The sequence below is a fragment of the Erithacus rubecula genome (assembly GCF_903797595.1).
Source record: "Erithacus rubecula genome assembly, chromosome: Z".
Taxonomy (NCBI): domain Eukaryota; kingdom Metazoa; phylum Chordata; class Aves; order Passeriformes; family Muscicapidae; genus Erithacus; species Erithacus rubecula.
Window position 1 is genome coordinate 18,868,066 of NC_136661.1, and position 121,896 is coordinate 18,989,961.

Here is a 121,896-nt window from a genome sequence, read left to right on the forward strand (position 1 = left end):
TGGGCCAAAGTGTTGGATTTTAAGTTCTCCCAAATATAATAAAGATTTAAGACTTCCAAAGAGGAACATTTCTGAATAGAACTTGTATTAGGGCTATTTTGGAATTTTCTTTCAGATTTTTATATTTGTATTTTCTTAAGACAAAAATGGTAATTTCCAACTTTGTGAATTGTTCTGGGTAGGATATGGAAAGAGGCAGGGAAGAAAGGCCTGCAGCATTGGAGGCTGGCAGCCTCCAAACAAGGCCAGGTCCTTGCTCAAGGTCCCATGTTCAGCCCCTCTTTGGCTGACCTTCCTAGCCTTGCCTGCTCCTTGTCAGTGGACATTTCCAGGATTCCAGATTCTGCTGTAGGGCAGAAGTATAGAGCAAGTATAGAGCAGTCCTTGTATTTAAGTTTTTCAAAAAGGAAAAAAAAAAAAATATAAGAGATAAGAATTTTTGGGGGGTTTTATCACTTGGAATAAAAATTTCACTGCTTCTCAATCCATATTTAATTTAATTAACTCAAAACAGAAAAATCCAGTCTTTCAATAAACAAGTTGAGTAACACTTGAATTTTATTCCTACTGTAATTTTTATAGACCTGTCTATACTCTAGAATGTTATTCAATGTTGTGCCATGCTTGCCTTGCAAAAAATAGTCAGTTGTCTGATGACATTTATGAAAAGGAACGAAGACCTATTTTTGTAAAAATGTAACTAGAAGCCAAGTCTGTGTATGAGAAATGTGTGTGGGAAACTTGCTCTCCAAAAATTTTAGGCATGTTTAATAAAACCCACCTGAAACCTTTATTGAATGGACACAAGGAACCTGGGAGAAAAAATGGTTGAGGAGCTGATGATCCAGGATATGAAACCAGAGATGGTAGATGTTACAAACAGATATATATATATATATAACTGATATATATAACTGTTATGTTATAGTATATATAATATAACTGAATATAACTGAAGCATAGGTGTAGGATTTGGAGGAAGAGAGAAACATGAGAATGAAGGTGTCAAACTGAACACTAGTGATGACAGACACCGTGAAAAAGAACTAATATAAATAAAAACAAATTGAAATGAGTAAAAAATCAATCTCTGATAAAGAATGATGGTGAAAGTTTTCCGGACTAATGTTGTAAATGTCTGTGAAATCTTTGGATTAGATCTGTATCCAAAAATCTTCATATTTTTAGTAGAGATAATATCTACTGCAAATTTACATCATTATGGGATGTTTTATGTGTGTGTGTGTGTATATATATATATATATACACACATATATATATATATATAGCATGGCTATATATAGTATTAGATATTCAACTTATGAAGAACAGGGCTGTGCTACTTAGCCCTGGAAGGGGTGGCTCACTGCTGACAATCAGCTGAACACATGGGAGGCAAGGTTGTGTTAGACTTTGTTTAAGAAAGTGGGAAAAGGAATCTGAACTTTTGGCCATGAACAAAAGCTGTGGACACAGAATCATAGAACAATGAATGTTGGAGAAGCACTCCAAAGTCATTGTGTCCAACCATTTACCCAGAACTACTGTGTTCACACTAAACAATATCACCAAATGCCATATTCACAGCCTTTAGAACACTTCCAGGGATGGTGATTCCATCACTTCCTGGGATGTGACGGAATGTTCCAATGCCCCACTGCATTTTCACTGATGAATTTCTTCCTAGGACTGAGTGTGAACCTCTCCTGTCGCAAGTCAAGGCCACAGCCCCTTGTCCTCTCACCTGTTACCTGGGAGAAGAGCTGCTTTACTTTAACAGAGAGACAAACAAAAGCTGGTCTGCAGTGCAGGCTCTCAGTTTCAGATGGGTGAACTAAGAAATTCACTGAGTTATGAAGTATTTTGGCTTGGTGATAAAGAATACTCACAGTCCCTCATTTCCTTCTTTACAGTCACTAAGTGGCTTTGGTATGAATTTAGTTCTCATTTTGGGGACACTAAGGGGAATTTGTTGAGTGACAAATATTTTTAACAATAAGTGTTGTTAATTGCTAAGAAAGCCTCATTCTGAATGCTTTCCACTGCAACTTGAGAATGTCTTTGCATTTGTGATCATATTTTGATGTTTATGTTGTATGTATAAAATTGGGATAAATAATGCAATATTTTGTGAATACTTTAGGCTAGACAATATGTACTTTAAAATTCACTGCTAAATCTATAAATATATAGTCTTTATATGGCAATGGACATTTGAAAGCTGAGGTTTGACTGCTGTTGAGTCACAGCAGCCATGAGTCACTAGGTGTTCTTGCATTAATTTTATTATGGTATTTCAGGTTCATTCAAAAAGCAATGCTTAACTAAACTGTTAACTTGTTTGGATTTCTGCCAAATTTTCTATCTTTCCAGAATCAGCATGCATTCTGGCTTTGTGCTTTGGCTGATCTGTGCCTGATCTATTCCCTATCTACATTTAGCAGACCTGGACTGTAAAAAAATCTATAGTATAGCAGAAAGACACACGCAGCACAATCAAAAGAAGATAAAATACAAGACAACAGAAATAGTAATAATAATAATAATAATAATAATAATAATAATAATAATAATAATAATAATAATAATAGTTATTATTGATATTATAGTTATTATTGTAGAGAACCAAACTAAACCTAAACAAAAAATAAATAAACAAAAATAAAACAAAACAAAGAACTGTGGGAAAAATCTTGATATCTGTGATCAGATCTAAATCTAAGATAGTGCAGTCAAGTAGTTTTATCTAATTCACAAACCTTTTCTCCCTATTAAACATACGGAAATAATCCAGAAAGTGTTTTGATTCTCTTTAGCTGTTTGCAGCTCTTCACTGCCAAAAAACACAAGAAGGCAACAGAAGCATACATCACAGAATATATAGAAAAATTAATGACATTGGAATAAGACATTGGATGAAGTTGGCATAGTTATTAGTTTTGAGTATTTAATTTGCAATTTAATTGGAAAAACAGTGTCGTCCATCTCTGGAAGAGTGACAGGCAATTAAACCAGAAAATTTTATGTCTGTAATTTTTGGAAGACAAGTGAAATCAGAATTTACTTAATGAAATCTGTTTTGGTATTTTAATTTAAACTCAAAGTTTATTTTTGTCAGATTTCAAAATAAATCTGGCTCTTCAAGTAGATCAAATAACATTCATTGTAGAAAATATAATGCCTGGCTACCTCTACTTAAAAAAAATATTTGTTTAGTGTTTTACTCACTAATATTTTATTTTGTGCTATGTCTGGAACACAGAGAGATTAATCAATGGTATAAAATCTTCTTTTTGTTGAAACCTACACAGAGCATACTGTATTTAGTGTAAGCAAGAACCAGTTACAGAAGACGAGTGAATGCCCAGTTTGGCATTCTCTAGAGCAGAATTTTTCAGCAGCATAGTAGGATTTATCAAGGCATGCTTCAGCAAGACCTGTTTACGAGGGTACACGTTGTTCATTTTAGTATTCTTCATCCAAGTTTGACTTAACATCCATCTGATCATTTAATATGGGGAAGCCCTCTTACCACCAGATGACTTCACAAATATCTCAGTGAAATCATACACATGTATACACTTTTAGCCTCTAAGATCATCCTCATTGTCTCTTGCAAATCGAATAAAATGGTTTTAAGTCTACAGTTTTTTATTAGTAGAACTCCAGACCCTCTGAACTAGATAGGAACTTCTGCTTTACATAAAATAGGCCAAGATCTGAATTCTCTTCTGAAATTCTCTTCAAAAAAGCAGGCGTAAGGACACTAAAGGAAAATATCTGCAGTAACAAGTCTCTAAAGCCATTTCACTTGCACCAGATATCTCCTCAGGAGATGCCAACAAACCCCCACTCTTTTATCCCACTCAAATGCTGTAGTTCTTGCTTTGAAAATTTTTGTTGGGAAGACAATTCAGAAGTAAGATTAGATTTGTTGTTGCTCCTTAAGGTATTTAAAATGGGAACTGGAAAACTTTAGCTGTAAAAACTAGAACTAGCTACTGCTTAGAGACTGTTTGTTCTGTTCTGCTTATTATCCAGGATGGCAGCAAACAAATTCCTCTCTGCATTAATTCTGATGATGAGTTCTCCTATGATTATGAAATTCAAGGAATGTTTTCACCACACAATTGCCAGACTTAATTTAGTGTGGCTCACTCTTTAAAAAGCTCTCTTTTCTTCAACTCTCTGGACATTAGTTGTTGAAATTAGTACATTTCAAATGTACTTACACCCCTGTAAATCATTTCCTGCCATTTGCTGTTGTTGTTAGGAACATCATGAGCTCATAAATCAGTGGACTTTTCACATTTTTAGGATTATCTCTAGAAAATCTTAATAACCCTTAAGCTGACTCCAGCAAGAGTGTTTACCACACACAAATGTCTTATGGGGTAGTCTGCCTCCACACATTTAGATCACATGGCCAACCACTTCAAATGTACATTAGAAAAATCCCTGATGCATTTGTCCTTAGTAAGGCTTCAGTGTCTGGTACCTCCTGCCATCAGACAATTTCCATGGTCTTTGAGGCAACTTAAGAAGAAGTGAGAGTTTCTTAATGTGGCTGTGTGACAGCACACTGGAGATGTTACAACACTGTCTTGCAGGACTTAAGTTTTGTTCTCAGTTTGATGCCTTGTCTCTTCACAGTCTCATCCAAAGTTTTCTGAAACTCCTAAAGCCTTTGATAATCTGTGGTTTATTTCATCACGTGGGCATGCATCTTATAAATGGTGCTTATTAGTGAATGACTTCCAGTGCAGACAGCAAATGTCTAATAGGGGTGTTAGCTAGCATTAACAGGACCTGGTCCATAAGTGATTTTTTTATCCCTTGTTTTGAAACAAAGAGTAGAAAAATTATCACAAATCCTGTGGACCTTACTACTATCCATTACCCTTTTTTTTTTTTCAAGTGCATTTTAGGATCACCTGAACTATTATTATATGCAAGCGATGGATCAGCAAATGAGGAACCTAAAACTAAACTCCTGACAGAGCACTGTCAGTAAAACAAGAAAGGTCTTCAGAGACAGAGGATTTTATTAAGAATCCTGGGCTGAAAATCTTGCTGGAAAATCTTTCTGGAAAAGCTTGCTGGAAATGGAGCCTAGGTTAAGAAAAAGTGCAATTATTGCCCCTTTTTGGAGAAGCATTTGAATAAATGAGAGACAATTTGTAGCATAAGAAAGGTAAGAGAAAAAGTTGAATCAAAATGAATAATTGTCCTCCTTAAATATTTATGGCTTCAATTGATGATATTCTTTTTCCTGATGGACAGTTTGCAGACTAATGAGTTTTTAATTGTTGTTATGCAATTAAGGGTGATGGTCTTTTGCTAAATCTTGAGTTTCAGCCATAGTTTATGTAAGTCGTCCACATTACTCAACCTATAATGATGTACTTGGCTTCATTGTTTGTGGTCTGGTTCTCATTTGTCTGGCATTACATTCTAAGATTGCAATGACTCAGATTTCCTTCAGTGTTACAGCAAAAAGCAATAGTATGTATTGCATGAGGCATCTCAAATGTATTCACTTGTCTGCGGCCATTTTAGTGCAGGTTTCTCAAGCAGGTGTACAGAGACACAGATCTCTGAATTCAGAAGATAAATAGGAACTCCTCAATATAGTGCCACTATAGGGATGTCTTCACCATATAAATACTGACTTACATTGAAAGTTTATATTCTTATTTGACATTTTTCAGTCCAGGATGTTCTTGAGAAAGGATTAAATCATAGTCCTTTCCTTTTAATAGAGATTGAGATGTATGCCTTTTATAAGTACAGACAAACTACGCTACGTAGGAGAAAAGAGTTGTACATCACCTACTTGGCAGTCCTTCCAGCAAAACTTGCTTAACCTTTATAAAGCACTGATAGAGTTGGTTGGTCTTTTAACTAGAGCAGGAAGGCAGGAGTTGTCCACTGTGGTGCTACAGTCTCTTTTTACTTATAAAGAAAGAACTGCTATTCATTTTAATAAGCTCTTAGTCAATTAGAATTTTTTTCTGTAAGCAATAAAAGGTTATGCAAACGTTCATCCTGATAAAGTGAAATGGATTCCTGAATTTTAATAGACTTTTGGAATTAACTTTTATGCTATTTAACACAGCAGAAACAATAGTGTAAAGTTCAGCATATGCTAATCAAAGCATGCATTGAGATTCCCTTGACTGTCTATACTTCAACTCTTTCTGCAGGTATCTGCCTTCATTCTCACTGGGTCCAGCTAGGATTATTAAAATTAAAACTACTATAACTGAACCACAAAGTCAAGTGTATGCTACTGTCTTACCTCTACTTTACCATCCCAGTACACAATCAGAATAAAATATGTGTTGGAAGGAAAAAAAAATCCTAAAGAAAAAAAGGTTGAAACATAAGATGGATTTTTAAAAAGAGATTTTGGGGAAAACAATATTATTATTAGTTTGGGCCTGGAATTAAGATAGAGTTCTATTAGATCTTAAATTTAATTCCTAGGCTCTAGATTCCTACAGATATTTCTTTGGGCCTGTCACTCCAAAATGGTAGGCAGTAGGGAAAGTGGTAGAAGAGGACTTGGAAAAGACAGAGAAAACATTTTTGTAGTCTGACTTCACAGGCACCGCATAATGATTACAGAGTGCTCTGAAATTATTGCTGCTGTAAGAAGCAACAGAGTGAAGCCTGGGAAGCTACATTTTGACAACAGATCATACATGATTAAGACTGAGTATTTAATAATCTCTAATATGTGCAGCTATCGCCTCTACTTTAAAAGAAGCAAGAAAAACCAACAACAAAAAAACCTCTAAAAAATGATCTTGAAATCCCAAACTACAGGTTGTAGCAATTGGTTGTGGAAAGCCCCAGTTTTTTGATCAGGAACTGTAACACCCTGTAGATAAACAGAGGAACAAACCTACACAAAATAATCAGCATGAGCTTTTCAATAAGGTTTGTGTTGAATTAACTCTTAGTTTAAACAGATTTATCATTAAAAACAGGATTTTTTTAAAAAAAATCTGTTATACAGTCTGATGATAATTTTGTCAATAAATGGCAGCCATTTTCTATTCTCTGACTATTGCAATACTTTTAATAGAATTTGTGCACTTCTTCAAATATCAAAACATCTTATCTCTTCTGGCAGCAGCCAAATAATCATAGAAGGAAATTGTAAGGCCTCCCAACCGTGGAGAAACCTTGTGTGTATGCCTGCAATCTGTTGTTGGCTTACTCTGTTCTTTTTCATTTTCTTTTTCTGTAGTAGCTTCATCAGTGACCCCTAAAAACTAGGAAAAAAGCCAATTTTCTTTTTCTTTTCTATAAAAAGGCCAATAAAAATGGCAAATATAGAAGACTGAATGGCTATTGAAGTGATTCATTTTGGCAATTCACAGCTAACTTTTGTAAAGTTCATTTGGTTCCAGGAGTTTGACTCTATGCCATTATTGGTACAGTTCCTGGGGTACTAACTCAAATTCACTCAATCAACTCCCTAAGCAACTCCAAAGATTCCAGATCTTCTTTCTCCAGGACACACTGTTCCAAAATTAGAATGCGTTTTCTCAAAAAATTGCTTTTTCTTCCCCTCAAAAATTACAGTGATATACTATAAGAAATTTTACATTCCCACATGTGACCTGAGATTACTATAAACAATTTGAAGTGATGCTGAGGAAAGCAATCAGCTTTCAAACCATTCAAATATAGAACACAATGGATTTGTAGCCAGCGGAAAACCTTCTCCTTCCATTTCCAAAATCACTTCAGTTGGCTTCAGGTTAGGCATCATGATTATTTTCTTCCCATGAGCACAATAAGGAAGGTCTGCATTCCTCATCCTATTATGCAATTCACCTTGACATGCTTTTTAAATTTGAGGTTGTCCCAAAAAATGTAAAATATGATAGTATTGTTACATAGATGTTTTATTTTCAGAACAGCAATAACAAGAACATTAGAGTTTCAGGAAGAGCAATAAAAGTAAAAACACACATTACATAATACAGTTTAAAGAATCTGCAAAGATTTATTAGGAACTGTAAATACATTCAGATGGACTGTAATAATTCTAAATCAGAAGGAGATCACCCCTAAGACTCAAATTCCATATGAGCAAAATTCTACTTTCCTAAATCAAATTAGTAGCCCCACAGGAGCCAGTGAACCAGGAGAGGAGTAATTTTGATTATGCAGGACTTAGAAGAAAGAAAAATATCTCCTACCTGCATAAATCATGTTCTTTCTCCTTAGTACAGGTCTGAAAGGCATCCTTCCAGCAGCAACCTGTTTCCTTCTTGAGTTGAGTGATTTGCAGGAGCAGGGTCAAGAATGGTAAAATTGACTGGATAGGGCCATCAGTCATGCCAATGGGAGTGTGGGATTTGGAAAACAAGGCAGCTTGACCCTGGAGGATGCAGCACCTTCAGGGCAGAGGAGTGTGTGTGCTGACCAGTCCCAACAGCAACATAACCACACTCTCATAAAATCCTTCGAGTTCTCTGCAGCTCTGCACAGTAATGCATGTAAAGTCAGTGCAAGATTTACTCGAAATGCCAATGACACCTTGCTGGCTCACACATACCATCACAGTCAGGGGAGGATCAGGGCTCCAGAGGGTTTTGCTGAGTCTAAATTTCACCAAATGGGAGGACATCACATGTGGCTACTTGGCTCACTGGAGAGGAAGACATTTTAACATTCAGATGTATATCCCAGTTTTGGTCTTAAACTATGGGATTTGGGAAAAAAAAAACAAATTTAGTAACTAAGAATACTTCATGTTCCATTCCCACGACTTTAAGGAGTTTTCCTATTATACAAAATTTAAAATTGTAGCAGCTTGTGGAATGTTTTTTTCAAACTGCATCATTAGTCAAGCTTTCTCTTCATCTATAGCCAGATAAACCCATACAGTTTTAAATACATACTATAAATCTATGTGTTTTTTAAGCTAGTTCCACACAGAACCATTTGTAACATTAAAAAATAGTATAAAGTCTGAGTCTACCAAGATCACTTAAAAGAAATGATCCTGCTTACCTCATGCTTTATGAAATGGTCAAAGTATGTATTGAAATTAAATCCTTAGTAAAATTTATCATTTTAATTATGCAAGACACAAGTACCAAAATTATAGAATGCCTCTAAAACAAAATAAGACAAATGTTGAAATGTCTTTACAATATAACAAAGACTAGAAGAACTATTGAAATACCTGTGCTGCTATATTCACTACTATAACCTGGCCAGCTCTTCATAGAGAATGAAGCAGTGGGGGACTTTGAGAGGGTAAATTTGCAAGTGGGTCTCCTCATAAGTAGATACCAAAATTGACCACTCATGCCTCAAAGATTTTGAAACATTAGTAGAAGGACCACAACTACCCTTAGAGCCCCTACTCCTTGGCTGCAAGTCTCTGACCACTCCACAGCACACTCATTCTTGAAAGCCCCTCTTTTAACAAGAGGATCTAGTGCAACACAGAGGAGATATGAGATTGTACTATCAACTTGTCCAGTCCAGGGTACTGGCAAAAACATCATGCTTTGTCACCTTTGGGTGAAACTTCATTACACAGAAAAAACTTCAGGATATTCAAGGCAAAAAAGAACAGAAAGAAGAAGAACAGTGACACGAAGAAAATGTTTCATCCTGTATCGCATCCTCCCCACACAAACCCATCAATGGTAAAGATGAAAAAAGATAATCTTTGGAAACAACGCATCCATGTCAGAAATGCAATATAGAAGTAGCAAAACCCAAGCTTTCCCAAAATAATAGTAAGTCAAAATTGAGTCTCTTTCTAACAATACAGAATTTATAACAGAAATACCAAATCATTCTGATGCTTATAATCTTTCAGAAGACGTACTTCAGAAAGGGGAAAGATGGTCTTCTCTTTCCCCTATATTTTTCTCAAAGATGAGATTCTTACCAATATGAAGAGGCACATCAAGAAAAACAACACTAAATATTGGGCTGCCAATATAAAGTAGCAACATGAAGCTGAGCAATCAGAACCATGAGCACTAATAAGGCAGGTCAACCTTTCCAAAACTAAGATATGAAAGCCTTACTTTAAATAAATATTTTTTTAAAGTAGCATCAAAAGCAGGCTTGATTAAATTTGTTCACAAAGTTCTTGGAATGATTCTTGCTGGAATACAAATCTCTACAATTTTGGTCCAGAAGAGAGAACACCAGTAAACCCATCCCAGCTTTTGCAGCATTGTGCTTGTAACGTCTGATCAGAGTTCAGCTTGTAGGATCCAAACACAATTGAGCAACATTTGATTATGATTATTTTATTTGATTTTCTGAAGTATTTGCACAATATTCTTGTTACTTTGAAGATAGCTTACTTCAAGCTGTTCAGCTTTTATTCAACAAAGCCAAACACAATTTCTTTTTATGAAACACTGTAAATATAGAAAGCTGTAAATTAAGTTGCTCTGGAACAGAGAAATTTTAAGAAATGTTAAGTGATATATCTAGCTTTGAAATCACTCTCCACGGGAAGGAACAAGACTTTCCTTATTTTCTTGCCACAATGGGAAGCACAAAAGCTTATTCAATTGCAGGCCAGAAAAAAAGAAAATAACTGTGTATATATTATCACACATATCAGTAGATAGAAAAGATATTTAAGAAAAGGAGAACTGTGCTTATAACTACAAAACTTAGATGTTAGCATAAGTATTAGAAATACACTCCAAATTTTAAAACATTTTGAAGCAATTACTGTAGTACCTATTAGAATATATGCTTTAACTACTCCTTTACCTAAAATAATCACTTACATGCTTGTAATATTATTTATACATCACAGTGTTTTTGGAACTATCATAATAAAACTAAATAAATAATTATTCAAGCAGGCACATAAGCTACACTACTGATATGAATGGATCTATTAATTATAAAAACCTGTTCCTGCTTTTAATATTTCTTTCATACTCTGAACCATCCAACCAGAAACTGAATTAACAGGTGTTCTTCTATATGGGCTGACAATTCTTGAAACCTTACTATGAGAAAAGGTTTGGGAGCAGATATTTCAGAACTGGTTTTCTGAGCTTAAAAACTTTTCTAAATAATGCGTTACCTGAGTTGGAGCACTCCTACAGCAGCAGTTCAGCTGATCCCTGCTACATCACTGCCATGTGCCTCAGAGGTCACCCCTTGGCAGCCTGCATGATTTGCAGCCTTTGCTGCAAGAACACAACCAGCACTGGAACCTGCTCTTCAGGTTCAGCACGTGGGATCAGGGCCAGGGCAAAGCAGCTGGCTTGGAGGAGGGAGTCCAGAGGCTTTATAGAGGCTTAAGAGCACAATTTCCAGACAGCAGTGTCTGAATGGATGTGCACAAAAAGAAGGCTGGACCTTTGTGGTGGTGTTCTGGCTTAGGAGCTGTCAGGAGAAAGGACTAGAATTGGAGAGAGATGTTAGACTGCTATTTCACACAGCCAGCATAAAACTGAAACAACCAGATTTAAAAGTACAAGCCACCTGGTAAAAAAAAAAAATGGAAGGCCAGTTTAGTGTTAGGTGCAATGTTGTTTGTTCAAAACAAGTCAAAAACCAGTCCTATACTGAGCTGGTCAAGCAGGTAAGACAAAGGAAAGAGTCCTAGAATCCGCTAATCTTGTTTCCACAAAAGAAATTTTTATTCTAAATTTGTCATTACAGGCTGTGTAAGTGCAAGGAACAGTAATTGCTAATTAAGTGTCTAAAAAATTCAGGATGAAATTTTACCCAGAAGTTGAAAGTGATTTCTGGAAATGCAGTTCCTGTGACCTCAATGTGTATGATTCCACTATCTAATTAATGTAAAATTTTCTGTGTGTTTATACTCCCTTCCAATTGTCGCTTGAAATCATTGTGATTTCAATTCTTCTTAGGTACATTTTTGGGGAACAAATGCAAAACAGCCAGTCATTCTTTTTAAATCAACAGTGTATCTGAACAGGATATAGGTAGATCTCTATGGAAGCAGTGCTCAGAACAGTGTTGGTGTTCACTTCAAACAGCTGTTGAGTGCAAATCTGTGATGACAGCACTAGCACGTTGTACTTCTCCAGCAGTGTATATAACCTGAGAGGTTGTCTCCTGCTATGTTTATGAGTCCTGATAATCCATACATTTACAAAAAAATAAAACAAAACAGAAAAAAAATTCAAAAAAACAAACTAACCAACCAAACAAACAAAAAAAACCCAAACAAACAACAAAAAAATAAAAAAAAAACACAAAAAACCAAACCCTTGAGGTTAGATTAATTGTTTAGAATATGGTGCATGTAACACCAAGGTCATGTGTTTGAGTGCCCTGTATGGGCCATTCACTGAAGTGTTGGACCTGATGATCTCTGTGAGTCCCATCCAACTCAGAATATTCTGTGACTGTGAAAATCACAACTGAAACCTCCATCTGCCTTATTGCTGCACCTCCATATTACAGTGCTTGCTCATTGAAATGAAATTGTTCATTAGGACACCAGAAGTAAAGAATACAACTAGCACAAACAGATCACTTCTTCCCAATTTGCAAAGCAAAAAATACATAGGAAGGACAATGGTGTAAAAACTAGAAGATTTCATTACCCAGACTTCTGATTATGGCCCATTTTCTACCACCCTTCCCCTTAATTTAAAGAAAATTTTCAACACAAGTTTCATCTTTTTCCAAACTCCTGAAATCCAAATAGCATGTCTCCTGACTAGGTTTTGTTAGTTTTCTGCTAAATCTCTGCCAGAGAAAATTGTTTGTTCTTTGTTTGAAATTATCAGCAACTTTAACCAGATCTATCAGCTGCAAGGAAATCTCTCAAGTTCTGAGCAATTTCTCCTCCACAAGCCATCTTCTATTAGGCAAAAAAGTTGCTGGGATAATTCCAAATTCCCTCTTCATCCCTCTGGGATGTTTCTTAAATTTCTGCACCAGGTCCTCAACAAAGAAATGAGCTCTTTCTTTTGGAATCAACAAGAAAAAAAATGTTTAGTTTCTTAATTACTGGGCTAGGCTCTCTCCAAAAGGGTCTAAGTTTGGAATTCTTTTTCTGGCTACTTTTTCTAATCAAGAGCCAAGCATTTTCTGCTCCCTGGTTGGGAACATAATTATTTTCATTTCTTTTGGGCTTCTACTGTCTTTACTTGCAGCTCAGAACTGCCTTATATTCAGGAATACAGTTTCAGACAGATATGTAACAACACTGCTACAACAGCTACCTAGAGAAGACTCTGACAGTTCCCAGTGATTTTTGCACTAGCTAAAAAAAAAAAAAAAAAAAAAAAAAGTACAAAAAAAGAGTTCTGTAAAAGCAATGGATAATAGAACACCAGAAAAGTAAAAAATTGTTATTTTTATGTTCTAGCATTTATAGTCTTCACCAAGACTTTAGGCATTTAATTTGCAGCCTCCAAACTCCACACCAATCAAGTTCAATTTATTCAAGTGCAAATCCCACAGCAACTTTCAGCATTGCATAAAAGTAATTTCCCATACAGAAGCCGCAAGTGACTAGGATCAACTTGGAAATTTAAATACAATCTAGTTCATAAAAATCCTTTCTTCACCAATTCAAATCCTTTTTGCTGTTCCTCTGTCAAAAGTCACTCAATTAGTTGGTACTACAATGGCATTGCCCAGGCATGCAGACTGTACATAAGTCTTTTCTCTTAAAACTATGAATTTCCTCCCCTATTGAAGAAGTTTCTGGGTTATTTTTAAGAGTCAGTTCTGGGATTGGAGGTGAAGTAGCAGTGATGACATTATATTAAACGTGCTTCATCTTCCTGTGTGTTAAAGAGTGAACTTTAAATTGAAAGCATTCATTTGGATACCTTTAAAATGTTTCCAGATCCTAACAAATAGCTCCATTCCATATAATACTCCATTCCATATAAAGAATTGAAATAATTTAGGAACTTGAGAACATCTTGTATTCCTGAAGACTTAGGATATATCAGTTACTGCTCTCTGGAGAATCCAGAGCATTCCACAGTGGGTTTTTTCCTCACATTTATTACAGTCAGAACAATATATTTTATTTCTTTTGTTCCCTTTACATTGTCTGTTACAGGAAAAAGCTATGAACAGTCTTGAGTTAACTGTAGGATCAGAATTAACACATCCTCCAGTTTTGGTCATTATTTTAATAAAATACTCCTGGAAAGATGTCTAATCAGCTCATTATTTAGTTTCTTTTATCTTTAGGTGATGCACCATAATATCCTACAGGCTGACTTTCTGTCAATAGCATGCTGTAGCTTGTCCTAACACTGCACCAGATCAAATCTCTCAAGTTTTCAATTAGCTTTTGGAAAGCTCAGGTAGAGATAGCCTTTTCCATATATTGTCCCACTGACTTCGGAAGATCATTTTGCCATAATTAATCAATATTCTGTATGTGTAAATGCTTCAGAATTCACCCCTGACATGTTCAATGTGTCCTTCCTACCTCACTCCATGTTTTATTCCTCACACTGTAACCCTGTAAGCAACTGATCTTCCAGACAGGGCAAAGAAAGGATCAGCACAAATATTTCGCATATACTTACAGCCTATAAAAGGCTTCAAGATCTTGAAACAGTACCCCAAATCGTAAGATATTTGGACACCATTGATCATTTTAGAACTAGGCAGGACAGACAAATGACATCTACATGAAAGTAACCACTAGATAAATCTAAAGCTAAGTGCCTTAGCTAGGCAATTTCACATCATTGCTTTTATTTGATTTAATGGGTTCTGAAATGGCAACAGCCAAGAGTGGAAAGACAATATGAAATTTAGGTTTGTTCCTCTAAAACAAAGCTTTCTGCTAATTTCTCTTCTAGAAAGCTTTCAGGCTTAGAGTAACCAGATTCTTAGAAATGGGGAAAAAATTCTCATTCCAAGACTTCATCAGTGTACTGTTTTTATAAAGATCTTGGAGGAACACATGTCAAGCACTTGGTTTAGGTGAGTTAGAGCCAATAAGAATGTGCTCTTGCATAGGAAGATCTTCTGAGCATCAAAAATGAAAACATTTACAAGGTCCTAAGGGATTTTTGGGAAGTTTTTTTCTTGAAAAATGAAATGCATTTGAAAACTTAATTTTGTATGAAAAACAAATATGACCAAAACTACTTGATCACTTTTGGCTCAACAGATGGTGACAAGTAATGAATCTATTTCCAAAGACTTCTGACTTACTGTGCTGCTGCCTTGATCATCAAAACTGCAGATATCCACTGACTAATAAATCTAGGCAAAATTTTAAAATACAGTTATTTTAAAAAGTGATATAAGTTCTAGTGTGCTTGGTGCTGCACAAACTTTAACAAAAATAAGTTCCCTTTGGAGCTCTACAGTCTCATAATTTGGATAAGATCCTAAGAATACAATTCCCATTTAATTCAATGGTAAGCACATAACTAAAACCCTGTGCAAGGCATTGAACATTTAGCACAGTATTCACTAAGTAGATCCAGATGATGGGCCAAATCCAGCTCTGATGTAGGTGGGCAAAATGCCATTTAAATCATTTGAGTTGCAACACTAGAGCTGAATTTGACCTTATATTTTTTGAACATGATGCCAAATGACTGCAAAAACAATGTAGTTTTTACTCAAGTGCAAATGAATGCGGTGGTTTCATCCTAGACCCTGGAGGACATGTATTCAGAGCACAAAAGCATCACAGAGTTTGGCACAGCTTGTGACTGCTTTTCCACAGAGATCCAGGACTGGAGTGTTTAGGGCGTTGCAGGTCATGAGCGCGAGGCAGAGCAGCAGAGCTGCATGGCCATGGCTGCACACTGTTTGCCTCTTGCTAACCTCTGGCCAGCACTCGCTTCCTCATTTTCATCATTCACTTTAATGCTTCAAGGACAACAACATCAATTTGAATAATTCTGAAGTCTCAGAGGATGTGTGCTGTTCCTCCCCAGGGCCTACTGAAAGGCAACTCCATAACTTTGTATTTATGCTGATAGAACTACAAGCCAAATTTGTCTTAGTGTGGTTATTAACACCTGGCCTGTGTACTGTTTTATGTCTAAAAATGTGAAGGGTTCTTCCAAAGGAAAATTTATAGAAGATAGTGATAAATGGGAGTAGAATTTACAACACATGTACTTGTTAACCATTCATATTTTCATATTTAAACTTTATCTTCCAGAATTCGTTAAGGATAAAAAAAGTGTATTAGCTTTCTTTAGAACTATATGCATCTTTATTTAGCACAAATAAGCACACAACTGGTAACAATTAAAAAAAAAAAATCATCTAGATAGATTTTTATCTACCACAAAAAAGCTGCCCAAATCATGAGTTTCAGACACTTCTCCCACCACCTTTGAGGTTATTGAGTCCATTAAGCATTAACATCCCCTTATTGCTGATTTTCTAATTTACTTTTTCTGTCTTGAGGTAACAAGAAAAAAGAGAAATCTTTCCATAGGAAAAGGTACAAAAACATATTCTGGTGAAAAAGTCTTCATCTCAAATGTGTGTACATCTAAGAAACTGGTGTCCAATGAGTTGAATATATAACAGAGAAAAAAAGTGAGCCTTCTAATTTTGCTGGTATTTCACAAGAACAACTTGTTCTGCTCTTTGTTCATCTCATTTGTACTCTTTCAAACTGTACTGTCAACAAAGACACTTTCCTGAAAGAAATCAGAAGGATAATACCCCAGGACCACAGAACAGCCAAAGAAATAATCAGCAGTAGTACTTGCTCTCTTCTCACATAGAAAATGAGAAAGATAATCTGTTTCTGACAGCCTTTTCCTTCACTCTCTTAGCAATTTTTATCACCAGTTTAATTCTTCCTTCCAACATTCTCTGATCTGTTCAAATGAGAGACCATAGCAGTGCTTGTTTCACAGATGTGTGGATCCCATACCACCCAACTCTGCAGACCAAAGCCAGCAAACTGAGAAAAACCCAAAGCAGGCCCTGCCAGTGGAAGCTGAGCAGAACCACTTGGGTCATGTAGCTAGACTGCAAAGCAATTATGGCAAACTCAAATGGAGACTGAGAATTTATCAGAACTCTCCTAAAAGCATGTTAAAAGTCTAAATTTATTAAGCTGGTTTTGAAAATCTTGACTTACTGCTACTCAGGCTTTTGATTTGGGATTTTTAAATCTAAATGGGAGTAGATGCCTTTCAGTGTTTCTTATTATATTCTAGATGACAAAGGCTTAAATCTCACAATTCATTTATATGTCTTTCAAAGATTCCATTCAATCCATAGCATGCAATATTGTTATATTCACAAAAATTTACTTGCTGATATACTTTTTTTTTTACTATTTCCATCCAACAGGTAGATTGGATATATCTAAGCCAAAACCATGCCTTTTCAAATAAAAAGATGTGCAAGACTGTTCTTTTAAAAGCGTGCTTTACAACCCTTTTTTTTCTCTCTCACTTTTTTTCAGATGTGATGTCTGGAAAACTGTAGTAAACTGGATTGCAATTCCAGTAAGCCCCCCTAGGAAAGCAGCTTTCAGTTCCAGGAGAAGATTTTTACTTAGTGGCTAAAAGACTTCCAAGTTCATGATCCAGAACAGGCCAAGAGCACTTATAAGTCAACAACATCATAAATTAACTGAGGAAAACTAAAGTACTGAAATATCTGAAGTTGATTTCAGGGATATCAAATCAGAACTTAACTCTGACTTCCAAACCCTGTTTAATTCTCATAGAGAATTTCTGTCTCAAAAACCAGTCTTTACCAAAATACTACATCCCACAAAACCCTCCACTGAAACCTTGAACAGGATTTGCATTACAAGTGCCAGATTTCTTTTCCCCTTGACCACCTTTTTGCTAAATCAGACTTCAAATAGAGAGGTTTTCTGGGAGAGATTAAAAGACACTCACAAACTACCCCCATCTTACATTGACTTTGACATTTTACAAGGACGTTAGAGCTAAGTCTAGCCAAATTTGGGTGGAAGTCTTCCAACCCAGGATTCTGCGGCGAGTAGGCTGGTGAATAGGTCACATTCTTTCTTTCAGCCATACAAATTGATGCCCTAATATGGTGCTAGGTGGCAGTATTCTGTGAACAGATTCTTTTCTTTATAAAATAACTCTTCATCACCAAATGCCACTGTACTGTTTGACAAAATTGTGGCTTTAACCCATTTCTTAGCAAATCCAGGACATGAGCTACCTTAGTCCCAAAGTAATTTCACCCACTATGTTTTGGTTCAGTTCATACATCAAGCTTCTTGTACTGCTGCTGTTAGAGGATCTAGGCCTTCATATATATTTCGAAGATGCTTTTGTTTTCAAAGTAGGATCACATTAAAGTTAATGAAACGTTTGAAAATAGAGGATCAATAGAGGATTTGTTTGGAAAAGTGACATAGGTAATTCAGACTCATGTTGCCCTACTCCCTAATATGATCATTGTTTCCAAAATATATAGATGATTCTTTCTTTGCAGGGTACCCTTTACACCTACCTTCTTCCCCTTTCTTTGCAGGTATCACTACTGTACAAGGATCCAAGAATAAGGATTCACTGAGACAGGATACCTATTTCCTTAGGGCACTGAAAGCCAGAAACCTACAGTCTGTGTACAGTCACACACTTTTATGTTTTTTATCTGTGTACCACAGTTTCATCTGAAAGAAATTACAAATCTTGACATAACTAAGCTGGGGATCCAACTGTCTCTTATTATCCATTTCACAGCTAAACAGAGTTTATATAGACATGCAGATCTGCTTTCCAAAAATGTAAAGCAGCAACAAGAGGGAGAAAAATTCCACAGCTTTTCATGGGAAATTTCCTTTAGGGTCTTGGTATTGCTCTTGCTTAATGTAGTGTAACTTTCAGATGACACTTTATCCTGGTTTCCCAATAAAGGCAGAAGCTTCTCTTTTAAATGGAGAATGTAAACCCCCTCCCTCCAAATTATTATTATAATTTTGAAATTAAGGGGCTCTCAGGCAAAGATATGGAAATTAGGAATAGCAGTTCTTTACTAGGAAAATTAAAATAGAAATACAGAATTACAAAGAACAGTTCCAAAACACTGACAGAGTCAGAATACAGCCTGACACCCTGTCTGTCAGGGTGTTGGCAGCAGTCCCATTCAATGGTGGCTGCATCCTCCTGCAGTGGCAGATGTGGTTCAGCTGGAGCAGTGCTCCTGTAGAAGGTGCAGTTTTCCTCTGAAGATCCAGGGGTGATGCAGAAAGGTCTGGCTTTCCTCTGGAATCCAGTGGAAAGAAGGTATCTTAGTGTCCAAAATCTCAGTTTTTACCAAGGTAGGAAAGGCTCAGCTCCTCCTCCTGGCTGAAGCATCTCCCATGGGATGATGTAATTTTATCAGTCATGCACTGGGACTCAATGGCCCAGCAGCAGCAGATGACATCTTCCTGGAGAGAGGATGGGTTGTGGAAAAGATAAAGATGATTGCCCCACCTGGTCTTAAAGATGGCCCATTAGCAGATAATATGTGCCACAGAGATAAGGGTCACTGCCCCACCCAGCTTCAACAGATGGTGATAGAACACACATTTCAGCCACATGCTACATTGCAACCCAAGACATGCTTCCATCTGTGGTCACTTGTAATTCCCATGTCAGTTCAGAATACACTACCGTTGCTAATCTCTCTTGTGCTTAGCTTTACTTGTTAACTGTAGTCCAATATTTTAAAAAATAGCAACACTCAGGACCATTAATAAAACAGAGTCTATTTTACATTTATTTCTTGCCATCCATTCTTACAAGCAATTTGATGACATCCTGAAAAAAACCAGCATTAGACATGCAATGCGATTATTCTTATTAACAATTATTTTCTTAACTATTGCATATTATTGGAAGAATCTTCTAATAATAGACAGACAATTTTCATGACACAAAAGCCATGGGAATCTGTATATATTAAAGCTATATTTCCCCACGCAATTCTGGTTCAGCTTATTATAACAGGACATCTGTTCAAGCTGCATTTACAGGTTTACATTGTCTTTATAGGAACTATAATATGCTACAGAAGAAAGGTATCAGATTTACCATGAACACATTTCATAAAAATGAGCTCCCTCTTTGTTAAGCACCAAAAGAAACAAAGAAACAAAATTGGGAAAGTAGGGGGAAGGGGTGAGGCCCTAGTGATTTTGTTTTGTCCTTTTTCCACACCCTCATGCTTTTGTGCTGGCTATTTACAGTTCTGTTCCTGAATAAAGGCATTTTTCATTCCTCTTCCCTGGTCCCCAGTTTGATCATCTCACATGAAAGATAACGAGAATGGGACAGGTAGCAAAGGCAGAGCCTTCTCTGGCTTAGACACCAGAAGATTTATCCGTGCCTCCCTTCCACTGCAGCCTGAGCAGCTCTGCATCCCTTGTAGAGGGGCAGGTTATGGGCAGGGGAGGGGTAGCTCCAAAAGATTGACACTCACACTTCAGTCAATTTGCAGACATCTGATAGCTCCATGGGGTTGTTGTACTAACAACTGTCCCGTTTGTTGCTGTCTTAGGCTCTGTAGAAAACTTTTTAGCAGTGCTGAGTCCACTTAGCTGCAGAAAGTTTGGTGAACTTGAGTTAATTCTGAGGCCTGATAACCTACAAGGAAATTCCAGCCTATAGTTCCAGAGGATTCACTGCTCAATGACACTAATAAGATCCAGGTCCAAGAGGCAGTGACAGCTGTGATGTTCATACACTCTGCCCTGCAGGGTGAGTGTGCTAAAGCACTTCATCCTCACAATGTTCCTGCTGCCCACTCAAGCCTCCAGGGAAAGGGGAAAACTGGAGAAACTAGTGCCTTGTTTTTGCATTAGTAATAATTTTTAGCCTCTGCCAAGCAGATAAGGCCAAGACAGAATGCTATAAAAGTACTCCAGACTCAACAACTTTTTAAAAATATGCTCATTATGACCAGAGGATTAGAAGTTATTTACAAATAACACAACCTGGAGGAAATAAATATAGGCATAAGGAGGCTGACACAGGAAGGGTTTCTTTGAAAGAGTCAAGAAAGAGGAAAAAAAACACAGCCAAAAAAACCCCTGAGGAATAGTTAAGCTCAAAACATGTTTCATGAAAATGTGAAGCTTCGTATTAAAATAAAAATTAATATTTCATTAACTAACACAGATATTACCACAATTTTGAATAAAATGTCTTGTTTTTTGTATAAAATTTCAGTATTCCAACTGAAAAATATAACAAAAGTGTCTGATGGTAAAAAAGCAATTGCTTCTTTAGCTTTTTTTAGCATTGTCTTTACACAAAATGCTTCCATTTCTAATGTGGGCAGTTACATTAAGGGTAATAGTTTGCTTAGGTAAAATATAATTTACACTTGAGTTATATAAGAAGGGACTCCATGCCACCAGCTGGTCCAAATCTGAAAATCATGGCTTGTGGTTAAACACCTTTCACTGATGGTATTTCTTTGAGCAGAGGTTAGCAGGATCAAGTCATACCCTGTGCACCTGACATCACACCATCAAGAAGACTCAGCAGATGGTTATCTTAAAACTTAACAGCAACACACACAAGCTTCATCAAAGAAAACAAAAAAGCCCTTTTGAACTGTATTTATTGTTGTCAGGAAATACATACCTTTTATGTCATATAATGGGATATTTTGGTTTATTAAATCTAACTTGAACGGTGAAACAGTAAGAAATAGGTAATAGCTTATCTTTTAAACTCAGATGGCATTGCTATAATTAAAGGGAATATCAGTAGAAGTCACAAAAGACAAAAGACATATTTTTACTGTGTTAGAGCAGTGGCTTCCAGCAAAATGTTTCTTTACTTATTAGCAGATAAAAAACTGTTATCACTAGTAGTTTTTTATCATGAGTTGCTTCACTATCCTTATAGAAAGAATTAGTTGCAAGTTTCAAAATAATATAGAGATTTTTATATTCAACAGAGATTTATCCACATAAAACCTGAGTTCAGGAGGAACCATTATCTCTAAATAAGTCTGGGTGATTTCTGGTCTCCCTTCTACAGTTCTTTCCAAAATCTGCATGGCCTACAGGAAGTTTCAGTAAGAGTCTCACTCAGAATTGCTATCTGTGCTTGGCCTTGACTTTAGTCTCAGCTGTGTGCCTGCATCATGCCATAGAGGAGGAATCTAATTTATTTTCCATATTGTCAGCATTGGTAAAAAAACAAATTGCCTTCAGAATGAAATCAAAGAATAAAAAAGCATTTTAACATGCAGAAAGTTCAAATGTTGCAGATGGTTCCTATCAAATGACTGATATCTGGATATAGCTTTATTGGAAATCTAAATATTTATAAAATAATTTGGGTTTGGATTTGAAGGTCATCTAATTAAGCAAATAAGTAACATTAAATTAGTCACAAATGTTCTTAAAATATGGGCTTTGCCATTTACAATTAGCCAGTAGAAAGTTGATTTGTACTTTTCAGGTCTGACAAAATATTATTTTTGATTTTTAAAGCAGGAAGAGGTTTGAAGCTCTGTCAGGCTACTAATATTTAAATACAAATTGAAAATTGGCTTTGAGTTGTATTTGGCATGATCTCCTACTTTTCTTCAAGTGGCAAAAATTATTGCTGGATTTCTCAGTAATTCTCATCGCAGTGTTCTTTGGACAGAACTGGAGAAATTGACAAAGATTTGTACTCTGGAATCCCAAGCACAGTCAGTAGAGATGCAAATTATGGCCCAGAAGCTATCTGCCAAAAGGTGACATGCTGTGATGTGTCTGTTTGCCATCAGGATGCTGCTGTGGTAAAAGCTAATATTACAGTTATCCCAAACACCTTTTCAAAGCTGATGCTCCTCCTTTGAACATTTAAGTGGTGTTTACTTCAGAGAAACATTAATCTGAATGTATGGAGAGTTTTTGATCCCTGTGATTGAGCACTTTTGTAATAGAGCACTTGCAAAGGAACAGATAAATATGTGGTTCAGAGGAAGGTTTTTAATGTGACAAAGGGACTTTTTTTTTAATAGGATGGAACCAGATGTATCTAATCACTGTTCTATCCACTGTCCTTCTCTTGTGCTGACAATGGCTATTTCAGCTTTATTTAATACCTTATTGATTTTTGTCTACATGAAGAGTGATTCCATACAGTCCTGCACTTAAACATTTGCCCATTTGCCAAATGCTGTGAAATTAATTAACAAATATGTATTAACAAAAGTTTTTCCCTAATTCTAACAAGCCCACAAACAAATAGAAATTCTTAGCCTGATACAGCAGTTTTTTAGAAAACCCTAATACCATGGTCCTAGAAGGACTGCACACACCAGTTTCAATTGCTGTAGAATTATTTTCACTTCAAAATAATTTGTTTAGAGTACTTTCAGCTTCAGTTTGCAATGCTCAAATCTATGATCTGCAACAGGGGTTTTTTTGATCTAAACTTTCTCCAGTTCAAAGATTCTTTTTTTAGCATAATAGAGAATAGATGAAGTCTCAATTTTACTTGATTCCTCCTCTCAATTTTGTGCATAGCTCTGCTCCTGAAAAAAGATAGATGACAAGGGTGGCAACATATGCCCAAATCTTATTCTGTAGCATATGCCAAATAGTAATGCATGGGTTTGAGTTCCTGCACCAATGATAGTCTGCAGCATAATTCTCATGGGTACAAAACCACATTGTGTTGTGTCCTCTTGACACAATGTATAACAATATCCAGCAAGCTTAATACTCTTGAACATATTTCAACAGCAGAGCCACAATTATTTTTAGACATCTAATTCTTTAAGCCTTTCTGTGTTATTGTAGGGAATTTTGGCCATCCCTTGCACCGCCAAAGTAAGTTTGAATAATTTCTGTCAAGAGTTCAGAACTCACAACAGAGCAGTCTGGGAGATTGCCATTAGCCCCAAGAGTTTACAGAATTCTGCCCACTAGTGACACGCAGAAAGAGGCAACTGAGGTTTTCAATTTTATACGAGCTTAATAGCCTTAAAACACTTTGAATGAAATTAGGAATAAAAATCACCTATTTAATAGAAATTGAAATTCATGTGAGAAAGCAAAATACGCCTTCCTATTAATGCTGTGTCCTTTTCCCAAGGATTTCAGTCCTTCCCTAATTAAAGGAAATTGCAAAACTTCTGCCCATTTCTCTAGGCACAGAATCAGATCTTTTCATATATTCACCAGGGACTACACCCTGTGATGCATGTTTTAACGTGAGAATCATCCATATTCAAATTTATTTTTGCAATGGAATTAACACAAAAACTGAGCCTGTATCACAGACTCCAGAGCAGAGACTCAGTACTGCTAGCTCAACACCTAACATTTGGCCATCTTATTTAGTCCCTGCAGGCTATTATAATCCATCTCACAGGGTTCAGGATGTAGGAGAGATGCAACAGCAACAAGAGCTAGATGAGCAAATAACAAATGTTCAAGTGGAGCAAGGCATCCCACTTGTTTCATTAGAAGCCCTAATCATACAAGTGCTCGCCCGTCATGCATGATCACACCTAGGAGCTTGCAGTACTCAATGCAGCTCTTAATGCAGTTTCTTCGTCTCTTTTCTGACTGTGCTGTCTCTTCTGACCAGCAAAAATAGTCAAATCCTCTCCTTGGATACACTTTACAACATTAAAATGCTGGTATACAACCTTTCATAACACTTGCATTATTAGCTTGAGCTGTGGCTTGGAGGGTATTGAGGAAGGAGCAGGAGGAAAGAAAAAGCTGTGTGTTAAATATTGTTAAGACTTCCGCTGTTTTATATGTAACATCAGAAAGAGAGAACTTCTGCATAAGGTCGTTCTCATGGTTTTCATTATCGCATATAGTTAATTAAAAACACTTCTACCCCAGGCAACTAGCACACTGCAAAGAGAATATTAAGAGGGTATAAAAGCATCCTACTCACTTGGAAACTAATTAACTTGGTTAAAAATGAAACAGTTTTTTAAAAAGTACTGTAGTGTCAGGAAGGGCTTGTTGATACCTCAGATTTACTATGTGTGCACAGAAATGAAAGCCAATTTTGCTTCTTTTGAGTGTAATGGCAAAAGTCCATCTTGAGGGCAGGCAGATCAGGCCTTTGGCATTAGACTTAACTCCTGAAATCAATAGAATAGCTATATGGTCTCAAAAATAGGCTTTAGGTGCCTGATGTTAGTTTGAAAACAATTTAGGCATTTAATTCCAAAGTAATAGCCCCTGAAAATTTTTTGTCAACACCTTCCTAAATTTTGCAGCAGCTCTATTATTACAGATATCTATCTAAAACAGATAGGAACTTTACTAAATAATCTATCTATTAAATACAATTCATAACTTCTTTATAAAGATTAAATAGATTCTTTTTAAGTGCTATATATTGATCCTTACTTAACTCACCACTTTTCTTTGGCCATGAAGAGACAGGAGCTAAGACTCTTCCACTGAGCTGTGGAGGTCTACAATACAGGTGTGCCATTCTGGTATTGCCATCAGAAGTATTTCTATGGTCAAGGGGGGTCCTGTCACTACTGGTAAGAGTTCAGGCAAAATTGATCTTCTCCCAAAGTTTGCTCAGAACTATGGTATAGATTCTACTCGTTCTTTTGTCAACAAGACACTTACCTCAGATATTGATACTTAGAGATAGGTGAAAGAACTCTAGATTCGGGGTCAAGCTTGCTACTGTTAGTAAGCACTAATTCTCTGAGCATATCTACTGAACACCAGTGGAAGTAGGACCTTCATAAAACGCAATAGCAAGCCCTTTCATTTGAAAGATGTCTGGTATTACTGCCTTCCCTTTTAAACTAAGAGATCAAAGTACACATGAAAATTGTAAAAAAATAGTTTTCTATTTTTTTCTATTTTTTCTATTTTCCTCCAGGTATTGGCTAGTCTGGTGATCATGTCAGATAAGAAATTCATAGTTTAAGACTTTCTTATGAAGTTTCTCCACTGAACAAACAAAACAAAACTGGAAATTTATTGAGTTGGATTAACACAACAAGAAGCAGCAAGGCTTTTTGCAGCTTGGCGTGCAAATCCCCAGACTCCAGAGCAGATTCCAGAAGCAATCAAGTGCAGCCTTTCTTTTCTGCAGGAAATTTGCCTCTCAGCACAAGCCAGCATCCCCACCTCTCATGAGGTGGTCATGCTTGAGTGTTCCACCCACTTGGCACTCCACAAGACTTTCACATTGAGATCCCTTTCTGAAACCCTGATATATATAAATATAAATAAATGTATATAAAACATCCAAGCTTAGAACAAAGATACTACAGTCAACACTTTATTCAGTATCTTTCACCTAGAGCAGTTTAGGTGACTCTAATCAGCTGATTTAGATTCCATGCAGAGTTTTTTATTGGTAGGGAACCAATACTGGTTCCAGATTATTTTCCAGGTGCTTGTTTGATAAGAAGAATGCAGCTTCCTTAATATGTGGCTCACCCTTGCCAGGTTTGGACTTAACCTTGCACTGAAAGTCTGTTGTTTACACCCTGTATCTGTATGGGAAGCCTATAAATTCTCAGCAAGTGCTTTACTGTTATAGAAGATTTTGAAGTATGGAGGCCAGAATTTTAAATTCTTCCTTGCTGATGCAGATTAAAATAAGAACAGCAAACTGAAAAAATATTTATTTTTTAAAAAAATACATAAAATCCTACATTACAGGATTATTAGACATAACATCACAATTATTTAATCAAGGTCCACAAAGAGTACATTTTAAGTCACAAGGCTAAAATTGTTACTGATACTTATTGCATATGAGGTTATTTTAAGTGTTATTCTGTTGCACTGATTAATAATAGATAGAGCACATTACAGTGGTTTTCTTTACTCAGCTTTCTCTCACATGAAACTAATCCACACATACATTATTGATAAATAATGCACACCTCTCCTGTTCACAGCATCTAAATTATGCAGAATTAGGAACAGCTGACAAACTAATGCACTTAATTGTTTATCCTAATAGACATCACTGTGCTTGTAGTTAGCACACGTGGTGGACCTTACTTTTGTCTAATACACAAAGTTTAATATATAAAAGAAGTTTCCCATAAATGTCAGAATATTTGATTTTCAGATTGAAAGCTCAACCTTACTCTTTTTTTTAGATAAAATATATTGGAGTTAACTTAAATATATATTAAAAACAATCATTTGAAATAATTCAGCCTGATAAAAATACATTTTTTTAGTATTTTAGAGTAACTTGCAAATATATCAGTACTATGCTGCACTATAGTGGTCTCATCAACAATAAACAACCATCTACCAGTGTTCATTCCTGCTTTCATGTTCCAAAGCAGTGCTTATTTTCATCTAGAAACAAAACACACCATTATCAAGCAACATCTCTCAACAGTCATGAAATATTTAGCACCTGAGAGCATCACCTAGTACTGATTTTCAAAGCAATAATCTTAGGTTACATTTGCATTGGGTTTCCAAGAGGAAGTATGAGTTTTCCTATGTGGATACACAAGGCCAAATTCACCTCATCAGTGCACTTAATTTACAACTGGAATGAATTTGGGCTATTTTCAATCACCTGGAAATGCTGACACAGGCATTAGATCTTCTAACCCTAGAAAGGTGGCAGGATCATTAGCCCAACAGAAATGCAGCTACACCAGTGCACATTGCATGGAAAAGAAGCAGGAATCATTGTGCTTTAGGAAAAATACTACACAGTTGCAATAATGAAAAGTGGTGGGAAGAATTGCACAACTGGGGTACTCTATTAGAGGGCAATCATTCAAATGTATTGAGTTATATTTGCATCTTCAGTTTTATCTACTTCAAAGTAATTGCTTGAGAAAAGCCTCACAGAATATTTTTTTTTTAATAATTCAGTTTTACAGGGAAATAAACAAAATTCATTTTATGCTGCATGCTCTGCCAGTTATGTCTGGACAACTCAGGTGAACAATTCATAGGGCCAATGACGTACATTGTGGGGTCTGAGGCTTTTTTGATCACTGGGGCAATACAAGTACAAGACAAAAGCATAAAACCCTAAAAGCAAGCCATTCTTCAAATACTGAAATCTAAATCCCATTTTATTATGCTGTCAATGAACTGCCGAGATTCTCCTTTGCTTGTTAACATGATAGCAGACAGATGAGAAGAAATAAAAAGTACTGGCGTGTGAAAGGCAAATCAAAAGGGGAGATTGAAGGGATTTCTCGAGTTACTCAGGTGAGTCTTTAAGCCCCAGCCAGTGACCCAGCCAGTGGTCAGAACGGAGCAGGTTCCGTTTGGTTGCTCCGAACACTTAGACACGGTATCCAACTGTCTGCCCAAAAGGCTGAGAATTTGCAGTTTCTTTGTAAGCTTACTGCACAATTAACAAAAGAAGGGAATTTGATACTAACTAAACAGAGAATGAATAGTCAATAACATTGTATAAACTTTTTCAAGTCACAAATCTTTATGCAGCAGGAGCGACTTTGCATGTTACTGAAGTCTTTTACTGCAAAGATTGCTTTTTTTTTGTTCTCTACACTCATGTTTTTAGTTGTAAAATGTATTTTTCTAAAATGGGACGCTCACCTGTCGGCAGGCAATGAAAACAAATCCCAAAGATAAAAGGAAAGATAAACCACAGACTAAACAGAAGTTACAGCAAATTAATAAAATGAAGAACACTAAGATCTCTCTAATGATAGATCCTTAAATATGCACAACAGCAAAATACTTATTTTATGATTTTTAACATGGGTAGCATAATATTTATAAAAGAAACTATTCCAGTAAAAAATTGGTTTTTTCACTGCTGGATTTCTAATTTTTAAATTTAAAAAAGCATTCAAAGTACCACAACCAACATTTTGAATTTAAAAAAAAAAACATGAAGCAAGTTCCATGCTATCATAACTCAACAACTACAAAATGAGGTGGTACGTGAAGAAGAAATGTAGCAGACAAAATGCAAACACAAGTATATTTGTAAAACAAGTTTGGATGCAGTTAACTAGAGTTTATAGACCTCAACCTGAATATTCTTACAGTGGAAACATTATTGTTAGTATGATGGTGTATATTTCTCAGAATGCGCTAGCTGTCAAGTTTAAGTAATACTTTACATACCCTTTTCATAACTGCACAATTAGCTTTATGAAACCCAGCTGTTCAAAATAAAGTCTGGACTAGCAGTGCCATCTAGCATCTTTTAAAAAACCCCAACAACAACAAAATCTCTGTGCACTTACAGAATTGGTAGTTTAGCATTTATTAAGACTATCAATCTTTGTAATAGATCTATGCATCAAGTCATAACCCTCAAGTGAGTAACAAGACATGTTTTGATAATCAGTGTATTACCAAATATAACATCTGTACACGTCACAAACCATCTGGACAATAAAAGTGTCAGACAAAATTCTTTAGCCTTTGAAAGAGTTCAACTGAGAGTGGGAAGAAGGGGACTGCATTTACTCATTCAGTGTTGGGTTATAATGCATGGATAGTGTGAAACTGAGTTAATATGGGAAGGAAGGGTAAGGTTTTCTTTTGGGAGCAGAGGCCAAATATACAAACTGGACCCATTTGTTAGGGAAGACTACTGCCTGGGGCCCAGGTTGAAGTTGGGAAAGAAATATTCCCGCTCTGGTACTGCTCTCTGATTATTATCCATTTTTTCATTTGAAACTGATGAAGTTGCAACAAGAAATCTGAGGGCAATCAGAAGAGACTTCAGAGCCCTGGAATGACTGGTTTTTCCTCTACCCTTGCATTTTCAGGGGTTGATAAGAGTCAGAGACACAGAAGATCAATACCAGGGTCCAAGCCTGGTGTAGCTGGCAGAATTTTAGGCGTTTTGATCCCAGGCCAGTTCATGTGGCACCAGGCCTGATCGCTACAGGAGAGAAACATCTGTCTCAAAGAGGAAAAGAATCATTGTGCATTAGTAGGGCTCACTGAGAGAGCTTTAATGCAGATTTGAACAGTGAAAGGGATAAAATCAGGCTCCCTAGAGTAGGCCTGAGGGTGGCATGCCAATGTCAGAAGCCAGTGTGCTAGTGAAGCCATTCATTCTTGCTGTTTCACTGGAGAGACAGGGGGATGGAGATCTATGCAACGGCAATGATGCAAGGTTATTGATCTGTTAGAAATCATGGAACTACCTGAAAATGGTGACTTAGGAATTTGGGCTTCTAAACCCAAATAAGTGTTGGGATCAATAGCCCAACAGAAGTGGAGCTACACCAGCACCCATAGCATGGACAGCAAGCAGGAACCATTGAGCAGCAGGAAAATCATCACACAGCCGAAATAATGAAAAAGTGGTGTGAAGACTTGCACAGATGGTGTGCTGTAACTAATCTAAATTCAATAGGCAATGATGAAGGGACAGTGGGGTAGCCCTATAGGTTAGGGAGTGTTTTGATTGTCTAGAATTTAATGATGGTGACAGTAGGATTGAGTGCTTATGGGTAAGGATTGGGGGAAGGCCAACAAGGTAGATATCCTGGTGGAAATCTGTTATGGAGTACTCAGCCAGGAACAGAGAGAAAGACAAAATGTTCTATAAGTAGCTTGGAGGAGTCTCACAATCACTAACCCTTGTTCTCATGGGGGAATTCATCTTATTAGGTTCTGCTAGAAACATCATAAAAAAGAAACATAACAGTCTAGAAGGTTCCTAGAGCATGTGGAAGAAAAACTCCTGCCATGATTTAACCCAGTCACGTGGTTTACTCTGGGATATATAAATTCATCAATTATTTGAATAAAGAGATCAAGAGCACCCTTAGTACACTTTTCAACAACATTGAGCTGTGTTGGAATGTTGATCTGCTGTTGGGCAGGAAGGCTCTGCAGAGGAATCTGCACAGGCTGGATCATGGCTGAGGCCAATGGTGTGAGGTTCAACAGGGCCAGTGCTGGGTCCTGCCCTTGGCTCACAACAACCCCAGGCAGTGCCACAGGCTGGGACAGAGTGGTAGGAATGCTGCTGGTGGAAAAAGACCTGTGAGTAGTAGTCAATAACAGCTGAAGCTGAGCCAGAATGAGCCCAGGTGGACAAAAAGACCAATGGCATCCTGGCTTGGATAGGTAATATTGTGGCCAGCAGAACCAGGGCAGTGAATCCTGCATTAAGTTTTGAAGAAAGACACTGAGGGGCTGGAGTGAGTGCAGAGAAAGGAATGGAGCTGGGGCAGGGTCTGGAGCACCAGAGCTGTGAGGAGCAGCTGAGGGGGCTGGGGGTGTTTATCCTGCAGAAAAGGAGGCTCAGGGGACACCTTAATGTTGGAGGTCTCTAAAAATTCAGGGACACAGTTTAGTGGTGGGCTCAGCATTGTTAGGCTTATAGTCAGGCAAGATGATCCTAAAGTTCTTTTCTAATCTAAACAATTTCTTAAGCAACAAAATACATTGAATGCTTCAGACGACCCAAAAAATGTTTGCTTGTGCCAGTTAAGAGAAACATATGCTTTTCATATGTTTAATAAATTAATTCCTCATTCTGAAATATGATAGGCTTCTGCTTTGCACAGGTACATACAGACATGTTACAATACATGTGAAGTATATTCATTTTTTCCTTTCTATGCGCAGTTAAAAGACTTCAGATTTGCAAAAGTGTAACAGTGAGCAAAATTTCACCCACTTTCATTGTTTGTTGAACAGAATGAATTGCTTGGCATTGCATAAGACAAAACATGAAAACAAATACTGCCTCTCAGAGCCTACAGTGTAGAAGACAGGCTCTGAAATGACAGGATGTACTGGGAAGTCTTGAAACACATTCATTAATTATTGTCATTGTTAGTACCAAGCCTTTAGAAAGAACTTGAGTGCAAACAAGGATGGGAACACTGTAGCATATGAAGCTCAGGGAAAGAGAAGTGAAATATTATTGGAAGTTCAACCACATTAGCTCATTGGCAGTATGGTATAGAGGCACAAATATATAACCACACATTTTAGCCCTATAGTTAAGGATTATTTCCATATTTCATAAAACAGATTAGTTCATTGCATTGCAGAAATGATAATGAGATTACAGATGTTTCACTTAAAGCCTCTGAAGAATCATTACATGGTGAAAAATAATGCCTTGGTGATTTTTAAATAGATTTCACCTGCCACTGTTTTGCCCTGTTCCATTTTTGTGGAGATGATCCCTGAGAAAGGGTTTGTTGACCTAGAACTCTAAATTCAAGATAAAACTTTCAATACCATAGGTTATTTTGCTCATGAAGGAAAATTCTCTCACACACCCCACCCCCCCCCCCCCCCGCAAATTTTTGTTGGGACATAAAAAAAAATTACAATACAAAGAATTAAGCAAATGTCTTTGAAATAAAAATAACCCCACACAGTATACTGTGTATTATAACTGAATTCAGTGACTGAATTCAGACAAGCAGTGTGACCGGTCTATGAGACACTACCAGAAAAACTCCTTTCTGAAGAAAAACATACAAAAAAAAATCCAAACCAAGACAGCTTAATATACATTCTGGATCACTGTTCAGAAATAAAATTATGTCAACATAACAGTTCAGCAGCCACTGTAACATCCCCTACAAATATCTCAAAAGTTCTTTTAGAAGGCCTAGTAGAAAAATTCTGAGGCTACATATATTAAGATTCAAGTTTATTTTCTTTCAAGGAACAAGTACCTTTTTCAGCCACACTTTACTGTTATCTATTTATTACAGCTGGTATTACATAAGGTTTTGGGAGCTTCATCTGCAGGTCACCATTCAGCTGAGTAAAGTCTCAAACACTAAACACATATATGTGATATTCTCATTTTTTTGTATTAGCATTTGGACTGTTTGTTTGTTTTCCTAAGCACTTTTTTTTTTCCCTGAAGGGAAATCTTCTGTGTAAGAAGAGTTATTTTTAAAATGCAATGGATTTTCAAAAAGAGAAGTGAAGCAACAGACTGTCAGCACTGTAGTCTGATAAGATGTTTTTACATCTGTAAAAAAAAAAAAAAATTACAAATGATGGCAGCATGTTCTGTGTTTTCCAGTATAATCACCCTAACCTTGGACAATTTTTGCCATTTTCTAAGAAACTTTTATTTTCCCTTCTTATTTTATTTCTATTACAGCATATAATAGAAATCACATCCATGTGTGATTGGGAATTCATACTCACTGTGTAAGTGTCTGTTTCCAGTCCTACAAAGGCAAGGTCCCTTCTGTACACTAGAGCAGCTATTTATGCAGCTCACATCATCCACATCATATGCCTGCAGAGCTCAGGGCTTGATAGGAGTGTGCTCCCATTTGTCAAGCATCATCCCTTTAATGATTAAATAGTAAGAATGTTTACAAAGGAAACAACAAGTAGAGATTAAAATGGGGGGGAAGGGGGCATGATACATTCAAACTAGACTCTCACACACACAACTAACCCACTGGTGCAAAACTGATTAGCTGCCTAAGGCCACTGAGAGCGTAGGCACAGGATGTTTTCCTAAAGGGAGGAGGGGCGAGCTTGACCTTTTAATTTATAAAGGGAAACCACACACCCAGGTGTTGCAGCCCTGCTCACAAAGAACAATTAGGACGTAATCTGGCTTGTTTATTTTGTTGGGTTCAGAGGTCCATGCTGAAAGATCAAAAAGGTCTTATAGTCATTCAGTAATCTCCATGCATGTGATGTTTTTCAACGGCCTTTTGTGTTGGCACTATTTAGTTATTTGTTTGTTTGGAAAGACAAAACAGACTCTTTAAGTAGGAAATCCCACTTGAGCTACAACAAGGCAAATTGCCCAATTCATGTTAAAGCTGGGTTTTAAAGGAAAAGAACAGCTTCCTCAAAAGAGGAAATGAGGGGCAGGCACTGATCTTTCTGATTATTAGTGACTGAATGTTGTGAATTGTTAGGTGAGGTTTAGGTTGGATATCAGGAAAAGGTTCTTCACTCAGAGGGTGGCTGGGTACCAGAACATACGCCCCAGGAAAGTGGCCATAGAACAACAGAGTTCAATAATTCTTTGGACTATACTCTCAGATACATGGTGGGATGCTGTGCAGAGCCAGGATTTGGACTCAGTGATCCCAATGGGTTCCTTCCAACTCAGTATATTCTATGAGTTTCTATGCGAGGCCACGATAAAAGAAAGCACATAGGCATCAATTACAACAGGTATTTTAAGGGGCTCTTCTGGACAAGAATGTCACAGCCAAAGTTGCACAATTATCCCTGTAACTTTCTCATAAGGAAAGCATCAAACTTGCATGGTTCTTCTGAACCAAACTGCGACAGCAAGGCAAAGAAATTTGGGCAGTGCTTAAAAAAAAAATTATTCCTCAGGCTGTCAGCACAAAATGAATAGTGGAGAAATAGAAAATACTGTGGCATACCTACCCTCTGCTATGCTGAATCTCTCCAAAGATTTGCAGGTACTGTCCTAAAATGACTGCCTATCAGCAGGACCTCAGGTTTCTTCAAAACAGTCCTGCATCAAAGATGTGCACAGTAGACTCTTCAGACATGGTATCAGTTCAAGGATAAATCTGGCTATTACAGCTTGTGTTACTGATTTGGGGCTTTTATAAATGGATGTGCAATAGAGTACTTTAAAGATAATTTCTTCTATCAACCACTCTGGAAATCAAAGTCCCTCGGCAGGACAAAACCTGTCATTTATTATAGTTGTGTGTGTGTGTATATATATATACACTACTTTTAGCATAATGTAATGTGTTGGACAATCTTCTAGAATGAAAGAGATTGTTTCCCTCTACTGAAGTGCTCGGTAGTTGATCTGTCATCAACTACCCACAAGAGAGTAGGAGGGTAAAAAATAGACATTCTTCACAACAAGTTCCTTTCCAAATCTTTCAGATTGCCTGGCACTGCCTCTCCTGTGGTTGCTGTTCTTTCAGCTACAGGGGACTATGGCAGGCAAGCTGAAATCTTGAGACTGGCACAGAAAGATGTCAAAACGCACCATCAGAGTTACTTTACAGCCACAAATAACAGGTTGGCATACCACAATCTGGTCAAACTCTGCCAAAGACTTGTAAAGAACCTCAACTTAAAACACTGTTAGCCTGATTCAGAAAACACAGATAATAATGGAGACCTTTTTTCAGCTGATATAACAGGCTGTAGGTTCAGGAATTGTAAACAGTCTTTTGTTAAGTGCCATTTCTTTCAGTGTGTGAATTTAAATGAAGAAGTTTATGATGGCAGCATTTTCCTGGGACATGTTGGTTTACAGCATCCAAGAGCATCAGAATGGAAACCATTATTACAAGGTGCATTTTTTCTTGGAATATTAGGTTTATTTCTAATGTTTGCTGACATTTAAACTTACAATAAGAAATTTTAAATAAAGACAAACTGGCTGTTAGGTCTTGTCCTCACTATTTAGAAACTTCTTCTCTAGAGTTTTCATAGGAATAAAGTGAAATCCAAAGTTATGATCTCAAGCTTCCAGAACAACCAATAAGCCTGGAAATGTCTATTTACCTTCTTCTTCTTTTTTTTTTTTTTTTTCCAAAAATTGGAGCAAATAAGTTTTTCCAAAGAAAACGGCATACAAAAAACCCAGCATTGTAAGATCTGATCCACTGCAATATTTTGAGTAACACAAAAACCGGTGATGTAGAGATGTGAGGCCTCTCTTTATCTGACATTAACATTTTCCACAGGTTTGATACTCTAAGACAAAAATTACAGTGGAATCAGTTCTGTTATCTTTAGCTTTGCTGAAGAAAACCTACAGCATTCTGTAGGATTAAAACTAATCTTTCTTTCATCAGAGTTAAAAACCAATTTTCTAGGGCACAAAGAGCAAAGAGAGATAAAATCTGTTTCTGAATGCATCTGTTGGTTATGAACACAAGTTCAGCTAAGTTTTTGTTCTTTTTAACTGGTGGAGAAGATTTAAATGTCAAAAATAGAGCAAAAGGAGAAAATAAAATGTAGAAGTTCCTACAGTTTATCAAAAAATAAATATTCTGAATTTAGATACCAATTTCTTCAATTTTAAGTAACTAGAACATATTTTCTTTGTATAAATGTTCATTTTGGGGGGTGGGGGGGGGTAAGACTGTTGCACAGATCAATAAATTTCTAGTCCAGAAGGCAGTGGACGTCACACTCAAAGTGTGTTCCTCCCTATAGTGTTGACTTGATTCCACAGCTGGAGGCTTTTGCAAAGATCCTTTTTTAACCACAAGTCATTAGATGCAGGGTTTACATGGGAGATACATGCAGGAAAGAGGAACTTTCCACAGCACATGTTAAAACACAAGACTGACCTGATAGCCACAACAGTGACTCCTGGCTCTAGTATTTATGGAAAAAAGTGAAAGCTTTATCAATAACAAATTTAAATTTGTTACCATGTTTTAAAGAAAGCCACCATGTACAAAGCTACAGAGCTAAAGGGCTGGTAGTAAATTCAAAATACATATTTGAGAAATCAAACTGCAAATCCAATGATTTATTTCTTAAAATTTTAAACTACATCAGCTAAGCAAAAGAGAAAATAATGAATACACAGATGAGCAAGATTTTATTTTGTCAGGTATTTTACAATTCCAAGTAAGTGGGCACTATATGAGCAGAAAGAATGCTCTACACAGATGAAGTAGCAGACTTAGATTTTAGAGATTTTGCTCTTGCTTCTGTTATTGGCCTTCAGATTTGCCTCAGCAAGCACAGCTTCTAGCTCAGTTTCATAAATTTCATATATTTCCTCTGAGAGGCATTTAGTGATGTCTTGACAATCTGCCATAAATTGCATTTTTTTCTATCTCTTATTTTGATCTTATCCTTTGTAAAGCCAAAATGCAGTTTGGGCAAGTGGGAGACAATTTATCCCCACCATGCTATCCTTGGGCACCAATGTTAAACTAGGAATATTTTCAGAAACCAAAATTAGATTTAATGCAGAGTTGGGCATCTAAGAAATTGAAATCTTGAAAGGTTTTGCTCAAAAATGTTTTAATGCTCCTAGGAGCATCAAGCTTCAAAAAAGTTGCATTGGCATCTACAGATCAACTTCTAATGTGTTAAAATGGACTTGAGCACCTAAAACTGGACAGGACCAAGGAACTCTGTGCACTAGTCCATACATATCATACATATGTACGTATCATGGTGCCAGCATATGTCTGCTGGAGTCCTGAAGCTAAAAAATCTCCTTATTGCCATGAGGGGGTTCAATCCATTGAGAGTTAGCAATCAAAAAAATATAAAAAAATATAAACAGATTTCCTTATCAATGTCTGTTTGAACTGTTGCTGATTCATTTTTCATTAGGTAGTCATAAAATGCTTGAACATACCATGGAGCAATAACTGGAACACAGAACTTCTAGAAGAAAGGTTTAGCCTTAGGCCACAGCTGGTGTTTTTCTAGACACAAGTACATGAAGTAGAAAAATTACATTAGAATTGATTAAGAAGATGAGATGTTTCACCTGACTTGGCTTAAATACTTTTTGTACTGTAGATAAGACCAAAATCTGCTTCAGGAAGAAGGATTTGAAGCCAGAGGAATCTCATCACATTAGGAAGAACTGTTGGTGAAAAGTGATCGCCACTTCTGTGTTCAGATCTCTTTCAAATTGTTGGTTCCTCCTTCATTTGAGCAAAGATTTACCTGAAGTGCCTATAAATTCAAATGAGAAGAAGGGATATTCCCCTGTACTCAAATAGCAGCTTGGATGGTGGTGAAGTAGCTAGGTAGAAGTCTTTCTCTTAGCTATACAGACAACAAATTAGATGCATCAAGATGTAGCTTCTTCAGGGGAACCAGGCATCATCCTTAGGGACTCTGATGATGAACATCAGAAGTGCTGAAACCCTTCATTGTGAACAGATTCTTATAGTAGCTGCATTGCACAGGAACAGTGCTCACTCTTGACATGAAGATGCCTCCAGATACCCAGTAGTTTTTGGCTGGTCTTGCAGTGTTTCAGTTCAGGTTCCAACTTTATAGTTCATATATTTTCTCACAAAAATGAATGTTTACTTATCTTACATTTACCAGAAATAAATGACATTCTGACTGTCAAGTTATAATCCACAACAAATCTGAGTCAAACACTGTGTTGTGTGTCTGGTTCAGGTCCTTAGTATCTTAACCTACTGTCACATTTATTACAGCTAATTCTTAGAAAGTTTTAAAATCTACAGGGAGGAAAGGTCAGGAGTGAGGGGGGGTGTGTGCACAAACACTTCTGAAGAGTTTGATTCGCTATAAATTACAGCTCCCTGAGTTTTTATTATTGCAATTGTTTAAATGCCAGATATCTGATGATGTGATTCTTGGTGCAATTCCCTGTTTCTCATATCCATTATCTTCACAGAAAGTAACACAAAATCTGACTCAATACAATTATCAGAGTTAAATTTTTGATGCAGTTCAAAAGGGCAGAGGTTCTATGAGCAAACAGGATTCAGAACTGCTCATGGATGACTTATAGGACCTGGACTGGTACCACAGCCTTGAGTAAGAGTGGCAAATAAACAGTGTCATGACAGAAGAAGCTGCTCTGAGTAAGATAACATCTTGTGACTGACTATCCCCTTTCCATGAAGGCTCATAATATCACCAGCAGGATTCCTCCTCTAGAGCAGTACTAGAGGAGTAAAAGGAACTTAGATAACCTGCAATTATCTGCTACCATCATCCCCAACTAAATACCTTGGTGCATCACACACAGCTCCTACTTATGCTGTCATAGCAGACCCATGTCCAAGACAGCAGAACAAGGGTCTGATGGGGTCCCTTTCTTCTCAGGTCTAAGGATGCATTCTTCAGACTAATTGGTTACAAATGTTCACTTAACAAGCAAAGTTATTCATATGATACAGTAATGCAATAGTGAGTCTTGAAGACTATAAATGTTGTTCACTTGTCTTTCTAAATCAAAATCAGACAGAAATTATTATGGAAAAAATATCAGTACTTAAAGAAAATGTCATTTTTAATCTAGGGGAAATTAGTATCCCAGAATTTAATGGATTGTTAGCATTCTTTTTTTTTTCTTTTTTTTTTTTTTCTGTTAACCAGAGAACAAATTTTATTTAGCTAGGGGAAAAAAAATCCCAAACAAACAAAAAAAGAAACCCACCCAAGGATTAGAAATACAAGAAATAAAAGTAGAAGCCTTTTCCTGTTGCAGTGTTGATCTTTCTTACTCCTACTGTCTCACAGGTATTCAGCTCACTGTATAAAACAAAATGCTAAATCAAATTCTTAGTGGATTTGCACACATGACACAATTATAAACATTGGCAAAAATATAAGTCTAATGAAAAAGAAATCAGCATACATTGAATGAGCAATAATTATTGTTTTCTTTAGTTAACACTGGGAATTTCCAGGGAATTTTTAGAATTGCCACACACTGATGCATCTCTGCAGATTGGTCAGTGCAGGAAAACCACATAGAATCTGTTGAAGTCATCTGCCCACAATCAACTGAAATTTGAGTCCTGTTTATTCTCCATGTTTAACAGAATTAGAATTTTAGAGAAAGGATCTTTATAAGAAGAAATGGAAAATGTATTATTGTGAAAGGATGAGAGAGCTTGTTCTGTTCTTGCTTGGGCAATAGGTCTGCAGAACCTGTCACTTTGTAAATTCTTATTTAAATCTATTCATTTTTTTCAAAATCAGAAAAAACTATGGATAAAGAATCAAGCAATCATTTAAACAGATCTTTGCACCACATCAGGTGAACCTAGAACAACCCAAAAATTCCTTTCTAACTGTCTTTTGAAACTTGTTATAAAATTTGTTTTCAAAAAAACCTACTGGTTCTTTGCAATGCTCTTCAAAAGAACTAAGCACTCAGTCCATAATAATAAATTTCTCCTGAAAGGAGAAGCATAATGGCTACTTTGGTACCATTCTTTCCATTTACAAAAGTGTTGGTATCTCTCAGAGTTGAAAAAGTGCCTTTTAAAAATAATTTTGTATGTCTACATTTTGGATAATTTTTACTGTCTTGAACGTCTTTATAATCTCTCTCTTGATACCCAGGCTTCCACAAAAACAGCTCAACAGCTGATAAACCTTTTACACACTAGCTGAATATATGACTAGGAAATGATGAATAAATCTGTCCTAAGAGTACTTAACTGCACCTGCAGCTTTGAACATAGGCCCTGCCATGTTGAAATTTATTGGAATATGCAGCTGCTCAAGCACAGGCATAAGAACCACAAAGAATCACAGAATGCATGAGATTAGAAGAGACCAAGTGGATCTTGGTGGGTCACCTGGTCCAACATCCTTCCTGCACCTAGAATACGCTACTCAAAATTTTGTCCAGAGAGCTCTTGAATATCTCCAGTGAGGGAGACTGCCAGAATGTCTCTGGGTAACCTGTTACAGTGTGTGGTCACCTGTACAGTAAAGAAGTTATTCCTCATGTTCAGGTGGAACTTCCCGAGCATCAGTTTCTGCCTGCTGTCCCTTGTGCCCTCAGACATCACCAAGCAGAGCCTGGTCCATGCTCTGACTCCTCCCTGCAGACACTGACAGACACTGATGGGGTCTCCTCTTAATCACCTCTTCCTGGGACAGGACCAGCTCCCTCAGCCTTTTCTCATAAGAGAGGTACTCCAGACCCTTAATTGTCTTTGCAGGACTCACTTCAGGGGTTCCATGTCTCTCGTGTCCTGAGGACCCCAGGGTTGGACACAGCACTCTTGATACGGCCTCAAAAGGGCTGAGCAGAGCAGCAGGATCACCTTTTTTGAGCTTCTGGCACTGTTCTTCCAATGCAGCTCAGGATACCATCAGCCTTCTTAGCACACTGCTGGTTCAGCACTGCCTCTGCCCACCAGCACTCCACTGCAGACCTTCCCAGCAGGCCAGCCCCTCGCCTGTGCTGGTGCTGGGGGTTATTCCTGCCCAGGTGCAGGACCCTGCATTTGCCACTGTTGAACATCAGAGAGTTCTCTGCCCCTGTCTCCAGCTTGCTGATGTCCCTCCAAAGTGCTGCACAGCTCTCCAGGGCATCAGCCACTCCTCACAGTTTTGTATTGTCTAAGAAATTTTCTAGAAGGCTGGCAAAGGGCTCAAAGTTATGAAGAGCCATGCCCAGTTTTGCCTGAAGACTTCTAACAGATGAGAGGATTTATGTATGTTTCCTATGTCATTATTTCATGAGTTGACATGCATTTACTTCTCTGATATCAGTCTCAGTAATGACCTCTTGATAGATACACCTTGTATATTTATTCATGTTGTAGAGAATAATACATTTTACACATTAGCTAATGTTGATTGGTTTCCTTTTGTCAGAAGTCCAGTCTGGATGCAATGAATCTTGGTGGCAGGTCACTCCCTACTCACAGTCCTATTCAGTGTTCAGAAATGACATCTGTGTGTGTCACTCATCAATCAAAATACTGGGACACAACATCACAGCCTCCATTTCTCTGCTGACATTTTACATCAGGAATAGGATAGGCTGTTTTCAGGGTCCACAGTACGTGACTTTCTGAACAGATTTTCAAGGAAAAATTTAGATTTCAGAGGATGTATGGCTACTCCCTAGCTCCCATCTGATGATTCTAAACAATTGCAAGACCTTTGTCCTGAAGACGACCAGTGAGCAACTTGTCCACCGCAGCTGTGCACAAGCTACCTGTCTCAGACTTCTGGAGGAGCACAATTTTGCAAATCTTAGAGAAAAAAAGATATGTAGTTCCCTCTTCTCCCTCTCCTCAGAAACCTGACTTCTGGTGGATTGTCTGACAACATGATTTCTTGACAAATATATATGCATGACCATAGAAAGATTGCTCAGTAATCAAATTGTATGGTTTGAATCAATACATTTGCTCTAAATGCTTTTTAAAATTCTTTTAATTGCCATTCAGTAAACATGAATTTAGCTAGTTCTCTTCCATGCCTAGTTTTTTGTAGGAAATATTAATCTGCCACTTTACTAGCTAATTAACTAGGTACATAATAGAATTAATTAATTGAAGTTTTCTGCCTTTTGATGTATATCTGACAAACGCACCAAGAACCAAAACCCACCTGAGGCAGTCTGAAGCAAGGGTCATCACTGTTTCATTAAACTGTTTATCCAACAGACTCACAGAAGTTCTGAAAACATTAAAAGCACTGGTCTTAGATGCCTCAGAAGCTAAACAAATCATTTTACCCATATATCTTCTGTGGATTTTATAGTTAGCCTACCTATTCAGCCATTCCATATGCTCTTCTCTGCCTAGACAGCATTTTGAATGTAAGTAGCCCTTTTTGCAGACAACATTTGCCACAACTAAAAAACTTGTTCTTTCCAGTTTATGTCATTTAGATAGATATGAATGGCTCCAGGATGACATTCTCTTCACAGTAATCACATGAATAGAAGAACTTGATGATTCAGAGCTGGAAGGAATATTAGAGGCAAGGCAGCCTCACAAGTAGGGTCAAAGAGAAAGAATGGATGCAATCCCTCCTTCTTTGACCTCCTCCATTCTCTGGGTGCATGAAGTTCTTGCACACTTTTGAAAGCTACTCAGAATGATCTTATACCATAGCTACAGGCTTCTATTGCTTGCTATGATCATTAATGTGTCTTGGTATCACAAACCCCAGTCTGCTTTAGGGGGTACATATGTCCGAGTTGCACCTAAAACATAACAAAAAAATACAACTCAAAGAATAAACAAACAAAAACAAAAACAAACAAACAAACAAACAGACCAAAAAAACCCCAAAACTGGAAACAAAAACAAAATTAGAAAGCAACACCCAAAACCCAAAAACCAAACCAAATCAAACCAAACCACCAAAACCAAACCACAAAAAAAAAAAAAAAAAAAAAAAAAAAAAAAAAAAAAGACAAATAAACAAGCAAACAAAAAGACACCAGAAACAAGACCTGCAGCAGTATTGTTTGTATTTAGAAATATCTAGGGAAGGTATTTTAGCAATTATAGGCATGAAAAAAAACAAGTGTGTAACTTTCAAAGTCCCTTGCTTTGAACTACATGTAAGATACATGAAATGTGATGTCAATTTTACCAAATCTGGCATTTAGGAGCTAATCATTATCATCAGTAACTGGCAACATAGTAAGGTCTGCTATGATTTGGATCTGTGTGGCCAGTTGTTACCCATATGCTTTGTGCCATAAAAAAAAATAATCTCCTTAAGCCTTGCAGAATGGATGACTGCTCTTCAGAGAGTTGTTTAAATCTTTAACATGCTGCAAACATTTTAAATAATGCTGGAAAGAAGATACCATATTGTTATCCTTTTTCTCTGTGTTTGATCTTAATAAAAAGTTAAACAATCTGCTAATAAATATAGAACTAATTAAGCTGCATTTTCAAAACCATAATCCGCAGCTGGAGAGTACCCTAGAACAGATGAAAATCATCTTTTAGAAGATCACAACTCAGCAATAAGCTAACTTTGGGGGACTCATTCTTTGATACAGAGACTAGAAAACAGCAGAGTTTGGCTATTCTTTTTGAAGTCCAGGACTAAATAATAAGAGTGTATCTAACTGGGCAATTATATCTGAGTCATTGTGTTCCTACGTATAGTATTAAGAGTACTAGCATGTTCTAAACTGCAAAGCATTTGGGAAAAAATCCTCTATATTTGAGCTGACTCCACTTCTGGTTCTTGCCTTCATGGTATTTTTGATGAGACATGTTTGTCATATATATGTGAAAAGGTACAGTCTTTGGAAAGGTGGTGCCCAACCCTGCACAGCAATTTTGTGGGGATGCAGGTGGAATGTACCCTGTGAGAGACCCTGTGCTGCATCTCCTGGGTGATGCCACACTCGGGAAGGCTGACACCTCCCCAGCTGGCTCAGCAGCACTCCAGCCCTGCTGCACAGCAGGAGACAGGGCAGCTGTCCCTTCCCTCTGGGCCATGCCCCAGGCTGCCCTGCTGGCCAAGGGCTCACTTCCATCCCCTTCCTCACGCTGAGAGGTGCTTACTCACACAAGTCATCCCAGTGACTGCTACAAATTAATTGACAAAGAGGAGGCAATGTGTGAGCTCCCCCTGCAATGTGTGAGCTATTAACCAACTCAGAGGGAGCCCAGCTGGCTACCCTGGTCGCCTGTGGTGAGGCAAGCGTGTTCAGCTGTTGGGCTGATGTTCCTAGCTGTCAGCTCTGTTTCAAATAGTTCCACCAGCAAAGCCTGGAAGTGACTTATTCACTCCCTTTCAGTAGCACTCAAGAAAGATGGAGCTGTGGAGTTTTAATATGGCTTTGTTGCCTTTCTGAAAGGGATTGTGTCTGGATCCAGGTAGAGTACTGGATAGTTAGCATCTTTCAGGGTACATACCCCTGCATGTAAAAAAAGTGAATACGGCTCTTTTGTTTTATCTGTTTCATCCCCCACAAAAACAACAACCAAAAAGAAAAAAAAAACCAAAAAAAACAAACAAACAAAAAAAACCCCATACCTTTTTCTAGTAAACAGACACCAGTCAAAGACCCAAAAGTGACATTTGATTACATATTATCTCTGTTTTTGAAAGTTTCTCACAGGAAATGGAAGTTTCGGTGTAACCAAGGAGCTGACACCTTGTTCCAGCTAAAGGTTTGGATCTTGGACCAGTGAAAATATTTACAGTGTATCTTGAGAAAAAGTTGTATAAATAGTTAGATAAATCAGTAGCAGGGAAGGAGAGGAGGGTTATCATTACTGTTGCCATTACACATTCCATAGAATACTCACAGGTGTATAGGTTCATGTGGAAAGTATGTTAGAATGCACAATGTATTTCCTCAAAGTTTTAGTAGTATTCTCCATGCAAAATGTAGGCTTAGATAACAGTGAGTGAGAGGAGAAAATAATTTTCAAAGGCCTAAAGGATATTTGCCTCTTCTTGGCTTTTTCTGGTTGGTTTGTTCTCAATTGCTCATATTCATAGGAGAATCTAAGTGGTCCTCATTCACAGTAGTATGAAAAAAGAAAAACAAATCCTCTAAGATTAAAGTACCTCCTTGAAAATACTGCCTTTTTGATTACATTTGTGCCACAGAGTAGGCAAAACTGGCTGCCAGCAGAGCATTACTAAACAGGGTCATTGTCCAACCCACACGCAAAGCTACTTATGGCACTGCAGCTCAGTGTCTGGGGTCTGTAATCTCCTTTGCTGACTTTCACAAAATGCATTTTTTTACCTATTTCTTATTCTTCTCTTAATAGTTGTATTTACCAAACAAAAATAATACAGATATTTTCAAGTGTCATACATCTCTTTGTAGTTTATTTTTTGTCAGACACAATGTAACTATAAATTTATTTTGAGGGAGTAACTATAATTAGCATTTTAGAGAGAATAAATCACTTTCTTAATTGTTTGCTTGAAGCGCAGCATTTGGACAGTTTTACCAATGTGTTCATGAGAGACACACATACTATTAATCTAACTAATACAGCCAAACCCTCCTGGTCCCACAATTTCTATGTCTATTCACAAGATGATGACCTGTGCAGTCCCTAAGGACTACCTTTTTTTAGTGTTTCTCAAAAGAAAAACATGAAGCAGGGTATATTCCAGTTAATCATTACCTGTCACCTGTGGCAGTGCTAGCCCAGCCAACATTTTGTTCTTCCACCAGATCTCAGAGTGTGAGTGGCATCTCACTCCTCAGCCTGGGCAGGGCACTTGGCCATTCTCACCACTGACTCTAGGCTGCTGGAACCAGCTCCGGCTTAACCCCATTTTGGTTATCTCAGACACATTTTCCATGTCTGTTATGTCTGACCTAGAAATGCGAGTGGTTTTGAAATGAAAAAGAAGTGGGAAAATATAATTAATTAATCTTTGCTAAACTCTGTTGGGTTCTCCAGTTTTGGATACTTGGTTGGAAAGGAGCATGCACAGGGAAACCAAGGAGTATGCTTCCACTACCAAGTCCCACCACAGGCAGCTAAAATAGGTTCTGATTTCATATGTCTTATTCCAGCTGCAAACAGATGAGTTACACCACCTGCAGTCTTTACCTTTGACAACTTAAGACTTTATATGATACCTCATTCTATGCATAATGCTGGAATAATGTAAGTATTTTGACATTTTTAAATGCTATGGAGGTACATGAAATTGTAACAAATAGAGATTAAATTGCAATTTTTAAGATTTTTCAAAGAAAAAGCCCAATTTTTGTTTCCTCAAGCTTTGAGACACATTTTTTTAGATAAAATGCTATGGCCTTCAGTTTCTGTTGTTAGGGGGCATGAACAACACAGTGCAAATATTTCAGCAAGCAGCAGTGTATCTCAAATCAAACTACTTGTCTTATTGATGGCTGCTGCTATGTGCCACTGCTTTTCCTTTGTAATTCACAGATTCAGTGCTACAGGCTGGACAGAGTGACTGGAAAGTGTCCCAGCAGAAAAGGACCTGGGGGTGCTGGTGGCAGCAGCTGAACATGAGCCAGGGTGTGCCCAGGGACCAAGAAGGCCAATGGCATCCTGGCTGGATCAGCAATAGTGTGGGCAGCAGGAGCAGGGCAGGGATTGTCCCCCTGTCCTGGGCACTGCTGAGGCCACACCTCGAGTGCTGTGTCCAGCTCTGGGCCTGAGTGCAAGAGAGACACTGAGGGGCTGGAGTGAGTGCAGAGAAGGGAATGGAGCTGGGGCAGGGTCTGGAGCACCAGAGCTGTGAGGAGCAGCTGAGGGGGCTGGGGGTGTTTATCCTGCAGAAAAGGAGGCTCAGGGTGACCTTGTTACTTGTCACAGCTGCTCTAACAGGAGGCTGTGGCCAGGTGGCCTCTTCTCCCAGGCAGCCATGGCAGGAAGAGAAGATGTGGCCTCAAGCTGCACCAGGGAAGGTTTAGCTTGGACATTAGGAAGAATTTGTCCACAGAAGGAATGATTAAACATTGGAATGACTTCCCAGGGACATGGTGGAGTCACCTGGAGGTGTTTAAGGAAAGACTGCAATTGGCACTCAGTGCCAGGCACCCTGGTCTGGTTGACAAGGTGGTGTTCAGTCACAGGTTGGACTTGATGACCTCAGAGTTCTTTTCCAATTTAATTGACTCTGCTATTCTGTGATTCAATGTTTTATAACAATACCAAGTTCTGCAGTTTGGAACTGACATACAGAGGGAGGCATCTGAGCCATTTACAGCATTTAGCATTCTGCACCTCCTTTCTGGCAGAGCTGCCTCTCTGGCAGTGACAATCCTGGCCAAAACTTCTCTCAATTAAATCACTGGCAAATTTTCCAACACCCTAAATAAGAACAGAATTGGGTCCCATGACCAGAAGATGCATGTGCACCTCTCATCATACTGTAAGCAGCAAATGTTTGTGATTGCAATCTAGCAATCTGAACTGACAGACTTGTGACATCTGCAAGCAAGCTGATTATTTTAACACCCAAAGACATAAACACAACTTATTACATATCCAAAAAAGATAAGACCTTGACTAAGGGAGATCATGCAAGGCAAAACTTACTCCAACTACGTTAAAATAATCCTTGTGTGATCCAAGTCACCTACTTAACTAGGGGGAAAAAAAAAAAAAAATCCAAAATCCAATCCAAAACCACCCAAATATCCCTCCTTGCTGATCAAAAGACAAAGACATGACATAAGCTATTGCTATTAATTTTTTTTTTCAAATTTCAGCCTATTTTTCATTAAAATTTACCTGTGCAAGTCATTTCCCTGAACATTCTTTATAGAGAAAACAGCTCAAAAAATTTCTTAAAATATATTATCTACATTTTACAAACCTTTTGGAAATGAAATATTTTTCTTAATTTCATTCTGTGTGGGTCTAAGTAATTCATCATTTATAAAACTGCAGTGCAGGAGATATTTCACAGAATTTCACAGTGGTAAAAAGCAAACAGAAGCATTGTTTTTTGAGCAGCAGGTACCATTTCTAGTCTAGGACTTGTACTGAAGGTAGCTGCTTTTCAAGCTTAGCAATGGAACAATTAATAAAGAAACCCATTAAGGTCTGATTGTTGCTGCTAAAAAGGAAGGTTGAATTTCAGGCCTTTGAAGTAACTGAGAATGATTCAGGCCTCATTACAGAGATATAATCTACATTCATACATTTATGTTAGTGATTCAAATCTATTGGGACAGATTGAATTCCGTTAAATAGTGCATCTTTCCTGTGGAACTTTTCTCAGGCTTTCTCAGGCTAACCTAAGAGGTGACCTGACAATACAAAGTAGTGGGGTATTTAGGGATTCAACTGTGCTATAAAAGAAAGGCTATACAGAAAGTAGAAAAAAGAATGAGATATAATCTAAAAAGCTATGTCAGCTTTTCATTTGGACTCTGTTTTGTAAATGCCCTCCTTGTCATCACACAGGATAGAAAAGGACTCTGTGAGTTGCAGCAGTTTAAAGTACTGCCCTGAATATTGCACCTGCCAGAAGCAGATCTTATGTGAAATTCTGTGCATGTTGAATTTTCTGTTCTTAAGCACAAAATCTTACAACCAATACACAGACAGACAGAGCTAGAAACAGGTTTAAGCAGAATTCTTCTTTAGTAAATTCAAGACAGTACCTAGTTTTTAGGGTTAATAGTAGCTGTTTAACCCCCAAATTATTTCTAACTCCTGCCAGAGATCTTAAAATGCCAATTCATTTTATTTTCCAGCATTTGACAGGAAAATGAGAATAACAAAAAGGAAAGATGACTTCAAATCTAAAACTTTAAGATATTATAGAAAATGTTTATCATTTAAGCTGTTGGAATCAAAATAACTTCAATTTTAGGAATAATATGTTATATCCTTCATGACCAAGGCAGCACTCAAACACTGACATAAGCTTTGTAGACACACATGTCAGGCATTCACAGAAAGGAGGGGTTTGCTTTACATTCTGTTTTGTTCCTCTACTTTTTGAAAATTAATTACCAAAAGGAAAAGCCTTTGGCAAAAGGAAAGCCTAAATCAGATTTGTAAAAAGAAATATTTCTGAAATGCTTTGCACTCAGTGCAAATACATGCAGAATAAATACTCTGAAGTACCATAAACAACATCGTAAAACATATTGATTCTAACATTAAATGGTTTCATTTTTAAGGCTGTTTAAATGTCACCCCCAGCAGCTGAACACATAAATTTAGGAACCAACTCTTTCCAGAATAAACACCATAATTGGAGAAAATAATTTCTAATTTCTGTTGTGAAGTTAACAATATATTTAGCATCCTAATCTAATGAATCTGCCTAATTTTAGAACTGTTTGTTCTTCCTGCATTTTCTGTTGTTTAAACTCAGATTTACTCCAAATGCCAGACGGAATCACATAGGAGGTTTTCCATTGCATTCTACTGATCTGCATTATTTAACTGCCTCTGTTTCAAAAAGGTTTTGAGTTTACTTATTGAGCTACTCACTGCGTTTCTGTACCTATTTTCTTGATATCCCATTCTCTTAGCAAATGTTCCATCCACTTGTTTTCCAAAACAGGTATTTAATAACACTAAATACTGATTAAACATAATGGCTTGCAAGCTGCCCTTACCCTGTCAGTTCTGATGCTTTATTCTGGTGTTAAAAGATATTTCATCATATGGAAGATGCTTGTTAATCACTGGCAAAGTTGACAGTACAATGATGGGCTAGAAATATGAATCTGTCATAACATTCAGTATGTGAAATGATAAATCCACTAGATGAGGTGGAATCATAGGGAAAACCAGCAGCATATGCCCCTCCAGGAAAAGAATAGCTTGAAAAATGGCTTAAAATAGCCTTGAAAATGGAAAAATTGTTTCTTTCTGGCAAGGGAAACTGCATTAGTTTAAAAAAAAATTAAAAAGACAGCAAAGTATTCAGACAGATTTTATGGGGAAACCTTTGCAATGCCAATAAAATCCCTTTTGCTTTGAAGTCAGACGCGTGATTCAGTAAACGACTCATGTTAGCAATTAGAAAATGGTCATTTAGGGCCCTGATTTCTTTTGAGACAAGGAGAGTGAGGGTGGGGAAAGAGACACAATAAATCTTGAGAGGCTTAAAAGGAAGAGCAGGCTAAAGTGTGAACTTTTTATTTCAGCAACGGAAGCGAGAAATCAGTGATTCATTGAAGGAGGGAGAAAGACCTCCATGGAAGCTGGCAGAGAAGAAGGAAAAGGAGCTAATTATGTCTCTTCCCTTTTTACTCTCTCTGACCAGCATATAATCTGCTTTTCCAGGGTCTGCCTGTAGTATATACTCCTTTCCAACCTCTCCACCCAACCCCTCCTCCAGCAGGGGGGAGGGGGAAATCTAGCAGGCAACAAACTCCAGGTGGCTTTCTCAATCACTTCACTGCCAAAAAAAATAAAATAAAACCCTCCACTAGAAAACAAGTTGGTGTTTTGAGGGTTGGTTTTTGTTAGTTTGGGGTGGGGGGGGGTGGTTTAGGGGAGGAGGTTGGTTGATTGAGGGTTTTTTTGGTGGGGGGGGAGGGTGGGGAGGGAGAGTGGGGGAAGAGTGAAGGGGGAGGGAAGCCTCCCTGGAGGGGATTGGTCCAACTTGGAAGACAGGGAAATTAGTAAAGCATGAGTCTCTAAGCCATGCTGGTGGCCGGCGCTCCGAGGAGAAGGACGCTTTAGGAGCAATTAGCAGCGAGCCGAAGGCGGCGGCTGCCGCAGCTGCCGCAGCCCGGGAGGAAGCGAGGGCAGCTCCCGGGGCTGCCTCCGCAGCAGGCACCGCTCGCTCCAGCTGCAAAAAGGTTTCAGATGTCCCACCACTGCCTGACCCCCTGCAAATAAGGGCTGACCACCAGAGGCACATCCCACCTCTGACTTGTAATCGCTGACATTTAGGCTACAGCTTCCAACCTGTTTACAACCAAAGGGGGAGGGAAAGGAAAGGAAAGGAAGGGCGGGGGGACAAGTTGGGATTTCTCCCTCTCTCCTTCTCTCGGGATTTTTTTTTTTTTTTTAATACTGTTCTGGAGAATTCAAAGCAAAACAAAGAAACTTCCTCCTCTGGGGTTGTCAGTGAGAAAAGGACGAGTTGTGCAACTGGTTTGGGATTTGAAAAAAGGCAAGAGGGTGGAGATCAGAAGAAGGTGCAAAGCCACAAAGTGTGAGTGCGCGTGTGTGTAAAGGTGTATGTGTGAAAATCCATTCCGGCATCCCTCTCTGCTGGTTGTTATTGATCTCAGTCGTTGTTTTTGTTGTTGTCATTGACTTTGCTGTCATCTATTTTTCAGACCTTTCTGCATCTAAGATGGTGAAGAAAGGAGTGAGGAAGAGAACAAAATAACTACTGGAAAGTCTCAAACCAGGTTGGGGAGTGTGTGTGCATATGGGGGGGTGGGGAAGGTAAAAAGGAAAGAGGATTAACCACAGCAACCCCCCCACCCCAAAAAAAAACAAAAAAAACAAAAAAACAAAAAAAACCACCAAACCAAAAAACCAAACCAACAACCAACAGCTCTTTTTTTCTGAGGGAGGACTCGAAGGATTAAAAGGCAGCAACTTCTGAGGCGATTTGTCCCCTGAGTTATGGATGTTGGTGCACTTACTTCAGGCCAGATCAGAGCTCAGAGGAATCTAACCAGAAGCAGCAACCACCGTCTCTCCACTTGCCTTTTACCAGGTTTTACCCTTCCAGTATGTTTCATTTGATAAGACATTTTCCAGCGCCCAGAGTTTCAGTACAATGTGCAAATGGATACTGACAAATGGTGCCTCAGCCTTTTCCCACCTGCCTTGTTGCTGCTTGCTGCTGCTCTTCTTGGTGTCTTCTGTGCCTGTCACCTGCCATGACCTCGGCCAGGACATGCTGTCCCCGGAGGCCACCAACTCCTCTTCTTCATCATCCTCCTCCTTCCCCTCGTCCTTCTCCTCTCCTTCCAGTGCGGGGAGACACGTGCGGAGCTACAATCACCTCCAAGGAGACGTGCGCAAGAGGAAGCTCTATTCTTACAACAAGTACTTTCTCAAGATCGAGAAGAACGGCAAGGTCAGCGGCACCAAGAAGGAGAACTGCCCGTTCAGTAAGTACGGCTGTGCCGCCGCGCTGCCGGGCAGGGGCCGCTGCGCCCCGGGCCCGAGCGCCGAGCCGGGGCCGGGCAGGGAAGGGAAGGGAAAGGAAAGGAGAGCGGGAGCGGGGCAGGGCTGGGTGGGCTCGGCTCGGCTCCGCCGGGACGCCGCTCCCCACCAGCCCGTATCTGCGAATCTCTCCGGTTACATTTGTTTTGCAAATGGCCTCGCTGAGCACCGTTTGTTTCTTCGCCTGGCAGAAGAGCAAATTAGAAAGATTTGCAAGGAAGTGGCGGGGAGTGTGTGGGGGACATTGTCTGCTCAATCTGAAAATCATTATCCCCTGTCATTAGAGCGCCCTGACGAGAGCGCTGCATTGGAACAATTAATCGATTGCCCGCACGCTGCCGGCCGGTGCCGCTGCGGGCCGGTCCGGCGGGCGCTGCTCCGCGGGGCGCTGCCCGCGCCTGGGGCCGGTGCGCGGCCGCGCTGCCGCCCGCGGAGAGCGGAGGCGGTGCCGCGCTGCGCCCCGCCGGTCCCGGGCTGCAGCGCCGCTATACCGCTACCCGCTCCATTGTAAACATCTGGGGCTGCCTTCCCACAGACCTCACACGCGTTTCATTGTCCCTTTCTTTCTCTCTCTCTTTCTTTTTTTCTTCCTTTTTTTTTTTTCTTTTTTTTTTTTTTTTTAATAAATTATGTCAGAGCAAAAGTCATATGGCAGTCCCCATAGCTGAAGTCTCAAGGTTTTCTCTAGAACTAGAGACTTAGTAATAGCATGCTTCTTGTAATGTATTTTTGGCAGTTAGTGCTAGAAATGTACCCTTTACATGGTCTTCCTGCCCGTGCAATCTTAAATTGAACTGTACTAAATCATATTATATAGATTTTTCTTGCAAATATTAAGTGACTATGTCCCACTGTAGGAACATGCTGAGAAAGTAAGCTCTGTTATGCAACTTGAGGAAACTCTAGGGCTTTCTTCACTGGTAAAGAACCACATTTTGGTTCTTGTGTTGTTTTACGTAAATCCAGATAAGCCCGGGAATAAATCTGCTGTTAAATTAAAACAACTGAAAGTGAATTAAATAGATCCCATGTTAGCTAATGTGTAAAACACAGAGTAGTTCAGCAGGTTGCCATGCTGTATGATAGACACTGCTGTTAATTCAGCTGTATTTCTAGTAAATACCCATAATATAACCTTTCAAACTGAGAAAAGGGCTGGAGTATCATGTGTCTCTGCTTCACTTGCTCCACCTTGCAACTTCATACTTTATCATGCACTTTAATGTTTGTAAATGCTTTAGATGTCAAAGCAGCTATATCTTACCACCTCCCCTTCTGTATTCCATAGAAAGGCAAATTGCTAAAAAAAAAAAAAAAGGAAGAGCTGTGAGGGAGGCTTAACTTTGATGAATTTGTGTGGAATGAGGTCCTAGAATAGTGTTTCTTAGATTACCTTTGGATTTAGAAGAGAGCAGCACCTCTAAAATGGGATTCTGAAAGCTTTGTGTGCATCTCTGAGAACATCAAACCATTCTGTGTAGCACACTGCTGCCAGAAAGGGCTGTAAGGTGCCTGCTCTGACAGCAGTGTACTCAGGGAAGTAACTACATGCCTGAGCAGTCCCACTTGGCCAGCAGAATTGCTCAGTGAGTAAACTTACCCATATGCTTGAGCTTTTCCAAAATCCTGCCAAGAAGAGCTAGAATATACTGAAACATATACATCTTCCTACCTTTTCAGGCTATGTGCAAGAACAGCCCCCCACAGTTATGGGAGGAGATGTGCATGGTGTGTCCTGGTTTCCAGTCAGTGCAACAGAAAATGAATTGGCTTTCTCAGGGATGTCATGGTTACCATCACATCTGCAGAATGTCTGCTGAGAGAGAGGAGAATGTAATTTGTTTCATATAAAAGCAAAATAGAGCCTTTATTATACATAATTGCATCCTATCACTGAAGATTATGTGCAGTGAAGATTGCCATCATCTTAAAACTTGTAGCTTCGTTACTGTACTTACATCACAAAGGCAGACCTAGTACACATCCTTCAGTTCAAAACTATTACCATCCACTTGACAGAAGTCAGAATTGTGTTGTTGACTAATAGTCATTAAAATACACGGTGTGAAATAGCATTTGCTGTAAAACCATAGTCTGGGACATTAAAAAAATATATTTATTATGCCTTTATTCGAGGCTGTTTGTGTAGCAAAATGTTGCAAGTGAATTCACTATATCTGTGTTTTTCACAGCATCATGTGTAGCAGTGCTATCATAATAATGCTATAATCCCCAGCTGGACTGATTCCATGCAAAGATATGGTATCTTTCATATGGTCTGAAATAGGTAATTACATGTGAATAGATTTTTGCCATGCATAGAGTTAGCCAGAGAGGCCACTAAATTGTAGCCTGTTTAGCATTACAGGCTGTTTAATCTTTAAAATTAGTTTCTCACTTAGAAACCATGTTTTCCTAAACAAATAAGAGTGACTATTGACACACAAGACTGAAATATTCTAATCTGAAGGCTAATTTCCTCATATGCTAATGTTTAAAATCCATTTATGCAGCAGTGAAGCCTTATCAGTAGGTCTGTAAGATCGTGATATGTTGTGTAATTAGACAACAGCTTTCATGGCTCACTGCCAATTAAGCACTGTGAGTAAGAAGAACAGTTGGAGAAAGTCAGAATAAACATTCAGAAAACAAAATTTAGTCTCCAGCCTTTAAACGACTCAAGCAGCATTCATGGATTTGCTCTATAAATACTGTGTAGAGTGCACTAAATTAAAGTTTACTCTGGCAGCTGTATTAAGACTTGATTGCTTGGAACTATTCCATCATCCTTTCTCTACCTGTGGAGTACCAGGTGGTTCCTGACTGTTCTGTCAGAAGACTGGCAGAACTTGCAGCACTTGGCATGGCTGGAGGTGTCTGCCACTAGATAGATGTAGGACACTTTATTTTATTGTTCCATACATCTGGAGGTTAGTCCTGAAAATACAACTACTACCTTGTCCTGCAGCACCACAGCTGTGAAGTCCCTTGCCTCTGTTCTTGACAGAGCCCTTCACAAGCTCACATAAAGAGAGCTGTAGTGTTTTCTGAAGGCTTACACACTGGATGAGGGAAAAACAAATCCAAAAATCCTCCAAAGAGCAATTACAAAAGCTTTCACTATAGCTTGAGCTCTGGGATCACCAAGAGAAGCTTAAGGCATATATTAAAATTGAGAGGGAACTGTGTGTGTGCAGATTCTGACTGTACTCTTCCACAGACAGTTCTCCTGATAAAGATAGTGAAACTCTCTGGAATTGGGGGTTGGCATGCACTACAGCTACACGATAAGCTGGTTCAAGAAAACTTTAATGTATATCTCAGTGCTATATAATTTTCGATTTACTTCTAAGGCAACTGCTCACAATACTATAAGGCACACAAAACCTCAAATTTACAGGACTGACATTGTTATTTTAAGAACAAAATATACAATGCTTCATTAGCAGCAGCTGACCTGCAGTCTGTGGAGGAAGTTCTGCCTGAGCAAAGATTTCAGGATCAGGCTCTTACTTAGGTACCTGTTCAGGGAGTGCAGTCGGTGTCACTGAGCCTGGAGATGAGTGGGAAGAATTGCCGGAGGGATTTCTGTGGGCTGTGGAGCAGGCAATGCTATGCAAAACCTACAGTAGATGGCGGCACAGCCACTGCCTGGTGTCACCTCTGCTCAAAGAGGTGGACAAGAAGGGTCTGCATCCTCAACTGTGCAGGCTAATTTAGTTCAAGCAAAGCCAAAAGGGCTTGCACCAGAAGATATTCTATTAATTTGCCTTCTGACCAACTCAAGTGGACTATTTCAAGATAAAGGCACTGCTGCAGAATAAAAGCATATGTCAGGGCAGTTAGCAAGAAATAATTAGCCACTTCCCACAAGCTAACCTATTCTGGGCTTTTCTTCTGAGTATTCAATTATCTTTTATACTAAGCTTTAAAAACTCTTGAAGTCCCTGATAGTCTTTAGTTTTGCTTTGGTTAGTGTGGGATAAGCTTAACAACATAGGGAGTGAAAGCAAGAAAGTTTGGAGCCTCATTCTTCAGACCAAAAGATTGTAAACAACCACTCAGCTACTAGAACTGCCGAACATTCCCAATGAGGATTTTAATTGTGTACATACAATACATGACATATAAATAGGCATTTGTATTACAGATTGGGTTATCTGCAGAAAAATAGCATTGAATGTCTTTTGATTAAGTATACTTCATTTGAAACTCATTTTTTTCACCATACCTGTGGTGCAGAAAAATAATAAAGTGCCATAGGTACCTTAACATCAGTTATGAAGCTCCACACAGATTAGAGTAATTGGTAAAACACAACTCTTTTGCTACTGAACCTTTTGTAAACTAGATGTTTGGGATTATTGACTCCTTTTCATATGTGTTTGCAAATTAATGTGAGAACTTTTCACTGTTTTTCTAAAGACTTATTAGTGTTTTTCTGGTTTACTCCCCAAAGAGTTCAGTTTTATGGCTTTCCCAATCAAAATACTTCAAATAGGAAATAATAATGAGTGAAGTAATTTGAAACATGGACTCCTTACTGTGAAATGTGTATGTTCTTATTTTGGGCTTTCAGGCTTTTTGGTTCCTTTTTTTTTGTTGTTGTTTTTGGTTTTTTGGTTGTTTTGTTTTGTTTTGCTTGGTTGTTTTTTGGGTTTTTGGGTTTTTTTTTTTTTGTTTTTGTTTTTGTCTGTAGAACTCAGTTATATAATTTATAACCAGCAGTATAAAACCATAGACATTTAGGATTTATGAATGTGGAAAGAACTGTACTATTTAATGTCTACATGACAATCTCCTGTTACCCTTACTGCATTCCTGCCTTGTGGACCCTCCATGCTGATACTGTAGCCCTGTCATAAATCTTTTCAAAATACATGGTTGTAAGAAGTCTTTTTGTCTTCATAAATCTAACTTATAGCCACTTGGGAAAAAAAAAAAAAAAACCCCAAGAGTTAGAAGCAACTGGAAGCTTGTTCCTGAAACTCCAGAAGAAAGAAAGCAAGGGATGTACAGGTTTATAGATGCCATGTTTCTGTTTTAATGGGAGGGTTCACAGGTAGTGGCTCGGTCAAAACTTTCCTTGAAGATGGCATTAGCTGAGTGTGCAGTATAGAATGTGCTTACACTTCTGAAACATCTTGGATGCATTCACTCATAGGATAAGATCCTCTGTTTTGAAATAAAGCATTTTAAGATGACTTTCAGATGTCTTTGAACTGTGTGTGTGAATAGGGGCCTTTTCACTTCAAATGAGAGTCAGATCAGATCCTGCAATAGGGGAGTTTTCCTTTATTGCAGAGAGCCTTTCATGTGAAAAAAAGGAAAACCTTTCTATGTGGAAATCATGTTAACTTGTGTCTTAAGTTAAAAATTGCAGGTACCTCTATGAACATAGGGCAACAACTTATGTGATGTGGATGGCTGGCTTTTCCTCTGAGAAAGTAATATAATCGCACAAGAAATATTCTGAGTAGGAAAAAATGTATATGTAAATAATGTATTTCTATTTTTAGGCTTAGTATTTGGGCTGATAGTGTCAACAAAGTGGAAAAATTACTTGGTCAGCTTGGGATTTCTTATATATTTTCTTCTTGACATTGATATGCTATGACAAAATGTTGTTTTCTATTTTGTGGAGAGCTTTTTGAATGAAGTTCTTACAGCCTCTTTTTCCCCAAAATAGCACCAGGTTGAAATTCCAGCTTGCTCGTTTAAACACTTGCTGCCACTGCTTGCAGTTGTGTACAGCACTGAACTACTTTATCCCAGTATTCTGAGGTGTATGATCTAATGACCTCTTTGTCACTTGGAACAGGACGAATATTTTGTTTATCAACATTGCCAACCTATGTCAGATTGAGGAGGCTGCGTGGAAATGTAACCCTTGCTTGCTCTGGGCTGTGAATACCAAACTACCAGATAAGAAATAGAGGACAGGTTTAGTCAACCTTAGCACATGTTTGTTTCTCAGCTGGTAGGTGTATTAGTGCCACTAGTCTAACTGTGTGTGCCTGTCAAACAAATTTTCTTTCTTTTGCTTTGAGGATTTACTTTTATGTGATATTTTGCTATCTTGCACCCTTTCCTTGCTTAGATGCTTTAACAGAGGAGAGTAGTCAATGATGCTTGCAGTGTTAGTCCTGTTAACTGGAGGGATCCTTCCCTAGCTCCCCTAATTGCTTCTGGTTCTTGTGCCAAATTGTTGTAAAACAGCTCAGTTGATTACAACACAGTAAAAAGGAGACAGGAAACAGTGTTTCATGAAGTTTTGAAAAGTCAGCCTGGGAAAGCTCTCTGTGTTTATGAAGTGAATTAAAATCTTCAAGGGTAGGAGTCAGGAGGAAGTGGCTAAATCTTTAATCACTGAATGGATATTAAAAATTAATTCATTAATTGTACAGATTATTAAAATTTATTTTGGTGCCTCATGAGTAAAGTGCAACAAATGGAAGTTTCAGGGGAAAGAAATGGTTACAAGTAAGCTAAGTCTCATACTAAATAGTGGAATTAAAGGCACTGTTTTTAAATTAGGTCACTTGTGCTCTTTCTTTGAACATTCAGTTCTAATTGCAACAGTAAATCAAAGAATACACTCAAAGTAGATTCCCATGTAAGGTGGACAACTGGACAGTGCCTTTTTACTGCTACTAACACGTGCATCCAATTACTGGGTTGATATACTCACAGTGTCAGCTGTAAAGCATTCCCCTATTTTATAGTTAGCCTAAAGAATTATTAGCCTGTCCCCTTTCACATTTACCTCTAAATAATCTGTCAGTAGTGTATATCTTCTACAGTTAAAGAGGAATTTTCACACACATTGAAGCTGACTTTCAAGAAAAAAAGGAAATGTTGAAACTACACCAAATGGTTTTATTCCTTTTCTCTTTCCCCTCTTCCATAATTTTTGGTGTTGTCAAAGAGAGGAAAAGGTTACAGATAGTAGGAACATGAATGATTGTGAATGTTATATAAAAATAAGGATCAGATCTTTCATAAACATTGATTTAGGAAAGCAATGTGATGCCTGATCCTTTCATGGTGAAGGCATATGGGAAGGACAATAAGTTTAGTTGGTTTTTGCCTTTCGTGACTTGTCTTCCTATGTGGGGAGCAGAAGTGAAAATGAGGGAGTTGTGGGGGGAGGAAGGGGGACTGTGAGGAATCTCTTTGCTCTTCCTTCTTCTGCCACTGATATTAGAGGTTCAAACATTGCATAGAAATAAATGAAATGTAAGTTTTCTTTTAGGTTCCTGACACACAGCTGTGCAGCTGTAGTCAGCATGTGTGGGAGTTGGGGAGGGAATGCTGAAGCATTTTGGAATCATTCAGGATGTTATTTAATTGGAATTAAGGCACAGTGCTAAGTGGAGACTGGGTATAAATCAATGATATTGTGCCCGCATTAGAGGAAGTGGGTGGGATGTGTGACAAGTACCAGATCAGTACTAGAAAGGATGACAAGAAAGAAATAGGGGCAGCATGTGTCATGAGTGGGAGAGAAGTGGGGAGAGGGGGAGTGTGGCTTACCCCTTTTGGCAGCTGTGAACTGCCAGTGATGTTGAGTTGTCCTGTCTGATCTCACTGTAACATCTGTTTGCTCACTGAACTGTGAACTGTGAACTGACTGAAACTATGAAGACATTAAGGTGCCTTTTTGAATAAAAGTGTGCTCTTGGTACTAGGGTACAAACTTTCTACTCCCAATTTAGTTTTGTCTTCTCTGACCCTATTCTGTAGATACTATTCAGTACCTGCTCGAGGGTTTTCTTCTTCATTTTTGTCCTCTTCAAGAGGATTAATAAACTGATTTATCCCTAATATCAAATTCAGTATGGACTACTTGCAAGCAGAAATGTGGGTGGATTGGCCCTTGAAAGTAATAAAATATTTGAAAGAGCCACACGCTCTGTATTAAAGAAACAAAAAGGTTGGGTGTTTTATTTGGCTGTTTTTTCTCAAATTTTTCATTGTGCTAATACTACACATTATATTTGTAAAGAAAACATACACCTGCAGGATATCAAGATACCCTGGTCTGATTTTTGGAGCATGGAATAGGGTGGAATAGAGTATTTTGGTTGCTGGTATGTTTAGGATAATCAAATATGTCATATTTTGCAAGCTGCTAGTTAAGATTTGAAGCAGATACATAGTTACAAATTTGCTACAGTGAGCAAGAGGGAATGTGTGATCTAGAACGGAATAGATGACTGCATTTAACACAGCTAATATTTTACAAGACTGCATGTTTACTGTCTTTTCACGATTTTATTATTGCATTTTAGGAGAAACTAAAACTTCCAAGGTCCTCTGAATCTCTTTTAACTTCAACAGAATAAAGTTTTTTCTCATTTATTTCCCAGATACCCTTTTTTCACCATGTTTTTTCCTGAATGTAAACACAAAAGTATAAACCATGTCATAAAACCATAGAACTGTATAATATCCCAAGTCAGAAGGGTCTCACGACTATTGTGTCCAGCTTCTGATCCTGCACAGGGCAATCTGGAAGCTGATCTGGAAGTACCTCTCTTATCCTCATGAATTATCTTAGTACCTGTGGCACGTTTCCCTAGGAGACAGGCTAATGAAAACCTTCCCCTGAACTGTAACCGGGGCTCATGACTCTGCCCCTCTGCCCTGTCTCAGAGGAAGCAGAGTGGGGCATGTGGTTCACATTCTGATGACAGGACACCTTTCCCTTGTCAAAACACTAGTGCTAATAACTGCAACACAGAAATTCTGTGCTCACTGAGGATCTGTAGCTGCAAAACTGATGATAACGTGAAGAGATGCACAAGAAGAGTCTAGAGCTAACCTCATCACCCAAGGTGGGGCTGCTTCCTGTTAGTCTGCTTCTGTCTGCTGGTTACCCTGTTGTTACTCCGTCTCTTCAGATGCTGAAAAGATAACCTCCCATACAAGATACATATGTAGTTTTGCTGCTACCCTTACAAGTAGCTGGGTCAACAGTTCATACTTTGTCTGAAGAGCTGAGTTAAGGCACCACCACGTGTAAACTGGAGCAGAAAATTATGACAATCCTAATTTCACCAGGCATTCTGACATACAAACCATGGCAAGCTCTTTAAATTTTTGCTTCATGTGGTTCTGACAGAAATAATTTAGAAAGTAAGTGGAATGTAAGGAATGGAAGGAAATTATGATTTCAGTTTCTTAAAGGTGAAGATGCTGATGAAGGCACATGTGCAAGTTCAATTCTTACGAACAGAGACATTTAATGTCATGTCTCATAGCTTTTATTCATAAAGCAGCATGACCTCTACTTCTAAACACCTCTGCTTCTATGAGCACACAAAAGTGATGACTTACTTCTTAGTACAATGGATTGCTTATACCACTTAAGCAGCTAATAGAAAATTCAGTAAGTCAAATACTGGGAGGTACAAGTTATGCCCTTTATGAGGCTTAAGGGTAGATTCAATACAAGCAGTTTTGCTGCTTTTCTTGGGTTTTGGTTTGTTAGCAACCCTACTCCGAGGCCAAGAATAATGGAGGGAGATGTTGAGGTAATGCAGACTGTGATTTCATCCATGAAATGAATGAGCATGTTTCCTATTGCAGGCATACAGTGGGAAATACTGCAGGACAGGGAAAGGGGTACAAAGCTGTGCTATTAACAGACCCTTCATTCACAGCTTTCTGTGTTTGAATAACCTGAGGAGTGGCAATTGGAACCCAGCCTGTGCATGCCATGGCATTTAAACTACGTAGCAGCTCTATGTTAGTTATTCCTTAGTACTCCTTTTCTCATATGACATAAACCAGTCAAGAACAGAGACTGGTAATTGTTTAAAAGCTGGTGATTGTTGTATATTAAGGAACTACAACAGTGAATGCACTGACATACTAAAAACATTTTAAGAACACTGTATGGAAAACTGAAAGAATACTGTTGGTAAATGCAGTGTATAAAATACCTTGCTGTAGGGCTTTGGATGAGAAAACACTTTTCATCTGAATGAAGTACCTCAGAGAGCAGCTATTCACTTGAGTTTGTCTGAGAAAGAAAAGGTCCAACAGCAGCTTTCTTCATGGAAGAGATTGCAGGGTATTTGAACTTTAGAAAGTTTCTTAATGACTGTGGTGAATTTTTGTCTCAAAACAAGATAGAACCTGATACATACTGGAGTAATGATGTAGGATTGGGGGAATGATTGTCCTCCACCATGTGCTGTGAAAATTCTGAGGGGATAAAAAAAACTGAGAGAATTCTCAGAGCTCCTTATGGTCCTCATGGTGATTGTCAGGTAGCAGAGTAGGAATCTGCTTAAAAAGAGAGGGAAAAACACTGGACAATTTGGCACGAGGATAGTCTGCAGGAATTAAACTTTGAGTATAAGGAATTCCATAACGTATTAGGAAATAATAGGTCTTATGTGTTGGTTATCCACTGTACCTCAAAATTTCTGGGACTAATTTCTCCTTGCCTTTTTGCTGCTTATAAAATGAGGTTAGTAATACTGCACAAGCAAGAGTGCTATGAAAGGTAATTATTTGTGAAACACATCAGTAACACCATGACGAGTGCCAGGAAGGAAAAAAACCACCCAGAGGTTAATCATCCTCTTCTCTGAAAGGTTTGGATGTAAGGAATAGCAAGGGAAGTTTTGTCTTCCTATAGAGCAGGGAAGAAGAGCCTACTCCTTAATTCCGTCAGATTAAGGTATTTTTGTCTTTCAACAAGAAAAGCTCTTACTTTAAAAGAAAAAAATTAATATGTATAACCCCCTTTTACAAGCATTCTGTCAAGATTACCCAACAAATATTTTGCATGGCAAAATAGCTTCTAACCAAATAGCATTAGTAGAGGGACATATTGGATCTGTCCTGTAAAACTGTATCAGATTCTGCTGATTGAGCATTATAATCACAAGAAATGTTAAATTTTTTTGCTTTGAAGGTATGGACCTTATGGTGTTTCAGTTCAAGGATATGTATAATTTCCATTATTAAACTATTAAAATATAATTGTTATTTCACTGTCTTTACTGTCAGGCCTATCAGTAAAAGAAATGTGGGAATGATGTCCTCCTAATATTTATTGCATTAATATATTATGTATTTTTGAATGTGCCTTTATTTCCCTGAAATATTGTCAATCTATTGGAGTTAACCTACTGGGATTATTCAGGGGTTTATTTTTTTTCTACCGTTTTTTAAATTATTGATACTTCCCCTTTAGTGTCACAGGCATTATTCTTTCAGTTTAATTTATTACAATTACTTCTGCATGTCACAACTTTGCTTTGAAATGACAGCCATCCAAGTTAAAGTCTTTTCAACTTTAGTGAAAACACTTATAATGAGGCTGACACTTGGCTCATGTGGAATTAATCTGGTCTCTTGGTCATTTCTTCAGTTTCTCTTGCTGCAGTCAGCTCTCAAAAAGACATATCTGCAGCTGGGGAGTACATAAGATTAACTTCCGCCTCTCTGTGGCTTCTTGCCTCAGACCACACACCAAATAATTCCTCAAAGCATCATCCAGATTTGCTCAAAATTCGCCATGCTTGCTTTATTCCTTTAGTTCTGCCACACATGCATTTGTGGACTCTGCTTACAGCTGATTCTCCTTATGAAACAGGAAACATTGTGCAAAGATGAGTATTTAGAGACAAACAGTCTTGTAAAATATCTATATTAATTTTTCTGTAGAACTCTTCCTTTTTCTGGTTTTGTTAATTTTATACATGTACACAGTAGACCATAAAGGTCAGCAAGACATAACTTTTTTCCAATTTATTAAGGACATAATGAAGACTGCTACAGCTTTCCAATACCAACTGAATTACAGTAATTCCTTTACCCAATACAAATTTTTTTTAAAAAAGAAAAACACAGTGCTTATATTAATGAAGAACTTTAGTGCTAACTGAACTATTAAGTTCAATAATGTTATGAAAAAATTTCCACTGGAGGAAGTGGAGTCAGGTGTCTTATCCAGGGACCTCCAAACCTTAATCACAGCTCAAAATCTTTTGAACAGGAGTCACAGATGTGGGGTATCCATGCATGTGCTCACACAGTAATGCAGACTGAAAAAGTATCTAATAATTAACCAAAAAAATCAGTAGATAAAAATATTGATTATTTCTATTACTAGTACTTTATGCAATAAGTTATAGATGAGATTTTATTAAACCCATAATGGGGAAGAGAATGTAATTTTGGTGTTGGAGTCAACTGCAGCCTGGCATTTTCTGGTACTCCTAATGTTGGGTTTTCAATTAAATATTTTTTCATGGAGATTTCAGAATGTTATTGCTTTCCAAAGATCCAGTATGTATATATAAGTTCTTCATTTATAGATGTGTTTTATGTGCTAAGCTGTAGAAGTTCTAAGTGCAAAACTCCCTTTCCAGATATACTGACAATGTAAGGGTGGACTTCAGGACAGTGCAGCTAATGTAGCACAGAAGATGAAGTTTCCAAAGAATCTGTAGAGGCCTCATTGAAGAGCACACTTATATTTTGCCCCAGAAAGAAGTATATTTAGCCCTTGGAATGAGTCCAGAGGAGAGCCCCTGAGCTGATCCCAGGCCCAAAATGCCTCTTGAGGATGAGTAGAAATATGTGCCATTTTGCAATATTTGAACACATTAGAAGGATGGTAGCTTATTCTTTACCTAGAAAAGGATGACAAGTGTTAGAGATTTCTAGACATCCAAAAGCAATTTCAGATTTTAGTCAGTTAAAGAACTTATCTGTTCTTCAGCTCTCTTGTTCTACTGGTAATGAGTCCTAGTCAGCATGACCTTGTAGCAGAGTTTGTTGCTGCTGATTTCTTTTTTTTTTTTTTGCATTCCTTATCCAAATGGTAGATTTGTTTTCTGATTCTGAAGGAGAGCTAATACTCACAAGTCATTTGTCACAAGCCACTAAAAGTGTCAAAGTCTTACAGCAGGTCCTTGGTGGCTTGTTAATCTCTCCTTTTTTACCCCCTCCTCCCTTCTTTTTTAAAGGAAACAGACTAATTCACTTAAGCATAATGAGAGCCATGCTTGCTATAGCCTACTATGTCCTACCAGCCAAAGTAAAATCTGTCTTGTTTCTTCACCTCCTTTTCTTGGCTCCAACAATTAAACACAAAGCTGAAAAGCACAGGCTTTTATGGCAGAGCTATTTCATATGTCAAATGAAAAATGGAGGCTGCCGTTTTCATAACAGAAAAATATACAAATGTGCTTTTCCTTTGTGCCCCCCCTCCCTCCCAAATTATCATCAGCAACATGCAAAAGATAAACCTCTATGTTAAATAGGGAGACCAGATGTATGTTTAACCTCTCACCCTCATTTTTCTAACTGGCTTCCATTAGGAACAAAAAGTTAATATATTCTAAACAAAAATAACTGATATGGTAAGGTGAACTTTTCAACTGGGTAAGAGTTCTTTAGAAAGAGACAGTATTACAGAGTCCTGTGTTAGGCTAACAGACTGTTTTACTGTAGTGATATTCAGAACAATAACTCTGTGGTTACTTTTGATAAGTAGTGGCTCAAAGTTTTTGTTGAGTTGCAACAAAACCAATTGTAACAAGTACTTAACTTCTCTTGTGTTCCAGAAAATCTAGATATATGTTACAGATCCCAGGTTCGCTATGCTATGTTAGAATTCCTCATCTCTACAGTCATTCTCTAATCCAAACTTGAAATATGGCTGTGTTATTTTCCTCTTCTTTGGAGACAGGAACTGAGGCAGAGAGTTTAAAGACCAGGATTTTCTCTATTTTATCTTTTATCAAGCTTATTCTACTATAAAGTCATAAAGACTGATGATTCTACTCTGGTCATTACTTTGTGTTCACAATACAAGGATGACCTTCTTATTCATAATAGATAGGGGAATTGAAGGACAAAGGGTAGTAATGTTATGTTTTTATAGCAGAATATTTCTTCAACGTAGATGCATATGTACAACATACTAAATGTCAAATCACTAATTACAGATGCAGAAAACAGAAGAAAAGTCTACCAAGTGAATAGCAAGAGACAGTAGACAATTCTGTCTAAATACAGTGGTTTTGGAAAGTATTGTGTCTTGGTAAAAATGCCCATCAGACAGTGGAGTAAAGAAAGTTGGCAATATTTGATAATGAGATGTTCTTAATGAGCAAAGTTAGGAGCTGCCTGTAACCCATAAGGTATCCCTTGGAAGAATTTGGGAGATGAGTTTGTTTTATCAGGAAAGATAAATGTTTAAAGTGCTGTTAATGTATTCACTACAAATACCATCTGTAGAGAGTCTGTCTTTTTGAAATCTGAAAAACAGCAGATTTTGCGTATGGAGTCTAAATTAATGATTTTAAGTTTGTATGGATAAGTTAGTTTTAAGGAGAGATTTAATAGAAGAAAAGATATTCACCCAGGAATCAAGAAGAATTGATTTTCAGAAAGACATGAGAAACAAGTTTGGAAAGGAGCTATTGCAATCAGGGAATCATTACCAGAAGTGAGTAGAGGAGAAGCCCTCCAGCAGCTTGTTCTTACTCCTCAGCTGGAGGTTACTAAATCTCACAAGCTCATGTTAGCATTTCAAATTTTCCCACAAGCAAAATCACACATTTTAGCTTTATTGGCATAAATACAAGATTTCAGCCATTCTGAATTATGTTACCTAAAGCAGAAATACATTGGAGTGTTTGGAGAGCAGCTAAGCTCCATCTGGGGAAATAGCATAAAAAATGGCTGGTATAGATTTTTTCCCTTTAGGCATGATTGGCATGATAAAGGGAATGTGAGATGTTTTAAAAGTGGGGGGGGGAGTAAAGGGAGTGGTAAAAATTGAGTGACATTTGAAATAAAATTACCAAAATCATTTACACTCTGACCAGAGAGGACAGTATTTTGACCCACTCCAGAATCTCATTTCAATTATGTATTTCTGGTATTTCTTTGAAGTTGGCAATATAAAGTCGTGAATTTATTTCCACTGTGATTTCAATTTCTATCAAGACTATCATTTCTACACCTTATAATACCACCTTAGAACCTAGTCCAGGAGTAAATACCAGTTGATTTCATGAACCGTGCCAGTCCTGGAAAAAGTTGCAGATGTCAGCTTTGCAGAAGGCTGAAATAGCCAAAGGAAAAGGTCAGTTGTGGGATAAAAAGGAAAAGGAAATTAAAAAATAATTCTTTGTGCTGCAAAATGCAATGAAGGGGTAGGAGCACTCTGAATTCCTACAATAAACTCCTAATTTTTTTGTTCCGTCCAACTACTGTAGAAACTCTGTCTTCTCATTCTCAACATAATTTTCAAAGGGAAAACCTTATTGGAACCGTTCTTACTGGATAGTTCCAGCAGGCAGTTTCTGTGGAACAGCAGCCTATGCGTGGCAGCAAGTTCTACCACATTTCCAGAGCATGTCATCTGCAGGATGGGCACTCCCAGATGTCCTCTCCCACTGACAAACATCTGTCTGTGGCACCCTGGGAGCTCTGGGTAGGTGAGAAGCAGCTTGCAGCTCTAGAATAGGGAGAAGGGTTTGGTCCAGAATAGAAAAGTTCTGTGAAGCCATGTAATAGGTAACCAGTGGATTTACCATATGAGAAACCAATATTTGTTTGCTTTTGGACTTCTTGTAACATCAGCCTTTGGTGGATCACATCAAAGTAGCCAGGTAGGACTTGTGTCCCAGGATCAGGAAGGAGATAGTATTTCTCTGTGATTTATGATGACTGGGGAGCTCTGTCATAGGAACAGTCTTAGCACAGGTATTTATTATACTTAAAAAGTGTGTGTCTTTTCATTTAAAATATGTCAAATCACAGAAAAGGAGGACCAAAGAAAATCTGGAAACTCTAACAACATCTTCTGTTGTGGCCAGTGCTCCTCATATGAGTTTGTTCAGAAGTTTAACAGATTTGGTCAACACCAGATAGGTTTGCTCACCAGACTCCTTAGTTGTAGGCTGGTCCACAATAGAAGGGCTACTAATAATTCTAACTTTCAGCCAAAATATTGTGAACAGGTCAAGAGAAAATGGCCTCAAGCTGCACCAGGTGGGGGTTCAGGTAGGACATCAAGAAGAATTTCTTCTCTGAAATGCTGGTTAAATATTGTAATGGGCGGTCCAAGGAGGTGCTGGATCCACCATCCCTGGAAGTGTCACCGTCCCAAGAAATTACTTGATGTAGCACTTAGTGCTACAGTTTAGTAGACAAGGTGTTCAGCCGAATGTTGGACTCAATCACCTTGGAGATCTTTCCCAGCCTTAATGATTCTAGGATATTGTGAAAATCAGAGCTGCACTTTTGGTTATTTCACCCAAGTAGTGTCTTTAACTGACCCAAAGATTTTATTTTGTACAAAAGTTTACTATGTAGTGTACATATAGAAGGCAGCTGTATTCTCTCCTTTTCCTCAGCTAAATTTAATACATTAAGTTCATTGCTAAACAAGGAACAGTGTGCTAAAACACAGCCCACTATCTTGACCCTGAGATTAACAGTGGGTCAGAGCCTGATGGTAATAACACTCAGGTTATGGGTTCAATGTTCCTTTCTTGTGAGGTAATGCTTTCATTTCCTCTCCTTCAAGAACGTCCAGTATCTAAAAGAAAAGTACCAAGATTTCCAAAACTAGTAATCCTTGAAACAAGACTCATTTCTGCCACTTGTCAATGGCTACTTTCTCCCCCATCAGTAAACTACGTGTGACCTAGGCCTGGTTTACAGTGCATTTGACAGGGCAAAGTGTTGGAAAGGTTGAACTACTCTGTCAAGAGAGATGGCCAGAATGCAGTCATGCAAATGAATGATGTAGACAAAAGTGAATTTAAGACAATAATTCTTTAATGTCAAAAATGTAAATCACATTGATTTGCATATAAGACTACTTGAAATTTGAAAGGATGATGTTAGTTAATGGGTGTTTTAGGGAAAGAACTTCCCTACTTTCTTAAATATGTTGAAATGCCAAAGCATTTTCCAAATAGAGTGAATAAGAAATATTGAGAAAGATTCTCTGACAAAATCAAAGTCCAAAATAATGTCAGTTTAGATGAAGCATGACATTTTCTGGGAATTAGTTAGAAATATATCATGAAAACTGTCCAATTTAATTTTCTTTTTCACTATCATAAGTTTGACAAGATGTTTCTCTGTTTCTTTTAGAAGTATAAAAAATTAATTTTATAATAATATTTAGAAAGTTGAATTGCAAATTTGTTTGAAGCCCATTACTTGTATGGGGAAATGAAAGTAATTTAGTGATATTTTAAAATGAAATAATGTTTGGTTATAAAAGTTCTATGTACGGCTTAGTAATTAAAAAAAAGGAAAATAATTGAAGAAGAAGATACATGCTTAGAAGACAGTTGTAGTATGCTTTGCCAAAATAATCAAGCTCTTTGCTGACATGATGTTAAAGGCAGATAATGACTATGTTGTGTTCTGCACATGCCTGTTCCAAGTTCCTGGTCCAAGCAAGAAGTTTCACAGTTTATAAAATGTCTAAGGTTCGAGGCACTGCATGACTGAAGCAGTAGGCATTTCCAGCCAGTGCTTAGGTAGCTCCTGTCTCTAGGGCTTATTGAATTAGGAATGCCAGAGTATTCCAGCCATACCCATTATGGCTTAACACTGAACTGTTGATTTCCCTGCAGAAACCTCCTCACGGGGGGTTCCTTAGCTTCATTCCTGCTACTAAGTGAATGGATTTAGTATAAACATTAGGAAGTAAGCTCCTTTCTTATTCCCAAGCAAAGCATTTCTTTCCCTGCCATTTTTTCAGGAGAAGCAAGACAGCTGCCTTTTGTTCTGGATATAGTGCAAGCTGAGCAACCCGAATGATTTTTCATGAATTTGTATATTTTTTGATAGTAAAAATACATTTGTGTTTATGAAAGCATTTTAGGAAACAGTGTGCTTTGTGTGGCTCTGTGTTTGCATAGGACATAATACAGATCTCTTGCCTGTGTATTGATGCGAGGAGAGAAGAAAAAGTTGACAATTGTGGGTTTTTTCCATATTGTGACAACAAAAGAGTATTTCCTGAAGTCCTTAGGTGTAATTTCACCTGTTCCTGTCATTCTAAGGTGGATGTGTCAGCCAAAGTTGTTCTTAGTCCTCCACTGATGCATCAGGATGCCACAGAAAAAGTGTGGACTGTTGCAGCTGATATATGGAGATAATGGGCAACACGTGACTACTTTTTTTTCTTTCTTTCTTTTTTCTGTTTTCCTCTTCTTTTACTGTGTGTATGTCTGGCTTTAATCAGTCACTTCTCCGTGAAATGTTTCAATTGGGCCTGAACAAACTCTTTGCTCTTCTCTGATATGGACCTGTGGATTATAGGTGAAACTACATTAAGAGGCTGCAGAGGTTAATTACGCCTGAAAGTTTCCAGTACTCTCCACATCAGTTGACACTCTCAGCACACTACATAAACAATCTGGGAGAAGCTATCATTAGCAAAACATGAGTGCTGCACTTGCCCAGACCCTGCACTTGCATTTCAAAGTTTTCATACATGCTTGTGCATTTTGCATGACCCATTTATGCAAAGAAATAAATTTGTGGGTCAGCTGCATAGCCTCTGTGTGATATTTCCTTCATATGTATAAGCAAAAAGATTCCTACCTGTCCTATGAACATTTAACAGCCAAACAGTCCTTTTTAAAACCCTCATTTTTATTTTAAAGTGCTTAATCTTTCTTTTTTTAATAAAAACTTGTGGTAAATTTGGTAGAACATCTGCATATATTATACTTGTCAAGAACTTTTGAGGTTCTGTAGGCTCATTTTTCAAGTCCAAGAAATTTTTTTCTCTGTTGAACTGAATTGAGTTTTTCTGGGAAAATAGTAAAACTGTTTAAAGAGAAGTGTTGTCAAGAGTGCAGTGTAAACATCCTGATAAATCATTCCTCTCTTTTTAGTAGAATTCATGTAGGTGTTAGGTTAAAAAACAGAAAGCATAAGTTTTTCAAACAAATGCAGTCTTCAAGACAACCATCTCATTTAAGATTATTTCAGACCAAACTCCAGTTAAATCAGTTATCTCCTGTGCAAAACAAAGAAATGAAAGGGCAAGTAGCTGCTTCCCTTTATCTCTTGTTGTAATGTTTTCTTACATTCCAACACCATTTTCTTTACTGTTTTTGAAGAGAGGAGGCAGTTTTATGCTTTGGAGAGCGCAGGAACAAGTTGAGGAAGGGTTGGAAGGTCAGCCAGTGAGCTCAAAGTGTGGCAATTCACTTCTGTCTCACCTCATTCCTGCTTCTTCAGAGCAGCAGCACAATAATCTTTTAAATCTGTTTGATATGGCTCGTATGCTTGAAGCAACTTGGACACTGCTTACATAGGAGCTGTCTTGAATTTTCCTATATGAGATCACAGAAAAAAGATCCTAGGACACTCAAGGAATTCTCCAGGTTGCTAGATTTAATTACCAGAATTTCTAAGGAATTCTTTTGTACCAAAAATAATTGGATCATCATTTTTTTAAGTGGATTAGATGCAAAAATATAATGTAAAACAGCCATTATGGTGAGGTATGATGTGGGACATTTTTAGCTGTCAAAATGTGCTTAGAAATGTATAACAAATGCCAACATGATACTGTGAATTGTGAAAAGAAAAAGACGTGAGTTCTGCTGTTTGCTCTTGCCAGTAAATGTCTACTTTTGTTTGGACACCATTACTACAAAAGCCAATATAAGATTGTGATTTGCCAATTGTTGCATTGTGCTGTCCAACTCTGGTTTTGAATTAAAATACACATATGCCAAAAATTATGTTTATATAATTTAGTATGTTGTGTAATAAAAAAGTGTTAGGTAGTCCAGTTAATGAAATTATTAAATTTTGGCAGAGCGTTGCTAAATTAAGTTTATATTTAATGTTTTTTAGGACATTGGGTGGAAAGACAGTTGAATTCTACTTCATATTAGTTGAAACAGACTAAGCTGTTGATATAATAATGCCTGTAAATAGCAATTAACTGCATTGTGGCAGTAGTTTTTTTCTAAGAGGACAACTCAGAAAGCGCTTGCTTTGAAATAAAACAGTTTAAAGTGGACTTTTTACTCCTTGCAAGCAAGAGCATGTGTAGCCAACATCCCTTTTGGACATGTCAGATGTTATTGGTCCCACGAGAACCACACACTGAGGAAAACATCTTACAACTCATAATGCAAGCCAAAAAAGGAGAATTAAGTGTTCAGTGGTAGAAGCAAGCCCATGGGATATTGCACACCTTAGTAACTTATGTCAGATGAGGTCTTGATTGTTAGAGTGAGTACAGCCTTTTCTGTTTGTTTGGGGTTTTTATTGTTGGTTTTTTTTTTTTTTGAGGACATGTACAGTTTTAAGGATCTCATTCTTTATATCAAAACGCCATTGTAGTCACTTGGATAATTTTCTTGAGTTCAAATATCACTTGGATGGAGGAGTTTGCAGGACCAGCTTTGGTCTCTTTGTGAGCTGCCCAAGCACTTTCTGTTGAACAAAATCTGCACAGCCCAACTTTTATGAGTTGTTTGTTGTTTATTTTTGCCTTATCAAGATGACCAGTTGTATGTTTCATAAGTAGGTTTAAGAGTGTGGCAAAAAGACTCCAGTCGTCCCTTGTTTGCTTTGACACACTTCATGGACACTAACACTTCATTAGTCATTGTCTGACCCAAAGAATTTGAGTAGCTTGTTGTTTGTTTATTCCATTCCATCCCATCAGCAAGTAGAGAAGTGTAAAACATATCTGGAAACAGAAAATTATGTGAAATGTCCATGTTGAAAAATTTCTCTCAAAGGTAGCAGAAGTTTGTCCATTGCACTATTCTTAAATTCATGTTCATAATGCAATGACAGATGACACTCTTGTAAACTACATATCAGAAAAAGCTAGGAAAAGATTGAAATTGCAGTTTAGGAATATAACAGAGAACTGAGAGTGAATTTAGACATTTTCTGAGGCAAAGAGAAAGTCAGTCTAAATTTGAAAATGTAATCTACTTAAGCTAGATTGAAATAAAGTTGTCTGGAAATCAACATTAGCACTTTCAAAGGGTTTGTGCTGTCAGTCGAGAAATATACTACTCTTTCTTCTGAGCATTTGTTTTCTAGTTTGAGTTTTACTGAATAAAAATGTTAAAAAGATTTCCATGCAGACAGAAGTACCAGCCCCATTCCTTTTTGAATGACTTATGTAAACACTTGCAACAACTCAGTCCCAGGATGTTCATTAAAGTCAATGTCTGCTAAGCCTCAAAATTTCTGGCTTTACTGTAAATATTTCCAGTTGTTGCAAACTAGGTAATTAGGGTTTTTTCCCCTTTAGCATAGCATATTTTGCTGCAGCAATAAGAAAAGTGGCTGGTAAAGACATTTTGAACTATCATTTTTTTGTCAATCCAAGCCAAACCTTGACAGTTTGTGCTTGCATGAAACCTTTCCTTTCATATTTCTTTTAAATTGGAAGTAATTTAAAATTTTTCATGCCAGAAACTAATGCTTAGGGTATCCACCGGTAATGTTATGTCCAAATGTGCATACCTTAGCACCTGGAACAACAACAATATCATCACTGACATACAGATCATGAACATTTGCTTAACAGGAATATTTATATAGATATCCAGGTCTTACTGCCCAGCTGTAGGAGGTTATTACATGCCTTGTAGTGCTACCAGTGTACAGAAACCAAAAGAATTAAAAAGAGTAGAGGGAGGTGTAAGATATCCTACACAAGAGGGGTTTACTACAAAATAAGGGGGTTTTATAATTTTTCTGGGTTGGGTGAGAGTTCGTTTGATTTTTATTTAAGTTTGGCTTTGTTTTGATTTTTTTTTTTTTTTTTTTATTTGAGTAATTTGTGTTATTATCTAGCTGCCTGGTTTTGTTCTCCTGGCTGCAGTTGTTTTTCCCACATACACACATGCATGAACATATATTGCAGGGGCTTTGGAGGAAGGGTTTACAGTAATTTACAGAAGTTAGCCACATGAAATAAAAGCAGGGGCATTTCTGTTAGAAACCTGGCTTCAGCTAGCGTCTGCCTAACCACTGCTGAGTCTAATGAATAGCAATGGAGCCTGGTATTCTGAAGTGCAAGGAATCATCAAAGGTAATAAAACTGAGATCAGACCAAAGCAGCATCTGGGAGTGAAGTTTTAAGTAGCAGACAGGAATGTGTACTAATTATTGCATTGTTAATATGTTGCATGTGTTGGTTGGATAGAGATGGTGTGACTAAGGGCAGTCAGTAGCACAGCCAGTAGCCCTGGATTTTATCCATCACAGATTCTGTATTAAATCTCCAGCTGCTTTATAACTTTCCTAATGCGACATATTCCCATGCAAAACCTGTCTGTCCAACTGAGCACGCCACTTCTCTCAGATGTCACCAAATTTATGTAGCAGCCTAGGACCACTTGGCTTCCTGCTAAACAGGATTGAAAGCTTAGAAGAGACAGCTGGACAGTGTTTCACTGCTACTAAAATATCTGCATTGTATACATCAGACACTCAAGTTCATCAGAGTGCTTTGGTGGCTCTTTTCCTTATATGCAGGAGGAACATTTAGTCAAGGAGGTGCTACAGCACTGGATTCAAACACAGCATTCCAAAATACCTTTTATCCTTAGAGAAGACTATTCTTTCTTGAAATGAATCATGAGGCTTAGCAAAAAGTACTGGGTTTTTTCCTGATATAAGATGTGCCAAAAAAGTATGAAACAGGCACACTACACCAGTCAAAAGACCCTCTTTATCCTGAATTTTTTGTCTATTATTCGAAATATCAAAACTGGGAAATTAAGTACAATATTCAGCAACCTGTTGAAGAGAGTAATATATAGCAATTATACTTCAAATTTTCAAAGCCATAGCAGCATAAGCTAAGTAATGTTCTAGAATCACAGGAAGCAATAAAAATCCTATAGTGTTTTCAATATGATGTAGCAGGATAACTAAAATCAATTTTCTCATGTCTGCATTAGAAATAGTCTTGAATAGTAGCTGAAGTAATTTTTGTAAGTGTGGTCATCTAGTCTTCCAAATTTCAAGCTTTTATCTTCTTTACTGTTTAAAATGCAGAAAATCCACATGCTTATAAGTAATATGGAGTTTTTTATTGAGGGGCTTTGTGAAATGAGGTATTGAATACTTCATTGCCAGTCTACTGATGTAGTTGGCAATCTGTGATGAAAACTTTTGATTAGAGAAAAGTAGAGAGTCACTGAAGGAGCTCATGTCACCATTCCTTTGGCCTGGGAATGGAATTATATATGTGATTTGGCCAAGAGCATACATCAGAACAGTTAGTTCTGATTGAATAAATCAGAATAAGTTAGTTCTATTTAATAAGTAAATTATTACTTTATTAAATTAAATTTTTGTTGTGGCTCCAGTCACAGAGCCATTAGGAAAGAAGGCCCCAGGGTAGAGGCTACCATCTTGATCATGGTGCTCTGGATTTGTTCAGGGATATTCAATCCCAAACAATCCAATGATCAGATCCTAAGGACACTAAAGAAGTTGCATTTGTGGTTCCTCTGGGCTTTATTCATTCTCCTGTATGCTATTTTTGCCAGTCCGTCAGGACTGCAATAAGGTGTTCCCTATTCAAGCTTTGTTCTCTGACTCTAGAGATGAGAAAGTCAGATTTAATTTATCTTTCCCAACTCTCTAGATTTTGAAGCCCATCTTTTTACTGTGTGTTTTGCTCTGTAATGTATTTTACTTTGGACACCTATGCCCACCTATCTGATTTCAGTGCTAGCAGTAGCTTGGTCAGCATTCATGGTGCAGAATGGGAACATTTTTAAAATCTGGAAATATTTCCTGGGCAAGAGAGATGGTTTCCCACCCAACTCTAACTAGCAGTTGCATATTTATCCATGGAATCCCCATATGGCTTTGTGGGTGGTAATGTGTAGCGGGCAAATTTTCCACCACAGCATTTTCCCTCAATACAGATTTATTTCTTTTTTGCTCTGCAGAGTTTTCAATCTTAATCACTGCTAAACTTAGGCCTGCTGTTTGTATTAACTGTATGATGAAATAGTCTATATTGAACCTTACAGCTCTTTGGATACCCATTTGTTACTTTTGTCTTTAAAATTGGATAATTATTTTGAAAGTTTCCTCATCCTGACTAGAGGCAGAATAGAATGTACAAAATCCTGGCACCAAGACTTTAATTACAAGCTCCAGCCTGGAGGCAAATTGGTGACTCTGAGGGTTGAAAACCTCAGCCATGCAGAAAGTAAAGAACCAACAAAAACAGAGTCCTCTGGCTGACTCCTGCAGATGAGAGTGCTGCACTGCTCTGTGTACATAGTGGGGGGCAGAGAGCAGTCAGCTTTTGGCATCTTTGTCAGCTCTGAAGTCAGCACTCCTCAGAAATTCATGGCACAGAAATATTAGAGCAAAGGGGTCATCCTGAAAATGATAAATACCAGCTTGAAAATGTCTTACATTGTGTAATGGTTGGCCAGAGCCAGCCTGAGTAGGACGTATTTTGCAGTGTTAACTTGTGAGCTGAATCCAGGAATTTTAGAGGTGTACCTGACTTTTGCTATTAATATGTTTCAAGGGGCTAAAAAGTTTTTTTGGCTCCTGTCCAGTACAAACAGATCTTAGCTCAGTGAGAAGATAACTTTTTGGCAAAGGTTGCTTATTCTCTTATTTTGAGGAAATACTGTTTTTATATTGTGGTGGAAAAGCAAAAGAATAAGGAAGGCATGGTTCAGTTGGGATGCAAGAGGCCTTCCAGCACACACTGTGACCTTTGACTGTGGCTTGGTCCAAAGGCAGATGCACTGCCTGGAGATAGCAGGTGACCTCCTCCTCTTCCTTTGCAGGGTGCACAGACTACTGTTATTCCACTCCTACAGCACTCATGGGGCACAAGTAAATTACAAGTGTTGCTTTGCTGAGAGTTTTTCTTCATTTCATGGGGCTCATTGGAGGTTTCACACCCACAGGCCAAAATGTTTCTTTACACCAGTAGCTTTTGACAATATTTAATGATGATTTAGTATAAAATACAAAAGCTCTTAGCTGTATTGGTGTCCATACAAAAACCTCACAATGCTACAGTGATGGGTGTATGTCTGGCTCAAGTCTGAGTTTTTGCTCTTAAGACTGCTTTCAAAGAATTTTTATTCCCTAAATGCTTAAAATTACATGAACATCATCATCATCATCACCATCATCATCTCACTGTGGTTTTTTACGTCACAAGTGCTACTGCAAGGCAAAAAACTTCTTGAGCCTTCTCCTCATCCATTATTACCAGTTTCCCAGCATTGTTTATCAGAGGGGGTTACACCTTCTTTTACCTTCCTTTTGTGAGTCACATACCTGAAGAAGCCCTGTTATTCCTTGCATCTCTTGCTGGATTAATTTCCAGCTTGGCTTTCTTAACCCCATCCCTATGTAATCAAACTTTGTCTCTATATTCTCCCTGCATACCTTGTCCTGGCTTCAGCTGTCTATGCATTCACTTCTGTATCTACTCTGACCACCAGTTCCCTACTCAGCCATGTCAATCTCCTTCCTTGCTTCCTTCCCTGATTCCTTGCCCCTGGGGTTGTTTGTTCTTGTGCTATAGCTCACTTGAGACATGGCAGAACAGACCAACCTTCCTCTGGCCACAACCTCTTTTCAGGCAATTGTAGAGAGACATGAGGACCCCTCAGAGCCTCCTCTTCTCCAAACCAAACTGCCTAAATTCCATCAGCTGCTCCTCAAAGGACATGTTTCTAGACCCTTCACCAAGTCCATTGCCCTCTTTAACCATTCTGCAGTACCTGATTGCCCTTCCCTGTAATGCAGGCCCCAAAATGGGATACAGGATTTGAGGTGAGGCCTCACCAATGCCGAGCACAAGGAGACAATCCCTGCCCTGCTCCTGCTGCCTACACTATTGCTGGTCCATCCAGGATGCCACTGGCCTTCTTGGCCCCTGGGCACACCCTCAGGTCCCTTTCCTCTGGGTAAACAGACTCAGCCACTCTGCCCCAGCCGGTGGCACTACCTGGGGTTGTTGTGCCCCAAGCACAGGACTCAGCTCCACCTCATTGAGCCTCACCCCACTGGCCTTGGTCCATAAACAGCCTGTCCAGGTCTCTCTGCAGAGCCCTCCTGCCCTCCCAACTCATATGTGATTAAGCACCTAAGGCATGCAACTTCCTTCTTCCTAATAAAACAACTTGTAAAATAATCTGATTTTCTACTTCTGCAATTAGAGGAAAGATTGCCCTGAAACTTGTACAGTTTGTAATTTAAAGACATGAGGTATATATCTCCTCTAAAGCAGCATTACCCTGATTCAGTGTCCTAATTGGAAGAAATACTGAGTATTTTGGAAAGTACGTTTAAAAGAGGTCAGGCTGCTTTTTCATGTTCTGTGGTTGTTTAGTGATTGGAGTCAATTTTTTGTATGGGGAAGCTGGATTCTGGGAACATAAGGGCCGAGCACTAAGAAAGCACATTTTCAGTACAAGTGCAGTGTCACCTGTGTCTTTAGAAACAGCAAGGACAACAAGAGCAGGAAGAGGACAGGTCATGAACTCTTATCAGACTAGGGATTTCAGGATTTGTTGTCACAATTGTAGGACCTTAACCCTACAAAATGAGGCATTTGCTTCTGCTTTAGGAATGAAAGGTTTCCTTTCCTAGTTGTAAGTTTAGTGTAAGAGAAGATTGAGTAGAACATACTCTGGAATAAGCTGAGCCCCAAACACATTTGCTAAGCTTATTGAAAGGTATAAGAGTTCTTGATGAATACTCAGAGAATTAGATTGCATGAAGGGAGCTGAGCACTGAAAAGCCATAGAAAGAGCCCTTAACCCTGTTTGTTGAGTAACTTAGTGTATATTAAATATTACCACTGACTGCAAGAGAAGCAGAAGTTCAGCAGTTCATGCATTTTAGTGCTTTTTATTTTGAAGAAAAATCAGAATAAACCTTAAAAGAGAAAGCTTCTAAGCATAATTCTGAGTGTTTCTTTGGTGGAAAACTGTAGAGAACTCTTCTTAAATCCAAGACAAACATTTTCTTTGTAATGTAAATCAAAGGTATCTTTCCCTAACACTGTGATGCAATGTCTTATCAGTGACAGAGTAACAAAATATACTCTTTTCATTTTCTTTCCTAAATCGGCAGAAATTAGGGGTTTTTTACATAGATTAAGTCAATATCATATCCTCAGCAAATTCTATGCGTCTGTGTGGTGTATTACACCACAGTAAGAAAGTAGCAGCTGTAATTGCTGATAATGTTCTCTTTCAAACAAGCTGTAGTTTTGCCATTGACTTCATTGGGATTGAGGCCAGTTTACATTTCACTGGTGTTAACGACTGATTTCTGAGGAAGAATGGCACTTCTAAAGCAACACTTGAACTGCCTTTCACAGCCTTCAAGTCTTGAGTGTCATGCAGATTTTATCTCATACAAAATAATCAATTGAAAAAATAGTGCTCTTGGTAGTCACTGAGAGAGGCATTCCCAAGGGTGGTCTTTGTGCATAGCAATCTCAGTAGAGATTACTTCATTAGCAGCAGGGAAAACCTTCACTTTTTCATCTTACAGCAACATTTTATCTTATGCAGCTACTGCAATAATGCAACAATGTGCAAACTGACATGTGCATGCCCTGGTTTCAGACATTTATCTCTGATGAAGTTGCTGAGGCCATTTGTGTGTGTTTTTAAGTAGCCTCCAAATTTGGTATCGCAGAAATAAAAAGAAAATATATTTGCTGGGTGTTAATTTTGTGTGGATTACTAGCAATATTCAAGAAGTGACAGAGGCTCTGAGAATCCCCATTTGAAAGCCACTAAATTTCTAGAAAACAAGTGCTTCATTAGGCTGTTATGTGCCACCAATACATTTGCACATCACCATGCCCCAAAGTCTTTTTATACTGCCCACATAAAGTTAATAAATGGTGCAATACCTCATAGTGATATAAAAGAGGTTCTCCACTGATTTCAAGGGAACAGTTTTGATATCAAGTAGATGAGGGTTTGATTGCTTTATTTTACTAGTTACTTGAGTTTTTGCTTTTCTTTGTGAGTGGGAAATATTTTGCTGGGGTTTTCTTTGGTATTCAAATATTTCCCTTTTGGAGGTCAAATAGGAAATATCCTCTCATATATGTTTGCTGAGAGCTGTTGATAGAGTGATTATAATTTTTTTCTTTGAAGAAAAATATGTCCTTCACTGTAGATTGATTAAAAACAACTGTTGTCTGTATTTGGCACAGACATAGTTGATCATCAACATAACTAATGCATAATTCTGCTATGTTGTGTGTATATTTTCAGACTGTGATAAAGTAATACATATCTAATTGAGAGTTGAGTTTGAGCTGCAAGGAAATGGACTTCACTGAGATATGTGCTACTAAAGGATCCAGACTGAAGTCCATGGAAACTTTTCCACTGTCTCCAATGAACTTTAAATATTATTCCTAATGAATTTCCAATTAAAGTTGCCTTATTTTCTTAGATTACTCAAAAATGCTGCACTGTAGTTTTGGTTCACAACATAGTTTTGGGCAACAGCAACACTTAGTTTAAACACTTGAGTTCCAATTCTCCTGTGTAAAACATTATTTTATATGAGAGAGGTTTGTTCCTACATTTATAATGTGATATTAAAAAGCAGGTACTTCTTTGTGAGGTGAGGAGATGGAAAAATATCTTGTAGAGCTGACTTATTTTGTTTTGGCTTCAAGAGCTACTCTACCTGAACTTTTACATGGGATTTTTAAAATAATGTTTAAATGGAGCTCCAGAAAATCAATTTCTAGCATAGTTGTCTTGGAAGAATACCTGCTTTAAATAGAGCTTCTTAGAGTACCCTAGATGTGTAAATGTGTATCTTTAAACGATTAAATTACATCCCACCTCTCCACTCACCAGACATAAAATGCTTCCTACAGTTACTTTGTATGTCTGAGACTTTTCAATGTCTCACGACCAATTTAATTTGTGTAATTGTCCAAGTTACTAGTGAAAACACAGAAAATGTATCAACTTTCCTGAAGTCCAGACAGCTCACATCCCACTTACCTTTCTTCTGTGAAAAAAACCCCAACCAACCAGTCACCAAAGAAAGTTATCAGATTACCTTGATATTAAAGCATGTTAAATTGTTATGCCATTTTTCATTTATTTACATGCATTTAAGTGAATGTGTAAGAGAATAACTTTATATAATGATTTTATATTGTGTCAGAATTTCTAAGAATAGTCTTTTTTCTCCCGAGTCTGAAGCAAATCCCAACATTGCTAGGCTGTTTTGTTTTGTTTTCCTTGGGAAAAGCATTAAAGCATTCCTTTTTTTTTTTTTTTTTTTCATTCTGTAAAGACTATGTAATGAACAGGTGTGTTCAGCTACCACAGGACAGAAGTCTCAGGATACCATTTTTTTATTAAAACCTGCCTTTAAGGCCCTTTCTTTGGAGCACCTCACTACATGATGTTTTTCTGAAAAAAGCAGTCAAATTCATCTTGTGGGGAAAAAAAATTATGTCCCACACAAGCACATGGGCACTGTAAAGGGTCAGAGTATGTCTTTGTTTATCAGGAGATGGAAGTCAAATTACAACCTTGCTGTCTTCATGCAATCCAAAGGGTGAATGTAAATGTGTAAGTAGGAGATGAGTCTATGAACAAGAAAAAAAAAAGAGAGATAAAATTATTCCTCTTATCTTGTAATTATGCGTCATCTGAACTTCATATACACAAGGATTTCTGCAGTTCCTCCAGATGTCAGAGACCAAAATCTTTGAGGACAGCCATTTGTCCAGCAGGACCCTTTGAGATAAAACTCTGCTCAGATTAAGATGCTGGCAAGGAAGAGTTCAAAGTCATGTCAGAATTGCTATCTAAGATCATTTTTCAGGAGAATCCATGCTTGTTTCTAATGCAAAGCAAGAAATTTGATGTTTTTGTCATCTATCCCAAGCATACAATAATTTTTATGGTTCCTTATATCTTGGAAACATAGAATGGCTTCACATAACAAGTAGCTTAGCTTTACTGCCATTAGTTCTTTATACTACTATGATTTAAAGCATCCTACAGGAACATGTAATTTAAAAAAAATAATTGCTATTATTGGTTTTAGTAATTTTGTTGATTCTCAGTGTTTAGTACTGTGTAACAGTTTTTACTAACCACAAAGTGTCTGCAGATTTGTACATGCATAGTTATATGACTTCATGAACAGCTACTCAGATTCGTAATTTTTCATTTCTGGTTTTGCTAGAAAATGGTGGATGATAAGTTAGTTATTTTCGAGAAAATCACTTACATATGCCTTTTGTTAAACCACATTAGGAAAGAAACCAGCATGTAACTAAAAAATTCAAACCCAACATTGTTTTGTTAGTTAAATGACATTAAATGACCATGTTGGATGCATAAGAAGTACATTCTGTTGGAAGCATAAAATTTTGTCAAAAGTTGGTTTTCATTTAATTTTAACTAATTCATTCAGCAAAAAGAAGATTAAGCAGTTAGTTACTAAACTAGCTAATTTGGGTTACTGTTGCTTTTTTATTTCTTCTTCAGGAGTACAACTCATCTTCTGACACCTTATTTCTAATTGTTAGTCTTTGATTTCTTTCCTGTAATAAATTCCAGTATTTTTCAAAATATAAATTATTTTTGTACTTTGAATGGATGACTTAGTGACACAAATAAGTTGAATAAGTCATAACAAAGGTATTTTCTCTGCTAAAATTCTGATGCAAAGTGTTTCAGCCACACCCTTTACTACTTCAGTGTTTGACACCTAACTATATTAGCAAGTGCACTACTCCATTTAATATCATGATTTTAGTTTCAGTCTTATTAGGTTGTCATACAACTAAATTTCTTAAATCATAGGACCACTTGAGCAACTTCCATGAATTGCTTCATAGAATTACTTTAGCAACTTCCATGATTGAAAAGCTCCACACAGCCAGTCAATGACTCACTCCTCCAGTGGGACTGGGAGAGAATCAGAAGGGTAAAACCACCTAACTCATGCCCAGCCAGTCCCTGAGCAATGGCAGTCCACTCTAGTGGCACAAATAAAATATTCCTGCAATAAACATGGCAAAATAGTGTTGCCTTGGAAATTGTGTGATGAACTGTGTTTTTGTGTACTATATTTATGTAATAATTCTGCAATATTCACTAAACACTTAATTATTCATTATGTTTTCAGGGCCCTCAGACTTTTTTCAAGCAGATATTTTCTGGGGTTAACAAGACTTCCAGGCAAGTGAAAAAATCTTATGTGGAGAAGTCAGAGAACAAAGAGATTTGACTATAGCAGACACATCTCTACTAAAACTGCTGTCACCACTGTATTTGTCAGCTGTGTTTACAGCTGACAGGAAGCAGATCAATAAATCCAGCCATTTTGTGCACCTATTGTCAGATACTGCACTTCATATTTACATTTAACAACTCCCTTTAAGCAAAACCAGCCCACGGTTTTTTGTCACCTCTTTATTGATGAAGTCTCTCATATCCAGACATATTTTTTGATGGTACTTTTGTGATGTGCAATTGCAGTTAATGTGTGGGCATCCTGTGTGAATACACTTCAGCCCTGTGCTGTAGTGCACACTGGAACACAGTCCATCACTTCCAGTTATCATCATGTATTCTCTTTTATGTTGTTTCTGCTTATTTATAATATACAGAAAAGTCATGCATCGGGACATCTGGCAGGCAATTTCTGTGGTGTGGAGAAAATTCAAACACCTACATTAATGAGTTCAATATTCATAAACTAGATTATCAGTAGTGGATATTGCTGTCTTAGGGATATGTCTGTATAATCCCATGTGTTATCTGATGTCACCAAAAAAAAGTCATGGTCTTCACAGATGCTTGGTAAAAGTTAGTTAAACACAACTAAGCTGAAAAACTTGAAATGTTTTCTGAAATATATCATTCTCTCATTCTAGCTGCTATTGCCTTTTTTGGCCTGCTTCCAGATGGGAAATAGCTTAGACAATATCTATCCATTAGACAACATTGACATCTGTCTTGTGGGTAGAAATATGAGAAGGGAAGATAAATGATGTCTCATGCCTGTACTGAAATATATCAAATTTTAAGGGAAACAAATTCACCCTGTGCCCTTGGATTGCATGAAATATTTACAGTGTCACTATCATCTTGCCTGCATGTAGAACCCCTTAACTCTTCTTCTCCTACATCATTATTTTGTATCAAAAATATTAATTACTGGCTAGTTCATTTTATACAGGTTCAATCCAATTTGAGGAATGAACAATGCAGTTAATTGCTGTGAACAGTGAATGCACTTGCAGGTGCACAGCTGAAGCTATTACCTCTGTCAGATCAGTTTTATTGCTGAACTTAATTTGTTTTTCTGGTGTCCTTTAAGTAAAAAGTAATGTAAAAGTTTGTGTGGTATCCTAGCCTTTGCAGCCAGAGGCCAGTCTAGAAATCCTACCGTTTAAGACATGGTAAAATAGGAACAGAAGTGGAAACATCATTGCTCTGGTCCAGAAGCACAGAGAATCAGAATTACCCAGACAGAAAGGATGAGCCTTAGTCTAGAGAAGAGACAATTTCTTCACTACAAGATTACAAAGTTTTTTCAATTAGCTTTATTTTTAAAGGTAGCCTGAGAACTGACAGCAATCAAGCCATTGGGGTGAGTCCCCCTGCAGAGCTAACACAGTGCCATGGTGAGCACTTAGAAATAATTGAATGGTCAGGGTTGGAGGGGACCTTAAAGATAATCTAGTTCTAGTGCCCCCTTAAGGGGTGGTAATCCCCTTATGCTAAACAGCACAAGTACAAAATAGGGAACAGTTCCTCTGAAAAAATGTGCTACAGGTACACAAAATAGACATAAATTTATGTAAGAAATACATTTAACATATGTAAATAAGCATGTACATACTTGTACATGTACATACATAAAACATATAAAATAAAACACATTATGTGCTTGTTTGGGGGAAGGGGTATTTATCAGATACAGTGTAATGCCTAAAGGCATTGAAGTTGAACTATTTAAGTTAAGTAGTGCATGTTCTTAGCCTCCATTGCAGTTTGTCACATAGGTAGATTTGCTGTCTCAGGTACTGAGATGTCTTAACAAGCAAGCCAAGCCTTTCTTCTTTTAAAATATTCTCCTTACTCCCCCAACTGTTGCAAAATCTTTCTAGTTCTAATTGTTCTAATAAGTTATGTTACCCAAGTTTTTCTAGTCACAAGCACTAATGAACTCTGAGGGTTTTGGAAAATCTGTATTCAGTTTACGCTGTAGTGTTTTAATTTCCCTCTTAAGGCAAACTCCTTCCTCAAATCTTTGTATATATTTCTACCCTTTTTAGAGTGCTACCTATATTTAGCTATTGTCTCATATATGTGCTATATGTATCATTTTCATGAGAGGCGATGATATTCACATTTGGTTACAGATAAAATAGATATTTTTATATTGATCAAAACTTGTGCGTAATTGGGGGTTTATGCTTTCTTCTGCCTGAAGTTTTTATTACTTTTTTTTTCCTAAAGCTGGGCTTTTCACAATGAATCCTACAGCCAGTGTACAGCCTGTATATTCCTGGTGTCCCCAAGTATCTATAGTTTCTTTCCCCACAGTCTGGAAAATAAATTAACACCAATTAATAAAACTATTGTTTAACAAACTTATCTCATATATTATGGCATTTCTTATAATTGCTAAACTGTATGTGGCAGTCCAAAGCTGCTAGAAAGCTTTTGTTACAATTCAGCTTTTTTGTTATATGTTTTCTTTGAACTTGCACTGCAATGGGGAAGATGAGGAAAAGGCTCTACTGATATTTGAAACAGATCAAAGGCTTAAGAAACTAAACATGCAAGACAGATGCTTTTGTTAATGTCTGCTGTATCTAATTTCATGATCTTTAGCAGCATATACAGCTTCATTATTTCACACAATCACTGTTTTCCTGCTTATTAATGTGAAAATTTGATAGAGTAAAAAACACTTGTTTCAGTATAAAATTCTTATTTTTCTACAAGAGTCATAGCTTAAACATACAACATTGAGAAAAAAATGAAGAAAAAGCAATAAATAGATTAAACATTTGAAAATATAATCCAAATCTTAAAGCTCTTTATTTTATGGAGAAATCAATAGCATCTTGTCTGAGGATTCATGTATTGCAATCTATTCATTCAACACTATAAAAGAGAATAGTAACTTCTACATTTAGCATCTGAAATATATGGCTAATCATATAGCCATATAAGCATTAATCTTGGATTAGACATCAATATTTAGAAAAACTTCATTTTGTGTTTGCTAGGTAGTACCAAATCCCAATCCAAATTTTTTCATTGGAGTGATTTCTTAATGAGTTACCCTGACTTCAGCTTCTACAAGAGACTTTGCTGAGCCTCTGAGTATTTTACATTAGGCAGTCATCTTTTTTTTTAATTATCAGAAACCTCACCACAGAAATAATCCTAGAAGTGAGCAAAGTTAACCACTATGATTGTTAGAGCAAATCCTGCCTAACACAGACTAACATAACTCTAAACTTCAGTTCTGTGGTTTGAATGGGAAACTGTAGAGGAAAGGGAGTTTGAGACTCCCCATTCCTGCATGTGGAAGGATGCCCCAGGTATGCTTCCCCTTGAACTCCTATATTATTAGCTTCTGATTGCTGGTATCTTTTCTTGAAATAAAGTGTTATGGTCAGGATGTTCTAATAAATAGGCTAATTAGTTTGAAACAAATTTTGGCTGATGAGCATTGCCTCTACTGCAACAGTTCTGAGGATGTGCATAGGTCCTGTTTACAATTATGAGTTCAAGTGGTAGAGAGGCCTCTTACAGCAGAAAGAACTGGGTACTGTCCTCACTTCTGCTTTGTAACCACAAATTTGTTACAGTACTTCACACATACTGCTTTCCATTTGTAGACCTCATTGACAATACTCATCTGTAAATATTCCCAGCTTTCCTCCCCATTCAGAATATGATATACCACTGGGACTTCCTTATCTTGTTTAAATTGAAAATGGGCATGGACTAAGACTGTCAGTTTTGGTTTATTCCATTATAGTTAAAGTAGCAGCCTTTAATCATTACCAGCAATATTAGTGCCACAACAGTGTTTACATCTCAAATATGCTTCTAATTTTCCCAGTCAAAGGTAAATTGTTGGTGATATCTTAATGTTTTTTTAGGTAGCTAATGCCAAAATGCAAGGTTATGATCTTGATCTGAATATTTCCCAGATGTGTGGTAAGGTGAAAGGTGGAACAGCTAACAGAACTTGACTTCCTATCTGTGTTAGTCTAAGTTAAGTGAATTCTAAGTCAGGCATAATTAGAGAATGAGACCTCTAGAAACCTTCACCTTCACAACTGTTTGAGATGAAAGCTTAGTGCTTGGGTGAGTGTAACATAACCCACATGTTGGAAGAGAAATCAGAATCAGCTGTCACTGTCTTCTGCATATGTTTTACAGTGCCCCATTAGCCACCTTCTTGTCAAAAGGCAGTGATCTTCTCTGAGCATAATGCTTCTAATTCATTTACAGTGGAATCAGGACCAGATTCTAAATCTGATGCCAGTTTCAAGCAGTGCCTTCCACTGAGGTTTCAGTTTGCATATGACAGATCCAGTTTGGAAAGGTGTAGTTGATAGAGATGGATTCCAATGATCCTCGGTCACAGGAGTCACTTAACTCTTTTCAAGATAGCCACATCAGATTTAACATAGTTAATAAAAACAAGAAATAGACAAACGTAGGAAAATTTTGAATTTTGCCCCTGGAGTTTTAACCAGAAGACCTTAAAAGGCTTTTTCAGCTTGGAGTACTGTCTGAATTGAAAAGGCATCTAGAAATCTCTGACATGTCCAGGAACACTAGAATTGTCAAGCTGGGAATCAGATACTGATATTCAAATCATTTGAGGTAATTAGGAAAAACTATTTTTTTAAATTATTATAATGCCACCAGATAAAACACTGACATAGATCTCAGATAGCAGAGTCCTCTTTCAAGTCTTGCCATTATTCTTCAAGGTCACTGCAGCAAATCAATCAGCCTTCTGAATCGACTGTTTTCTGGCTTCCCAAGCTGCTCTTACTGGCTCTGATTGCTAATGATCCTGCAATGAGGGTCACACGCTTTCCAGGTGTGGTAATATGTATGCTAATATGTAAAAAATAAGTGGAATGGCATTCAGGGGCATGTCTGTTAACTCTTGCAGAGGTAATGGCCTGTTTTTAATGTACATGATAAAAATCTTTTTATGAGGGTAGAGTGGGAAGGCTTTGTAGAGTGGTCCCATAACAAATCCATCAGTGATTTGCCTTAGCCCCTTGTTACTGAGACATAGTCAGGTTTCTTGAAGAAGTGAAGTTTAAGTATTAGTTGGCTTCTCCTAATAACTTTCACTTATGCTGGAAATTTTAATTCACTTTTGTTAACGAATAACTCAAAGTTTTCTTGTGAATGAAGATGTAGCTCCAATGAGAAACTAGGCAAAAAATCAGACATGTTACAAATTTTTAGTTCTGCACTAAGAAAAATGGTATATTTTAATCCACCACAGGCTAGAGATTTGCAATAATGTATTTTCCAAGCTATGGTTGTTTTGTTAGAAGTAGCACAGAAATCAGGAATTGCTGAAGTGTCTGCTGTAAATTATATGGCGGTATAATTTGTAATAGTACTGATTGCTGTTTTTATGCATTACACCTTTAAGAAGAGAGAAGACTTCTCTGAAGCCTCTCTAAAACAGGGCATACTTTCCATTAAAATTTTTCTATTTCTGAGCTTTGGACTGAAAAATGTTTTTGAGCAAACAATGGTGAAATAGCTGCGGATAGTGAGAGCCTGGTCACTTCCCATTTGTCTGCCAGGTCCTGTCAAAATGTAATTTCAACAGAAGGAAGGTAAAATCTGGCATAAACTTACATCACCCTTTGGAAATTCACCATCTTCTTGACTGTGTGTAGCTTGCCTTTCTTTGGGAATGTGGCCACATTTCTCCATTTTATGTCCCCCTTTAGCACTGGAATTGTTGTTTTTGACCTCAGAGATTGATATTTCAAATCATCAGATTCATTAGAAGGGATCTCTGAGGACAGTGGGCACTGGATCTCTTCAACTGATATTTTATCACTGGCACTGGAAGCTTTGAGATACTTAAGGCAACATGCTAGATCCCTTTGCACCAGAACTGTTCCATTTTGATACCAGAGAGATGAAAAGGTAGTTTGCCAACAAGAATTTCATCATCTCTGTCCTGTTAAAGATTTTGCAGAGCATTAGCTGTTGCACACTAAGTGAGACATATGAGACCTGGAAATTAAAAATCATTACAAATAGTTTCAAATAATGTTGCTCTATTGTTATTACAAAGAAAATATTTGTAATATAATTTTTACCCTGATGCAAAAATTTCTTCCAGTTTTGCCCCCAAGATTTTTATCTTCTGCTGTCTCTGAAGGCTTTTTTGTTTTCATAGGCAGCTAAGAATGTAACTGGTGGGACTGAGTGGGGTCAGGCAGTTCAATTGCTCTGTAGTTTCATGGAAGTGAATTATGATTGAAAAGATGCACGTCAATAGATTCAGCAGTGTTGTAACTGTTGTTTATTGTGTTAGCTTAAAACCAACAAGGAGCCCCCAAAGCATGGTCTTGGCACAAAATTTTTAAAACAGCAAATATGTAAAGTAAATAAATAGATTAAGAGATTAAAGGAAGCCACTGTGATCCTTAGTCACATGTTTCAACTTAGTCTTTTTTTATCAAGTTCTTTTGTTAGTGTCTACAAGGAAAGGGGAGGAGATTACAGCATGGGCTTGAGGAAAAGAGAGGCATTGGAAAGTAAAGAATAGGAAAAGAAGTAATTCAATAGAAGTGAGGGGGAAAGCACGGCCATTAATAATCAAATTTGCATACGTGGTATCCTCATGCTTTGCCTTGTAGGATACTTGCTGCCTATGATCCTGATTTGTGAAAGGAGACCTACAATTTAATAATTCCTGTAGGAACTGCAATTAAGAGTCCAGTTTTCATGTACTGAAACACACGTTCTGTAGGATTTACCAGAATTCAAACATATTTTAAATTTTGTTTTTAGGTAGAAGTCCCTTCACATTTCAGTCTAACAGGACTAGTAGAGTCATCAATTATTACTTATTTACAGAAATCAATGCCTCATGTATGAACAGCACTGACTGCAGTGTTTGGTAGTTTCTAATAAGGCAGGAAGGAAATACGGTTAATGCTACATTTGATCAGATCATAAGCACAAAACAAGCAAATGAAGAACATGGGGATGAGGTACATAAATCTCACCATTTAGAGGCAAGTATCCAAAGTAGATCTAAAGAAAATTCAATGCTAAACAATTATGGTCTTGAATTTTTTGAGCATAATGTAAATGACCACACTCCTCTATTTCCTAGGAATACCACATATCTGAACCATCTTTTGCTGCTGCCTGGGGCTTTTAATGTTTCTTTACTCTTCTGGAATTCCAGTGCTAATCAGAAATATCATACAGTAGTTTTGACTGGTTCCTTTGTAGCCAAAAATCAACAGCACACCATGCACACTGTAACTACATTGAAGTTCAAATAACGTAAAAATATTACTCTGTATTGTAGTCAGTCCAACATACTCAGAAATAATTGATTGACTTCCTGTGTGTAAAAACACAGTTTTATGGGCTTGGAAGCATTCTCAAGAGATCATGTGGTACATCTCCATGTCCCACAACATATCTATCATCAACTCAGCTGGACACTTTTATCACCTGCTCTTAAAGTCTGCACACACTCCAAAGCATCTTTAATGAATAAAGAGAGTTTTTATCACCCTTATTAAAATCTTATTATTCTTAACATCCCCTCTTACTCTTCTGTGTAGTTGAGCCCACTATTTCTGTAGTCTCTTGTATGGAACATTCCCTCCTTTTCCCAGAAATTTTTAAGTATTTGAAAGTTACTGTTACATTTTTTTCCTCTCAAGTCTCCTTTTCCTAAGTACAAATCTTGTTTTTCTATGCTGGGTGCCCTCCTTAGACATACTTTGAAATAAGCATAGAATTTAGATTAATCCTTCCAAGAGCTGGAATATATTTGCATTTTCCATGTGTTTAGATAAGTTAGGAAGCAATTAACTTTTAATGTTGCTCCCTCAAGCCCACATTGTACACCAGTAGTCACTCAGGAACTTTTCTGCAGAATAGTTATCTTGTTCTTCTTCATCCTGTATTTGCACTTCTTCAACACTTCATTCCATTTCTGCAGAGAATCATTGGCAACAATTGTCTAAATATAGTTTTCTAGCCTGCTTTTCGTCCTACTTAAAATAAATTTATATTAAACTAGGGTATTTATGATTACGTAATGTGGTTGTGTCAAAAGCCTAACTGCATAGCCCTTTTCATGACGTGACCTGTTACGCTGTTATAAAATCAGATTAGATTTAATAGAATTTGCCCTTGACAGGTCTCTGCTGACTGCTTCTCTGCTTTTTTTCATTCCTCTGTATGGGGGATGTATATGTAAGAATTAAAGGGTGACTCCACTGCTTCAGACTAAAGGTCAATCTGGTTTCCTGTCTCTGACAGTAGCAGTAGGAGAAGCCCCAAGAGAAGAAGAACAAGAGTACAATGGTAACAGCCTGTGATACTTCCCCAGTGTGCAACTCAGAGACTAATGATGGCATTGATTTACTTGTCTTAGGAATATATTTTCAGAATTAATTGCTCTGACTGCTTTTCAGTTCAGGCAAACTGACATCCTAACAATGAGTGCTGTAATCTAACAAGTGTGAAAAAATAACTTCTTTTGTTTTAAACATTAAATTGTTGTTTTCTGGCCAGTAATTTCACTTAAGAATCAGTGCACAGTATCTGCTTTTTCATTTTCTCAAGGTTACCTACAGTTTTTTTACAGATTTGTGCTACTTAAGTCATTTCTGTTCCACCATGTAAAGCCCGGTGGTTTAGTTATTCCTCAAATATTAGTTAATTGTTATTTCAGATCATATATGTTGGTTTTTCATGTCGTTTTTCCAGTTTTGTTCTACATTTTATGAGACAAGAGACAAGGGCACCATTTGCATTCAAAATATAATCATGGATGGACTTAAAATTTGTGGCTGTATTTTTCATTTCCTAAGCATTCCTGATTTTTTTAGTATCTACTATGACACCAAGAACTAGCAGCTCAACTGTAAGCAGTTCTGTAACACATTCCATGTTTATAACCATGTTCATAACCTGTGTTATTTTTCTTGTGTGCATCACTTAATACAACATTCACCTACACTGAATTTTTCCTCATATTTTAGTGCCTTATCAGCTTAAGTTCTGAGAGTCTTTTCCAATTATTCCCAGTTCCTTCAGATTTAGTACCCTGAATAATTTGGTATAATCAGCAGGGGTTTTCATGGCATTACTGTAAATCATTAATGAATACGCTGAGGACAGAAAATACCAGGATTTTGTTACTTGCTTTCCTAGGACAAATTATTACTTTTTTCCCCCTATTTTTAACCCATAACTTGTTTATTTATTGTCTTCTATACACCAGTTACACAACATGTAGAAAAATAGAAAAAATTATGGAACCTGGAATGCAACTGAGTTGGTCATGCACAAGCAACTGTAGATAGTTTTACATTTAATGTTTGTACAAGTGGCATGCTCACCATTGATCTGACATTCCCCAGTGTTTCTGCATTCACATGAAAAATCCCATTATATGGAAGCTGTGATCTTCAGCTGCTCCTCTCCAAAGCTGTCTTCAGGTCTACAGTAATAACATACTTCCCAAGATGACTTTTGATCCTGCACTCCTGTTTTACACTGCACATGGTAGTTCACACTTAGTTTTATTTGGCACAAATTGTTTTCTGCTGGGGTCAACTTCTATAAAATTTTCAACATAATTCACTGCCGGGACAATATAAGCAAGACCAAGCCAGTCTTAGTTCCTTTGGGTTTTAGCAGTTTGATGCCAGGTCTTGCAAAGCAGCCCCTACATGGTTTTGCCATCAGACTACACAAAGAGCAAACTGTTGGGCTGCCACACAGTGTGTCAGACACTCAGAACAGAGAATCCACAGGTGGCTCTGGCAGGCAGGCAATGTCTCTGTAGGTACCGTTCTCAGGAAAATGGAACCAAGCCCTCTTAGGGACACACCAGGCCAGCCCTAGAAGGTGTGAATATGATTGAGAGTTTTCATCAAATGGCCTAGGGACAGGCTCTCTTTGCAGTGTTAGACAGTGGTGTAAGCAAAGGTATCTCAACCTGACACAGAAATATGGAGACAAAATGGGATATTCTTTGCCTGCATGGATTCTGCTGGTGTGACAGCACAAATCTGTGATGTGATACTCACTGCCAAATGAATGATTGGGGCTGGCTGGCTGAATGAGATTTGTGCTGTTAAACTACAGCACATTGATCAGAAAAACTGGAAATAATGTGCCAAACTTTGTGGATTGTCTTTTCAGTGTCCTTAGCATAGTTTTGTGAACTATTGTGCTCACACTTACACAGTTCAAGGAAAAGGAACCCAAAAAAATTTCAGCAACCAGGCTAGGGAGTCGTAGTTTTTTTAAAAGGACAAGACATGGGTTGCAAGCACGTGCAATTAGATCACATAATCTTGTGTGCAAAACATGCTTGTTAGCTGCTATCTGAGGATGTCAGCAGGGAAGATGGAAACAATATAGAAGGAGACTTGAAGATAATGAAAGCAGAAGGGTGTGAAGTGATTGTGCTCTTCAGATCAGCCTTTTAAGTTGCTTTGCAAGATTGACGATTTTGTAATCCTGCTTTTTTATGAGGTGTTGAATGAATGCTTAAGAGGACAGCACTTATCAGTGCTCATCAAAGTTTAAAAAGAACTGTTTGTACTAGCAGTCTGAAGATACCAGGTCTAACCAGGTTAGAGACAGTCAAGTATTAAAGATGAAAACACTGTGAAAGACATATATCAGGTGCTTGCACTACAGCAGGCCATAGCTTACATATGTTTGCTAGAGCACAAACCTTGTTATATGCTTTTACTGCATACCTTTGATGAAGAAAGAAATGTACAGTGCACAGAATAGGTAAGACAAAGTGTAAATCTAGCATTAAATGCTGAGAAGTGGGTCACATAGCATTGTAACAAGAATAATAGTTATTGAATGGTGACTTTTTGATTGGTTGTCATTTAGAATTTTTAAAAAGCAATTAATGGATAAAACAGTAAACTGGTGATCAGAGGTCATCAGGTTCTTTTCAGCTGCTTGACTGCTGGCCTTAATATCTTCTCATATAGTAGCAACATGCAATTAATTTCTCTTCCTTTACCCCAAGACTGTTGAACAACAATTTTTATAACAAAAATATTTTGTCTGAAAAAGCTTAGGCAGTAGGTATTTTTTCAAAGTTCCAAACAGGTTATGAGCTACTCAAAATTACCCATTGAATCATATGCAACATTGTCCCAAACTATATAAATACAAGTATTAAGGTCAGAGGCCCAGCTTTTATTTGATCATATCCAGGTTGGCTAAGAAAAAATATTTCTGGAGAAAAAAAAAAAGCCAGAAGGGACAAAAAACAGATGTGAGGATTTAAATACCAAAAATTTAAGGAATTTTCAGATACAGTGAAATACTTTTTGCATTGATTTCCTCAATACTGATTACCTATGCCATACAGCTGCCCTAATCTACACTTCTCAGATGTTCATTCTGTTCCCATTATTTTCTTGCAAAAGAGATTATAATGATCAAGTAACATTAGGAATATTTGTGGCATTGCAGAAGAAAACTGCTGAAAGTGTTGATGAGTAACTACCACCAAACATCATTATGTAAAAAAGAATGATCATTATAGCTGTCCAGGGGTAATCTTTCATTATAAACATGTGGATCCCATATTTTAAAATACCATGGATTCCTTTTAGCCGTGTGAGGCAAAGATAGACATAAACCACTAGAACCAACAACTTATTGATTAGTGTGTCTGGCAACTTTTTGATTTGCAGGGAAAACACTAAAAACTTCCTTTTTTTTTCCCCCCCCCAGAGAAACATAGCAGTAACAAAATACTGCTAGAAACTGTTCTTATTCATGGTATTTCAAAGAGGTGCCTGTAGAATTTTGTGATTTTTTTTCTATTTTACCCCTTTATTAAGTAATTGTGGACATAGAGACTCAGGAGAAGATCCCACCTGCCACAGGCAGTGCAGTGCACAATGCCAATCTTTGTGGTAGCTATGCAGGTAGTTATGGTTCCTAGAAGGTCTTCTGCCTTCAACAATAAGACAAGTGTTTCAGATGGAAAAATAGCAGTCCATATTTTGCCAGTGTTGTTTTCTTGCATAAAGGGGAGCCAAGATCCATCATAAGGACAAATGAGGTCCAAAATGAAACAAAACTGATGAAAGAGAGCTGTTGTCCCACTTAGCTGTTGTTCTAGCAGCCTTAGCTAGAACAAAAGCCACAGTATGTGTCAGACAGTCTCAGCAGCTTGTCATTTGTATAAAGATAGTTGGTAGACAAATTGCAGAGGACATCTGCAGAACACTGGGTTTCCTGTCCCACAACATCTATACAATGCCTCATAAGAGTTCTTTCATCTGTTTGTACATACTCTGACTGCTTTAGCATCCTGGTTCCCTTCCATCTGCTGGTACTGTCAATGCCTAAATACTGTTTGGTGCCATTTAATTGTCATTTGCACCCCATTTGCAAATATGGGTATTGTACCTGTTGCTAATTTCAGCCCATTAGTTCTCTGGTCAATACATTCCACCCAGCTAGAAAGGAGGGAAAGGTCAGATTGCAGGTGTACAGATGTACAGATGCTTCTGTCAGTCACCATGCACTTGGACTGTTTCTTCTGCAGTTCTTCTGTTTCTTTCTTCTGTCGTACCTCCCTAGTCTGTTAGGATGGACATTAAATGGAATAGCCTCTATTAAATGGAAAAACCTCTATCCAGTTTCTTCCAGTTAAGCTTATTCACTCTGAATCTTATACAGGTGGTAAAATGCAGGAGGTGAATATAGTAATCATAAATGTGAAAGATAACTTGGAATATCACCCAGGTTGAAACAGGCAGATCCACACAGCCTTCAGAAAATGTACTGAGCTGTACTACTCACTTATAAGCTTTCCATTCTCCTGCATGTTTCTGTGGAGACATGGAAATTTAAGATTTGGCAGAAATCCTGAGTGCCTGGTCCTGTCTACAAAATGGAAACATACATGGACTGCCAAGTTTCGATTAGGACTTGGAATAGGATCCAGGTTTCCTTATAAACACATGAAGTAGTCATTCTGCTCAAGTCAGTACCCATCAGGCCTTAGTCAGAAATTGGTCCACTCTTGGGCACCTTAGTTCAAAAAAACTAGCCAACTGGAAAGAGACCAAAGAGAGAGCACTAGAAGGTCTAGAAAATATATACTACTAAAACTGACTGCAAAAACTTGGATTGTTTAGTCCTTAGGGTTTTAGGTTGATTTGTTTTCTATTGAGTTTTTTCCAAGCCAGATCATTCCAGTGATTTTGTTTATAGTGCTGCTCCACAAACAGTTACATTTGAAGGGTTGGTGAACTTCAGCACAGAGGCAAGAAAAAAATAGTGGGAGGAAGGGAGGGCTGAAACTCCTCAGCTATCTTTGTCAAGAGATCTAATCAGATAACTAAAACCCTGCATCTAATCATATGTACTATACTGTGATGGTGGTGTTTTGTTTTCCATTTTTTCTCTTGGCATAGGAGTAATCCTCTTCCTTGGTTAGTATGAGTTGTCACTTATAGCTTCTCTGCCCCTAAACCAGATCAGATAATGTATTCCTACACTGTCTGTGTCTAATTTAAAAGTTACCAAATCCTGCAGTGTTGGGGTCAAGCAGGCTGAGATGCTCAGATATCAACATTTTCCATCAACATTCATGCAGCTGTTTATATGTCTTCCCATCTTGGCTCAAAACACAGAGCTCAAGAAATCTGAGCTCTGATTAACAGAACCAGGTACAGTTGGCTCTATATGTAGCCATCCCATCTCAACAGTGTGAACTAAATCCCTCTGAAGGAAGGAAACGTGTTTATATTCCCTAGCACTTTGGCTTAATCTGATTACATGCTTGTGTGTTAGTGATGAAAGTGACAGACATGGTGTCCTGGAGAAAACATTTGAGCTCATATAATTGGCAACATAGATTTGTCCTCGAAGCTACTTCCATCACTTCTTCTGCTTCAGTTTAACCCATCTAGCTGTGGAAACTTAACAGAGGGAGTGCTGTTTAGAACTGTCCTTGGAAGTTGCCTGTCTTCACTGACCAGAGAGAAAAATGTAGGCAAATAATGATCCTGAACTGAAGTAATTGTTTCTGCTACATGTCAGGATGTATACTAGCTAAATTGATTCCTGACAATTTTTGTAGCTAAACCTAAACTCCTCCTTTGCTAACCAACAGCTCCTCTATGACACTCTTCAATTTGCTTGGTCTACGGAGAGCTGTTGGTTGAGGCATCTGTGCTCTGCTCTGAAATTATAGCCATGAAACCAGTAGAAGATGAAAAGAAAGTTGTTACAGACTTTGTGGATCTGAAAATGGGCTCTAATAATTAGTGTGATTTCTATGCTTTTATTTTATGTGATTTTTATGCACATCTTACGCTGACACTGTGCTGGTGTAGGAAGGCTCAGAGGTTGTGTTACCATAATCTCCCAGAAGATTTGATACATTTCTCAACCTTTTCCAAACTAGATGTGGGCACTAGACAAAAAAGTTAATGGGACATTAATATTTTGGCTATAGTTGATCTAAATATGACACATTAGCAGATTGTGGTCTTTCAGTACATTAACTTCTGATTTAGAGTAGGAGCAATGGTGCTCTCAAAAATATTAAGTGTTAATAAAAGCCACAGAACTGGTTTAACTTCAAATAAAATTTCATTTTTATGGCAAAGCTCAGGCTATGGTTCAGGTTGGTTGTTATTTGAGATTTCTGCCCATAACTGCAGCACTGTCACTTGTGTGATTTGTATCTTAAGCTGCCTTTCAACACCAACAAGACTGCCTGTAAGACTGCCTTTCAGTGGAACTACTTTGGTTAATTGAAAAGCCTTTTAAAGGCAAGACTTGCTTGCCATCTTCATTGCTTCCTATGTTTTTTAATCTATTAGTCCATCATCTTCCTTTTTCTATTATATAGGAATAGCTGTATAATTTGTCATTTGGGAATAATTTCCACTTGCTTTGCACAGGTGCAATTGTGTGAAACAGAGTAGAAACAGAGGCAGTAGCTTCATATACCTTAGCACTTCACTCTTCCATGACTACATCCCAGAAATATATTTGCTTCAAACCACTTTTTTTTCAAGCTATCTACTCAGAACAGCTTTTTGAACTACCATATCTTCAACATTATGCATGAACACCAACTCTTTTTGACTCAAGTCAGTGGATGTCAAAGACACTCCTTCAGAGAAACTCCTTTTTAGGGCACAAAAGGCAAAGTTCTGTAAAGCCGGTTTAGTCTCACCTGCAGTCACCACAAACCCTGTCCTCTGCAGTACCTGCCAAGAGCTGCAGCTTCCTTCGTGGGTCCAGCAGCTGCTTATCACCCTTTGGGAAACCAAAAGATTTCACAAGCTCTCAGTCGTCATCACATTCTGTTCAGCTGATCTCACTCTTCATCTACAACATTTTTGCACACAGAAGAAAACTCAGAGAGGGGAGGAATTGTTTGTGGATTGCTAAGAGATAATCTCTGAAGGGTGTAGGTTCTGTTCTTCTACATAGAGGGGACTGCAACGAGTGTTGGAGATGTTTTAAATGTGTTTATAAGAACTCCTTAAGAGAGTTACAAGAACAAATGATACAACTACAGAAAAATGACCACTGTCTCACACTGCAAAGAAGTTGAACTTGGTCCCAGAATCAAGTGCTTCTTTGTTGCAGACTGTGTCTTCATCACTGCACTTCTGCCTTGACAACAGACCAGATATTCTGTCAAAGAGTCTTTCCTAAGAACTGCTTGACATAACTTCATCTAGTTCCTAGGATATTTTTCTTTTTTCTTTTTTTTTTTTTTTTTGCTTCATATTATCAGCATTTAATGAAACATGTGACATTTTTAATTAGCATACCTAATCAAGGCAGTGCAATTTTCAGTTGTAATTTTACAGACCCTCTGTGCAAAGCAAGAAGACAAACAGTCAGGTTTCTGTTGCCTTGTAATGTGCATAATGATCACTTTTATAAACTATAAAAACACAGTTTATTTAAGGTAAATTCATTTGGGTTCTGTTAGTAATATGTTAAAAGCCTTTGGGACCTGTAAAGACAGCACATGCATAGCTACAGGGCACATCAAAAGTTGATATTTGAAATCTTTCTAATTATAATGAATTAGAAATGGCTTGGGTATTGAAAGCTGTGCTTTTACAGTGGATGTGGTCAATGGGGATTAGTTGTAATTGTTGGCTTTTTGCAGAGTTATGGCTGTAAAATAACAGTGTGCTATCTGGTTTAAAACTATAATAGAGGCCAGAGCATTTTGGTATTTTTAATTAATTTATTTTCATTTCCAAGTTCCTAAGAAGCATGAAACCAGAATAAATAACTCCTAAGACTTTTGTCCCAATAACGTTATTTTTTTTTTTTTGTACTGCTTATTATCAAGAATAATTACAAGTCAGAATATATCATGGAAATTATTTACCTTATCTTCTTGCAATGAAGTCTTAAGGCATGGGAATACCTAAGACCAAGCAATGGTATAAAACCAGATACAGGAAGCATGCAAGGAAGCATGTTGAAATGCCTTTTTTTTTCAGTTGTACAGAAAAGAAAAAAGCTCAAATTAAAAGTTAACAGTGATGGGAATAAAATTAAAAATTAAAAAATAAAAAAAATAGAAAGGGAAGGGGAAAGGGGAAACACTAGTTTTAAGCTTCATACTGTATGTTTCAATTTCCTTTTTTAATATATTCCTGCTGAATTTAATAGTGCTTCAAGAATAATCAAATTAATCTTTTCACCCCTTCATCAAATGCCTTTTACTTATTTATATTCAAATTATTTCAAAGTTCTAGAAATTTCTTAGATCTTCTTGCAGATTCATGTCAGATGAGTCGATGCTCTCCTGCTGACCTTTGAAACTTGTCTGCATCACTAAAACCAATGAAAGATTCCTATTGCCTTCAAAAGATTTCTCTCAAATCGAATTCTTCTCATGGGAAAACCTGTAAATAATCTGCAATCTAGACAAAATCTAGATTGTAATTCTGCTTGTAACCATCAGGTAACTCTTGGATGACTACAGAGAAAATATCAAATTAGATCTCTATTACTGAAGAGTTAACAGATCAAGATTAAACTTGTCCTGAAAGAAATACTGTAGAGGACAGAATATGCAAAATTGTCAACAAAAATTATACATTTTTTCAACTTTCAAGTATACACTCAGTGGGAAAGAATCCAAAATAATTAGTGATGATATTATCAACCTGATAATAATTTGGAACAATTCTACCATATTTGCTACAAATAAATAGCTTAACCAGCCATAATCAAGCTAGTTGTTCTGGATATAATGTAAATGTACTAACTTTTCTCTTCATGACCTCCTCACAGTTGACCCACTAGAAATATAATGAAGCGTGAAATTGCAAGCAAACTTTATTAGAAAAACCAGAATACATTTTCATTCATTGAAGCAATACTTGTGTTGCTTATATTTAAGTATTTTACTGAAAAGTATTGATGTCCATCAGTCAAGTGTAAGGCAATTAAAATGGGTTAATTTTGTACAAGTTTCTTATTTAGGCACTGTTCTTCAGCTTTTAGTGAAATATTTAATTGAAATTGCCTGATATGATGCTATTGTCACAAGGGCAGTATGGCAAAATCTAAATCAGTTTAATCCCTTTCAACATAAAAATATATAATGACACATGTTATGCCAGTATTTTTCTTGCTTCTTTGTGTTTTGGTTTGGTATGATTTTTTGTCTTGTTACTGGTATTAGAGATGGACCCAGACAGTTCAGAATACAATTCTGTAGCAAGAATAAATGAATTATTTTCATCACTTTTTGACACAGAAAATGAAAAAATGAAAGTGTTACTGGTGGTGTTGTAGCATGTTTGCATCACAGTCTTGCCCTCTAATAGTTTGCACCCACAAGCTAGTCCACTTTACTCTGATTTGGGCACAATTACTTTAGCAGATGTCCCATGGGAGAGCTGCTCAGTCCTATATAGCAATTATCTCTCAGAAGATCAAGAAAGCAACTTTGGCTTTTCTTTGCTGTGAAAATGAGCAATATTTTAAGAACAATATAGATTAAAGCCCTGCAAATATGGACTCGCTCATCTGCCTCTATCAGTGGCATGTCCCTGGTATGTGTCAGCTATCACAATCTAATCAAGAAGGTTTTTTTCCTTGTAATTTTTTTCATTGGTACACCCTTAGTATAGCACACTGAGTTAGTCAGACTATGGATCCAACTATTGCTACAAAAATTTCAGAACAAAAAAATGTTGGAGCCAGGCATGTTCCTACTCCCAAATCAGTATGCTGCTGGGCAGAAAATAGAAATGGAAATGTGTTTCTCCCATTACAGGTCCTATGAGCCATCCAGTGTCCCAGAAAGAGTCTGTTTTAAAGAAGGGGGGAAATCATATTTATTATAAACAGAGCAAAATGTTTCTGATATCTGGAGGACAAAGATAGTGTGGCCATTAGTGTTGGTCTTACTATTTCCCACATTGTCAACACACTTGCCAAAAGTGAATTTATCAGCTCAGTGCAACCAAGAGATTTAGTTTATCTAAATGTTCTAAAATGAATAAATTGTTTAATAAAGGTCTTAAAGATTGGGGAAAATCCAATATTCTATTGGCATGTACTATATATTTAATTTGATGCTGTGGTTTCAATATTTCTTCTGATAAATTTTAGTATTATCTATGCCAAGAATGGAGTTGCTTCAGTATCAATGGGGTTTTAAATGAAGGGTTAGGAAACACATTATTTGAAATAAAAAATGTTTGCATATTCTTGCAGTGGTTTAAAAAATATTTCTGCTGAATTTTTTGGTTAATTGGTTCTAAATATTACAAGTTTAGTATTTTTCAGGTTTATTGTCTTTTCTATAAGTGAGAAAATCCTGTAACAAAGTGACTAAATAGTTCAATTTTTATTTTTTAGGCATATTGGAGATAACATCTGTAGAAATTGGAGTTGTGGCAGTTAAGTCTATTAAGAGCAACTATTATTTAGCCATGAACAAAAAAGGAAAAGTCTACGGCTCTGTAAGTACCTTTTTACATTCCAAATGGATTTCAGGAGTCAGCACAGTTCCCTGCCTAGCCTATTGAAAACTGTTTGTCTGTGTATTGCTACTAATTAGAGCTGAAATGAGCTGTTCATCAATATTTCATCCTCTGATAAACCAGGATCACCCCTCTCCACAAGTTTCCTGTTGTTTGCTAAGCTCATGTCATACCAACATAGCTGCTGGGATTTATCATGCTTGCTGCCTCAGTCACACTGCTTATTAAGGAGTTTTCAGTAGAGAAGGTCTCACAAAATGTAATCTGTAAGGCTTGTTTCCTCTGTCTTTTCTACAGTGCAATCACACTCAGCAGCAATCCAAGGGTGGAGAGAGGGATAAAGTGTGCCTGAAATCATGGAAACTTGAGCTCGTGGAGTAAACATACCAAATTATTAATTTAAAACTCTGAAGAAGATTTCTAGAGTAGTAGGCTTTAAATTGACTGTAGTGATTAATCATTAAGATTATGGACAGTATAGAGAGACATGAACTTAATTATCTGAGCAGAATTCAGGTCTCACTTGAGAGTTGTCTGTATATACTTAACTTGCATTTGCATAAGTTTAGGGTTACTGATACTTTCAGGGGGAAAAATTCCAAACAACAAAATTCAGAAGTAATGGACAAAACAAGACAAATTTTTTTTTTAAATTAAAAAAAAAAAAAAAAAAGAAAACCCAGAAGCTGTCCAAATATTTTTAATAGAAAACACTATGATCTGTAAATCTAACAACTAAACTCAAATATACCCCCACACATCCCCATGATTACACAAACCACCAGATTGTTCTGATATTACGTCTGGTTTGGTTTGCAATTTTGCAATGTTGTTCCAGTTCCTGGAAAGGTTTTGAGCCATTCTGCAGGTTGCTTAATGTTCAGATCATCCATATGCTTTATAGAAAGGAAGTCACATATAGGGACTGCATTTATCATTGAGCAATGCAGCTAGGTCTCCTATTTCTGCTGAAAACAATGAATAATCTCAAGTGTGACTCAAGGGGCCTGTAGTCGTTGAGCCCTCTTTTTTAAGGAAACATTCCTACAGAATGTGTTTAGCTCATACAAACTGTATAAACTGTCCTCTGTCATCTGCACTGTGGCTAGTCACTCCTGGTTCAAAAATGTATACTTCTGATTTTCTAAACTCTGCAACAGTGTCAAAGAATCACATTAAGGAAAGACCAGAACAAAGAAATTTTTCTTATATTCCTGTAAATGTAAATTTAATTTCTAGATTCTGGTCAGAAAAACAGAATGATCAGTGCTTATTGAGAAAGAAAACTGTGCACTGATTAACTCAGTACACTCATTGATGATGTGTGTGCCTCTGTACGTAGATGAAAGTTTTAGTATAAATCACCACCTTCAATTCACACTCCTCAGTTGAGCACTTCAGTCATTTGTGATGGTCCATCCCAAAGTCTTACCCCAGCTGTTAGCCTTGCCTGGTGTGTTGAGAGCCTATTTAGAGTCTATTCCAATACTATATATGTACAAAAGACATTGAAGCAGCTTTCATGTACCATAGATGGAAACTGCTGCCATAAGATTCAGTAATTCATAGTGTATTAGAAATAGTGCTGACAGGAAGATACGAATGTGGGAAGCCTTTTTTTTTAATTCCAGCTGAGATAATTTTTCAATATTCACATCATAAAATCACAGCATAATGATTTATCAAAACCTATTCCATAATACTTTAGCGATTTCAAGAATGCTTTTGTTATTATTTTTCCCATAATCCCAGGACTTGCAGTTAGCCTCATATTACTACAGTGTGGCAGTTTGCAGATGGATATGAATACCAGAACCAATAAAAATTGTGAAAACACCCTTGAGCACGTGCACAATAGACATTGGTGCAGGCTTATGCTGAGATTTATTTGAAATGAGCACAGTGTGTAGCACTCAGACCCCTGCCAGTGAGACTTCTTAAGCACATCACAACATCATCTTTTCTCTGCTGTTTAAGAATAGAAGTAAAAACTGGATTTGAGTACAATTCTGCATCTAGGAAAATCAGCAAGCTCCTTCTATGTCAATCAAATACTTTTCCATTTGACTGATTTTGGTTAAAATGAGAGAAAAAAAGACTCACTACTAGGTTTCTTTAACAAAAGGAACTTCTTTAAGCATCTTTAACAAATAGGCAGATAGGAGAAGTTACTGTGGTTTGGAACTGTGATTGATGAGCACCTGCCTCTTTAATACCTTGATGCCAGAGGTGACATATTACAGAAAACAACTGGTAAATTATCTATATGATAGCTTTGTGAGTGTAAGCAATGTCTATAGTGGTCTTGTACAGAGTCTTGCCTTGATAGTGTCTTCCCCACTGATCATTGTTCAAATAACAACCAATCCTAAAATTAAAGAGCACTTTGGGAGTTTGAATGTATGTTGTTCCCCCAGCCAGGTCTTCCCTGATCATTGTTGCAACTAAGGGAAACATAAATTGTACACACAAAATTCTCACTATATTAAAGTACTAGTTTAAAAATTCTAATTTAAATTAATAGGCATGGAAAATACATTTTAACTTGATTTCACTAACATGAAACTTGATTTATTATTCAGATTTATTTCTTATTTTGTTAATGATCACATTAAAAATAGTGCATGCGGTTAGTATATCATACTCTGAGATTCTGACCTGTTTCTGCATGAGCTGTGAAATTACATCTTATTTTCTGAAATGCAGAACCAACAAAATGCCGATTTTTCATTTTAATTTAATTATGTTTCAAACACATGCCGTTTAAAAGCCTTCTAAATGCAATATAATTTGTTAGAATTGGATGGATTTCATGTAGAAATTACTTCTTTATGAAAAGAACTATTCTTGACTTCACTACAGAAGAGTGTGTCTGTGTAAAATTACATTTAACAGTACAGAAAAAAGTAGTCTCCCCTACATTGTCCCACAGGCTTGTATTTTTGATTCCTTCTAACAGCCTGACAACTGATTCTCCTTTAAACATAGAAAATCTTAATCCCTGGTCCCATACATAAAATTACTTCCAACCTTGTTTATTCAATAAGATTTAGGATCATATATGATTCCTTTTTGGGCTGAGCCTCTTTTCAGGTCAGCCAAGTGAATAGGCCTCACATCAGTTCTGATAGCAGCATAACAATTATTTGCAGATATCCAAAAAAACCCTTTTTCATTACCGGTGAGGTCTAAAGATTCTTATTTTAAATAAGAAAAACTCCTATTCCATCAATATTTGTTTAATATATGGTACCAATATTTTCATTCAATATATTTAAGAGTTATATTTGTTCTAACTGTCATGTGATTAATGATTCCAAGATTACTTCCTTTATGACTGAGTTTATAACTGAGAATTTGATTTAATATTCTTGCCATATTCCAGCACAGAGTTTCAGTACTTAATGAATATATCATTTAACTACTGTATCTATGCATGAATAATTAATTATATCTTTGTTAACTTCATTCTTTGCAGTCTAACTGATGCAGCTTTACATGCTGTGGTCACAGTGAAACTTTTTATTTAAATGTACTGTAAAATCCTAAAAGATTGCCACATACAAAACACTACTATCTTTTGAAAAAAAATTTTAAAGCTTTTGCTTTCAGTATGCTGAAATACTATGTTTATTCTGAATTTGTGGTTTTTCCTCTGCTTTTAACAGAAGGAGTTTAACAGCGACTGCAAATTGAAGGAAAGAATAGAAGAAAATGGATATAACACATACGCGTCCTTAAATTGGAAGCACAATGGAAGGCAAATGTTTGTGGCCCTGAATGGGAGGGGAACCACGAAGAGAGGACAGAAAACAAGAAGGAAAAACACTTCAGCTCACTTTCTTCCTATGGTAGTCATGTCATAGGTGAACAAAGCATTTTTTTGACGCAGCTGAACCAAAGGCTGTTATGTCAAGAATACCTGGTAATTCTTTTAAAATGTAGATGCGGAGAAGTAGCACAGACATCTGCATGTTTGAAATGAGAGCAGGGGAAGCCTTTGAAGGTTTTGTACTTATTGCTGGCACATGAAATACCTTTATTTAGTTCGTTGTCATATCTTATAATCAAAATGAAGCTGGATCAAAGGGGATGGAATTTTTTGCCAGTGTGAACTTTTTTTTTTTTTTAAATCACTGCAACAGACCTTGATGGACATAAGACAATCTGTTGTGTGATCTTCATGGGGAATGCTATTTATGGAATACTAACTCATATCAAAGTCCTTAATTGCTCATTCAAGCCTAATGATTCAATGAACAGTTAGACACACAAGCATTTACTGGAAGCACTTGGGTCATATGCACAAATAATGACATTTCTGGAGAAGCCTTGTGGATGAATGGATAGGATAAGCAAAGTAGTGTATAACTGTTCTAACAAAATGAATAGTATGGTTTGCTTGTATGTCCTAAATTCATTTCTTTTTATTTCTCTCTAAGTTATTTATTTAATAGGATGTTAAATATCTTTTTTATTTGAAATGTTTCCTCATTTGCTTCTTTCTTATTTTCCCTTTTCCTTAGTACTTCACACAGAGGTTGATAGATTAAAATTTCAGAACCTCAGAAGTACTCAGATAATAGGTATTAGACAAGGCTTTAAAGGCAGAATTTAGAGTGTATACTCCATTTTTTCCTAAACTGTCTTGCACTTAATCATAAGAGCAAACAAGCAGTGCTTGGATTTATGGTATTGGGTGTCATTATATTGGAGAAATTTTTGTACTTATCAGCACTCAAGAAAAACCTTCAAGAAATACTTTGTTCAAAGGGTCTTTCTGCTATTTTGAAATTGAGAGAAGGGGCCACATCTGTGCTTGGGTGTCAATGCATCTGTGTGCCTATTCATCTGACTTTGATTTCAGCAAAATCTAAGGGATCTAGCACACTGCTATCAGTGTGATATTCTGCAGCACACGTTGGGCTGGAACCCTGATGTGGCCATCCCTGTTAAAATCACTGAGACTGCAAGTGATAAAATAGAACAGTAGTGTGTAAGCCCTGAGTGCAACATTTGGCCGCTGAAAGGGAAGCCAAAAGGCAACACAGTCCTGCACACCTTATTCAGTTGATACTCTCATTCAACCCACTTGCCTTTGGTACCAACTGGAAGAATCACAGGCATATAGTGGGAGTGATATACAACTAAGGACTGCAAGACAGGACATCCAAAATCATGCTCGTGTGTTTTTCAGAGATTCTTACTCACATGTATATTTTATATGAGAGCCAACCAAAAAGCTGTGCTGGTTTCCAGCTTTAGCATGCCTTTCATAACCATCACAGTAGCTGAAGGCTCAAAATACATAATATCCAGCACATTTTTATGAAGCGTTACTCATCCCATGGCTTAACTTGAGCAACTGCAGTATAATAAAGTTGAGCATAATATGAAGTCTGTTCAATTAATGGTACGTAAGGTTTGTTTTGTATTTTGCTTTACTCAGTAATTTTAGAGAGCTCTGGATAGCTCACCAGTGTAACCATATTGAGATTCATTTTGTTAGAGCAGATAAATAGAAAACAGTACATCAAACAATTTGTACCACTGTCTTCACATTGTATTCCACTAAATAAATAAATAAGCCTTTGCAGTGTCTTTAGTAAGAAACAAAAGTAGTATAATATTATTTTGTTTTAAATACTTTAACTGATAACTATAAGATTATATTGATGCTGCAGTTTATCTTCAATATTTCTCGTTGTGAAAAAGTTGGTTTTATTTTTATTGTTTGGAGACTGTATTTTGGTACAAAGGAGAGCCTTGCTTAATGTGTCTTTTTGAGAATGTTTAACCTCTATAAAGGCTGGTGTTGTTGGAACCTTCTATAACTTATTTAAGTCAATGTTTAACCAGCACTTCAATCTTAATCTGTTATTTAAATATTAGCTGTTTTTGTTTTTTTTTAAAAAGCAAAAAAAAAAAAAAAGCTTTCCCATAAAATACAAAATGGTCAGATTATATTTCCTGTCCTTAAATAAAGTCAGCTGTTTTAAAACTAGGAATTCTTTGAGAGACAACATATTTTTAGTTGATACCTGATATTGTATTTCATGGTACTTTATCTCCAGTTTTCTTCTTCACAAATTACATTTTTCTAGAAAGAGAAATAAGAATTTCAGATTTTAAACGTAATTGCCACTCACAGCGAAACTTAACTACCAAGATAAAAGCAAGTTTCTGTTGCCCAAATTTGTAATCAGTAATTAAAACTGACAAGACATAATGGACCACCCATACTGAACCTTCAGTATGAGTTTGGATGAATGCAGTATTGAATGACAACTTAAAGAACATTTAGGGTACAAATGAAATTCTGTTCTTACAGAATTACCTAGATGACTTGGTCAGGGGAGGATTATGCATAAATATTATCATAGTACTCAAAACACCATGCTGCTCAAACGACAAGATCAGGAAATATCACTTTCCCAAAGTGACCCAGGAGCCATTTGTGACATGAAGAGTGGTTTCTGAAAATTAACCAAAATAAAAAAAAACCCTTGAGGGAATCAATGATTCCTGTGTGTTTGGTATACTGTAACACCCACTATAGTGGGAGCAAACTGCAGATATTAGAGTATCCCAGATCCTCAACCATAAGCTCTGTTTTCTGTCACCCTGAGCATAACAGTCTCCTGAGTAAAAAGAAAACAGGGGGAGAGGTTTAGAAAATAAAAGGGATACCAAAATCACTGAGCAACAATGTATAGTATGTTATATTTAAATAAAAATAATAAACTGTGGGGATTAGAGAATAAAAGTATTGTCTTTGTTTGTTTTATTAACCTGAAATTGTACTGCACAATAAAAATAAAAAAGAAAAAGATCTGTGTATTGCAGGCTGTGATTTTATGCTGTATAGCTCCCAAACAAATATCACTTGAACATTTCTAAGTATTTTTAATATTTTGTATGTGTGAGGCCACTATCTCCACAATAATAACAACCAAATGCTTCAGATTCTTCCTGTATTTGAATCCACCTAGTTTTATGCAGTGGAACAAAGCAATCAATTTAGAGGAAGCATGTTTGATGAAAGATTGAAGGGATTTAGGAAGAAGAGCATACACTAATATTTTCAAAGTAAACTTTAGATATGGAAAAATAGTTACATTTTGTATAAGGCTTTATTCCAGACATTTCAGGTTATGAAGTTCACCAAAGGTTGGCAAGCTTTAAAAGTAGTAGCACAACTTTGTAGTTCATGCCCCTCCTGAAACTGATTGTCTCTATTCAGACAAACACTAAATGTTTCAAGGAATGATCTTAAAACTAATGTATGAAAACAACCCCTCTTTTGAAGTATCAAGTATCATTATTTACTCCATTGAGTAATTTACTCCATTGAGACTGTGGGACCAATTCATCTTCCTAATTTCCTATTAAATTGGAAAAAGAAAAGGATAACATGTAATGAATATTTTCTGTTCCAGCTAGTCAATGTGTCAATACTGATGGTGTTTTTCAGAAAAAGATCCTTGACTGAATCACTCTCAGTGCAACTTCAAGTACCAGAAGCAAAGAAAAGTTGTTTCCCACGTCATTGTTAGCAAAAAATAGAATACGAAAAAGTAATTTGCTTTCAACCTAAAAAATATGATTCATAGCTGCCCTTACCTCTCCAACATTTTGAAACTCATGTTTAACTATATGGAAGCTTTCTTGGAATAAATTTAGCATTTTCTAATGAAGCACAGTGCTTCTCATACCTAATTTATGCATTTTCATTTGTTAATCCAGAAAAAAAAAATTGTTACATGTCCTTTGTCTACTGCAACAGTTTACAAAATCATGGTCCTGTGAAAGGCAAAATAAACAAACTGTGACTAAACCTCAAGTAACTGATAAGCCAGTAGTTATTCCTGAGTTACTGCAGTGCGAATGAAAATAATTTTCACTCCTGAAATTCCTCACCAGGACCTTTAATGATGTCACTGTATGCTATTTCATTAGTGCAGAATAGAATCATTGAATGTTAAGGGTTGGAATGGACTGTAAGGATCACCTAGTCCCAACCACCCCTGCCATGGACAGGGACACTCCCACAGGACCAGGCTGCTCAAGGCTTTACCCAGCCTGGCCTTGAGCTCTCCCACTACTGGGCCAATCCATAGCCTCCCTGGGCAACTTGTTCCACTCATAGTAAAGAATTTCTTCCATACATCTAAATTTTACCTGTCATAACACACTTGCATGTTACCATCTTTCAGTTTGTATTCATTGTTCCTTGCTCTGTCACTACAGTCCCCATCAGTGTCCCTCTCCAGAGTCCCCATAGCTCCCCTTCAGACACTGGCAGGTTGCTATGAGGTCTGCACACAACCTCCTCTTCTCCAGGCTGAACAGCCCAACTTTCTCAGCCTGTCTTTAAAGGCGAGGAGCTCCAGCCCTCTTATCAGCTTTGTGACCTCCTCTGCACTTGCTCCAGCAGTTCCGTGTCCTTCTTATGTTGTGCATCCTATCAGTGGACACACTGCTCCAGGTGAGATTTCAACAGAGCAGAGCAGAAATGCTCCAGGTGAGATTTTAACAGAGCAGAGCAGAAGGGCAGAATCCACTCCCTCAACCTGCTGCCCTGGATGCAGGCCAGGATTCCATTGGTTTTGTGGGCTGTTGAGTGCACTTTGCTGGGTGATTCAGTGAGTGAAATGAAAAATTGTTATCTTTTCTCCACTGTTTACATGATGCCCAGGTAATTTTTATACTTTTCTGCATTAGAAATACTATTGAAGTTACACTTGCCCATGTTTTCAAAAACATGCATCATTCTTGTGCTGCTGTGTATTTCTTATGCAGTTATGGTAATTTCCTATGTTTTCCTCCTTCTTTTACATGTACCAGCAAAATTCATAAATAGTTCACTGAGGGAAATTACAGTACTGCTGTCTACAATATATTGTCCTCAAACTCACAAACAAAAGACTCTCATAAAATCACAAACAGAAGACTCTCATTTCCAGTTCCATGTAGAACATGGCACAGAGAGTCTGAGACCCCACAGTGTTATGATAACCCTTGTCTCCCCTGAAACTGCACACACAATAACTAGTAAGTGTACTAATTAGGCTCAGAAGTTAAGTATGCATTGAGCATAACTTGGCAACTTTAACAACAACTATGCACAAGATATGATCTAAATAAAAATATGTTTGCCACCTTCCTTTTTATTACTACTACCACTACTACTACTACTAGTCCTACCATTACTACTACAATCTTCATTGCTCTTATTAATTGCTAGCCAATGCATGACCTATCCTGGTCTGTGACTCAATCTGGGTTCAGTGATGAAATGGGATAGAGATATCAGCAATCTTGTCAAAAAAGATCAGCTTCTTTCTCTTCCTTATAGTCAGCCAGCTCAGCTTACTGAGTGCTACTGATTCAGCATGCAGTTTGTGGTCACTTAAATATAATTTAAACTATAAGATTCCAGCTTTGGAGGAAGAGATATGGCTCTGTTTATCACATTAAATGAGTACTGTATCCTTTGCCTGACAGAGACAGATAAGATTTAATCCATCTATTCATTTAACTGATTGCTTCTTAAATGCTATTAAATGAACGATAGAGTGTGAGAGAAAAGCCTTGCTGATAGCCATAATTATTACATTTCTCTGGTAATTGGGAAATGCAGTGGGAAGGTACAGTGTCAGAATTGTTAAAGTGCTTTTATAAAAAATTCTGCAGCAAGGTTCAGCCTGTGTTCACACTGAAAGCCACCATCAAGCTGCAGACAAATGCCTGAGCCTAAAGACTGAGGAATTAATTTATACAGAAGCTCTGGTTTGCCCCTTACTCCCCTGACTGGTCTAGTGTCTCAACCATTCTCCATATCAAAGTCATAACAAACTTGAATCTGATTACATGGACAGATGCAGAATGTGAAACCTATTCTATTGATAGCCAGAAAGAGGCAGCAACTGAATTCAAGTCACCTGCAGCAATCTTTTGTTTCTTTCCCTCCACTCTGTAACATTTAACACTTTCCTTGGACTTTTGTCAGAGGCTTGCCACAGTATTTCCTCATTGCAGATGAAATGCAATACAGCATGAGGTTTCTGACACCAACTAAGAATGAGAATTCATTTGTGAAGAAAATCAAATGAAAACCCTCAGATAGAACCTTGCAAACACAGCCATTGCTGAAAACTGACTGTGACATATAGAACTGGACATAAAAGCAGACTCAAAGAGTCTAAAAGAGTCCTCAGCACTCATGTGATGGGCATTATATTTGGTTTTAAGACTTACTTGTATTAGATTTTCCTCAAACTTTTCATTTATTTTGTTATAAAGGATGTCAGTAAGATTCAGAGAGTCATATGAGCTTGTCCACTGAGTAGGTTAACACTAGACACATGGTTTTGGACCTTGGAAGGCTAATTTAAGGAACTACTATAAAATTTCTCCATTCTTCTGCTAATCCCTCTGGCTACAATTCTGTCCTCACTGTTGGAGACAAAACATTTTAGAAGAAAATTTTTTTTTTGTCTGTAAACTGATGAGACATGAATTTGAGAGATGGGCTGCTCAGCAGAAAAAAACATATGTGTGGGATGGTTGCACTAATAGTGCTGTGAAGAGTTATCCATATCAGGACTGCCACATTCTAACACCTTTGTCAGTGGCATGGACAGTGGCATCGAGGCACCCCCAGCAAGTCTGAGCTCAGACACTGAGCTGGGTGGGGCAGCCAGCACAGGGGAGGGAGGGATGGCATCCACAGGGATCTGGACAGGCTTGAGAGGTGGCACCATGCAAACCCCAGGGAGTTCAGCAAGGCCAAGTGCCAGCTCCTGCACATGGGTCAGGGCAATCCCAAGCACAAGTACAGTCAGGGCAGAGAATGCATCAAGACTAGCCCAGGAGAAAGACACCTGGCCATGTTTGCAGTCAAAAAGCTTAACATGACAGGACAACATCTGCTTGCAACCCAGAAAGCCAGCCACACCCTGGGCTTCACTGACAAGCTTTACCAGCAGGTCAAGGAAAGGTGATTCTCCCCATTTACACTGCTCTCATGAGACCCCACCTGGACTACTCTGTCCAGATCTGGAGTCTACAGCATAAGAAATACGTGGTTTTGTTGGAACAAGTCCACAGGACAGCCACAAAACTGATCACAAAGATGAAACACCTTCTTGTGATGACAGGATGAGAGAGCTCAGGTTGTTCAGCCTGGAGAAGAGGAAGCTCCAGGGAGACATCATTGCTGCCTTCCAGTACCTGAAGTAGACTTGCAAGAAGGCTGGAGATAAACTTGTCACCAGGGGGAATTATGAAAAGTTAAATTAAGTTTAAGGAGGATAGGTTTAGATAAGACATTAGAAAGAAATTTATAATCCTAAAGAATGAGATCTTCTCAAAAACCACAATTCTCATTATCATCATATGAAAGTATTTCCATTTCACCATGCACATATAACATCATCTGATTTTGAGGTTCTACCTCAAAACTGCTGAGGAAACATTAAATTACATCTTCAAATATGTTGAGGCCAATCATAAGTTGTTGCATTGAATTTTGATACTTTTGATGTTGACCTGGCAGTTTTGGTAGGTTGATAAGTAAAATATCCCTATTTTAACCACTGGTAAAATTATCAAACTGAATTAAAGGAAATTCAAGTCAAATTATTTGGAAAAACCTTATTAGCACTAAGAGTTCTAAAGTTAACTGATTTGGATAATTGCAAAACTTACTGAGTTTTAGGCACGTAAGAGCTATCAGGAATGGTTTACGATGGTTTAAAACTATGTAAAGATCTCTTCAAAATTCCTTATAGCAATATTTTGTATGATCCAACTAACCATCTCTCTAAAACATAAGACAATTAGCTGCAGGCATAACATTCAGTTACTACCAACAAGCTCAAATTCAAGCCAGTAATATCTAGAGATCATTTTAAAATTATCCAGAGCCATACAGTTGCCCAATTGCTTCACACAAGTGTGTTGCAACAGAAAGAAACATAATTATTTAAAATATTCTAAGTAAAAGAAATCAGAGTGACTAAAAGCAGCCAAGGAATAGGGTTTTTCCACAGAGCATACACTTCCAGGAAATGTCAGCAAGGCTTTTTCCTGTCTTACTCACCTTTGTAGACAGATGCAATCTGGGTCTGACTCAAGATTCCACTGCACACTGACTGCAGGAGGCAATACTGACATGAGCAGTTACAACATGGAAAGGTCAGTATCCACTTCCTTTCAACACTCAGTAGCTAGTATGAAAGCAAAAAACTATTTTCATAAATAATTACTGTATTCTTCAGTGGTTCTTGCAAGAATAATGCCACAATGAATAAAATCCTTCATTAACTGACTCCTCAAAATGCATGTCCTCCTACTATGAGTTGACTTATGGATATTGTTCAAGAAAATTTACTTACTTCAGCTTTAACAGCACTATTAATTAACCTGTAAATAGAATCATAAAATTGTTTGGATTGGATGGGATCTTAAAGATCAGCTAGTTCCCACCCTCCCTGTTATAAGAAATGAGAATGAGCACCTCCCAGTAAACCAGATTGCTCAATGCCCTATTCAGCTTGGCCTCATCACTTCTAGAGATGGGTCATCCACAACTTCCCTGAGTAACCTGTTCCAGTGCCTCACAACACGCACAATAGAAAATTTCTTCCACAAAATTTTCATATCTAATATAACTTTTTGATCTGGTAGCAGCTTAATAATTTGTAGAATTTATTTCATGTTTGTTTTCTTCTATAAATTTTTTAAAAAGTGTGGTAGTTGATCAAATAGCAGACTGACCCTTCATTATATAGAGCTCTCTATTTACACTGGGGACAGCTCAGCCACTTACAGTTTCTTCTTCTGAAACTCTATATCATCATTTTAAAATACACAGGGTAAAAGCAAACAGACAAAATTCATGACTACTGTGTTACTGCTTGGATGCTGCAATATGGCAAAGATTCAGCATAGCTAAAATACAGAGAAATGAGGGTAAAATTATTCTTCCAGTAATTGTAGCACTACAGATATGGATATATAATGAAATATATAGTATTCTGCATATTCTAAATGCCATATTCTTAAATTAAGTCTATTTTTATGTATGTAATGTAATAATATTTACATCCAACAGTTATAAATAATACACAGAAGCACAGAGGCTTTCACCATTGATAGTTTCCTGCTGAACTCAGTCTACTGTTTTAATTTCTTTAGCTCTGGAGGAGTATCCATGTTATTCTCTGCTACTGCTTCTAGAACTTAGGCAGGAAGTTTGCTTAGCCAGCAACCTTCAAAGATAATGCCCATCTCCAAACTCTACAAGTCTTACAACTCCATCTGACAAAGTCTTGGACCTCAAAATCATTAAGGCAGATGTTCTAATTGCTCTATACATTTGGCAGCTATCAGTTTGCTGTTCACAGGGAAAGTACAGCTCTTAACAATAGCTACTCCTGTTATCAAAACTCCATTGTTTTAGATGCTAGAAAATAAAAGGTACACATTAATGATCCAGTATGATTACTTATCTCTTTTTTGATATGGTGGAATATGACAGAGAAAAATAAATAAATGAGCATCATCATTAAAGTATTTATTATACATACTTTTAAGATGTATCTTAAGGAGGATTGGCTTATCTCTTTACTGAAGAGATAGAATTCAAGGAGTGATTTATTAAAAAATAAAGTAAAGATTATACAGGTTTCCATTTGGAGAATTTTGTTTTCCTTCAGTCCAAAGAAAGGAACATGAACATAACCCCTGCAGTAATACTGCAGGCAGAAGCAACAATCACAGTGAATATCTTAAAACTTCTAAGTCATACAAGACCTGTCAGGGAAAATCTTGGTGGAATCCTCTTCTTTATGGGTGGACAAAGAAAGAAAGACAATTATTGAGTGACAAGCCCTGTGACAGCAAAAAGATTTGAGCAGCTGTGTCCTTAATACTGATAATACAGGGACCCAGTGAAGCTGGCATCTGAGCCAAAAGCAATATGGCATAATCCCTGGAGCATGTCACCATGATGGTATTTCAGAACACTGCACTTTTTGCTCAAAAGGTCACGGAAGGAAAAAGAAGCAAATTGAGATTTACCCATACAGAATACAGTCCCTAAACGAGACTTCATCATTTTAGTTTAGTAAATAAAATTAGTGAGAAAAAAACATAGTAACTGTCTATTGTGCTTTGGAAGAAAATACTCCATGTACTCCAGAGAAGCATAATGTGAACATTGTTGTAATGACCAACATAAATGCTCAGTGTTGTTGAGAAGTAGCAGGATCACCTGTAGCTGCAGAAAGGGGGGAGTGGACACATCTAGAAACATAAAACTTTCACTGGAAATATTTCACCTCAAATTACTTCTTATTTGAGCAATTTTTTTACCTCAGAGATATAATACATGAGAAAAGGAATTGTGGCAACACTGTAGAGCAATGTCTCTTAACTTAGAAGGTATGCCCTAAGTGCAGCAAGATGCTATATGGAGATTTATGAATAGGAGATCACTGCAAAAAACAGCTAGGTCAGGACAGGCATCATATCACAAAGCAACATAGAAATTTCAACGTGACCTAGATGAGGAACACAAGAAGAAGACAGGAGTATTGGAAAGAATGAGTTAAATCAACATGCAGAATCTCACAGCAAAATTTCAATTTGTTTTGGGCAGTGTCTAAACCTTGGGGAGAAGTTGAAATTTTCTTCAAAATCAATCCTAGAAGTAAACTGCTATTGGCTTCTAAATATTAAATTAAATGTGATTTTGTTTGTTTCAAGCCCTCACAGATTGTCCACATTGTAAACATTTTCTTGGTAACATTATTGTGTTTTATGTAAATATGGAGAATTTTCTTAACTTGAGCCAGATTACATTTTAAACAAGCACCATGTAACAAGGATGGCCCTAATTAAACAGAGGACTGCTGGCAGTACTATTGCAGTACATAGAAATCTTGTGCCATTTCCTGTCTTTTTTTTATTGAGCATGAAATCCACAACAGATTTCCTGCCACCTAGGTAGAACTGAACAAGGCACACTCTGAATCTCATTCTGCCCTGCAAGTGCAAAGCCAGCACTGCACCAAGGCAGACACTGGCAGGGGTCTCTGCAGGAACCTGTGCTTTCCTGGCAGGGGACAGGAGCTGTGCCCATCCTGGAGCTCCCACAGGGAGCAATGGGGCAGCTCAGCATCATCGGGAGCCAGATCTCTGACACTGGGTGTGGCCAGAAAATCCAGGGACTGCTGAGGGAAGGGGGAGCTCACTTGGGCAGCTGTTGCCACGCAATATCAGACTTCACATTTTGGAAGAAGGGCAACTCTAGCTAATAGTGGAAGTAGCTAATGAAGTGCAAAAAGGGCAAATATATCTGTATTGTCAGTGTTTTGTATGACATGTTCAGGTAATGCCTTCACTCTGCTCCAAACACGGCTTCCTAGAAAGGCCAATAAGAGAAAGAGGAGCATAAAAATCAGAAACAAAGAACGAAGTCAAGACAAAGAAGAGTTGAAGTAGATAGTGCAAGAAACAGGCTGCACAGTGGGCTGGCAGACCTGGTTTTGTGCAATTATTTGTACTTTAACTTTGCCTGCAGTGATGATGAGCTCAGTACATCACAGATCCATCAGTACAATCACTCCCTGGACACACTTCACACTGTGGAATGACCACTGCTTCCACACTCCCACAACTGCTGTGCCTTTGAACAACAGCTTTTATACATATTCAGTAATAGAACTTTTCAGTAATTACACTTGCCAACAAGACAATTATCTTCTTATCTTTCTTCACACATGCAAAAAACATGAAACAAGAATGGGATATCACTTCATTTTCACAAATTTCTCTAGCATGGCTGTATTTTCTCAACTAGATTGTAAGAGACTGTGGCCTAATTTGTGCTCAACTGAAGTATATCCACTTGAAAACGATCTTATCTTGACAGGAGTATTTAAAGAGAGACAAAGTCCAGTTTTATCCCAGTTACATGTTTTATTGAAAGTGTGTTTTTCTGGTTTATTGCAAGTCTTAGTTTTGGCTTTCCCCTTTTTTTCACTGCAGCTAAAAGGTGGAGATAGCTAGTTTAACTCTATGAAGGTCAAAGTAAAGTCACTCCTTGTTTCTGAAAAGTAAAAATTCATTCAGCTCAGAACAAGGCACATGGTTCCTCCTCTGACAATGTTTAATTATTCTAATTCTCATTCTCTCTCTTTCTTTTCTTTTTTTTTTTAAATTTGTCACAGCATCTCTAGCATCTACAGTACCCTATCACAAATACACAAATCAAAAAATTCTGGTTTTTTCATCCCTACTTATAGTCAAAGTGTGATATTAGTTCACCTTTTGCCACAGAATGTTTTTCATTATGTTAGTTTGTACAGGTATGTAAGAAATTGATATTTATGTCCAGGGCAGTGATTAAAACCCTGAGTAGCATCAGGCCTAATGTGGAACTCCTGTATGTTCAGTTCAGTTCAGTTTTTTTCTGCTTACTACTTTCTGCCAATGTGTTTTACTGCTCCTTCATAATTCTGATTTTTTTTAACTGAAATAAGATATGATGACTAATGGAAAGTTTATAAAATTTAGTATATCTACACATTATTTTTATCTGTCAAACTTGTTATCTTATTAAAGAAAATCTAATTTACTCTTTAAGGTCTAAATTTCCTTTGAGGTCTATTAGATATTACAATACTTTCATTTTCTGGTACACAAATCTTCTTACAGAAATTATATAATACTGGCTCGTTTATAAACCATGGAGTTGTCCCACATGTCTTTCAGATGATAATTTCAATTTTTTATGCTTTGTATTAGGGATATACGATTTAATTCAATAATTTTGAATACAGTCATTGTAGATCCCAAAGAATCCAAAGGACTAAGAAAAACAAACTTAGCATCAATGTGCCTAATTTGCTAAACATAAATTAACATCCACATTTCTATTGCATTTGCAAATGAGTTAAAAATTATTCATCTAATCATTAAGACAATGGTTTGCTGCAGGAACATAGAAAATAAGAAAATTCATGCTACTTTTGTGGTTTACTAATCACTTATTAATGAGTCAGACACAAAATTTGGTAATATCCAGCAAAACAACCAAGAAATTTATTACTGAATCTCTTTGGAAATTTGCAGTTAATCTCCATTTGTTTAGTAGTTATTACTACTACTATTATTTTATCAGTGAGCTGGAGATATAAACCTGATAATTTTCTATTCCTGAAATCTTGTCCAAAGTTTAATCTATACCTAACATGTGACAGAAGTTTAACCAATAGTTTAACATACCTACTTATGGAAATTCTACTTCTTTGTCAAGTAACTTGCTTCTGTATTGGATATTTTGATTTGAAAGCTCTTCTTAAAATCCCATATAAATGGCCCTTGCTACCTCTTAATTAATTCTGTCTATTACAGAGATGGAAACATTTGATCACCATCCTCCTTGCAACAACCTTTCATGCATCTGAAGCCTGTTATCATAGCCCCTCTTCATTTTTTTCTTTACCAGACTAAACAAATGAAATTCTTTCATACCTGCTTTGGAAGCCGTGTTTTCTAAGCTGTTTATCATCTGTATTATTTATGACAAGTTATCTCCAATTTCTGTGTATTTCCACAAAAGTGTCCCCTCCCCTAAAAGTGCTCATGGTCTAAGGTAGCACAAAATAAATGCATCTTAATTTTAATGAGAAGCATGCTTTTAATAACTTTCTGAAATGGCATTTGCCTCTTTTATAAATTACATTCAGTTGCATATGTGTCTCCAACCTCTTTCCTGCATTTTCCAAGTCAGTCCTTGCACATTTCCTATTTATATAGTCAGTGAACAATAGGTAAGATAATTTTCAGCCATCAGTGATCTCAGTCAGTTCACTGACAGCCATAAGTCCTTAACTTGCTTGATCATGGGTCAGAGGACTGCCTGGAAGAAAACTAACGAGTATAGATAAATATTAACCCAGACTCAGAGCCAAAATTTGTATGAACTAAGAATTTCCTCTCTCTGCCCTCCAAAATTACTCACTACAGGGCTTGTAGCTATGTCCTATCCTTTTCCTGCTCTAACAATATAGTTAATACATTTGTTTCTTGAGAGCCAGAAAGTAAGTTAAGCTAAATTGGCTCAATTTTCATATAAACCTCATATAGACAACTGTTTAATTTAGTTAGTTTACTCTAACATGTAACACATGTAACATGTTTATGTTACTCTAACACTTGCCAAGCCTCAGTGTCTAACAGACAGCTCACTGCAGCTATAATAATCTAGAGCTATTTTACAAATCCCAGATATTGTTTTGAATACCTCTAAATAAGTAGCTAGCCTGTCTGCTGTAACAAGCCATTTTCTGAATATTACTCCTAATATTATATAATTAAAAACCCCAGGAATATTGTTCCTTGTTGCCTTCAGATAGTTGAACTAAGCTTTAGAAAGCCTTCAAAGGTTTGTTTCTCTGCCTTAGGACTGAAGTGATGAAGTACATCCCCAAAATACTCCCTAATCAACTGGATAATAGGGACAATTTCTTCACAGAAAGGGTTTTCAAGATTGGAACAGGATGTGCAGGGAACTGGTTGAGTTCAACCTTGCACAAGGTTGAAAGATGTGTAGCTGTGGCACTAAGGGGCATGGTTTAGAGGTACATATGGCAGTGTTGGATTTATGGTTGGACTAGACGACCTAAAAGGTACTTTCCAAGCTAAATGATTGTATGAGTCTGGAATATTTTAAGGAAAAACAGTGTCACACTTTAGGATAGTTATCTTGAATTCTACAAAGGAGAAAAATGTAAAGTATTTTTCATAATTGCATGCCACCCAGAAGTTTTCTACTAATTAATTTTTAAATGGCAAATTAACTTTCATTGGACTTATTAAAACAAAAAGCAAAATTTCAGAAGTGAAAATAACATCACTCAAACAATAGCTGTCATTAAAAACAAGCTGTTGTTAAATGATATTATAGCAGCTTCTTCTGAACAATGCTAGAACCGATATTGTTTGAAATAGGGACATGAAGGTTGACAAGAAGTTTGAATTTCATTCTTTTGTTCTCCTGATGATGATATGCCCAGCTTCAGACATAAAAAGTGGTTCTTATGCCTACATCAAGCTGCTTTTTAATGTAGAGATTGTCCTGAATCCAAACCTAGAACTCTGTTCCTGACTACATCCCCATCACTTTGACGTGCAGACCATCAAGAATACCAGCAAATTTCAATTCTTCCCTTTAATTTTGTGGGAACTCATATTCTTTAATCAGCTTTTAAACTGTACTTGCAAGACTAAGTACCAAGAAATTGCTTTAATTACCTGTCACTTATGTAACTGTCACTATGCATTTGGTAGGTAGGCTTTATAAATAGTGTTTTACTTGGCTTTCTTTTCTTTAACATCACATATCATGCACTTCTATGCCCACACCCTGCAGTGTTAATTCCACATATGAATAATCAGACCATCTGTATCCAAGAAAATAATTCTTAATTTTCTTCTTTCACTTGCTACATTTAATGATAGACAATTCTTTTTTATTCTAAAAAATACTCAGAAGATTCCATTAACTAACAGGAAAAAAAAAAAAATAAAAGCAGCAAGCC

At 37.3% G+C, this 121,896-nt stretch overlaps 1 protein-coding gene across 3 annotated transcripts; it reads left to right on the forward strand.

The window, feature by feature from the left end:
• The first annotated feature begins 50,409 nt into the window (after nt 1-50,409).
• FGF10 (fibroblast growth factor 10) lies at nt 50,410-108,183 on the forward strand. 3 transcript variants are annotated; one of them, XM_079330296.1, is made up of 5 exons: nt 50,410-50,597; nt 51,084-51,158; nt 51,323-51,872; nt 102,156-102,259; nt 105,949-108,183. In XM_079330296.1, the coding sequence occupies exons 3-5, from the start codon at nt 51,536-51,538 to the stop codon at nt 106,144-106,146; spliced, it is 639 nt and encodes a 212-aa protein (XP_079186422.1). In that variant the 5' UTR covers nt 50,410-50,597; nt 51,084-51,158; nt 51,323-51,535; the 3' UTR covers nt 106,147-108,183. The 3 variants fall into 3 exon arrangements, with proteins under 3 accessions (XP_079186422.1, XP_079186424.1, XP_079186423.1); XM_079330298.1 differs by having other exon boundaries at nt 51,327-51,872; XM_079330297.1 differs by lacking the exon at nt 50,410-50,597 and adding an exon at nt 50,753-50,956.
• Nucleotides 108,184-121,896: the final 13,713 nt, after the last annotated feature.

Excerpts from the sequence above, each read along its gene's own strand:
- FGF10 (XM_079330296.1), top strand. The coding sequence starts at position 51,536 with ATGTGCAAATGGATACTGACAAATGGTGCCTCAGCCTTTTCCCACCTG. Across the intron at positions 51,873-102,155 it reads GAAGGAGAACTGCCCGTTCA|GCATATTGGAGATAACATCT; the intron begins GTAAGTACGGCT and ends TTTATTTTTTAG. Across the intron at positions 102,260-105,948 it reads AAGGAAAAGTCTACGGCTCT|AAGGAGTTTAACAGCGACTG; the intron begins GTAAGTACCTTT and ends TGCTTTTAACAG.